We start from the raw sequence: 138,340 nt of genomic DNA on the forward strand, positions 1-138,340 counted from the left end.
TGAGGTAGCTTTTGGGGGGCTGCCAGGGCACCCCATGGTCACCCTGCCACAGCTCACTCCAGGAAAAAAGGGCAGGAGGATGAAAAGTGCTGCCTTGGTGAAGTGAGCAGGGGAGGGAAGCACAGCCCAACACTTGCAGTAAAACCAGTAAAATAAAACCTTCTGCTGGCTCATTGCTGACTAATAAACAGCAGCACTGTTAGTGCTGTGGCTAACAAAGTTTTCCTGCCCAACCACTTGATTTTAGTGGGAACTTGACCTGATATTGGATCTGTTCGGAAAAGCCTCACAGGGCTGCTGGCAGCATTAATAAGAAATCTCTCCTGGTTATTGCAGAGCAAATAGGCTGAACCTGGCAAGTGCTGGAGTAGTTCCACTGCCACTTCACACACAGACTGTCCCCAGGCAAGTGAGATTAATTACAGCTCCCACCTGCTCGGCTGGAGCAGCAGGAGCAGATTTATCACATATCTGAGGCAATGGGAAGCAGGGACTGGTGTGTCCCACAGAGCTCGCCTGTGTGCTGGGAGCATGGATCTAGACCCTCCTCAGAGCAGGACTGGGGGTGGTCACTCTGCTGCAGGACTGTGAGTGTGACCACCCTACCTTGGCTGGGGCTATCACCGGAAGTGTTTGCAGGGGGTCACTCTTGCAAGAGACTGCCAGAACATGGCTGTGGCCCCCTCAAAGCCAGGGAGAAACCAACTCCCCTTCCCCTCCCTGCCACTGGCTTCCCCCTACACAAAGCTGAGAGGCAGCTCCACAGCATTCCTGAGCCTCCATGGGACTGACCTATGTGGAGGCATTCTTGCTGTTTCTGTTCCCTCCATCCCCTGCGTGTGAAGTCTGGCCAGGCTGAGCATCACCCTGGGCACGCTTCCAACTGTGCCCACCCCAGACCAAGCTTGGCTTGTTGATGGTCAGTGCCCCCAGGTGCTAGAAAGCCAAGAGTTTAGAGCTGGAGCCTTCTTGTTGCGTCTCTACAGCTCTTCGTATCAGCACCAAAGCTGCCTTGGACTTCTTTAAAATAACGAACTCTTAAAGAACTGCACTGCACTCTGGAGGGCTTCCTGACTCCCCACCATGATGGGAAGAGCCTAGTCTTTGTTGGGAACTCCATGGAGAGGTCCCTTCCCTCCTGGACCTGCACAAACGCAGCCAGCCTTGCAAATGGTTGTGCAACTTGTGCTTCCCAGCCAGCTCCAGCCCATGCAATGATTGCTCCCAGGCTCTGGATCTGTGCCACTGCTTGAGAGCAGGGCTCAACTCTCACATCCCAGGGGGTTGTTTCAGCCCTTGCTGTGAAGAAGCTGAATTCAAACTGCTCAGGGAGAGTCTCCATCCCCTCTGCTGAGGCTGCCCCAGCTGCACTCCCTGTCCAGAGCTTCTCGAAGAGGGGATCGCCAGGAAGGCACGAGCAAAGAGCACAACAGACCCCAAAACAGCCTTCCCATTGCTAGAGCTGAAATGACACCTGCTGGTTTCCAACCTGAGGACGCCTCTGCCCTCCCTTGTCAGCCTCATATCCATGTATCTCCTGACGGATTCCAGCCCGCTCCCTGCTTGCTCCAGGACCTGGACTGCAAAAAGCCAGGGCAGGGGGACAGCCAGGCTCCAGCTGAGATTCAGGGGAACCTGCCTCAAGCCATTTCCTGATCAGGAGATAATGAAGGATGCCAAGCCTGGACAACCCACTGCATGGCCAGGAGGAGAGAAGGGGTGGGTGATTGTACATATCTGTATATATTGGACACTCTAGCAAAGGAGTTTATTATACTGATGCTGTGGAGACATTCTGCAGCCCATATTTTTCTGTGGATGCTGGAGCAAATTGGACCCAGCCCCTCAAAGGTCCCTTGGCTCCCCTTTGCCCTCCTTGTGTGCCGTGGGGCTGGTGGCACCATGCATGAGCCAGGAGGGACCGCAGGGGCTGCTCCCACACTGACAAGCAGAAGGCAGGGCAAGCTTTAGCCTCTACATTAAACACAAGAGCCCTTCCCTGCCAAGCCAGGGCTGTAGCAACGTGGGGATTATACCCCACCAGCAGCACTGCACCACGCTCCCCACCTCCTGTACATACACCCTCTGTATCTATAGCTGTGCTCTGTATAGCGTGCGTGGGTCTGGTGTGTGACACATTGTGACTGGAGCACACCAGAGAATGTTTCTCTGCTTTATGTGTTGCTTTCCTCCCCAGCAATTGTATCTCAGTGTCTCAGTGTGAACTAAACCTTCCTGCAGCGAAGCCTCCCAACTGCCACGGTCTGTGCTCCAGGGAGGGAGTCATGGATGGGGTGGGAGGGAAGTAAAAGAGTTTTCCTACAGTTTCTGACTCCATGTGCATTTGTCAGAGCTGGGTGGGAGCAGCAGGGTATAATCAGGACTTGGATTCTTCCCCTGGGAGGAGAGGCACCAACACTGAAGCTCTAGCAAGGGTAATTCACACTGTCACCCTCCCAGAACCAGTTCTTCCCCACATCCACCTCCCTGTTGGTGAGCAACACACCCAGATACTCATCCATGGGGTGGTCTCAGATTCAGAAGGTCCATGCAGGAGGAGAACTGCATTTGCCCCAAACCCTCACTCCCTAGTCAGCACAGACTTGGGGCATTGAGGTAGAGGCATCAGGCCCTGAATTAGATGGGCCACAGATGAAGCACAACCACAAGCAGCTCTTTGAGTACAAAGGGTTGCAGTCACCAAAGTCTGAACAGCTGGACCGAGAGGCTTCTCATCCCAAGACGGTAACACCTCCAGGCTGGTTTTGATAAGATCAGGGAATGCAAAGTGCCATCGGCGGAGATTTAATCTGCTGGAGGGATGAGCACGGGGAGGGGATGTGCAGAGAGGGGTGGGAGTGCTCAGAAAAGAGGTACACTGCTGGGAAACACTGATATGAAGAAACTGGCTCTGCTATAAACACAAAGTTTAGCTCTGACCAGCTCTGCCATCAACAGCTTCCACACAAAGAAATCCCTTCACTCCTGAACACCGGCGATTATTTCTTCCCACTCTCCTTCAATTTGCAACACTAAAGGTATGGAATGCAACCTTCAGAAGCAAAGCCTCTCCCCCAATCCCCCAAGACCACACACTCTGCTCTCCTGCCCGGTGGAGGCTACGCAGACAGCCCTTCCCCTCAAGATCTGCCTCTCAGAGGCAACAGGGGCAGGATTTCCCTCTGGGAACAAGCGTTTGGAAGCCAGCAATTATCAAGCTTGTTGCTACACTGCGTTGCAGCTGGCTGAGTCAGCTTGAGGTGCTGAACAGGTACTCTGGCTCCGGGGAGCTCTGATCTCTGTGTACACAGCAGTAGGTACACAGAGAGCTGGCTCTGGGATTCAGTCAGAAAATATTAAGTCTTCACACCAAGGCTGACACGAAGAAACTGCCCAGGGAAGATCTTGCAATCAAAAAGCAGAGCCTGTTGATTTCGTTCTGCTCTGGAGGGAAGCACCACGCGATCTGATGGGGAGTGTAGGTATTGCAAGTTCAAGCCGCGTAAAAGAGAAATAAAACACAACTCCCAGGGGCTTTTTTTTGTCCCCAGCTGCATCCCTCTTCCCCCCTTCGACACACTTTCATTCAGCGTGATGCTGCCAAAACCATGTGCATTTAATTTGTATTAAAAACACATCAGATGAGGACAGAAAAGTTTTGCTGAAAGCATTTTAGGAGAAAAATCATAGAATTGTTTTGGTTGGAAAAGAACTTTAAAATCATCAAGTCCAACCATTAACCCAGCACTGCCAGGTCACCACTAAACCATGTCCCTCAGCACCACATCTACAGAGCTTTTCAGTCCCTTCAGGGAGGACCCCACCACTGCCCTGGGCAGCCTGTTCCAGGGCTTAAGAACCCTTTCAGGGAAGAAATTGTTCCTCACGTCCTACCTAAAACTCCTGAAACATTTGAAGCTGTTTCCTCTTGCCCTGTTTTTCGATCCCCCAGCTGGCTCCAACCTCCTTTCAGGGAGTTGTAGACAGCCAGGTCTTCCTCGGCATCCTTTTCTCCAGGCTGAACAACCTCAGGTCCTTCAGCTGCTCCTCCCCAGACTTGTGCTCTAGACCTTTCATCAGCTTTGTTGCCTTTCTCTGAGCCCATCCCAGCCCCTCAACGTCCTTCTTGTATTGAGAGCCCCAAAACTGAAACCAGGATTTGAGGTGCAGCCTCACCAGTGCCATGTAGAGGGGGGCAATCCCTGCCCTGGTCCTGCCGGGCTCACACTTACTGCTGATGCAAACCAGGAGGCTGTTGCCCACCTTGGAGACCTGGGCGCACGCAGTTTCTTGGTGCACAGAGCAGCGCTGCTGGAAGAGACATCAGCGCTCCAACAGCAGCATCCTGACCTGCGTTCAAACCCTGTTTGAAGAGAACCCTCCGAAGCCACAAAGGCCACTCAGGAGGAGAGATCGGGGCTCATCCTCGGCTTCTCTGCTCCCTCCACCTCCCGACATGCAGACCCGGCACCGCCACCGTCCCGCTGCCTCCCCCGAGGGCTGCCGGGTCTTGGCGTGCACCGGGAGAGCCCCTCTAGGCCAGACACAGCAGAAGAATCCCACAGCAGCCCCCACGGGACCCACGACCCTGCTGCCCGGAGGCTGAAGCAGGGATGCGGTCCCGCTCCATTAGAAGCAGCGTGGCGCAACCCACCTCCCGGGGCTGCGTGGAGCGAGAGCGGCACCCGCAGGATGCGACAACCGGCCCACTTCCCCGGGAAACGGACAAACAATTAAATAAATAATTGTTAATTCGCGTTTTCTCCACCCCCGCTGCCCCGGGGCGGAGTCGCCATAGCAACGACGCCCAGCCGCGGCTCTGCCCTCAACAAAGATGGCGGCATCCTCCCATTCCCGTCACAAAGATGGCGACGCCCCGCCCCCCTGCTGGCCCGGCAGTGCCCTCCCCTTTCCCGTCGCAAAGATGGCTGCCGCGGCGGCGCACACGTCAGCACCGCCCCGGTTCCGGGCCGAGGTAGCCATGGCGGCGCGGGGCACCGAGGCCGAGGCGCTCTTCGAGGCGCACACAGCGGCCGAGCTGCGGGAGGTGGAGCGGCGGCTGCGGGCCGGCATCGAGCAGAAGCGGGAGGAACTGCGGCAGATGGTGGGCGAGCGGTACCGAGACCTGATCGAAGCGGCCGACACCATCGCCGACATGCGGCTCAGCGCCGAGCGCCTCTTGGGTGCCGTGCGGGGCCTGCAACGGGGCGGAGCGGCCCGGTCTGGCCCCGCAGCGCCGGTGAGAGGGGCGGCGGGCAGCGGTGCAGCTGCGGGTGGCTCCGGAGGCAGCTCTGACCCCCTCCTTCCTCCCCTCCAGGCTCGGCCGCCTGTTCAGGAAACGTTCTACCGGGCGGCGGCGCAGCTGAAGCTGCTGCTGGACGTCCCCGAGAAGGTGTGGGGTGCCGTGGAGGCCGGCCGGTACCTGCCCGCTGCCCGCCTCCACCTGCTCGGTGGCCACCTCCGCCGGCAGCTGCAGCTCGATGTGCCCCGTGCCCGTAGCAGCCCCATCCTCGCCCGCTTCCCCATCCTGCTGCGGCAAGTGGCTGCCGCCAGCCACCTCAGGTGGGGCAGCCTGTGGCCACGGCGGCCCTGGGAAGGCATGTCGGAGGAGGGTGGAGGGACACGTTGCCAGGGAAGTGGTCACGGTCGGGTTGAATGGGGCTTGAGCAAGCTCATTTGGTGGGAGGTGGCCCTGCCTGTAGGAGGGAGGTTGGACTTGGTGATACTTCACTTGGAGCACTGTGTTCAGCTCTCGAGTCCTCAGCACAGGAGATTCGTGGACCTGTTAGAGTGGGTCCAGAGGAGGCCACAAACATGATCCGAGGGCTGGAACCTCTCTGCTGTGAGGATAGCCTGAGAGAGTTTGGAGAAAAGAGGACTCCAGGGAGACCTTATGGTGGCCTTTCAGTATTTAAAGGAGCTGATAAGAAAGATGGGGACAGACTTTGTATCAGGGCCTGTTGTGGCAGGACAAGGAGTGATGGTTAAACTAGAAGAGGGAGATTTAGACCAGATACAAGGAAGAGAGTGAGAGTGGTGAGATACTGGCCCAGGTTGCCCAGAGGGGTGGTAGATGCCATTCTAGATCAGGCTGTTTATGGCTCTGAGCAACCTGCTTTAGCTGACTGCAGTTGGACTAGGTGATCTTTGAAGGTCCCTTCCAACCCAAACCATTCCATGAGCCTATGACGTGAGAATTTGCTCTCACAGACATCTTGCAGCCAGCTACCCTGTGTCTTGTGCCACCTGAGGGGCAAGAAACTTCACCTGGAACCATAACACTCAGATAGTGTCCTTCTGCCTGGGGAAAAGGATATCCTTCCTTGGTGGGTTACCATGTAACCGCACCTGAATACCTTGGACAAGCACTGACTGTCCACCTCATTCCCTTGCCAGATCCACCATCCTGCAGGAGAGCAAATCCCTGCTGAAGAACCAGACTGTGTCAGACCAGGCAGTGGCAGAAGCCCTGTGTGCCATCATGCTCCTGGAGGACAGTTCACCACGCCAGGCCCTGGCTGACTTCCTCTTGGCCAGGAAGTTGGCCATACAGCAGCTTCTCAACCAGCCACACCATGGTCAGTACCACGGGCTACCTCCTTTTGAAAGTCAGGGTAGCCCCCTTGACTTCGGCTCCCTCTTGCCCCACTGAGGAGAGGGTGGAATGATTCCATCGAGTTAATGACAGGGGAGATACAGCCACATCACTTTGCTGCAGTGGCCACAAGCATTAACAGTGCTCAAGATATTAAGCCAAGCCCATCTGTAATGAGGAAGCAACTTGATGTTGAAAAGATGGAATGAAAAACATCTAGGTTGAATAAGCCTGTCATGGACAGGTCTGAAACCAGGGTAACAGGCACAGAAACCCCCTAGGAGCAAAGAATAAAATGACCTCAAAAGTTGAGATAACCAGAAACAAGACATAGGAATTAAGAGCAGTATCTAAAGATGGTAAAATGCTGCTAACCTTTGTAGATGATGCATTGTTCTGGCTTCTGGAGAAAAACCAGAGAGGGATTTGGACACAGATCAAACCATCAAGGTGTTCCCTCCATAATCTGTGTTGATTTCAATACTAGACCCCACATTTCTAGGACAATTTAAATGTAAATGTTTGCACACCAGAGAGAGGACCCTTTTTCTGAACTACAGGTGGTACCTGGGGCTGAGTCCTTTGTCCTTCAGCCCATCCCTGGAGCCTCAGGGCTGCTGGTACCTCTCTGAAGGGGCTGGCTCAGCTGATAGTGGTTTCTCTGCAGGTGCAGGTATAAAAGCTCAGGTATGCTCACTGATAGAGCTGCTGACCACCACCCTGTACCAGGCTCATGCTCTCTTCTACACTATGCCTGAGGGGATGCCACCAGATCCAGCCCTGCCCTGTGGCTTGCTCTTCTCCACTCTGGAGAGCACCACAGGCCAGCACCCAGCAGGTAAGAGCCTGGCAGCCTGGATTTGTTGGCAGGAGGCTCCCCTCATGTTGGCTTCATCCCCTGGCTGTGTGCTTCCAGGCAGAGGTGGGGTTCTGGAGGAAGAGGTGAAGCTGAGCAGCTGGTTCAAATACCTCCCAGAGTCAGTGGTGCAGTTCCAGCCAGCCCTGCGGACCCTGGCCCACCCCATCAACCAGGATTACCTCAGAGACACTCTGCAGAAGTGGATTGCCATGTGAGTGTGACAGCAGCCCCTTTGCAGAGCTCTTCCAGGCTCTCATAGCCACTTTGCAAGGGCAGCAGCACAAAGCAAACCCAAGCTTGCTCACTCTAGCTGGCTTCTTGCCCAGCATCCGTCTACTCAACAGTTCAACAGCCAGAGGCAACACAACATGTCTTAAGAGTCAGGCTGGAGCACACTGAGCTAACCTGGGCTGAATGAAGATATTTGTTAGAGCTGTCTTATGTTGCCATAACCACCAACAAATAAGCACAGAGAGAATTAGAAGAAAATCTCTTACCAGGCTCACATGTCTCTTGATCCAGCACCTCCTTCCTCCTCACCACCCATCCCTGGACTGTGAGAGCAGCCAGAGCTCCGTTTTAGAGTTGCCAGCCCACCACATCCCATCATGCCTTGCCCCGTGGAGGAGTGATGGAGCCACCTGGTCCCTGACATCAGCTGCAGCCCACTGTGGTCTGCTTGCTGGCCATGGGATGTTTCCCCAGCCATGCTTCTAGAGCTCCCACCTGCCCTGCCAGCTTTCCTAGGCCATTCGTGGGACACTGCTTTGGTGGCTTTGGTACCCACCACAGCCCAGGGTTCCTGCCAGTGGGCACGTGGCTTTCCTACCCATGATGGACTCCAGGGTACAGCTGCCTCCCTGACCCTAAGGCCTGCAGGTGATTGTGCAGGCAGAGCCTCTTAGTGTCATGTTAAGAATTCCCTCACCTCAGTGTAGCCAGTGTTCTCTCCTGCCTTGCCTGGGGCTGTCTGAGCAGGTCAGACTGAAGCAAAACCTTGTCTTCAGGTGCAGTGATGACATCAGGGCCGGGGTCAGCAACCTGCTCATCTATGTGAAGAGCATGAAAGGCCTGGCAGGGATTCGTGACGCGGTGTGGGAGCTGCTGTCGAGTGACTCCATGAGCCAGAACTGGGCTGCCGTGTGCCGACGCCTCTTGGAGAAGCCTGCTTCCTTCTGGGAGGACCTGCTGCAGCAGCTCTTCCTGGACAGGCTGGAGGTGGGTGCTCTGCTGCAGCAGTTCATAGGATCATAGGGTGTTAGGAGTTGGAAGGGATGTTTGAAGATGGAGTCCAACCCCCCTGCCAGAGCAGGACCATAGAATCCAGCACAGGTCACACAGGAACACATCCAGATGGGTCTTGGAAGTCTCTAGAAAAGGAGACTCCACAACCCCCCTGGGCAGCTTGTTCCAGTGCTCTGTGACTCTCACAGTGAAGAAGTTCCTCCTCCTGTTGAGGTGGAACCTCCTGTGCGGTAGTTTATATCCATTACCCATGCTCCTGTCACAGGGTGCAACTGAGCAGTCTGTCCCCTCCCTCTTGACACTCAGCCCTCAGATATTTATAAACATTTATTTAATCCCCTCTCAGCCTCACAGGACACATGCTCCCGTCCCTTAATCATCCTGGTAGCTCTCTGTTGGTCTCTCTCTTCTCTTCATGAGCAGCCATGCTCGGTGCCCCCTCTGGTTGTCTCACACAGCCCAGTGGTGCCTGCAGTGTCTGGTGTAAGTGCTTGGTGGCATGTGTGAAAGGTGCTTATTTGGTTGTTTGTTTTCCTCTCCTGCTTCTGTTCCAGACTCTGACCAAAGAAGGCTTTGAATCCATCTCAAGCAGCTCCAAACAGCTTCTCACCTTAGCCTTGCAGGAGCTCGAGGTCAAATCCAACACCTCTGCCCTGAGCAAGCACATCCAGTTTGAGCACAACGTGGCCCTGTTCCTGTGGTCAGAGAGCTCCAGCGACCTCCCTCCCAACGCCGCTTGGGTCAATGTGGCAAACCGCGGGCAGCTGGCCAGGACTGGCCTGGCCATGAAGGCCCAGGCATTCACACCATGTGTGCAGAGCTTCTGCTCAGCTCTGGACTCAAAGCTGAAGGCCAGGCTGGATGATCTCCTGTTCTACCTTCCCACAGACTCCTCTGCCACCAAGGAGACTGCTCCGGTGGCGCAGTCGTGCTCTGCCTTTGACCGCTTCGCCGACGCTGGCACCGTGGAGGGGCTGCTCCGCGACCACTGCGTCGCCTGCATCCACCACCTCCTGGGCTGTGTCCGTGAAGAGCTCCAGAATGCCCAGAGCCTTCTGGGGGGGCAGGGAGATGCTGCCAGCGATGCCAGGCTCAATGCTGTCCTCTTCATGGCGAGACTCTGCCAGTCACTGACCGAGCTGTGCCCTCACCTGAAGCAGTGTATCCTGGGCCAGTCAGGCAGCATGGAGGCGGCACTGAAGGAAGCTCGCTCCACTAAGAAGCTGGGGAAAGGGAAAGCCCAGGAGGTGACCCCTGTGCAGGCCAAGTGGCAGGAGGTGAAGGCAGAGCTGCAGCAGCAGAGCCTCTTTGCTTACCAGATGTGGAGCTCAGCTGTTACCAAAGTAAGGAGCTGTTTTCTTTTGTTGCAGCTGCTTCCTGTGTGGGTTTCACTCACTCAGATGCCTGTGGTCAGGGCTGCTGCGAGCTCACCCTACTGCTGCCACTTGCTCAGTCAGCCTGTAGGGACAGGAGATAGCAGCAGCAGCTCAGAAGTGACATCCAGTGCATTGATCTTCAGGAGATGGGGTTGTTCAGACTGGAAAAGAGAAGACTTTATTGGGGCCCTTTATTACTTAGAGGGGCTGAGAAGAAAGATGGGAACACACTTTTTAGCAGGGTCTGTTGTGACAGGACAAGGGGTGATGGTCTGAAACTAAAGCAGGGGAGATTTTGTCTACAGAGAAGGAAGAATTTTATATTGAGGGTGGTGAGACCTTGGCCCAGGTTGCCCAGAGGGATGGTAGAAGCCACATCTCTGGAACCATTCCAGGTCAAGTTGGACTGGGTTGAGCAACCTGCTTTAGTTGCAGATGTCCCTCCTGGCTGCAGGGGTGTTGGATAAATGACCTTTAAAGGACCCTCCCAACCTAACCCATTCTGTGATTCCATGAAGATTTGCTTTGGGAGGGGCAGGGGCATACAGGAGGTTGGTCTCATTACAGGCAGGAGCAGGCTGCTCACCCTTTATGATTCCCAGTACAGCTGGCTGGCTGTGACTGATGCTTTTGTGTTTTGCATTCTAGGGTCTGGTTCAGTGCTTTGCCCACACTTTGGTGCTCAACACAGCTGGCTCTGTCTTGGCCACAGCCACCAACTGGGATGAAATTGAAATCCAGGAGGAGACAGAATCTGGAAGCAGTGTAACCTCAAAGATCAGGCTGCCTGTGCAGGTATGAGGAATGTCCTCTCAGTAAACACAGAGCAGCAGTCTGCTGGAAGGAGAAGAGCTCTGGTTTCCAAAACCATCTGTTAGATGGTCCTGACCAGCTGGGGAGTTTGCTTGGTGTTACGAGCAGAGGGCAAACACTCTGCAGTGCTCTTTATTTGTTCTTTGAGATGCTTGCCTCTGAAGGACAGAGGTCAGAGGAAGGAAATTAGATAGTTGCTGCAGGATATTCAAATGAGTAAGATTGGCCCAGATCCTGTAAAACTGAGCCAAAGACTGAGTTTATACACAGAGCTCCCCAGGAGAGAGATCTCATGGATGCACTGAAGGACAGGAGGACTTTGCAAAACCTCAGAGTAGCAAGGCTTGCAGCTTTCTGTAGGTATGGGGGTGGTGCAGAAATGACACAGGTGGCAATTGCATGGAAGCACTGGGCAAGAGTGAGTTCTCTGCGCAGTACAGGAGGGGCTGGGCAGGCTAGTAGAACTTTTATAGTGAACCTAATGAGGTGAATTTTGTTGTTGTTGAAGAGAAAAGCAGCTGGATGAGAACTCAGGATAGCTAGAAGGCCCAGAAGAGTGAGGGAGCAAATAAGAAGCCCAGGTAGTGAGTAGTCAGAGCAGGGTCAGTGGTGACAGAAGAGGCATACATAACAAGGAGTTTTGTCCTGCCTACACTCAGGTGAATACCTCCTGTAAAGTTCTCCTGGGACTTTGAGGATTGCTGTTGTATCAGTAAACAAAACCCCTGAGATACTTGAGCCATGTTGTGGGGGCAGGTGGGTTTCAGTAGCAGAGCTTTGTGGTTTCTGAGGAAGTGGGAAGCTTACATCAGGAGAACTGAAGTGATAAAGCTAACAGAGCCTACAGACTGTATGAAGATAACAGAGTCTCCTTAAACAGCCCTCCTGGTACGTCCAGTGCCTCCTCTTCAGCCTGTGCCAAGAGGTGAACAGGGTCGGTGGTCACACTCTTCCCAAGGTCACCTTGCAGGAGTTGCTGAGGGCTTGCATGGCAGAAGTGCTTGCTGCCTATGAAAAGCTTGTGGAAGAGAAGCAGGAGAAGGTAAGTGAGCAGGATCAGTCCTTGCCGCTGCTGCTGTGGGACAGGAGGGTTGCTGGGCAGGCAGTGGTGCATAGGCTCCTGATCCTCAGAAGAGAAGACATCTGCCTGGGGTTGCTGGGGTGGGGGGGTGGTAGGTTCTTCCCCTGCCTCCCCCAAGAGCAAGGCAAAAAAGGGATCAGACACCAGCCTGCACGCTCAGGACAGTTCACTTAGCTTGGTTGTTTCTTGGTGCTGGTGTTTTACACATCTCCCTGAAGCAATCCTCTGACAACCCTCTGCATGAGCAGAGCCATGTCCTGACTGTCCTATTTGCAGAGAGCAGGCACCTTCCCCATGACCCAGAACAGAGCTCTGCAGTTGCTGTATGATCTGCGGTACCTCAGCATCATCCTGACAGCCAAGAGCGAGGACGCCAAGAGCGGCAGGATCAGGCACGATGCCAGGTCTGTGCAGCTCTGGGATTCAGATACCAGCAGGAGTTTGTGGGGCTCTGAAGTGGTTTGAAGCAGGAGCCTTCCTGGCTGGTAGGAACTTAGCTGCAGGAGTGGTGGTGCCTTTGGGGCCTCATGGCAGAAGGGCAATGTAGACTTCAAGCTCTGACATTGTCAACCAAGCTAGGTTCATTCTCAAAATAGCGGAGGGTTGGAATTCTGTGGCTGAGATCTGATCGGGGCAGCAGGCTGGTCCTCCCTGCTTGCATATGCAGCATTGCAGGGATGGCCCTAGAGAGAGCAGTTAAGCCTCCACCCAAGAATTAAAACCTTGTAGATGCTCCAGTCCTGAACTGAGGTATCTCTCTCTGAGGTGTACCATAAGAAGGCGGTTCCTCCACAGCAGCAGATGATGTAGGTTGTTTGGAGCTAGAAATGCTTCAGGCTGCTGCTGTTCTGAGCAATTCCTGTTTTGCTCAGTCACCTCTGGGGCTGTTTCAGAAGGACCTTCAGTGAAACCACCCTGTTGGCACCAACAGCCATCACTAGGATGTAACCCCTGATGGGACTCCTCCACTCTACTTTAGGATTGAGAAGGTGACAGACTTTCTGGAGGGTCACATTGACCCATTTGACTTGGATGTTTTCACTCCACACTTGAACAGCAACCTCAACCGCCTGGTCCAGCGGACCTCTGTAAGTTGCAGAAGGGCTGGAGTGGGAAGCACATTTAGAGGGGCAGCTGGGCTGGGTTTACAGACTGCTTAAAGTCTAAAGATAACTGCTGGCAGCTTCTTGGGAATGGGAAGAGTATTTAATGCCAGCTGAAGATCAGAGGAGCTTGCTGAGCTGGCTGCACAGCACATCATTGTGCATGGGGGTGGCTGAACTTTATCTAACAGGATTCACTGGAGCCTGTGCAATGCTAATTGGGTTAAGTGGTGCTGAAACAGGCCTGTAGCTCAACTGTGGTCATCATGAACAGTGCCAATTAAATAAAGCAAGAGTTGGAGAGGGAAGGGAGATGCTTCATGTTCAGACTTAAAACCAGTCCCAAGAGGTGTGCCAGCAGACTCACCAGCAGTGTGTTGCATGCTCCCAAAACCAAACAGCTCCTTCATGCCTTCCAGGTTCTCTTTGGCTTGCTCACTGGGACGGAGAATCAGTACACGAGCCGGAGTGGTGCTCCGAGCTCCCAGGAGCTCCACAACATCTTGCCATTAGCCTCCAGCCAGATCAGGTGAGGTGCTTGGCTCTTCTGTGTGTCCTGTTGTTTATTTGGGAAGCAGGTCTGGAATTGCTGCTTCCCTGTGACCAGCCTTAAGTCTTTTTTCCATCTCTTTAAGATTTGGACTACTGCCACTGAGCATGTCGAGTTCACGGAAGAGCAAGTCTGCTGCCAGGAGCACAGAAAGAGTTCAGGTTGGTAAAACTGAGCTGTAGTAACTTCTTGCCCATTCTCTCACCAGCCACTAGAGCTTGTAGGGAAAGAAGGAAGTAGCCAAAGAGTGAATATTTAACCTGATTTTTATTGTGTGTAAAATGAGAGAACCATTATGGCAGCGTAGCACAAGATGGTTGGGATATCCCCTTGACCCTCAAAAAAAATCCCCCATTGACAGCCCCTGTATGTTGGGGCCCACTGCTCTGTGGTAAAACAGGGCACAACCACCATGAAAATGCAGAGGAGACTTACACAGGTGAGGTGTTTCTGAGGTCAATGCATAACAGACAGCTCATGTGAAGATGGCTGCAAGAGACATGGAAGGACACCAGCTAACTGTCTGAACTCCTTTGCAGTGCGATGCTGACCCTTAACTCCCGAGGAGGCCTGGCTGGGTATTTAAGCCTGTGTGAGCGAGTGTCTTGCTTCCTTGCAAAGGCTCTGTGTTGTCCTGTTTGAGTTTTAGCAGTAGACAACCACTCTGTTGCTGTTTCCCCCAGTTTAAAACATCTGCTTAGATGGAGTTCTCTCTGTTGAGGACTGGGAGAGCTAAGGAATGCCTCACTGCTACAGGATGTGGCCATTAGTAATCCATTTCCTTTAGCTATTATTAACCCAATAATCCATCTGTGGTGACATCTTTTCAAGTGGGAGAGAAGAATAAAGGTCTTGATTTTATCAGAACAGAGAGGTTTACCTCTGCAGCTTGTTCTATTATTCAGAAGCTTTAAGGACCAGACACAGCATGAGGGTTGTTTAACAGCCCAAAGCTTCCCAGTGAAGGTATTCCTTACCTCATACACCCCAGCTGCACTGGAGTGTGGAAGTGGTGTGGTGGCCCATGTGTGTTCTGTGCTAGCCACACTCCTCAGAATCCCTAACAGATGCTTGCTCCCCCTTTCATGCTGAAGGTTCTGGAGAGGTTCAAGTCCATAATTACTCCAGAACAGCTCTCTGCAGCTGTACTTCTACTGTGCTGTCACCCCTTTGCTGTCTGAGCAGCAGCCCCTCCAAATGCTTTGGGGTTTTTTTGAGCATTGAGTGACATGAGAAAAGCTTCCCCCTTGCTAAGAGCAGCAAGGCACTGTGCTTCTGCCCCTGGGAACTGCCTCTGCCTGTCGCTAACCCTGGAGTGACACCGCTTGGGTGGTGGTTCAGGCTCAAGTTGCCTGGAGGAGCTGTTCTGCTGTAGTCTACACTTCCTTGCAGCTACTCTAGAGGGGGTATGGAGTAAGCTGAAGAGAGGCTGCAAGGTCCTGACGCTTCTGCTTTTAAACACTTAACAGGTTCCACCTCCTGCCCTCACGAGAGCAGAAGAGGAGGCAGCACGCCCTGGCTCTCTGTTCAGGCAGCTTGTCACCGAGGAGGAAGACACAGCCACACCTTCCCTCTTCAAGCTGGGATGGCTTTCGGGCATGACCAAGTGATGCAATAAAAAACAGAGTTTGTCTGCATACTCATCCTCACCGAGATTGCTCTCGCCTCTTAGTGGGGAGTGCTGACACTTCTGCTGGTGCTGTCAGAAGAGGGCTACTTCTCCATTCTTATCCAGGTCATTCCAACAGGCCCAGGTCAGGTCTGTCCTCTCCATCTGGCTGCTGGAGCAGAGGTGGAGCTGCTCTTTCACCTGCTATTCCTTAAGGTGTTAACATTAAAGTCAAGTTAAAGAAAAGCAACCAAGACCACCCTATACGCTAACAGAAAACATTTCACAGCTAGAAGTGGGCACTGAAGCAAGGTAAAGGTTCCTCTCTCCTTCACAAGTCCCTTTCCACTTTTCTCCACTGGCACCACAAGCTTGCTCTTGGTGAGCCCAGCAGGCACCTGACATTTCAGCTACAGCTGCCTGAGCTTTCTTGGTTGTCATTTTGCACTTTCCAGCACTGCAACAGTAAAGATCAAATGAGACCAAGGTCCTGGCACATCAAGCTGGGTAGAAAGATCGCATCGGGGGCAATCCTAAGCAAATCCAGTGACAACATCTAATTCTTGCCTATTAACTCTTAACTGCTCCAAAAAATTATGTTGCCAAATCCATCTTTTACTAGTTTATTGAAATTAAAAAAAGACTTATAAAACTGAAGATGAACATTTAAGAGAACTTTACATAAAGCAACAAACTTGCTAACAGATTAGGCAGTCGATTGGAACTGGACAGTTTGCAATTCTATAAACACAGATGTGGATTCCTCAAGTCTCCTCTTGACAACTTGATTTTATAACCACCCCTTCCTCTCCCCTCCCTCCCTCCCCCCCCCCCCCCAAAAAAAAAAGAATCCTATAAAAATTGCTTCAAAGCCCCTTTTTGCATTGCAATAGTGCAGCAAACCACAAGTAAACAATTTCCTGTTAACCTGTTATTTCAAATATAGACTTAAAAGGCAACAGGCTTTCTGTGCAATTCAATTTAACAAACTTCTTTTAGGTTGAAATATGAAATCTACAGAGCTGTCCCTTCACAGAAGGTGGGGATCTGGTGGTCCATCATGTGGGAAGCCTCCCCCGGCTCTGTAGGCTGTGGAAGTGTGCTTCCTTCAGGATCTGGTTAATGTAGAAGTAAGGCCCCTGGCTCAGCGCTGACTGCTCGTGGAAGGACTGTGAGGAGACGGGACTGGAGCCGGCCGCCATGGGGTTCAGGCTGCTCTCTGCGCTGTACACCCGGTCCGGGCTGTGGACGCTGCTGCTCGTGCTGCCGCTGTCGCTGCTGGAGGACTGAGACAGAGAGAAGGTCACAGCCAAATCACACAGTTTTCTCTGCTGTCCACCACCAAACTCCTCAAGTGAGCAAACCGTCTTTACAGCAAGTCCCTCCCTCCCAGATTTGCAGGCTGCTGGACTAATGTAAATCCACTGAGTGCTTTCTTGGCAGCATTCAGAGCTTCCGCTACTGCCAGCACACAGAGCTGAAGGGATGAGTCAGCCTTCACCCAGAGGGTCACTGACCTCCAGGACACTGGATTTCAATCTTTCAGACCCACCAGATCTGCCCCCATGACCCACATTAGCACTAGTGAAGTTTGCTAAGTTCAGCTGAGAATTGGAAAATAAAGAAGATGGCTGCTGAGCTGCAGGTGTCAGTGAAGGCAAGCAGGGCAGAGGGAAGGTTCATTGCTGCTCCTGTAGCAGATGTTGTAGGTAAGCACCATGCAAAGCATTGTCCTACAAGTCAGACTTTCTAAAATGAGATCTGAAGCATCCAAAGCACCAGGCTGTTAAAAATCAAAGGCAACACCATACCCATTTTAAGTCTTTGGACACCTTGACACACATACAGCTACGTTTCTCCCAGTTCAGTACTGGGATGGCAATGTGAACTGGTTGCTTTCCATCATTTAGTTGACACAACAGTGAAAGAGTGGCAGGCATCCAAGACTTCCACATGCAGAAAAGCAGCCTCCTGGTTTAGCTTGCAGAGAGGACAGGGCTCATTTGCCAGCCTTTAAGATAAACACATTCCATGGTCATGGCTGAAGAGCATTAACCATCATTTTCAGCGTTTCAAAGACATAAAATTTCACCTTACACCATTTTAAGGGCTGCTAATGAAAGGTTCCATTAGTTACAGCTGAAATACTTCATGTGATGCGCTGTTCAGGACAGGGCTGCAAGGATTTAGGTGCTTAAGAATCAGAATGGCCACCTTGCCACCCTGTAAGAAGTAAATTCACAAAAGCAGCCTGTGTAAGTGACAGCAGCTAAAAAAGAAAACCCACATGTTGGATGTATTAAACTAAAACTACAGAAGTCAAAGCTTGGTGGCCACAGCAGGGAAAAAGAAATGTAAAGAAGCCCACAAAAGGTTCACAGCACCACATCTAGAAGGCCTCACTTTAGAGTAAGTCTGAAGGATGGTGCAAACTGCAACAAACATTTCTGTCAGCAAGCAGTGAGACAGGCCTAGAACAGCGCTGTTTGAGGTAGGCCCCTTCTCAGTGCTGACTGGAAACCCCACAGCACTGGCTCCACAACCAATCATGGTAATTCATACCAATGTCCCTGTTTTGCTAAGCACCAAAACATGCTTCAGTTCTGTTGTAGTAGAGCAAGCAAGACACTGGCCCTGAGGCTGCACTGTGCTGGTGTGTTAGGTTCAGCTAAGGAGGAGAAAACAACGGCGTGAAGTGATTCTTCAGGAAGCAGCAGACGAGCTACACAAGCAACCAGCTCCTCTTCCTAAAGCCTCTACCACTAGAGAGGGAGACAACACCAGAAGGACAGAGAAGAACCAGCAATGGTGCTTGCAAGGCCATCTTATTTCACAGAGAAGCACAAATACTGTTAATGCTGAAGGAGTCACAGCAGCCTTGGAGAGAAACCCACCGCACAGGACACTTTGTTTCCTTTTAGTCTGCGTTCCTTACTGTTTTTCGTTACAGCCACCTTCTGAAAATCAAGGTAGAAATCATAATGAGCACCTAGGATTACTCACTGCTGAAGTTTCACAACTTAACAAACATTTTAGAGCAGTTAGTAAAGCTTATTTTCTGCGTGTCTATTTTTGTTTCCAAACCGAGTCAGTGTCCTGGGACGTGCTTCCTACACCTAAGGCTGGTGGCAGAGCTGGTTTCTCAGACCCTCTTTATTTCCATTTCTCTAGTGCAAATATTCACTAGCACGTGAAGCCCATTCATTGCCCAAATCACATCAAAGACCTACCATTTCCCCAGGCTGTGGTGCACATTCTGTTAGGCATTTGGACTACAATTAGACAAAAAAAGAATCCTTAAAGTCATCATGTCAGCATTGGCAGGCATCTACACAATGAAACAGAGCTTCAAGCAAAAGGGAGAAGGAAAGGAGCCCAATGAGTTTCTGAGCACTCTATCAAAAGGGCAGCTTCATGGTTTACCTGACTCATCACCATGAGTAGCTCCAGAAGTTTTAAAGCATTTCCAAACAAGTGTTCACTTAACTGTATTAATCTGCTGATCTCTGACACAGCGTCTAACACTAGGACAGGCTCCCCAGGGTGGTGGCTGAATCACCACCATCCCTGGAGGTGTTTAACAGAGATGTGGAGCTGACAGGCATGGTTTAGCACCAGACTTGGTAGAGTTAGATGATGATTGGACTTGATCTAAAAAGCCTTTTCCAACCAAAATGGTTCTGTGATCAGAGTCATGATGGGAACTTAAACAGCCATCCAGATCCTGCAGCTCGCAAAATCTTTCCAGAGGAGTTTGACAGAGGCATTCTCTGGCTCAGATGGAACTTAAGCCCTTACTCAACAGTGTAACTGTAGAGTGGCAGGGCTGCAATGCTAGACAGGAACTTTGAGAGAAGCTGCTGCTGCCATGCATCAGCAATCTCCAGTGGTCAAACTGTGGTTGTTTCTGAGCTCTGGGGAATCCTCTCATGGGTCAGAACAATAAAGAGGAACCACAAGAAATGAGGTTTTACAGAAGTTATTCAGGAAGGAAGAGAGTTAGCCAGAACACTGCAGACTCTCTTCCTTCCCAGGAAAAAAAATCAGAGCAAAGGGCTTTTTATTGGTGATTCCCCAGATTGCAGAGCACAGCAGTGCATTCTCCTAATTCCTGGCTCCTCAGAAGAGTTAGGAGAACTCTGCCTGACTGGACTCACAGGCCAGCAATGCCAGGAAAGCAGGAAGGGCTTTCACTGAATTTATAACCACGTACCAGGGAAAACACCACAGCAACCTCTGGGCCAGTGGAGGGCAGGCTGAACAGGGAGTGAAATGCAAAAGCAAACACTCTGCTTCACTGGCATTTAACCTTTGCTGTAGTTCCAGTCCAGTGCCTTCACCACAGGCCTGTTCATGGGCTGCACTGCAAAGTGTGGGACCTTTTTGTTCCAAGGACAGCAGGAACTGCACATCCCTACAGCAGTGCTGACCAGGACTGAGGACAATCTCAGTTTCTGTTGGGTCAGACTCAACTGAGACTCCCCTGGATGAAAGGACAATCCAGTGGGAGAAAACTGTGATGTCCTTTTGCATCAAATCCAGCTCAAGTGAACAGTGGGATTCAAAGTGAGGGAACTGAAGGGATAGCATCCCATCCCAGCCCACGTTTGAACTCACAGTAAGAAAAAAAATCTCCATCTTAAGCTATATTGGTGTCTGAAGAGTAAGATTAAAAATGGAAAGAGATTCTGACAAAGGCCAAGCCCAGTTTTAGTAATCTGAGTGCCTGGTTTTTCATACTGAGGCTGTGCTCTCAAGGAAACTACCCTCTGTAAGAGCAATCAGTCAACTTTTCACTGAAGGATGGCAAAAAGAATCAGTACTTCAGCTAAAATGTCACAAAGAGCAGGAGTATGCCCTCAGATGAAAAGGCATTCTCTCCTCACATACTCTCTGAAGTTACAAATGCTCCTACACACTCTTGCTCTCCTAGTTCACTACCCTAAAGCCTGTGAGGATTTCTAATCAGCTGGCTTTGCAAACAGCAAAGCATCAAGAAACTACACAGAAGTATTACAAATGGCCAAGAGTTGCAAAGTGACACCAATCGGAAGCACTTGTGCACTATAAGCACAAGAATTTCTCCACTTGGCACAGGAAGTCCTTAGAGAAGCATTCAAATAACACTGATTTAATCTCATAGCTTGCATTTCTGGGCATGCTCAGTTCAGTGATTACAAGAAAACAACTTGGGAACAATTAAAAAAAAAACAAACAAAAAAAGCTCTATTCATCAGCAGACTTTTTTTTCCCTTCAGAAACAGCGATTTGTGTGTCCAGCAGGCACATTCCTCCACTTCAGCCTCAGCAGCAAGAGATCCTCCTTGCCTGCACATCAGGGTTTAATGTGTTACAAACATACTTTGACACCACGAGTGCATGCATGAAGCAGGAGCCTTGATGTTAGCCTCAGTGGCTGAGCTCTGCAGGCAGTTCAAGCCCGTGCTGTTCACTCACAGGCAGCTCAAACAAAACAGAGGAGAGTTAAGGTCATCAGCCACCTCATGTGGCTGCTACAAGACTATTTGCAGCGCTGCATTTTAGTGGCTTTGCCCAAACGCTAAGTGTTTATACAACAAGCAAAGGTGCTTCTCCCACTCACCGTTAAGGTTTTATCCTGATAGTCTTAAATTTCATTACTCCTACTTCAAGCCCTTGTTCCACACTAAATTCTTCCTCCTGCTGCCACAAAGCTTGTTTAGCCATTAACTACCCTACAGAGGGAGAGGTGTTTAACCTGTTGGACAAGTGATTCAGGGTCAGATGCAAGCAACTATTTATGGTTCTACCCGTTATACCCGAGGAGCAAACACAACTTCAGCCCAGCAAGTCTGACTCCTGGCAAAACAGCACTGCAGGAACCAGGAACATTTCTCATCTCAGCAAATTCTTTTGTGATAAATATCATGGCTGTCAGAAATTTTTCAATGGCACTGACTATCCATCAGCTACTTGTGGAGTATACAGGTTAAAAGTCTGCCTCTCAAAAGGGATGGTGGGACACAGAGTTCTGTAGCTGTCTGAATGTAAATATGCATTTGAGACCATTACCATGTGACAGAAGAGATGTTGCTCACAGATAGAGAGCACAAAATATTTTATGCACTCAAAGTAATAGTTAATAGTTGACTTTAACTCAATAATTTGTAGTTATTCACTGCAGTCAACCTTCCAAGTGAGAGGCTGTACAAAACCCAACAAAGGTTATTTCAAAACCCTTGAAACAAATCCACCTCAGCACCTTGCAAGGACACAAACCTGGAAAGAGCTGCTGCTCTGCAGTCTCTTTTCCATGAGCATTTTGCAGCAGAACCACACTGCTAGTTAGAAAATGCAGAAAGTGACTTTTCAGATGATTCATACAGGCAACAAATCAGGAAATCTGGCAGCAGTTTGGAAATCAGCAGGTTTTAAAAGAAGAAGCTTAACAGCTAACAAACTGCCCCCTCTCAGAACACCTGTCATGTGAGTGAGGAGAGGATGAGAGAGTTTATCCCACCCCCAGCAAAAGATTTTGGTAAACAAGCAGAAACCAAATAGTTGGAGTTCAAGTGTTTCAGCCCTGAATGAGCTTGTTTCAACTGCCAAGCTCCAGCAGAGCATTTTTAAACACCAGATAAGCACCACTGCCTGCAGCAGGCACTCTGTGCATAACATCAGTTGGAGCTGGAATGCTTTTTGACTTTCTACCACAAATAATCATTTTACTAGAAGCAAAGCTGGAAGAGTAGATGGCTGGGCAAGGTGACATATGCACTTTTAATCCACTCCAGTCATCTCTTTGGTCTTGGAGAGGTTAGCCCTCATTTCAGACAGCAATATAAGGAGCAGCAAAGGCTTTTCTTGCGTCCTCACTTGGGTACTATACACCAGTACTTGAAATACATAAACAGAAACATTTAGGCCACAGATAACTGGGTTCAGTGGAAAGAAAACATGCTGATTTCCAAGCCACATGTTCCAGACTTCAATCTGAAGTAGCAAACAGGAGTCGATCCCTATGAGCTTCGACACACAGCAGAAAAAAGTGCTGGCATGAACTACTCTCCAAGAACAACATTTCACAGAATAAATATCCCAACTGCTGTTTAAATTCAGCATGAAAGGAGACCCAGCGTGCCTGAAAAGACTCTCACCTCAGTGTCCCACGAGTCCTGAAGGACAGCATTTCTGGTGCTACGTTTTGTTTGGGGAACGTGACTTTCATCCTCCCCTCCGTTCCGTCTGCGTTTTCTGAGGGAAGTTCGGAGGGGGGAAAGAAGGAAAAAACATGTTATCATCTTCTCTTTTGTTCTACAGAGGCAAAAAAAGCCAAGAAAACTCAATAAATGAATGATGCATCTAAACCCCTGATATGCTGAGGGCTCTCATATTCTCTTTTGAGGTGTTCCCTACAGAATTGCAACAATCAGGTTCCTCACCAAGCAGCCAGGCTGATATTCGTGTACCAGTTTAAGGGACATGAGCTCACACCGGGTGTTAAAACCAGGGCTAAGCATCTTTCTAAATAAACTCATTTGAAAATTCTCAGCCTTGCAACTGCTCTCAGTACTCAGGCACGTCTAAAAATAAGCCTGGAATTTTGAATGACGTCTGACAGGCTGAGAAAAGCACCCAGGAAGAGCAGCAGTGACCACACTTGCAATAAATACCCAATTAGGCTCATCTTGCTTACATGAGTCTGCACTTCGCGCCTACGAGGACTTGCTTTAGTCTCTCTCTGCTCTGACAGCGTTTGAAGTCAAGTCATATTCCCAAGCAACATTATTTTCCATGTGAAAACACCTCATAAAAAAACCCACATCTTTCCCTTTTTCTGATGTATTTGCCACCTTCATTTGATATCAAAGCTCCTTCACAGCAGCTGATCAACAGCAGCAACCTAGAATTCCTGTGAACCAACTTCTCCCAAAGACTGCAGAATCTCATTAGGAATAGACTAAATAACATTAAAAACTAAAATACCGAGTCCACAGGTCACCCAGGCCCTCAGCACGCTGAGTGCTATCCAAAATATCAGCTGGAGCTGGTTTGGTGCCTAAATCTCAAAACATATTTCAATGAGTCAAAACAGAGTCAAGCATGGTATTTATAACTCAGCCTTTTCTCGCAAACAAGCTCCTGCAGCAGACTCAGCTTGGTCCCCGCCTACAGCCCAGGAGCTGCCTCCTCACTCTGCTACCCCTGGGATGTCCACAGCGCTCTCAACGACTGTGCACGTCCCCCACAGTCCATCGGCTCCTTACTCTCCTAGGACCACTCTTTTCAGAAGAGACATTCCCCACGTGCTCCACATTTGCATCACCTTTGGATCCTTCCTTTTCCTAATGCCTGCACTGCACAAGCAAACTCAACACCTCCATCCCCACAGCCTGCCCTGCCGCCTCACAACTCCGGGCACACACAGCCCAGTTCCTACACACTTCACGTTCCCTCCTGTGTCACTCCCAACCCTGGCCTTCCACTTAGGTAGAACCCCTCTCGTCCTCTTCCCCACTAAGCCGAGAAGCACCCCTCCATCACACCGCAACCCTCGCCACAACCTCTTCGTCCTCTAAGGCCGTTTGATCTCGCAAAAGCTCCCCGGCTACACCTTCAGCGTTCACCACCGCCGCACGCCCAGCTCCATTTTGGCCCTCTGCAGAGATAAAAGGAGCGCTCCTCGCTTCTCCCTCACCTCTACACCTCACAGCTCCCGCTTGCTTCTCAAGGTAAACCTTCTGGGGCACTGAAAGCCACCACCCTCACTCCTTCTCCTGCCCGTCAACTCGCCTCCCCCGGTCACCACACACACCTCCAATTCCGAATTCTCCCGTCGAGGCTGGCCCTAGAGGCCGAGCCTTCATCCCTCACCGCAGGTCCCCTCCACAACCACCGCCGCCTCCCCTCAGGCCGCGACCCCTCCCCCACAGCGCCTCGACTCCCACCTCTGTCTCGCGCCCCTCTCGCTCGGCAGCGGCTGCCTGCAGCTCATGGCAAGCTGAGTTTTGGAGGTTGGACAAAGCGAGGCGAGAGACTGCGACGCGGCGCAGTGCGGCCTGGCGCGGCGCGACCCGCCGCCCACCGCTGAGGCGAAGCAGCCCCGCTCGGCTCCCACCGCCGCTTCCGGCGTCCCCGCCCTCTGCGCCGGCGCAACAGCCTCCCCACGCCGGGCACGCCCCCTTGCGTCACACCGTGCGCCGGGGCGGGAAGGGCGCGCATGCGTGCAGGCCAGGACCCCACATACACATACTAGGGGTGCTCACGGCGGTGCCTGACGGAAAAGCGTCCCCAGGAGGGCGGGGCGGTGCTGCCATGGCCGCGGCGCCGCCGGGCCAGGAGCTGTGCCCGCACTGCCACAAGCCCTTCAAGCGGCTCCGCGCCCACCTCCCGCACTGTAAGGCCGCGCCGAGACCAGCTACTGCCAGCGCGCCAGGGCCGAGGTCAAACCCAGGCCTAGCCCAAGGCCCGGCCGCCACCAGCGCCCCGGGGTCAAGTTCAAGCCTAGGCAAAAGCACTGGCTCGGGAGCCGTCGTCGGGCCGGGGGCAGGCAGCAGGCCGCGGACAGGAGCGGCCAGTACGAGCAGCAAGCATCCGCCCAGCCCCATCATAAGGCAGGTGCTGCCCAGGGCGGCCCCTAAGAAGACGGCAGCGGCAGGAGGCGCGGAGCTGCCTGCGGCGGCCCGGGAACGGAACAAAGCTGCCACCGAGCAGGGTGGAGCACCCAGCCCCGGGCTTCCTCGCCAGCCCGACGGACGCCGCGCAGAGCGGAAGGTGGAGCCCGCGGTGCAGGACGTAGCCAAGTCACTTGATTTGCTCCCTGAGGAGGTGAAAGATCTACCCGAAAAGCTGAGTAACGGAGTGAAAATAGTAATAGAGAAGCACCGCGCCAGGGTGATCAGGGAGAAGAGCGGTTCCAGAAGCGGGGGCGCTTCCGCAGGAAGCCACAGCTCGCACGGCTCGCCTGTGGAAAGACTGGATCCAGACGGTGCTGTTAGCCGTCCTGACGCAGCTCAGCCTGGCCCGCAGGAGGGAATAGCTGTTGGAGAAACCCCAAACACAGAGACACGTGGCCTTGGAGCTGCGGAGAGCGCGGATGCGAGCTCAAAGGGAGAACAGGGCAGTAGCTTAAATGCAACAAAAACACCCCTGCTTCAAAATCCCCCTGAAGCTGCCTGGAGAAGTAACCCCGGTGACCTCCTTCAGCAGGAGGCAATAGACAAAACCGTGACAGAAGAGAAGCAGATGTACGTAGAAGTTGGTGTGGAATATAAAGCCCCTCTTTCTGCTTTGCATACCAAGAACCTCCATCTGTCAGTGAGAGAGGGTTTCAGAGGTCACGAGGAAGGGGCATCCAAAAACTACCTAACCAGCATACAAAAGCTTCCAGAGAGCAAGAAGCAGATGGCTGCCGTTTCCCAGCCCCTCCTGAACACAAGGAGGGACCCCGAGCTGGCGCTGCACCAGTCCTTGCTCCACACTTCCGAACGCCAGCCCATCTGTCCCTCCCAGGCCTCTGGCAGGAGCACGCCAGCAGGTGCCATGGGCCTGGAGTGGTTTCCAGACTTACATCCTAATTATCATGGGCTGAGTATTTTTCCAGGGAAGCATTTCCAAGAAGATGTGGGGGTCACAACAAAAACACTGACCGGCGGGTTCGCGGAGAGGCAGCAAGGTAATGTCAGAAACAAAATCTCTGCGGCTGAGCTTTGCTGCTCTGTCAGGCTCAACTGTCCACTGTGAATGGCAGAGGAGGGGTAGGAAATGCTGAGCTTGTTCAGAAAGGGATCAAGGAATGATCCCAGGTGGTTAACTGCTCACCCCTCCAGGCTGCAAAACCAGTGCTTTGTTTTTATTGAGGTTTGAGTCAGGCTGCTGCATGTTTGGGCTGGCGGAGGCAACTCATTCTGTGCTGGAGATGATTCGCTTTTCCTTTCCAAGCAGTTAGTCCCAAGCCCAAGTCACTTGCAGCCATGTCTGATTTCAGGTCTGTGTTCTCGCCCCAGTGCAGGGAGCTCAAGCACCACGCATGTTGTCCTCACTTTCCTACCTTTGGCCACTCTGACTTCTCATCACACAGGTCCCCTCTCAGAACGGCATCTGATGGACGTGAGGCTGGGGGAGCTTCCCATGTGGTTGGCCACCTGTGACTTTTCCCCTCAGGGGCTGCTTGGAGGAGTACAGAAAGGTGAGACTGAATTCCTGGATCTTGGGGCAGTGTTGGCCCACTTACCTGATTTGCTTACTGCAGCCTGGTCCAAGTGACCACTTTGGATCTTTATAAATCGTAGTATCACAATTGTTTCGGTTGGAAGAGATCTTTGAGGTCAAGTCCAACCATTAACAGCACTGCCAGGTCACCATTAAACCATGTCCCCCTGCACCACAATCCCTCCAGAGATGAGGACTCCACCACTGCCCTGGGCAGCCTATGCCAGGGCTTGACAACACTTTGGGGAAAGTTCCTAATTGTTCCTAATGTCCAATCTAAACCTCCCATGGCACAAGCCTCTCTCCTCTTGTCCTGGCACTTATTTCCTGGGAGAAGAACCACCTGGCCCCAACCTCCTTTCAGGGCTGAGAGGTGAGGTTCCCCCTTAGTGTCCTTTTTCTCCAGGCTGAACAACCCCAGTTCCCTCAGCTGCTGCTCCAAGACTTGTGCTCTAGATGCTCCACCAGCTTTTTGCCCTTCTTTGGGCACAAAGACACAGCAGACCCAACCATTTGTGGAAAGTTAGATGGAACTCCTCAAACCTGCACATGATTTGACCCTTGATTTCTGTTCCAACAGCCTGGAGCAGCTATTACAACAAGTACATCAACGTGAAGAGGGGTGGACCAGCAGGGATCTCCATGCTGCTGGCTGGATACTGCCTCCTCAGCTATGGCTGGAACTATCAGCACATCAGTAAGATTTCCTTCTTGGTATCCATCTTATTTCAGGCAATTATCCTTTCTGCAGCAGGGAGAAAGCTTTATTTGCCATTCACATTAATTCCACCTCTGAAATGAGTCAAGTACTTTACAGTTAAGACTAATCTCAGCAGCATTCTGACCTGGCTGAGGCAGGCAGAGGAATTTAGCTAATAAAGGTGGGGATACCAATTGTTGATTCACAGCATCTCCCTGGAGAGCACCAGCAACGGTCATAAGCACTTTTAAACCCTGCCCAAAGCAGAGGGAAGAGCTTCTCCAATGCTCCACACCCATTCCCTGGGTTTATTCCCAGCTGAGAAGGGATTTCACTGGGGGTTGTGTAGTTTCCCCAGCAGGACTTGCTCTGATGCAGCTCCACAGCACAAACAGAGGAAGCTGCAGTCATTCTCCTGCTTCTTACTGCTGGGCAGAGCACACACTCATGAAGTCCCCAAACACAGCACCGTGCTGACACTGCTGGGTTTGCTTTCTCCTGGCTTTTCTAGAGGGCTATCGCTGGCGGAAGTACCACTGAGGAGGCTGGAACAGAAGATTTGCCTGGGAGCCAGCAGAAGTACTCAGAACCAGTGTCCACACAGGGACTCAAACCAGCAGAGGCCTGTTTATCACCAGAGACAGCTTTTTAGTCATTGCAGAGGATGCTTTTCAGTGACCCTGCTGCAGAGAGAGAAGTGACAGTGCCAGCCCGAGATCACTGTGCTGTGGTTCAGGCAGTGTGTAGTTAGAGCTGCCCCTCAGGGGACTGGGTGCAGTAGAGCTCCTGTAGTCCAAATAGCTCACTTAGGTCATCTTGTCCTGTGTCTGGTGGCCCAAAGATGAATGGCCTAAGATGAAATGATGTGTAACTGGAGTGTTTGGCAGCAGGTGTGTTATGACAGGGTGGGCTTCAGCCAGAACCACCCCTTCAAGTTGGCAGAGTTGTGCCCATCTTCTACTTACCACACTCCACAGCAAGATGGATCATGTTTGCAGGCTGGGCCCTGCAGGACCCTTCCACTGACAGCCCCTAGCTCCTGTCAGTACAGCGGTTGTGGAGCTGGCCAGGCTCTGAGGGAGCACCTTGGCGAAGGCACTAAAGCAGCAGCAGCACTCAGACCACAGTGCCCTAGTTCTGGGGAAGGAAAATCCATTGGATTAGCTGCTGTGCCCAAAGGGCAAACCAATGGAACATCAGACAAATGAGGACAGTTAGGAGAGAGCTAGTTGTAGCCTGCCATCAGCAGACATGTCTGGAAAAGGGTTGGTCATGTTACAGGCATGAAGGGTGAAATAACACGCCAAGAAAAAAACCCAACTTGAACCCTTTCATGAAAACAACTCTGTGTCAGAGGTGTTTCACCAAACCTCCTCTCAGCAGCAATAAAGAAAAAAAGAAAAAGCCTTTGTGAATTTTCCTTTCCTCCTTGCTGCTGTCTGCTCTCACATACAGTGCTTCTTCCCCCCTTCACAGGGGATCAGCACACCCTTGTCTGCCCAGGACCCACCACTAAGCTGGTCCCACACCCCTGCAGGGGTTCCTGCTGCCCCAGTCCACCTGTGCAGGAGGGAGCAGAGGTGAAAAGCCCAATTATAGTTGAGTTAGGGAAGCTGTGGCTTCTCTGCTGCTTGTGCAGAGAGCTGTGAGAGCCTGCGCTGAGCAAAGCCAACTGGCTTTTCTGGTCCTACAAGTGCCCTAGTGCCCGCCTCACTGGCTCCATGGTGCTTTTTGGTGTCCTCCTTCCATGGTCCTTGCAGGAGCACTCAAGTCGCTTGCCCAGCAGCATTTCCAGATGAGTCTTCCCACAGTCGCTGGTGCAGTGAGCTTTCTAGCACTGGGGGAACAGGGAGAGGCAGGTACCCATTTTGTGCTGGGTCAGTTCATGTTAGCCATCAACTGTGCCATGTTAGCACACATTCATCTTCACATCATTCCCCAGCAACTGGGCTAAAGCCTTGTTCCAACACAGCTCCCACACACAAGCAGCATCCCAAGGACTCCAGCTGCCACAAACCTCTGGCTCAGAGTGACAAGATATGCTCACTGCTCTCCAGGGCTGTTCCACTGCATTCCAAGTGTCTTTTACCACTGAAGTACCTTTTTCTCACCATGCAGTCAGATTATTTCAGCCCCATACAGCCTCTTTTCCCCAGCTACCAAAGGGGGCAAGCTCCAGCACCCAGAAACAGCCCAGGGGAAAACTATCAGACATCCAGAGTCAAGGAAGCTGTTTTGAGAGTACTGTGGGAGTCCACATACCATGTGTTGCCCCTTGCCATAGCACTTCACCCGCCCTCCAAGGCAAGACCATTGCTCCCAGCCCTCCCATTCTCACCTTGAAGCAGCCCCAGCTCACCCCAGCAGCCCTCCTGGCAGCTCACCATGCCTGCAGAAGCCACAGTCATACCAGGGACAGCCCATGGTGCTGGCCTCAAGGTACAGGAAGGGACAGTCCTTGTTGCTGCACTCGCCTGTTGGAGCAACGGGTGGGACAAGGTTCACTCAAACCACAGTGAAAAATGCTCAAGGATGGGCTGGATGGGGGGAACCAAGGTGCCCAGGAAGCACCCAGGCTTGGCTATGGGTGGGTGCCAGTGACATTTCTTCCCGCAGACAGGAGGTGGCATCAGGCACTTGCTCAAGGCCAGACCCGAGGGACATGGGTACTGGGGTGGGAGAGGCTCCCTGAGGTCCCCAGCCTGGTCCTTCACCCACCAAACTTGGACACCATCATCTTCTACCTGCCAGCATGCAACTGTGCCAGCTGCATCTCTAAATGAGCAATGCCAAGAGGCAGCCACCCAGCTCCCTCAGGCCAGAGCTCAGGGAGGAGGCAGGACCAGAGGCACTCAAGCATCCTGGTGAGTGCAACAAGAGCTAGAAGCACCAGCAAGGAGGAGAACCCCAGAACCTCCTGCACCCCTTTGACCTTCCAAGGATGCCACAGTACTCTGTCCCAAACTTACTGTTCATATCCAGGAAGGGCAGGGACTGAACTCCTCACTGCTCCTCTACATCAGCCTCTGAGTCAAACCTGATCTTCTTCACACCAGTCACCAGCTCCTGCATCACCCCTGCACCTCCAACTCAGCCCAGGCAGAGAGCACAGCTGCAAAGGAACTGGCAGTGGGGCTGTCTGAGGACAGCACATCCCCTAAGGGTGCACCACATTCTGCAGGTCACTGCAGCCAACCTGAGCCCCAGCAGTGCTCAGAAACTCTCAGGGAAACTTCTCAGAGCCAGAGCAAAACCAGTACAAGGCAGCAGCTCAGTGCTGCATTTAAAGAGTGAAGCTGCCCACATCTGATCTCCATTTGCAGCCATGATTGCCTGGTGCTGCAGCCCAGCTGCAGAGAGCCCATCCCTGAGCCCCCATCATGCCCCTCTGCCTCCCCCTCCCCCTGCACTCCCCCTTCCCATTGAATCTCTGCACCAGCATCTGCTTTTCCTCCAGCCCCAGCTCTGGGGCACAGCACTGGTCTGAGCCTCCCTGGAGCATCACAAGGGGCTTTGGGGCTGGCTGTGAGCTGGGTTAGCTCCCTCACACCGGGGCTGGGCTGCTGCTCAGCCTTAAACTGAGTCCAGAGTTTCCTGAGTGCTGTAAGGAAATGCTCAGGTAGCAGGAGATGGATCCTGCATGGGGGTTTTGAGTGCTTGGAGCATTGCTGGGTGCACAGCAGCACCAGCACCACACCACCAGCCCTGCTCTCCACCAGGACATTCCCATGTCCTCAGGGTCCTGGTCAAGTCACACCTCATGTTGTAGAAGCATAAAATTGCCTGGCTGGGAAAGACCTTAAGGTCATCAAGTCCAACCATAACCTAACCTCTCCCTGTGCACAACTGTTAGACCATGTCCCCAGGCACCTCATTCAGAGATCATTTAAACACCTTCAGGGATGGTGACTCCACCACCTCCCAGGGCAGCCTGTTCCAGTGCCCAGTGACCCTCCTGGTAAGGAATTTTTTTCCTAATATCCAATCTAAACTTCCCCTGACACAACTTGAGGCCATTTCCTCTCATCTTATGACTTGTTACCTGGGAGAAGAGGCCAGCCCCCATTTGGATCCAGCTTTCTTTCAGGGAGTTGTAGAGAGCAAGAAGGTCTGCCCTCATCCTCCTTTTCTCCAGGCTGAACAACCCCAGCTTCCTTAGGTGCTCCTTGTAGGAGTTGTGTTCAAGACCCCTCACCATCCTCATTGCCCTTCTCTGGACACACTTCTGCACCTCAGTGTCCTTCTTGTAGTGAGGGCCCCAAAACTGAACCCAGTGCTTGAGGTGCAGCCTCACCAGTGCTGAGTACAGAGGTAAGATCACATCCCTGGTCCTGAAGACCACACTATTTCTGATCCAGGCCGGGATGCTATTGGCCTTCTTGGCCACCTTGGCACCCTGCTGGATCCTGTTCAGTGAGCTGTCAACCAGTAGTCCCAGATGCTTCTCTGCCAAGTAACTTTGCAGCCACTCTGCCTCAAGCCTGGGGTTGTTGTGAGCAAAGTAGAGGACCCAGCACTTCCTGAGTTCCCATCAGAAACCCCTTCAGTCCTTAATGCTGGACTGGGGACTTGCATACATGTCAGCCTGGAGCAGCATGTGCCAGGCATGACCATGGTGCCAGGCTGCTTCCTGGGCCCACCCAGAAAAGACCACAGAGCCCCTGGTTTTAGCCTGATGCTCCATCCCTCCTCCACTACACAGCTCCCGAGGTCAGGCACGTCCCTGGCACATGCCTGGAGCACCATGGTCCTGACACATCAGGGATGGAGACCTGCTCCCATTCTGTCACTAGCTATAAATGCACTGGACCAGTGCTGCCACAGCTCTCCTTATGGGTGCTGTGAACCCATCCAGCACCAAGCAGTCGTGCCAGCTGCATCCCACACACACACCCCATGCCCCACACCGAGGTGCCCACTCTGTGCTGTGCACATGGGTGTTCTGGGTGTAGCCCAGCCAGTCTGCCCTCCCCAGTTACCCCCTGCTAGCCTAGGACCCATTGTGCTAGCCCTGTGCTTGCTTGCTCAGGGTGTGCTGGGGCACCATTCTGTGACACCGAGCGTGGCCATGTCCCATGCCTGCTCAGGGGATGCCTTCTGCTCCGTCGGCTTGCAGCAGCACGGTGCTGCTGAGCAGGGTGCTGGAGCCGACAGGCGTCACAAAGATGGCCATTGCCAAGTGATGCTCGCAAGCAGGCAGGGCTGGCTTGCCCCAGGGCCTCTCCTCTCCCCTCAGCACCAGCAAGGCCTCAGGGAGTGAGGTGTTCCTAGGAGAGGGTACAAAACTCCATGACCTGCCCTGCCCATTGCCTTACCTGAGAGAATCCCTAAGAGACAAGAGGATCCAGGTCCCCCCGAGCAGCCTGGTGACCTCCCAGGAGGCACGGACCTGGCAGAGGGGGACAGCAGCCCTGGGACCCTGTCTTGGGGAGTGGGAGGGCAGTGCTGTGCTGCAGTGACCAGGGCAGAAGCAGCCCAGTGAGCTCAGAGCCACTAGCTGCAGCTGCTGTTGTTCTCCTCATCCCAGACAATAGCTCAATGTCCTGCACCACAGGCTGCTGTGTCGGGCCTGGCATGTGCACAGGACCCCATTGTGTCCCCACTGTGCCACAGCACTTGCTTGCTCCCATTTGTTTCACCAGGGGAGATCCTTCCAGGACAGGGGCACCCAGCACCTTCTACAGCCAAGAGATGCTAGAATGGCCAAATCCTTTCCTCCCCTTCCATCACCAGTGATGAGAGCCTGGACAACACACCCAGTAGTGCTATGCCCTCCATCTGCTTGAGGAATGGCTTCGGGGTTGCTCCCAGAGCTTTGTTCCACCACAGCCCAGCTCCTTCAGTGATGCTGGGGAGCAGAGGCAGTCCCAGTCCTGACAGAGCTCTACCTGCACCAGGGGCTGAGCTGTGGATGGGAAGTGACCTGTCCTGCTTGCTGTGCCAGAGGCCAAAACATCCCCACGGGGCTGGCAGCACCTACAGCAACCCCAGCTCTGGCCCCCAGCCCATGGGAGTGGGGACAGCCAGTCCTGCCCCACCATCACCTTCCCTTCCTCCCTGGCTGGCAGGGAACAGGGCTGCAGGGAGGAGAGCGGCATCTTGGCAGGGCTACCCCTTGGCAGGAACGAGCCTGGCCGGAGGATCCCAGCCCTGAGCCAGATCCGGACAGCAGGAGCTCGCCTTGCTTCCTCCCGCTGCAGGCAGCCCCACGCGATGGATGGGCAGAGAAAGCGTGGCCACTGCAGGCACCCAAATGGCAGCCAGGGCACTGGCCACTAGGCAGGACACCAGCTAGGGCCTGGGGATAGTGGCAGCACAGAGAAAGGCAGTCCCCAGCTGTGCAGCAAACACACAGTCCCATAGGTCTTGTCCCCCAGGAAGCCAGGCCACTGCTGTCACTACCTTTTCCTTTTATTCTTTGCATTTGTACATACATGGTATAAAACCCTCCTCTGCCACTTGCCTGCACCAGGCCAGTGTTGGCACTGCCCAGATAGGCTCCACAATGGTGGCTGCCCAGCACACAGAACATTGGGGTTCACCCTGGCTCACAGGAGGGGGTTCCAGGCATTCCTCCCAGAGGGAGCAGACCCATGCTGCCATCAGCATGTCTGGGAGCAGCCAGTGCCCAGGGGTGCCCCCACGGGTCAGGCATCTGGGATGGATCCACCCACCCATCCATCCATCCATCCATCCATCCAAGGGATGGGGAGCAAGCCCCTACCACAGCACAAGGATGGAGGCTCTTGGTCTGCAAAAAGCCCCTAGGAAACCTGGGAAGCTGGAGCTGCCCACAGTCTAGAGCCCATTCTGAGCTCCAGAGCCAAGTCCTTCCTTATGGGGAATCTCCCCTCCATGATAACCAAAAGCAAGAGTAAAGAAAGTTAAGTACAAATCAAGAGAACAGTAAAAACCATACGTCAGGGGAAAAAAACAAACAACCAACAAATAATATATTACTAATGGGGCTACAAGTTGGAAGCCTCATCTTGTTTGATCCTATATTGCTTTACATGGGCAGGGAGTAGAAAAGAGAAGAGCTAATATCCAAAGTCCAACAGAAAGAACCAAAATCAAGTCTGCTTTCCTCTCCTGGAATGTGCTAGAGGACTCTGGGGGCTGCAACACCTTCAGGACTGCCCCCAGCCCTGGGAGCAGAATGCTGTCCTGCTGCAGCACGTCCTCCATCAGATGGGGAGAGGGAACAAGGGAGGAGTTGAGTCTTCCCCAGTGCCACCCATTGCAGCATCAGGGTGTTTGGCTCTGTGTCCAAGCAACCGCAAACGAGAACCAGACCCCTTGGCTCAGCTGCTTGCCTTTTATACTCTGATCTCATCATCATCTTCATCGGCAAAAGAGAACTCCTTGTCGGGGCGTTTCGTGGGACCTCCTTGCTGGATTGGTGGCCTGCGGATGGGGCTGCGCTCCTCTGGCCCCGAGGTGCAGCTGGACGCCGAAGTGCTGTCCCTGGGGCAGCAGCCGCCGGTGCCACGAGAGGGGCTCTGGCTTGGTACAGCTGCCAGCGCTGGGGAGCCTGGCAAGGTGGCATCCGCCTCCTCATCCTGGCTGTCCTCTCCCTCGGGGTCTTCATCCTGCTCCCACTGCTCCTTATCCATGATGCTCAGGACATCCCCAAGCATGGAAGGCCCCAGGTCGATGTGGAAGGACATGATGGACTCGGCATGCTTCATGCCTGCCCCACTCTTGGCCACCACGACGGGCAGGTCCGTGATGTCCCCAAAATCTCGCTCATCCAAGCTGGGGCTCAGGGGCCCGGCGGCCGCCCCATTCGCACACTGCTGCTCTTCAGGGCTCATCTCCTCGGGGAGCTTCTTGACGGGGCTGGAGGAGAGGCTCTTGGGCAGCTGCCCTGCACTCCTGTCCACCTCCTTCTCATTGAGCTGGGGCAGGGAGACCGCATTCTTCACGAAGAGTGCCGAGTCCCGCAGCGAGCCCAGCATGTCCCGGCGGTCACCCCGGGTCACCGACTGCGAGCGCTTGCTGCTGCGGAAGCGGCGGGACAGCAGGCTGGGCTTGGAGGCACCTGGCTCCTCGCACACCTCCGGCCCTGGCTCCCCGGCCTTGCTGGTGAGGAAAGATGTGTCCCCAAAGGCATCCCCCGCCCGCCCCACGTGCATGGTGTGGCGGAAGTCCCCCAAGGGTGCGCTGATCATCTCAGCCGTCAGGTCGGCCCGGGAGCGCCGCTTGGAGTGGGCAGAGTTGGAGACGAGTTGCTTGAGGATGGGCATCGCTGCACCAGGGAAGGGCTCTGCTGTGCTCGACCAGGGAGTCCAAGGTGGAGCTGCGCGTCCCACGGGCCTGGCTGGTGCTCTGCTTCTGGGCTCCCGCTGGTGTCACAGACAGATCACTGCTAGGGAACAGGAGAGAATGATGTGGTCAGACTTTGAAGACACAAACAGGCATGGCCCTACCGACACCAGCCCTCACCCTGCCAGGCTGCAAAACGTGGCCTGCCAGTCACTCAGCTCTGCCAGGAACAGCCTCCATGATGGTTTTGCAGAGAACAGGTTCCCAGATAACCACAAGCTCCCCATCCTCCCTAAACGAGCAGGATCTAGACCCCCATCCACAGAGCAGGCACACAGAACGGAACACAAGACTTGGGCACAGAGCTGTTGCAGGATGATTCCCAACCCTCTGCCCCACGTGAAGAGGGACAAAGAGGGATGCAGGGCACCGTGGTTACCCGCTGTCCCCTCCCAGCACAGCCCCAGCCCACCAGAGCCGGGTACAGCAACGCTCCAGCCCGGCAGCCGCACGCCGAGAGGATGCCTGGGATTTCTATTTTTTTTCATTGGAAGAAAGCAGGGAGGAGCAGACGCCAGGAGGAATTGGAAACAGACGGCAGGAAGTGTGCGAGGAGGGCGCAGAGCCCCCGGGAGGCACCGTCAGCCCAGCAGCAGGATGGGGGGGGCCAGGATGGGGACAGACGGACACTCCATGGGTACCACTTCATGTTTGGCAGGATGGGGACATGGGAAAGCAGCCTTGTGATGCCCTTGAACTCCACAAAGCCCTCCAAGCTGCTCCTCACTATAACCCCATTCTGAGCCCATACGTGGCTGTGCCTGCCCTCCCTGGCCACCTCACAGTCACCGCTGTAACTCAAGGGTGGTGGCAGAGATAACAAGGGCCCTGGCTGCCTGGGATGTAGAGAGTCATGTTCCTCTTCCCCATGGCCACCATGGTGCAACTGGCTGATCTCTTCAGCCCAGTGCCCACGACCATGCAGGAGGGGAGGACAGTGACCATGTCACTGTATCCTGCACTTTCCCTGGCGCCAGGCAGCCCCAGGTGGTCCTGGGAGAGGCTGCTGGGCAGGAAGGGCTCATGGCCGCCTGCTTCCTCCCTTCAGGCACTGCTGGCGACACTGTGGCCCCATGACACACACAGAGAAGGGACCAACGTCTCTCCTCTGACCAAGTCTCAGGGCAGGGGCCACATCCCTCCCATTTCCCACTCCATCTCAAGGTGTAGCCAAACAGCTTTGCAGGGTCAAGGCCCAGTGCCACAGCCCATGGGCAGCAATGGCAGCACTGTCCTGGCACAACCCTGTCCTGTACCTTCTCAGGCAGACACCACATGAAATCACAGCATCTGCCCACAGGTCCCAGCACAGCTAGGGGAGGGAGTCCTGCCCTTTATCCTTCCCCAGACTTACCCTGTGACAGCCATTTGTCCCCTGCCATAGCAGTGGGGCCTCAGGTAGGCTGCAGCCAGGCCATTCCCATGCAGGCTGGATGGACTCTGACCCCACAGGGGTGTAAAGTCCCAGTGCCCGTCCCACCTACGCACAGCTTCCACGTGGGGCCAGCCAGCATGGGCATGCCCCATGGCACAGAGCTGGCAGCAAGTGGCCATGCTCTCCGTCTGTCCATGCATGATCCCACTGCCCTAGGGGAGGGAGAAACATGAACCTTACTGCTCTCTACAACAACCTGAAAGGAGGTTGGAGCAAGGTGGGCGTTGGTCTCTTCTCCTTAGTAACAAGTGATAGAATGAGAGGAAATGGCATCAGGTTGTGCCAGGGGAGGTTTAAGTTTGATACCAGGAAAATATTTTTTGCTGCAATAGTGGTCAGGCATTGGAACAGGCTGCCTAGGGAGGTGGTGGAGTCACCATCCCTGGAGGTGTTCAAAAAAGCATGTGGACATGGCACTTTAGGACATGGTTTAATGGCCATGGTGGTGTTAGGTCAGGGGTTGGACTCAATGATCTTAAAGGTCTTTTCCATCCAAAACAATTCCATGATTCTATGGCTATATATGAACCCTTCTGAGCACATGGGGGAGGGGACAGAGCAGCCCCACCACCCCCTCTGCACCTCCAAACCAGGAACCGGGTGAACTTCTCCTGCTCACTCCATCTGAACGCAGATGAGGAGCTCAGAGGAGCCCTGCTGCCCTGCCAGGATCTCACACCCATCCAGCAGAGCGTGTGCATGGCACAGACGTGTTCCCCTCACGAGGTCTCCTTCCAGCCCAGCATTCCTCCAGCCTTTGGTTTTACATAAAACAAACACTCCCGGCGAGCTCCCCAGCCGGGCCAGGCAACCGTGCTGCTGATTTAGGCCATCTGGGGACTGTCCCTCCCTTGTATTTAGATTGCGGGGCCAAGTTCAGCATTTGTGAGATACTTTGCAAGGCTCGGCAAAGAGGCCACCAGGAGGTTGGAGTGTTACCAGCGTGCTGCAGCAGCCTCCCTGGCCAGCAGCTCTCCATCACCATCACAGCCTCCAAGGAAGCTGTTGTGTTTCCCCTCGCTGCTCCTGCTCACAAAGCTTTTTCACAGCATCCAAAATCCACTGCCCTCCCGGCCCCAATCCCTCAATGCTTCACTCCTAGGTCACCCTGATAGGTGACAGCAGTGTGGTGGGACGCTGCTGCCTGAGCAGCCTGGCTGATGTCTGTGTCTTGCCTGGGGGAAGCAGGACACAGAGCCCTTTTCTCCTCTTCTCACTTGGGGAAGAGGAAAGCAGATCCTGTGATATTCCCACTGCCGGCACTTTCACAAAAGAAAGCAGGCCAGGGAGGCTTCACTGCTGCCTCTCCAGCTACCTACCAGGGAAATCTAGTCTGTAACCTGAGAGACTTCACAGGCAGGCTGGCAGCGTTGCCTGTCCTGGGGCAGTGAGCCCAGAGCATGGCCAACTCCCAGCAGGGCTTTGGGGAAAGGGGAGGGGATGGGATCAGCAAGTGTGCATCGAGAACAAGAGGGATAAAGTGTCCCAACAGGCCATGCCCTGCTTCCCACCTACCCTCTCAGCCCTTTGGGACCATGAGCTCTGAGGGAGTGAGCACATCAAGCCCCTGGGGACAGGATTTCACCTGGATGGCTGCTTGCAGGACAGTGGGGTGCTGCAGCCAGTATGGTGGTTGGGACAGCCCCAGCCAGGTAGAGAGCAAGCAACAATCCCTAACAGTGCAGCCCTCCCACAAGACATCTCTCATTTTCCTCGTCTCATCCCACTCAACAGTAGTCACCCACAGGCACAGGCTTGAAGAAAGAGGCCAGTGAATGGGTGCACAGAGGGAAAACACCAAGTCCAGCCACATTCCCATACATCCTGCCCCTGGCTCGTCCCACTCAGGAGCTGGAAGAACCAAACCTGCAGAAGGGGAAAGCATCCCAGCTGGCCTGGCTGGCTCCAAACAAGCCTTCCCAGCTTTGCCATGCAGAACACCCCAGGCAGCACCCTCCAGCCCAGAGATCAGAGGATGCTCTCCCCACCCTGGGAGTCGCTGGTGCAGGGGCTGAGCTGGACCAGCCAGACTCCCCCCCCTTCACTGCCAGGGGGCAGGGAGAACCCGCATAGGGGCAGAAAGGACACACCAGGCAGGGAGGGCATGCCGGCTGCTCAGCACCACTTTCTGGTGCGCTGCCCTTCAGGGATCCAGCTCAGGCGTCCCTTTGATGTTGCTGCCTGGCAGACAACTGCTGGAGACAGGGCACAGATCACACCCTGCCACCATCAGCCCCAGGAGGGGACCAGCTTGCTGTCACACCCTCGCGTTGGGCTCCCCATTGAGTCTTCCCAGGGCTTGGGGGTAGATAGTCCTGTTAGTGCGGGCAGCCCAGGCGCCCCGGTGACCGCCTCCTCCCTGGCGCGGGTGACAGGTCTGGTCCTGTCCCTGGCATCGGCATCCCAGTTCAGACGTGGGATGCAGCCTGGAAGCAGAAAGTCAGCCGACAGCCAGCACCGGAGCCATGGCCACCAAGACAGCTCACCGGGAGGCAAAGCTTAACACTTGCCAGGGCTCTCGGCACTCTGATCAGCACCAAACTGAGGAACTCCTCGTCCCCAGAGCCAGCACGCTGGTGCCAAAAGCAAAGCAGTGCCTCCCAAGGGATTGCCGACGACCGGGAGCTAGCCAGAGTTCAGCGAGGAGCTATTGGCAGGACACGCCAGAACAAGCACAGGACCATAAATCCTCCTGCTATGGGGCCACGAACCAGCCTGGGGCTCTGCGCTGCGAGGAGGGGACATTTCCGGGGGGGGAAAGGTTATCTCCTCGCTGGCCCTGGCTCCATCTCTCACAGCGGGGTCTGGCTGGGGTCCGACAGGATACCGGGGCTAAACAGACCTCCCGACCTCTGCCAGGCTCCGAATTCCTGCGGTTTCGCTAGGGTGGACGGGAAGTAAACACCCAGGCTTCCCACGGCTTGGCCACGGCATCATACCTGCCGGCGGGGCCCAGCACCCCGCAGCTGGCCGACTCAGGGGGTCCATGGCTGCTCTTTGCGCTCAGGACAAAACCCCAGGGAACAAAGAGAGAGACTGCCAGAGTCAGCACAACGCTGCCAGCAGCGGGGAGCCTGCGGGCACCGGCGTGGGGCTGCCCAGAGGGGTCACAGTGGGAGCCCCAGCACTGGGTCCAGCCCATGGCACAGCCCATGGGGACTCAGGCCAGCTTTGCTCTCCCTCCCCAGGACCTAAGCCCACTGCAGCTCCTCGGTGCTGGATTCACTCCATGACCTCTGAGGGAGCTGCGTCCAAAACAGAGTTGTTTACTGTGTGCCCAGCCAGGGAGACAGCCCCGTCCCGGGGTGCAGAGACCTGAGCTCCCTTCGCTCCTTCACTCCGTGCCTCAGTTACTCCCCAAAACCCGCTAACGATCCCAGCTGCCTTTAAACCAGCCCTCCTGATCTATAGATTTCGGCACTCGGAAACATCCATACTCAACGCGGCCACCGCCGGGGTCAAACCAGGGCGGCGAGAGCTGAGTCCAGCTCCCCATGAGCGATCTCTGCCCACCAGCCCCTGACTCTCTGGGCACCAGAGTGCATTTGGGAAACAGCCCCATTCTCAGGCTTGACGAGCCAGAAATGTTCCTGTTCTCCGGGGCACCCACGGGACCTGGCGTGTTCTCCCTAGGGTTGGCGAACAGAGCGGGCTGGGAAGCCCTGACCCTGTCCCAGGCTGCAGGGGGAAGGGCTAGAGGGGGAATTTCAGGCGGTTCTGACTCAGCACCCGCCCGAGCCCAGCCCCGGCCAGCCCAGGGGTGCTGCTGGACCCGGTCCAGCACGGGAAGGATCAGCCTTTCCGAGAAGGGCTACAGGCACCCACTGCCCCGGCTGCGGCCATCACCAGCCCCAGGCACCGCGAACCCCCGCGTCGGGGCTCCCCCGGGAGCCGCGGGAAAGCGGCCGCTGGGGCGGGGTGAGCCGCGACCGGTTGCCCCACGCTGGGCAAACACGGCTCCGTATCCCGTTAACCCTTTCGTCGCGGACCAGCCTCACGCTCCAGTGTGTTTGTGGCAGGGTCACCGCCATCCCCAGACCGGTACCGGCGCCGGGCTCGGGGCAGCCCCAGGGACCCCGCCCGGCGCTGGACAATGGCCCCGGCTGAGTCCTCCGGTGCTAAGGCGAACCGAGTCGTGCCGGGCTCAACCGAGCCCCAGCGTGGGCCGGACCCCCCAGTTCCTTACCCTCCGGTACCTGCGCGCCCGAGACCCGCTGCCGGTCCATGGCCGAGCCGAGCCTAGCCGAGCCAGAGCGGAGCTGCACCCCCCACTACCGCCGCCACGGGCATGATGTCATCGCCCCGCCCGGGCCAATGGCGTAGTGCTACGTCACAGGACAGCCCCACACCCTCCATTCAAACCCGAATGGGGCGGGGGGGGGGAGGAAACTCTTGTCCCGGGCGCGGCCCCGCCCGTGGGGGCTCCCGGGTGTGTCCCCCCGGAGTGGGGGGATGGAGATGTGTTCCCCCGAGTAGGGTCACTGGTGGGATTCTCCACTCCCCCTAGGTGAGGTTTGGGGGTCCGCTATAGTGGGGAGTCCCAGATCTCTTTCCTCCGGAGGGGTCCCGAGTGGGGTCCTCGGGAACGGAGCAACGGGCTGGCTGCAGCTCTGGCAGACAAAGGGGGATGCGACCGACTTTAATTAATTAAGGGGAATTAAGAGCCGAACTGCGACGTCAGGACAAGGCAGGTTCAACCCTGGGGCAGCAACTGTGGCCCTGTTCCACTCACGACTGTGACACCCATGAGGCTGCAGCACCCACGCTCACCCACCACTGTTCCCCAGCTCCCTGTCACCAGCCATCCCCACTGCTCCATCCACCTCAAGGGGCTGTGAGGCCCCTCCAGGCCATGGGATGGTTGGATGGTTCTTGGCTAGGACATGAAGGCAGAGCCACCATGGCTGGGACACGATGGCAGGACCACCATGATCACCGTCTCACTGGAGATGGGCTGAAAGGGAGAGTGCAGAGCTGCACAGCCACTCTCAAGGCTTAAGGAGACCTTTGTGGGAGAAAAGGGGCGGGAGAGATGAGATTATCCCCAGTCTGCCTAATGCGGCGTTTCTTGCATATTCCAGAGCGTCTGGTGCCTCCATGGAAGGAGCCAGGCTGGGGAGTATGAGGTGGTGAGTGGGGTCTTGGGACACCTCAGCTGTGAGACTCTAGGGGCTTGAGTGCTGCAACACGCCGCCGCAGGGAGACATAGAGTTCTCATGTCAAGGGTGCAAGAAGCTCTGTTTCTATGTTCCCCCAGTTCTACCAGATTGGTGCCACCAGCCCAGGGTCTGTGGTTGCAGCAGTGGCCAGGGCTGGGCAGCACCGGATGCTTTGATGGCTCATCTGCTGCAGACACTTCCCACCATGAGAAGGGAAGAAGGCTGCTTGTGACACAACCATGGAGGCAGCGGGGGCAAGTGAGACGCTGTGGAGATGCTGGAAGTAATACAGACGAGAGGCTTTGCTGGGCTGAGCATCAGGACCAAATCACCCAGGGCACAGCCTCTGTCCACCAGCCTGGTGTCCAACACCTCCCCCCTCCATGGATGCCTCCAGGCTGCTTCCCAGGCCGGGCTTGCTTGGCTCAGGGCAGCGCCATTTCCAGAGCAGGTCTGGTTAGCAAGTTTTGTTCTCCTTGCTTTCCTCATTGGGAAACTGAGGCAGGAGGCACAGCCCTGTGCCCACACCCAAGCAGGGGTCCCCTGGGAGCCATTGCTGGATGCAGCATCTCATGGGTGAGGAAGAAGAGGAGGTTTTGCCAACTCCCCTACCAGCAGTTCTACCCACTCCTGTGGGGCCAGCAGGCATTGATGCAAGGCTGGTGTGGCACTGGTGCGGTGCTGCTCGCCTCACCTGATGCTGTCACGGAAGCACGGCGCTGGCTGTGACAGCGCAGTCAGGCGGGATTATCATCAGCTGGCTGGTGGGAGCTGGCAGGGAAGGCTCCCATGGGCTGGCCTAACTCTGGCTGGGAAGAGCAGGCACTCACTTGAAAAACTGCCTGGGAGAGACAGGCCCTGTCCTCTGTGGCAGCTTGGGCCACGCTGAGCCTCAGGGCTGGATCTAGCCTTAAGGAGAAGGCAGCGAGTTCAGGGTGCTGGGAGCCTCAGGAGTGCAAGAGCAAGCCCTTGCGTCGCTCCCACCCTTCCTGAACCCATTGCTGATTCCTTTTATTGCTTCTCAGCAGCTTTTGAAAGTGGAGAAGAAAAAAAGAAAAGGCTTGAAAAGCACTTTGAAAAGCAGGGCAGGGAGAAGTGCCCAAGTTTCCCAGCAGCACCGTCCCCTCCTCCTGCTGCCAGTGCCTGCCAGCTTTGTCTGCCAATGCTGCCTTGGGCACGCAGGAGAAGCTGCCAAGCGATGGGTGCTTTCCCCAAGCTCCATCTCCACAGCAGGGTGTGAGGATCACCATTCAAGCATCCCAGGGTGCAGGAATAGGACACTTGCCCCCATAGACTTCCCATTCCCTCCAGCCTCAGGGCTGCTGCCAAAACCCTCCCCAAGAGCCCCTGCCCACCCCACAGACACCAGTTTGCACCCACAGATGCGTGGTTTCACCCCTTCCCTATGCTGTTTGCACAGGGGCAAGCAGTTATCCAGCTAACCAGCACACCTTGGCAGGACTGCACCCCCCATTCACTGCTGCCACCCCCGCACCCATGGGCACACTGCTGAGCACCAGCACAAGCTGTACTCAGATCAGAGCCTGCTGCAGGTAGACTCTCCATGCAGCCAGACTCTCCGTGCAGCCACTCACCTTTCCCACCTGGAATGCTCCCCTGGCCGGCAGTGCCAGGGAACAGGCTCCCACAACCTGGTGCCTGCCCAGGAAACCATCACCTGGCCACAGGCTGGCCACCCCAGCTTCCCCTAGGGATCCCACCTGGAGCACAGCTGCTGCAAGGATCCACTGCGGCTGGCAGCACCCATGGAAAACCCCTTCCCTGGCAGAGCTTCAGCACAGGGACACTTTGGGCCAGGGCACTGGGCACCCACGCCTGTGGGACAGGGTGCACAGACCTGGGTCCTCTCTCTTCGCTGCTCTCTTCTCCCTGCCATCCCAGGAGGACTCTGCTGCCATCCTTGCCAGCAGCAGCCCTGCCTCTGCAGTGATCTTCACAAGCTGGCACAGCAAAGGAGGTAACAGGGCCTGGGGCATATGGGGCTCTGAGGATGCGCCGAGTCCCATCTAGCCCCTGGCATGGAAGGACAGGCTGTCCCTGTCCCCGTTGCCCGAGGCAAGGGAAAGGTGGGGACAGCCTTGTGAGCTGGCAGGGAACTGGAGAAATTTGGTGGAAAGGAAGAGCCCAGGCTGCAGGGTTGGTCTCCTCCACCACACACCCAGCATTTATCTTTGCTCTGATTCCTCCTTGCCCGAGCTAATCTCAACCTGGAAAATAAACCCGACTCCTCCAAAATAAAGACATAAAAAAGAAATGACAGAATTCAGCCCAGCTTTCCAGGCCACCACCTCTGCTTCTGGCACATGAGCATCTCCCAGTCACATCTGGGGTGGCAAGTAGGTACCATTCCTGCTTGCCCCATCCACTGAGCGAGGTCTGGGGGTGCAGCTCTCCCCTCTGCCCTGCTTTAGCTTATCACCTGATAAGAAAGCAGAGCTTTACCCTTAGGAGGACTGCAGGCCACCAACAAGCAGCAGTCAGGAGAGATGTCAAGGACAGTTTGGTCCCCAGGGACTGATTGCTGCCGACAGCTCACCCTGCCTGGCTGCTGCACAGAGCAGCCAGGAGAGCTGGCAGTGCAGGCAGCAGTGGAGTTGGGCACAGGCAGCTCAGACCTGCCTGGAGGGACTGGGGTGGCAGGAGGATTCCTTTGCAAGAGCCAGTTGTGGCAGCAACATGGTGAAATCTGAGGTGGGAAAGAGGTGACAGGAAGCATGTCAGTTTCCCTCATGAGCCCAGCCAGACCAGTGCCATGGGGAAACTGAGGGAGCACAGGGGAGAGAGAGATTCTGCTAATGCCACTGGCACTTGGCCCATCTCTGCTGTGCCCACACTGAGCTTTGTGCCCCATGCAGCTCACTGATTGTCCTGAGGAGGTTCCCTAGGGAGCAGAGAGCGAACCTGCTGCCTCACCAGGATGTGTGATCCTCCACTTCCTCGGGTATTGCATCTTTCAGCTGTGGGAAACCATGAACAGAAAGGACTCACCTTGGCTTGGCCACCACTGCCGCAGGGCCCCAGGCACTCTGGTCACAGCAGCACCAGCAGCTTCATCTCCTAGCATGGCACCAGCTCCAAACCTACCACAGATGTTGCTTCACCCTCTGGCTTCTCCTCCTTACAGCCAGGGGTGAGCTGGATTGTGGTGAATGAGCAGAGCCTGGACACATCTCCATACCAGGGAGCACAAGCAGCTCCCATGCAGGTACATCCCAGGACCTGCATCCCACTGTCCTGCAATGGAGGACATGCCCAGGGGCTGTGATGGTGCTCGCTGGGTCATGGTTGCTCACAGGGGCTGGCACATGCCGTACTTGGAGGGGAGCATCCCTGACACGGGGAGTGTCCCTTGCACAAGGAGCATCCCTCGCATAGGGAGCTCACCTATGCTGCTCGACTCCCCAGACCTGCTCTGCCCGGTGTCTCCAGCAGTTCTGTGTCCCAGCCCCGGTGGGAGGAAGGTCTCTCTTGCACAAGCTGGGATGCCTGGGGCTGGAGCCAGGCGGCAGACAAGGGACAGGATTTGTCTGGCCAAATACAGACCCCATGCAAACATCTCTGCCCAAGCAGGGTGTCTGGGCTCCCTTTGCTGCCCAGGGAGATGATGGACACCCCTGGGTGCTGCATTCCCTTCAGCACCAGCTCCCAAGTAGGTCAGATGAGTCACCTGTCAGAAATGCCCTCTTCTCTGGCTCCAGGGCTGTGGTGATGTGCCAAGGTGGGGACAGAGCTTCTGCCAGTGGCCACAGCTTGGCAGTGATGCCACTGCAGCATCTCCCCAGCCCATGGGTTGGGTGAAGTGGGACCATGGCACTGGGTTACTGGGTTACACATCCCCAGCTCCAACTGGTTCCCAAATGCAGCCCCAGACTCTTGCCCATGCTGGGGTGAGGATCTCGGCCTGTGCCCCTTGCCCTGCCTGCAGTGGGGTCTATGCAGATCCCACAGCCCCAGGTCCTGCTAGCCTCAGGCAAGGAAGCAGATGCCAGTGCTTTGCTGGTGCTGCCAGCATTCTGAGCCTTCCCCAGTCCTTGCCCCAGTCCTACACTGCTCATGGGGAGGTGATGAATTCCAGGTGCATCATCTGGATTTTCCTGCCAGGCTTGAAGGGCAGAGCAGGCAGTGAGGGCAGCTGGAAACTGCCCCAGGTGTCGGTGATGTGGAGCTGGTGATGCTGAAAGCACCTGGTGAACTGAGATCATCTCCCTCCTCCCTTGTCCCACCACCAAGTCCCATTTTTGTCCAGCTAAAGACCCCCAAGGGGATGGAAACACAAAGGGATATGGACACCACAGTTCCCCAGGCTGTTCTGGGTCCTATCTTGGGCCTATCCTGGCACCAGAGCCCCTAGAACCCTTTGCCCTGCTCTATTCCTGGCACCACAGGGCCAACACAAGCCCAGCCAGGGCAGCAGGACAGACAGACACATCCCTGCCAGCCCCTTCTCCACTGCTGCAGGGTGACACAGAAGCAAGACAAGCTGATCCTCAGGCTGTTTATTGGCATCTCCCTTAGCTCAGCCTGGGCACCATAGCCCTGCCAGGCTGGTGCCTGACTCAGCAGTAGGCACTGCGGGGTTTTGCTATGCAGAGACCACCAAAACGGCTCCAGACCCACCTGGGCACTGCCACCCCTGTATGCACCTTATGTTCCCTGGCCTCTGCACAAAACCCCATTAAAAAACTTCAAATCACCAGAAGTGAGAGGAGTGGCTGTGGTCACCACATTGTCCTGTCAGAGCCCTCACCAGAGCCTCTGCATGACCCTGGGGTGCAAAATCAGGGCGGGGGGGGGGGGAGGGGAAACGACACATCAGCACCATGTGCACCCTGGCAGGGCTCTCCTGGAGTTCAGGTCCTGGGGAGGCTGTGCTGGGCCAGACACAAATGAGGGGGGGCAAACGAATTGTCCCACAGCTCCCTGGCATGGTGGCTGCCCCATTCTCCCAGAGGCTGGGAGGTCGTGGGTGGGGGGTTTATGTTCAGAGGTTCTAAGATCAGCAGAGCTTCTCTTCCCCTCTGCAGCTGAGAGTCTCTGTGTCACCGTTTGTCCCCATGCCCTGGGGGAGCCACAAATGGAGGCTGGCAGAGGGGCTGGGGTTTGGCACAGTGAGAGCCTCTGCACCCAGCCCAGCAGCACCCATGGGACCTCAACGAGGCTGGCAGCAGCTCAGGGGCAGCCACAGCAGATGCCAAGGGCAAAGTTCGGTGCAATCGTGTGGCAGCCCAAACCCTCCTGCACCACCTCAGCTGAGGAGTCTGGAACACAGAAAGCTTTGGCCAAGGAGAGGAGCTGGGATTTCCTCCCCAGCCCCAGGGAAGGTGCTGGGCATTTGGCTCTGGCACTGCCAAGAGAGCCAAACACCCACCATGGCACAGAGCCTGGCACTGCTGCCATCCCTGGGGCCGCTTCCTCCTCCTCCTCCTCTCCCCCTCGCTGCTTATCTTCATTTCCTTAATTTCTTGGGGCTTTTCTTTCTTTTTCTTTTCTTTTTTTTTTTTTCCTTATTTTCTACTTTTTCTTTCTTTTTATTTTTTCCCCTCCTGGTTGTTTTTGCCTCTGTTTAAATATCAAACAAAAGAAGAAAATCCAGCGATGGGAGCTCTGGAGCCGGGAGCCAGGCTGCTGGGTGGGCGATAGAGGGTACCAGGCTGGCTGGGGGGGTTAGCAGGGGTCTGGGGGGTGGGAGTCCTGCTGGCTTTGGGGCGGAAGAGGCTGCCTTGCTGCGTGGAGGTGCTGTTGGAGAGGGGGGTGTGGTCAGGCTCCCCCGAATCGCTCTCAGTGTAGCTGTAGGCCTGTGCCCGCGAGATGCCCTTCTGCTGCCGCCGCCAGGAGTTGTAGTAGGTGGGGTCACTGATGTAGTGGTTGACAAAGGAGTGGGCTTTCTGGTGGCCTGGGTCCACCTCGTACTCGCTGTCACTGCCCTAAGAAAACAGGATGGGGAAGGTCAGCATGGGAGAGGGGGCATCACTCTCAAGCCCCAAAAGCAGAGTAAGCTACCCCTGTGCTCTTTTGGGGAATGCCCAAAAGATTTTAGGAGCTGGAACATCTGCAGCACCACTGGGGTGGTTTCTGTCTCTTGCTAAAGCAAAACAAAACCTCAAACAAAAGGGTTGCAGGATCCTGGGGCCCCACAAGGGGGTCTTCGAGGCTGTGATGCCCCCCTTCCAGGCTGGCAGGGAGAGTGTTTTTGGGCGGCCCAGCCTCCCCGCTGTTGGTAATTGGATTCAGCTTCCCCTGGCCCTGCACAAAGGGCCCATTGAGGGCAGTGAGGAAGCTGCTCCGCGCCAGCACCAGCTCCCGCCGCTCTTCACAGCTCCTCAAAAGCCACTCGAGTCCTGCTCGGGCAAGAGGGAGCGGAGCCGGCATCTGCTGTGCAAAGGCAAAGGAACAGCCGAGGCAGGCAGCAATGGGGCACCCCCCAGGGCTGGTCCCCCTCCTGCTTGGGGACAGCCATGGGGACCCCCAGAACCTTCTCCTGGGATTCATCCTCCTCTTTTCAGATGCCACCCAGCATCATCCTGGGAGTGAGGCTCCTGTGGCCTCCCCAGAGCTGCCTGCCCTGGGAGCTGCCCACAGCCATGCTCCTGCCCGGCCACAGCTGCCCATTTCTCCCGGAGGAGACAAAGATGCCATTTTGTGTGGTTGGCAGAGACATGGCCGTTGCCACCAGCTACTGGGCAACAGCACAGTCCCCATCCCCTCTGCCCTCTTGTCCCCTGTTCTCAGCAGCCCTGGGGGTCCCCTGTGGTGCCCACATCCCAGCACACAGGCTGGGAGCTGTGCCAGCTTTGCTCTGGCTCTGCACCACAAAGTCACAGGGGATGCTGCTGCCTAAAAAGCACAAGGAGTCAGGAGAGCAGGACTAGCATTGCTTTTCCCAAATGTGCATCACGTGGTGGTCAGAGTGGGGCTGATGCTCAGGTAGGGCTCTCAGCACCATCTATCCTGCCCTCATGTCCCTTTGTCCCATGTCCCCATCCCCATAGGCAGTCCTAGGTGGTCACCTGGGAGTCAGAGACTTCAGAAGGCTTTTCTGTCAGGCTGCTGCTCTCGGCAGGGATCAGGTCATTGTACTTGGTCACATCTTCATCTGAGTAGTGGAGGCTACCAGGGCTGGGCCGTGGTGGGGACCTTGGAGATAGGTGGGTGCTCAGTACAGGTTTCCCCTTTGGGGCTGTGCCACATAGAAATGAGCCCAGCCAAGACCTGAGCCATGCCAAGCCTCTTCCAAGGACCCTGCCCATGGTCCATGAGCATTCAGGGATTCCCTTTTCAGGCTGTTCAGCTCTCACCACGTCCAAGCTGCAGCTCACAGCAGGGGGCACAACAGGCAGAACATCATAATCTCCCTGGGGTGCCAGCCCTGTGCCCATCTCACAGCAAGTGCACAATAGAGGGATGGGCACAATGATTTGGAAAAAGCCTCCCCCCTGCCCGGGGAGGGGGCTGCAGAGAGGGGTCCCTACCGGGTGTAGATGCCATTCTTCCTGCAGAAGGAGTTCTTGACTGAGAGGCGCCGGTTGTTGAGCTCCAGGGCTGGGAAGCTGCCCTCGTCCAGGCTCACCATCTCACCGTGGCTGAGGGCTGTCGCCTTGGAGCCGTTCCCTGCAGGGTGGGATGCTCAGCCTCCTCCCAGGCCCTCCCCTGGCAGCACAGCATGGAGGGGCTCGGACCCAGTGCAGTGGGGGCTAGGGAATGGCCGGGGGACGGTTGTGCCAGCTCCCACACTAGAGAGATCACAGCCTGGGGACGCCTGTGAGGTGCCAGTCCCAGGTACGCAGTCCCATGCCCAGTGCCACCAGCTGCGCCGAGCCTGCCCGCCTCAGCTCACACCCTGCTCTGCCCCATCGCCTCTGGCTCCCGGCTCAGCAGCTCTGTTTGCTTAACGAGGAGGTCTGGATTTTCCCCACAATTTGAGCCCTTGATACAGCTAAGAAAACAGAGCTGTGTTTGACTAATCCCAGTGACCTCTGCCGAGCCCCCGTGCTGCCCTGCCTCCACAGCTGACAGCAGGACAAGTCAGTTATTTAATCTTGAGCTCCCAGCACTCTCCAGGAAGCCCACAGCATCTTTATCAAATGTCCCCAGGTCTCTGGAAGAGCTGTGCCCCGAGGCAGGCTCCCATCACTCTGGTCAGACCCTAACAGCAGGCAGGGAGGCTTCTATGGGGTCAAGGATCTACTCCCCACAGCTGGCACCCCAGAGGGTCCCATCACCACCCACCACACCCCTGGTGCTCACCTGAGTCAGACTTCTTGGCATACTTCTTGCTCTGCCCACGGATGATAAGCACAAAGACGAGAAGCAGGATGAAGATGAGCCCTACCAGGGCGATGACCACCAGGAACCACCACTCCTCATAGAACGGATTGGCTTTCTGGGCTGGGGCACAGCAGGAAGGATAAGAGGGGCGTGGGGGGCAAACCAGTACAGATGGGGAGGTTCTGCTGCAGGGCGTGGGGCCACATTGGGAAGATTTGTGAGACCTGGACTGACATCAGGGAGCTGGTTAAAGGGGGATAGCAGGAGGCATTGCAAGGGGAACACTGCTGGCAGAAGGATTTGGGGCTCTGTAGGAGCTAGGCAGGGTCAAGTAGGTGGGTTTCAGCATGGGCCATGAGAACAGAGCAGTGCTAGGACTATTCCTCCAGCACAGGGGTGAGAGCATCCCCACGAGGACACCCACATGTTGTCCCTGCTGGCTACCTGACACAGAGGGGGAAGGCGTGCTGGGGGTCCCGTAGCCATAGTCGTTCACGGCGATGACACGGAAGTCATAGCTGACCCCCTGCTTGAGGATGTCCATGCTGAAGGTGTAGGAGGTCACCTCCTTGGGGATGTCTTTGATGAGGATGTCCCAGAGCCCCTCATCTGGAAGAGAGAAGTGGCCTAGGAGATGGCAACTATTTCTGCAGAACACCCCATGAGGAGAGGCTGATCTCCCTGCCCCCGGGAGCATGTGCCCTCACCATCTGCCAGGCCCTCCTAGCCACAGCAGGCACTGAGGTCACCCATGGCAGCATCATTAACAAGTAGTGACATACAGAGCCAATCGATCAGCTGCCCCACTCACAGAGCAGGCCAAAGCAGCTCCCTGGGGACCTGCTCCCACCACAGCCCTGGAGCACCCCCGGCAGCCCCACATGCCCATGGGAGCAAGGGGTTTCCCTGCCAGGTGCTGACCTCCACAGCGGGAGTAGCACCAACCCCCATTAGTGATTGATTTGGTCATCAGAGCTGTGGTCTCTGTGGCAGGCTGAAATCATTACCTGGGGCTGCAGGACACAGTGTGGCTGGGGCTGCTGGCTCCTTTCCATGAGGATGGGGAGCCCTGGCTACCAGCCCTGCCTGACCTTGCCTGCACAGGAGCAGGGCCCTCTCATTTTGGAATAGCCCTGGCACCTCTTGAACCCCTTTGCTTCGCTGGGGTAATATCAGGATCTCCACGCCCATGAAAACAGCAGATCTCAATGGTGCTGCTCCATGCCTCACCAGCCCCTTTCCATCAGCCCAGTCGGTGTCCACTCGGTCCTTGTGAACCAGCATATGGCTGCCACACCAGATACCTGGATCCTAACCCCTAACCCAACCTGTCAGGTGGCCTGGGAGAGGTCAGCAACCCCTGCCTCAGTTTCTCCTGAACTCAAGGCAGCACTGGTATCAAGATGGGGACAGAAAGTAGAGAGGAGCTGCAGTACCTGAAGGACGAGCTTCAATGACATATCTGGTGATGGGCCCTTGGCCAGGGTCCCCACTTGACCAGTGGATGGTGATAGCTGAGCCGTAGCGGGAGATGAAGGGCTCGCCAGGGGGGCCAGGGGCACCTGCAGACCCAGAGCAGAGCTGGAGGCATGTTGGTACAAAGTGGCATGCAGCTTCAGTGGCACTGGGGGAACTGACCCCACCACATCTCCTCCCTCAGCCTGGCATGGCATCCTGCACATCCCTCCCTACCTTCCCCAGGCCCCGTGGTGATGTTTGCCTCAACGTCCGGCCCATAGGCGAAGGTTTTGGCCCGAATTCGGAAGCGGTAGGTCACACCCTCAGCCAGGTCCTTCACCTTCATCCACAGTGGGCTGTTCCCCTTCACGTCCACCGTCACGATTTTACTGACACCTGCGGGGATGGAGGCTGAGCCGGGACTTCCACGGAGCCCTCCCAGCTTCTCCAGCCTCCCTGTGGTGCCCCCACCATGGCCTCACCGTCCACAGGCATACAGGGTTCGTAGACCAGCCTGTAGCCCTCGAGGATGCCGTTGGGCAGTGGTGGTGGCTCCCAGGACACATTCACTGATGTGGTGGTCAGCTCGCTGAACCGGATGGATCCAGGGGCACTGGGGGCTGTGGGGAGTAGGATGGCCAGGGCCAGCTCAGTGCTCCTAGGGGGCACTCCAGGCATCAAGCCAGCCCCAATCCCTGCCTCTACCCTAATGGGGATGGAGCACTCACTCTCACCATCTGACACCATGCTGATGCCACCTCTTAGTGTCCCTATCCCCACTGGATCACTGCATACAGCCAGGAGTATGAGTCTCCTCCTTGTCTCTCCTCCTGAGACCTTCATCCTCCCCAAGTCTCAGGCAAGACCTTCACCTTCATGTCCCCCCACAACTCACACACGCTCTGCACGAGCCTAGGGAGTGTCTCTGCTCAAAACTGCAGCCAGTTGGACCCAGGAGTGGGAGCTGGAGCCAGGGTGGGATGAAGGAATATCACCCAGGGATGTCATCAGAGCTAGACCAACAGAGATATCTCCCCACAGAGCCCAGGGGCCTGTGTTGAGTGAAGGGCTACCACGGGCCCCACCTGCCTGCTGCGTCCGCCCCGTGACGGGGGTGCTGCGGGGGCCATCTCCCGCGGCATTGAAGGCAGCAACGCTGACCCAGTAGGAGGTGTAGCCTGTCAGGTTCTTCAGCTTCACCCCCTTCTCGGGCAGGAAAAGGGTCTTCACCCGCGCGCTCTCGTTCTGCTGCTGGGCTTCCCAGAAGTGGATCTGCAGGAGCAGGGGGCATGGGGATGCATGGGTTCAGCCCATCTCACCTTCTCCAAGCCCTCTGCTGTGCCTGAACACTCCACAAAGCCCTGCCCAGGCTGCCAAGCCCCGGTGCCAGAGTGCCAGCCCGGTGTTGAACCAGAGGGGAAGGCATGACCTCTCCTCCAGGGTGATTCCAGGCTGTGCTGCGAATCACACATGACACCCACATGCGGTTGGCTCGGGGTCCAGCACCACTTTTCAGCAGGCCAAGTGCCCTGAGATCACCTTTGCGTTGTGCTTACATCTCAAAGGATAAGGCTGAGAAGGAGGAACCATCACGGATGTGGCTGAAGAGGTGCCCAGAGCATACGACTGGGCATCCCGGCAGCATCCTGGCTGCATCCCGGCTGCATTCGAGAACCAACTGCGCCACCTGCCGCCCTTTGACCGCTTGACAGCGGGATGGGTCATGCAGCACCTCCCCTGGCTTCCCTTTCCCACCGGCATGCACAGCACCTCCCAGGAGCCCAGCACCTTCCCAGGCACCCAGCATCCCTGTCACTCACTCAGGTGTTAGCGTGCCATACCTTATAGCCCTGGATGTCCCCGTTCTGGCTTTCGACAGGTGGTGGTTCCCAGGTGACATCTAACTGGGTGGCTGTGGCTGCCTGCACAACCACGTTTTGTGGTGCAGCAGTAGGCACTGTGCCAAAGGAAAGGGACAGTGTCACAGCCCTGCTGGGATCGGGACAAAGCAAAGCCCCTCTCGACATGGGGCACCACTGCCTTCTCTTGGCACAAGCATGGGGTACCAGGGCAGCTCCCAGCTGTGGGCAGCCCCTGACAAGGCAGGGCCAGCCCAGACTCACCAGCTTCACCCACAAAGACCTCCTGGGGGGCGCTGGGGGGACCCTCACCCACTGCGTTGTACACACTCATGCGGATCTCATAGCGCCGGTGCTTGTTCAGATCTGGTGGAAAAGGGAGAAGGGGTGAGCAGAGCCCTCCCTGTGGCAACTGGTGTGGGGGTCCCAGGGGACCCAGCAGAGCCCACCTCACTAAGGAGCTTCCCCAAGAGCAACAGGAGTGGACAAGCAGAGATGCCCCTGGGGACAGGGCATTCACATCACCCCAGATCATCTCAGAGACAGAGGAGAGGAACACAGAAGGGTGGCAGTGGGGAGGATGCACACAGGAAGGGCATGGGGAGCAGTCACTTACTGTGCAGTTCGTACTGGGTGAGGGAGACCTCGCTGAGGTTGTGCACAGCATAGACAGCTGGGTGGCAGAGGGCAGGGAGAGCAGGCAACTGGTTAGTTCCACACACAGCATGGGGGGATTCCCACCTCAGAGCACCCACTCCAGCATGACCCCCCAACCTGGGGTGTGCCAGGGGTCCCCTGCAAGGGTTCTGTCACCCCCAGACACCAATGGGGCTGTCACAGCACCAAGGAGCCTTTCCATACTCAGACCCATCCCCTGAGTGGCATGAGCCAGGTCTGAGCATTAGGGTCTCCATGAGGGTCTGACCATGGCTGAGTCATTCTTGCCCCTGTTACTCCCAGAGACCCTGGGACCCCACACCCTTCAGGTTCTGAGGATGGCAGCACACTCAGACACACAGCAGGATGTCACAGACACCCACATTAGGTGCAAACACCCACATTAGATGCAGACACATGGACACCTGTGCTACAGGGACATGAAGGCTGAGGACAGCAGGACGGACTCAGTAACAATGCAGACAAGTGTGTCACGGACCTGGTGGCATGAAGGGGCTGGTGGCAGCTCCATGGTGCACAGTCTGACTCTTACTGCTCCGGGCTGATACCCAGGAGAGGCCATGGACCAGTGCCTTGTCCTCCACCCACCTTGGCTGGGTCACCCCCCAAGCTACATGTCCCCAGGCTCAGTGGCACTACCAGCACTCACGGGTGAGCTCGGCCCAGGAGGTGCCAGGGATGCCAATGCCATGCAGGTTGAAGCCACGCAGGCTGTCGTGTACCAGCTCACGGTAGTGGAGGCGGAAGCCCAGCAGGATGCCATTGATCTTGTCCTCAGCTGGGGGCTGCGTGAGGAGGAGAGTGAGGGGCTGCTCTGACCTGGGGTTGCCTGGCACCCCAACATGGCTGTCACCAGGACACCTTGGCGCCACCACCCAAGGGGGTGGGTGCCTGGTCTTGTGAAGAGCTGCAAGGCGGCAAGGATGGTACCTGCCAGCGGATGAGCACCGATGTGGTGGTGTGGGGGGTGACGGAGAGGATGGTGGGAGCTTCCTCAGGGGCTGTTGGGGAGAAGAAGGTTGTGAGGCTTCAGAGATGCCCCGGCCACAGGGAGATGCCCAAACATGGCAGGGAGATGCCCTGGGCATGAGGGGTGCCCCAGCCTGTGCTGACCTGCCTGCAAGGTGGTGAGCGACTCAGACTCCTCGCTGTACTCGCTGTCCCCAATGTCATTTGTTGCCTTCACACGGAACTTGTAGGAGGTGAAGGGCTTCAGCCTGGATGGAAGCAAAGTGGGGCAGTGATAGTGAGGCTGGTGGATGAATCTCTGTGCCATCCTCCCTCCTGCAGGGCCCATTGGCTGGTGATTCCCAACCCCGCTGCAAGTGTTTGCATTGTCCAGTAGAGCGTTGCAAAGATGATGAGGGGACCGCAGCATATCTCTGACAAGGCAAGGCTGAGAGACCTGAAGACTGAGAGGGGATCATCTCAATGCTTATCAATATCTAAAGAGGGGGGGTCATGAGGATGGGGCCAGACTCTCTTCAGTGGTGCCCAACAACAGGACAAGGGGCAATGGACACAGATTCTATCTGAATGCAAGGAAAAATTTCTTTCCTGTGAGGGTGTTGGAGCACTGGAACAGGCTGCCCAGAGAGGTTGTGGAGTCTCCCTCTCTGGAGAGATTCCAAACCTGCCTGCACACAATCCTGGGCAACCTGTTTTGGGTGACCCTGCTTTAGCAGGGGGTTTGGATTGGACGATCTCTAGAGGTCCCTTCTAACCCCTGCCAGTCGAGGACTCTGGGATACTGTGTAACTGATCCCAAAACAGAGTCCAAAGCAGAACCCTTCATTTCCCTGGTACCACTTGAGAACCAACCCACAGCTCACCTGTCCACCACAAAGGCAGTGGCATTGTGGCTGATGGAGGCAGAGTGCAGTGCCCACTGGCCATCGGGCAGCTGGCGGCTCTGCACAGTGTAGTAGCGGACTGGGGAGAGCCCATCGCTGCCAGGCTCCCAGGAGAGCAGCACGCTGCGGGCTCGCACCTCCTCCTGCTGCACCAGCGGCTTCCCGGGGGGCTGCGGCCGGTCTGGGAGAAGCAAGGGGCTGGGAGCACCGCAGCCACACCACGGGCACGCACAGCCCCCCACCCCACCTTGGGCTTGACCCCACCCCATTACCTCTCTTCTCCGTGGTCACCACGAGGGCTTCGGCCGCCTCGCCCCAGCCCTTGCGGGTCTGTGCCGTGATGCGGAACAGGTAAGTGGCCTCAGGCTGGAGGCCGGTGGCTGTGTACTGCCGGGCGCTGGGCTCCAGCACCTCCACGCTGGCTGCATTGGCTGCACTGGTGTTGAGGCAGTGGCTGACCTGGTATGCTGCAAGGAAGGGAGTATGCAGTGGGGCTAGCAGAGGGGACACCACAGAACCATAGAATGGTAGGGGTTCATAAGGGACCTGTGAAGATCATCGAGTCAAACCCCCCTGGCAAAGCAGGATTACCCAGGGCAGGCCACACAGAAAAGCATCCAGATGGGTTGTGTCTGGATGTCCACCCTGTATTCCATCCTGTGCTCCCCCCACGCATGCCTCCCTCCCTTCTCCATCCCTGCCCACACATACTGCTAGCAATGTGAGGTTCTTAGCTACCTGCACAGGAAAATTCACACCCAGCTAGGGACCCAGCACAGCCTGCTGTGAGGGAACCCCAGGCCTGGGGGCAACTGGTTCCAAGATGCTTGAAGGATCTCAGGAGATGGTCTCTGCCCCCAATATTGATTCCTGCTCCCATAGGAGCTCTGCATCCATCTGCAAAGCATCCCAGCATGGCACAACTGGGACAGCTCCCCACCTACCCAGGATGATGCCATTGGGTGCTGCAGGTGGCTGCCAGATGAGTCGCACCAAGGTGGTCCTCACTTCAGGGAAAAGGATCCCCACAGGGGGTCCAGGCACTGGAGAGGGGAGACATGGGTTTCAATGAGGAGGGCAACAAGTGCATGTGAAGTGCCAGTTCCTGTCCTGTAAGGAAGGCAGCTCTGGGCGGCCCAGTCAGAGGGGAAATGGATCACCCCACAGAACTAGGATGGGGTGGGGTGGGATGGGGTGACGTTAAGCACCCAGGGGACTCCTCAACCTGTTTGGGTCTCTCTGCCCATCCAGGTGCTGTTACCCACCGTCATCCAGTGTCCGCTCAAACACAGGGGGCCGGCTGGGCACTCCATCACCGATCCTGGTGAAGGCCAGCACACGGATCTCGTACAGGGTGTATTTGCCCAGCCCAGTCAGCTGGGCACTGTGGGAGGCATTGCCCTCTGCCAGCCAGAACTGGGCACGTGCATCCGAGTCCTTCACCTTGTACATCACCTGCAACAGACCTTGTGTGACATGGCTGGGCAGCACCACAGCTCCAGGGACCTCCCTGGACTCCCCAGGGCTGGCGTGGTTAGGCACCATCTCTTGAAGGTGGCACAAGCAGGGACCTGACAGTCTGCAGGGCGATTCCTCCCAGGGAAAGCCACAGGACACTGGCAGGCCATAGGGCTGGCGTAGGAGCTCACCTTGTAGCCCAGGATGAGACCATTGCAGTCTGCTTCAGGGATGTCACTCCATCGGACCAGCATGCTGCTGGAGGTGGTGGCCACTGCTGATACGTTTCTGGGGCCAGAGGATGGCACTGGAGCAGGAGATGACAGTCTGGGGTCAGCAGCTGAATCCAGCTGGGATGGGTATGCAGCGCTATGGGATGGGCAGCAGTACCTGACTCCCGGGTGCGTCCCACCACCAACTGGCTCCAGGGCCCCGAGCCGATGGCATTGAAGGCTTGGACCTGCACGCGGTACTCAGTCCACTCCTCCAGGTCCTCGATTGTGTACTCCCGCTCCACGCGGTCGTGGACAATGTGCACCACTGGCTGCCCTCGCCCGTCTGAGCGTGTGTACCGGATCCTGTAGCCCACCGAGTCGGGGTTCCCATTGTACTCCTGCTCCAGGAGGGGCTGGCCCCAGACACAGGCACCATCACTCCTCAGCTCCCACAGCCAGCCCAGCTCTACTCCCTCCTATGCTTCCCACCTGCCCCTGTGAGCCCTGTGCCCATGGGCACAGATCCCACTGAGCTGCATCCCCTCCCTCACCATCCAGCGCAGCCACAGGCTGGTCTCACTGGCTGTCCTCAGGGTGACATTGGCAGGTGCTAGGTCTGGGGGAGCTTGCAGGGTCTGTATTCTCCGGGAGGGCAGGCTGGGGGGGCTGGTACCCACTATGTTCACCTGCCGCATGCGGAAACTGAGAGAGGAGAGGGAGGGTCACAGTGGGGTCGAGAGGGCTCTGGTCCCCACAGGGAGGATGTTGTGGCACTATCCTGGACACTCACCTGTAGTAGGTGTAGGGCTTCAGGTTGGGTACCTCCATGGAGCGGGCGTCAGGCTCGTTAGCCAACTGGTGGATGAGTCCCCATTCTTCAGCCTCACCATTCTGGCCCATCTGTTGGATGGGAGTGGGGTGAGCTGCACCCCAGTACCCCTCTCCCCCCCCACCCCAAGTCACTCCATACCTGCGCCTCCACCTGCCAGCGGGAGATGGATGTTTTGCCATCATAGCCTGGGCGAAACTGGAGTGTGACGGAGTGGGGTCCGATGTTGGAGATGCCCAGGTTGGTGGGGGCACCAGGCAGCTCTGTGGGGAGATGGCAGGGTGGGTGACACTGGCTGCTCACCCCCAGCACTGCCCGCAGCCTACCAACCATCTTTGCATTGCTGTGCTTACCTGGTGGCACCCCTGAGGAAATGGTGGAGGAGGAGACCTGGCCCTGGCCCTTGGAGGTCATGGCAGCCACTTCAATGGTGTAGGTGGTGAGGGCGGTGAGGCCAGTGACTCGGTACTCCAGGGTGACGTTGGGCAGGTAGTGAGTCACCCGCGTGTTGGTGCGGTTGTACTCCTCCCACGAGATCCGGTAGCCTGAAACATGCCCCGGGCCGTCAGCCCGCACCAGTGCCCACACCAAGGAGCTGAGTGGGGCTAGGAAGAGATGCTGTGGGGTGGGAAGGGGACTGGGAGGAGATGCTGTGGGGTGGGAAGGGGACTGGGAGGAGATGCTGTGGGGTGGGAAGAGGTCTGATTTGGAACCTTGGTACTTGCTGTTTCTCCCTTACCTGTCAGGATGCCATTCTTTTCCAGTGGCTCTTGCCAGCTCACCTTCAGGGATGTATCCAGGATGTCACTGAAGCTGAGATGTCCCACGGGGCCAGGCACTGCCCAAAGACACCCAGGCTCAGCAGACAGCCATGCACCCAAGGGCCAGGAGCCCTCAGCACCCACAGCACCCCTGCAAGGACTGAGGCAGGGAGAGGACTCTCCTTGGATGGGGCTTCCCACCGCTCAGCTTCACCCTCATTCCACATCCCCACCAGCAGCACTGGTGGGACCAATTTCCCACCTCGGGACTGCTCCCACCCTCCCCAGGAGCAGGCAGGCAGGGTGCACCGCGGGGAACGCAGAGCCCCCCATACCGTCCTCGTGGGTGCGCACCAGCTGGGGGGGGCTGCGTGGGCCGTCCCCCGGCGTGGTGAAGCACAGCACCGAGGTGAGGTACTCGGCGAACTTCCGCAGCCCTGTCACATAGCCCACATGGATGTTGTCCTGGAAGTTGGGGCGCACTGTCACCACCGTCGCTTCCTCCTCGTGCTCCGGCTCCCAGGCGATGAGCTGCAGGAAAATAGAGCTGAGCCCACAATGTGTCCCCATCGGCACCACAAGCACCACTCTCCGCAGAATGGTAGGGTTGGAAGAGACCCCCAGAGATCATCGAGCCCAACCCCCACTGCCAAGGCAGGTTCACCCAGAGAAGGTCATGAGGAACAATGACAGCCTAGGGTGCATCACAAGAAGCATGGCCAGCAGAGCAAGAGAGGTGATTCTGCCACACTGCTCTGCTCTAGTGAGACCTCTCTTGGAGTACTGTGTCCAGCCATTGGACCCCCAACACAAGAGAGATGCGGACCTGATGGAATGGGTCCAGAGGAGGGCCACGAAGATGATCAGAGGGCTGGAGCACCTTTGCTATGAAGACAGGGGAGACCTTAGAGATGAATTTCCATATCTGAAAGGGACCTACAGGAAGGCTGGGCTGAAGCTGTTTAGAAGGGCATGTGATGATAGGATGAGGGAATGAATGAGGGATGAAACTGAGGCAGGGTAGACTCAGGTTGGACATTAGGAAGAAATTCTTTACAGTGAGAGTGGTAAAATACTGCAACAGATTGCCCAGAGATATGGTTGAGGCCCCATCCACCCCTGGAGACATTCAAGATCACACTTGATACATCCCTGGGAAGTTTGATCCAGTTGGAGGCAGGGTGGTTGGACAAGATGCCCTTTGAAGGTCCCTTCCAACCTGATGCCATCAGTAAACATATCCAAGCAGGTTTTGAACGTCTCCAGAGACACTTTGAATGCCTCCAGGCACCTCTGGCCTCCCATTATTTACTCAGAGTTGATTAAATATCAATTAGGGGAGCCAGGAAGGCCAGATGCCTCCCCCAGCCAGCGCTTCCCCGCACCAGCCAGTACAGAGCCTGCGCGCTGCGATTGACTCCCATTGATAACGAGGCACAACCAGCCGCTCGCCTGCCTTTAGGAGGGATGTTTGGGCCTTTTAATTGGTTATTGTGCAAGATAGCCTATAGCAAACTTAATTAAACGCTAATTAGGCCCTAAAAATACTAATCAAAAATACTAAGTGGCGTTTAATAAGAACGTTAAACATCCTCCTTGCTCCGGTTATCGCGTTCAGCAGCAATTAAATTCCTGAACTTCTCTTCTTTTTTTTTTCCTTCTTCTTTCTTTTTCCCTTTGCAGTGGATTAAGAAACAAGTTTAATGTTTTCATCCAATTTAATTAATGTAAATGTGAATTGATTGCAACTTGGAATTAATTACAGAACATGGGAGACTCCAAGCCCATGCAAGTGTTAAACCGCAGTAAATAAAAGTCAGGCCAGAACCAATTCAAATCTGGGGTTGTGGCGAGGAGGAGTCGAGGCACTTTGTGAAGATCAGCAAAGAGTTTCCCCACCAGCTGCCCTGGTTCTGGGGAGACCTGTGGGAATCGTCCCTTACCTTGTACCCCTGGTTGATGCCATTGATGAACTGGGGGCTGGGAGGGTTCCAGGTGAAGCGGATGGTGGTGGAGTTGGTGGCCTCAGCCTGCACATTCCCCGGGGGCACCGTGGGGACTGTTGGGACAAAAGGATAACTTGCAGCAGCTCCAGCTCCGTGAGATCTCCTCCAGTGGCTGAGCACTAGCCCCTCAGGACCTTTGGCACCCACTGTGGTGCATTAAGATGCCCCATGGCTGGGTCTGCTCTGTCCTGGCTTGAAGCCCCTGCTCATCCCTCCACAGCACATCCCAGTTCTCTCAGGACTCTCAAACCCATCGTCCTGCCACCCACAGCCTGTTGCCATTGGGGTGAATCCCAAGGCACTGCCCACCCCTGCCTACCTCCCTGCAGTGTCCACTCGGTCACCTTCATGCTGTAGACACCTAGGCCAGCACTGTTGTATGCTGCCACCTCGATCTCATAGTTGGTCCAGATGATGAGGTCCTCCAGAAGCAGGTTGTTGACATCAGCATTGGTGATGTTCTTGAACTGGTAGCCCACGGGCAGCCCAGCCAGGCAGTACCTGGGAACAAGAGGCTGTCAAAGCTGCCAGTGACCCCACCAACACCCTGGGATGCTGGGGATGGGACCCCCACACTCCTTTGCTGGTGCCTACCGGATGATGTAGCCCTTGAGGACACCATTTTGGTGGCTCTCAGGAGGAGGCTGCCACTGGATCATGATGGACTGGTTGGTGCGGCCACTGGCAATGACATTCTGCGGGGGCGCAGAGGGAGGCTCCTCAGGCAGGGACACTCTGCAAGGGAAGAGGTGGAAGTGAGCACCCAGGGCCACAAGCCTGCCCAGGACCCCCTGGCTGTGGCTCACCTCTCTGTGTCCTTGCTGAACTGTCCTCTGCCCACATCATTCACAGCACAGAGGCGGAACTGGTAGGAGCGCGCTGGCACCAAGCCCCTCACCATCACTGACGTCAGCTCGGGGTCCACGCTGGCCAGTAGCACAGTCCAGGGAGCATCTGTGGGGGAGACCGAGCCAGCAGGGTGGACAACCTGGGCTGTGGGACACTTGAGCCCCCTGCCCAGCTATTGAGCCCTGTGGTTCTCAAGGTCCCTGCAGCAACCCTTGCCCACAAGCTCCCAGGTGATGCCAGACACCAAGTGCCAGTGCACCTGGGGCCAGTGGTGCTAGGGAGGGGGGAGGAGTCCCTTACTGTTCTCAGAGACCTCCAGGATGTAGCGGAGCAGGGGGCTGTTGCCGTCAAAGGGCTTGGCCCAGGTCAGGTTGATGGCACGTCTCTCCAGGGGGCTGAGGGTGGCCACGGGGCTCTCGGGGGCATGAGGGAGCTGCCTGGACACGGGGGGTATGGAGTGGGTGGTTAGTGATGGGGAGCAGCCCAGACTGTGGCATGCCAGTAGGGATGAATGGGGGTCTCACCGGACACGCAGGTGGGCACTGCGTGAGTCATTGCCCCCTGCCGAGACCACCTTGCAGGTGTAGGTGCCAATGTCACCGGACCAGGTCTGGGAGATGTGGAGGGTGCCCATCTCATCCAAGCGCACTCTTGGTCCGTTTTCTGGGCTCAGCGGTGCCCCATCCTTCTCCCAGACATACCTGTACCAGGGTAGAGTACATCCAGGAGTACTGCCACCCCGCAGCCCCCCAGTAAGGAGAGGGAAGCAGGGGTCCCACCGGTGTGCCGAGCTCCCTGTGCACAGGGCACCAGGTGGCACTACAGGATCACCAGCTACTGGGAATGGCAGCACCTTTCATCTCCCTGCTCCCTACCCAGGCATGCAGGCAGACAGCCTGGGGATGCCCAGAAACCCCAGCCCTCCCAACCCCACCACACATACCTGACATCCACACTGGGGTCGTGGGTGACACCACAGCTCATGGCAGCTTTGGTGCCCTTGATGACGCTCTGGTCCTGCGGCGGGTCAGTGATACGAGTCCTTGCTGCAGGGGAAAAGATGAGTCACTGGCACTGTCCAGAGCACTGCAGGGGTAACACCACCAGGGACAGCCCAAGCTGGCATCCATCCAAACCCACGGCCCACATGCTAGTGCCCACCCCTTGGCACCCCCAGAGAGCTCCATCCAGCATCATCCACAGTGGGAGGCAGCACCCAGCCACCCATGGAGGTGTGCAGAGTCCATCCTGCACTGTTTGTGCAGGCAGGGTGGCAGGCAGAGCCAGGTGACATGGGCACATTGGCAGGTGCCTTACCCCAGACAACCAGGTCTGCAGATGCCTCATCCACACCACGGGAGTTGGTGGCCAGGCAGGTGTAGGTGCCAGCGTCAGCGAGGTGCGCAGGGCTGACCAGGAGGCTGCCCGACTCCAGGAGGGTGAAACGTGGGAGCTGCACTGAGCCACTGGCTAGGATCCGCTCCCCTGGGTGACACAGAGGAGCCTCATTAGCTCCTAGTGCCCCAGGCCCAGTGGCCATGAAGATTGAAGAGGATTCCCTGCAGCCATGCAGGCAGGCAAGGGTGGGCAGGGAAGCCACAGGACAGGGAGGGCAGCCTTGCCCACATCCCAGTGCCCCCAGCCCCTTTACCTTTCTGCCAGGTGATGGCCGGGCGTGGGGCCCCTGAGGTCTCACAGTTGAGGATTACAGACATGCCATCAATCACCGTGCTGTCCTGGGGCCCCCTGGTGATGTTGGGAGCAATGCCTGTGGGGCAGACAGACATACAGCCCCCCAATGAAGCCCTTCCCAGTGCTCAGCCTGGAGCTGACCAGTTCCCAGGGCACGGAGGGTCTCGTCCCCACAGCAGGGTTTCCTGGGGTCCCTGAGCAGCCTGTGGAGCCCAGCTGAAGGGTCCCAGGCTCATCCCACTGTGACATCCAGGGGAGGGGGTGCTGGCACCTACTGGTCACGGCCAGGTACGTGGTGGTCTGCACCTCGCCGGCCGCGTTGCGGGCGAAGCACTGGAACATGCCGGTGTCGTCAGGGACCAGGCCACTGATCTGCAGGCTGCCATCTGCCAGCAGCTGGAAGCGGGACAGCTTCTCCAGCTGGATAAGGGCAGCATCCTTGTACCACGCCATCTCAGGTGGGGGCACGCCTGCAAGGGATGGGGCCATGCTAGGCATGGGATCGCAGTAGTAGCATGGGGAGGGCAGCTGGGGAGTGGCTCACCTTTGGCTTGGCAGGGGATGGCCACCACCTTATCCATCTCAGCTGTGATGTGCCTCTCTGGCTCCTTGATGAACTGTGGTGGCTCTGCAAAGAGAAGCCCAGTGATGGGCAGGGGGTTGACTTACACCTCAGCCCTCCAAACCCACCATCAAACCATCCTCAGTAACCTTATTGCTTCCTGTCTCAGCCCTGGGGCTGAGACCGCCCCAACTCATTGCACACATGGTTTGGGTTGCCCACTGCCAGCTCCTCACCCATGACAGAGAGGTAGGCACCCTCAGCCACGGCGGGCACGCTGCTGCTGCGGAGCACCGCCTCACACTCGTAGTAGCCACTGTCGCTCAGCACGGGGTTGAGGATGGTGAGCCGGCGGCTGTAGTCACTGATGCCACTGGAGAGGGGCACCCCATCCTTCTTCCAGATGATGTGCAGCTTGATCAGTGGCCTGAAGGAACCAGAAGCATGTTGAGAGTCAGCCTCCACTGGACACCCCCAAATCTCTCCATCCCACAGGACTCAAGTTCTGTGGTAGAAAAGGACCTGGGGGGAGCTGGGAGCACCCAGCCCTGGGGAGATACCCCATCCTCATCTCGCTACACACCTGGCATTGGCCACACACTCCATGGTCACCTCTGAGGTCCCAGCCACCACACTGGTGTTCCTGGGTGGGATGATGATGGTTGGTGCAATAGGATCTGCTGGGCCACCCACATCTGGTGAGAAGAACACCAAAGAGACAGCCATCAGCAACCCCCTGCTCACTCCCAAGGCACCTCAGCAAGGCTGATGTGGCACCCAAAGCCCTGTGCTTGCACTGCCTGGCATGGAGGAGGCAGAGGTAGCAGGGACCAAAGGCTCTGCTCTTCCACAGGAAGGACAAGCAGGTCCAACCCATCACCTTGGCATGATAGAATCATAGAATTGTTAGGGTTGGAAGGGACCTCAAGATCAGGGTGCCTTCACTCAGCTCTCCCTAAGCTCTCTCTTCTCACGGGAGCCTGTGGCACCCCACGGCACCAGCCTGGTCCCCAGGTTGTGCAGCAGCTCTGGCTGGCAGGGAGGAGGGAGAGGGGAAGTATATAAAGCAAAATGATTGCAACAATAAAAAACCCTCGTGTAGGCGCTGTAAAAATGCGATCGGTTTGAAAGCTGCTGATAGAGCTGAATCCATAAACATGGGCTCCAGGTTGTTTATTGCACAGCAGGAGGCCGAGGTAGAGGAGGGGAAAAAAAAAAGAAGAAAAAACAGATTAATGGGGCAGGAGGACACACAGAGCCTTCACCAAAAGGGATAAACCCCCCACGGAGCTGTGGGAGGGAAGATGCAGGGAGAATACCAGGAGGAAACTGATGCCCCTGGGAGGGGCTGTTCCTGCCTCAACAAGGACCAGGGGACCCTCAGCCAGGTTCTGCAGAGTCCAAGGGGACTGAAAGGATGGGGCCACAGGGTTGTCTGTCTAATGTGAGGGTTTCCCTGCCCATGGCAGCGGGGGTTGGAACTGGATGATCTTTGCAGTCCCTTCCAACCCTGACAATTCTGTGATTCTGTGTCTCCCAGGCAGGGAGTCACCCAGAGCAGTGTGGGTTGAGAGGGGAACGGGGCAGCATGTCCTGCAGCAAGGCTGCTTCTGTTGGGGCTACACTGTCCCATCCCAGCTTGTCCCATCCCACAGCTCAGTCCTGGGGCATGGCCAGATCCAGCCCTGGTGACACTGGAGTGGGAGGCTCTGCCCACGACACGATTAAGAGTTTGCAGCACAGCCCCAAGCACCTAAATAAATTTTGAGGTGGCTGAAGTGTGAAGTCAGCAGAAGCTGGAGCCTCTGAAGAGATTTACTGCAAATTGAACTTGGGGGAGAGCCAGGCAGTGCAGGGGGAGTGGGGCTGGGGAGGGGGCAGCGTCCCCCGCACTCACTGGCCACAGTCAGCGTGATGGGCTGGCTCGTCTTGTTGTCACCGTTCTTGTCGTTCACCGCCTGCACGTAGTAACGTCCTGCATCCGGGGCCACCGTGGAGAGGATGACGAGGGTGTTCTCCAGCGTGATGGCTCTGCAGGGATGGGAGGGTTGGCACGAGACAGGGATGTGAGCCTAGGGGGCACAATGCTGAACCCAATGGGGACGACGATGCAGCAAACTGTGACCCTTGCACCCATCCCCCAGCAGCCTCAGGGCACCCACGTGGGACAGACAGGACCCCGAGCCCTGACACAGGCCTGATCACGGAGAGGGTGATTGGCACTGGGATGGGCTGCCCAGGGAGGTGGTGGAGTCACCACCACTAAAGGTATTTAAGGAAAGCTTGGATGTGGCACTTGGTGGCATGGTTTATCTGATTTGGTGGTGTTAGGTCAGAGGCTGGATTTTATGATCTCAGAGGTCTTTTCCAGCCTCAATAATTCTGTGATCCTGTGACCCTCAGCTTTCCTCCCACCTGCCCCTGGCATTGGCTTGGCTTGGCTCAACCACAGGCCCCAGACAAAAGCTGGGACCCTCCAAGACTGAGCCCCAGACAAGAGCTGGGACCCTCCAAGACTGAGCCCCCCACGCCTGCCAGCAAGCAGAGCACATGGGACAGCACAGATTAATAGGACGTTTTTTTTTCTCCTTATGGAACGATCTAATCTGCTGGAACCATAAAACGGTTTGAGGAATATAGTTTTTTACCATTAAATACGAGATAAAGGAGTTTTATCTCCTCCATCCTGCTTTGCAAATCGAAAAGGAGACCAGTTCAATCCCTGCATAATGTGGGTTACAAATTCAATTCCCTCACGCTGCATCTGTCAGCACCCAGCTCGCCGCTCCGGCAGCGCTCGGGGCCTGCCGCAGTCCCGTGGGACCCCTCTGGGCATGTGGTGTGCCCAGCTCTGTCACGGCTGTGCCCGTTGTCCCTGCCTTCCTCACTCTTTGTTTTCATTTCTTTTTACAAAAAAAATAAAGTAAAATAAATCATTTCCCCAGTGCCAAATGGAGCCAGCAGTCCCCCAGCCTGTCTCTGGGTTTTAGCACCAGGCGCTCCAGACGCTCATTAAACATCCTAAATGCAAGGACAGCGGCAGCCGAGGGAAACGCAGCCTCCCCCCCACCCCGCCAGGATGCCAGGGGAATGCCAGGGGGATGCCAAGGGAATACTGGGGGGATGCCAGGCATATGCCAGAGAGATGCTAGGGGGAGTGCCAGGGGGATGCTGTGGGAGTTGCTGGGGGTTATGCCAGTGGCATGCTGGGGGGGATGCCAGAGCTACATCAGCAGGATCCTGGGGGCATGCCAGGGGGATGCTGGAGGAGTACTCACATGCGGCTGCTGGGGGAGATCTTCCGCCCGTCACGGAACCAGGTGACCTGGGGCTGGGGGAAGCTGGCGATGCGGGGGGCCCGGATGACAGCTGCCTCCCCATGGGACACGCTCTGCTGCGTCTCGCTGTCCTCAAAGCTCCCCATGTCTGCAAAACGTGTGACAGGACCATGTCAGGGGCTAGGGAGAGGGTCTGCAAAGCACCCAGGGACCCATTGGGATCCAGTCCTGTGTCTGGCTGGAGGCAGGGGCTGCCCTGGGGTCTGCTCTGTTTCTCAGCTTGGCTGGGGGGTGGGGGTGGTGGGTAGCTCAGACCCCACAGACTGTGCTCACACCAGGATCCATCCCTGTGGTACCCAGAGCTGCCCAGCTCCATCACCAGCACACCAGCCCAGGTGTGCCCCACCAAGGATAGGGTGCAGCTGCAGTGAGGAGGGTCCAGTCTTGGGGCTTCCCAGTGTCTCTCCCTGCCTGGAGCATCCCTGCATGACCTTGGCTCCATGGGCAAGATTGAGGCACCCACTGCCTGCATCCTGCCCAACCATTGGCAGGCTGGCAGCAGACAACAGCTGAGGAAAGCAGAGTGAAGCAGGGGGCATGAAGAAAGGGGGGCAGAGGATTGTTATTGACTTCCCTTAATTGCTGTAATTAAAAACATGTAAAGAATCTTTTTTTAACGACTTTGCCATTATCATTAGTTGTTAGCACAGCTGCCTTATTAATTTCTCATTAGCTTCCTAATTTGTCATTGCTTCTCAGGAAGGTGTTTAAGGGGACAGGACTGGAGACATCCCAGAGGGAAGGTGTGACAGAGAGGGGCAGGTCCCCTAGGGGCACAGAGATAGTGTCCTGAGTCCCAGAAGCCTCCTATCCTACTCCTATCCTATCCCCCATAGTGCCTCTGCATTACCCCCCAGCAGAGACAGACCCCTGTGCAGCGTCTGTGCCAAGCCACCCGACCTTGTGTACCCCATTCACTTCCAGTAATGATGACAGAGTTTGCTCCCAGAGCTCTCCACAGCCAGGTTGCTTTCACACAGCAAAGAGTTTTGCTCCTCCAGGGAGTCTCTGGTGCTGTGGGTTCCCCAGCTCCAGCACACCCTGTCAGCACCCCATACTCTGCCCTCCCCATGGTGTGGCCCCCTGAATCCCCAAGCACCACGGCCTGACTGGGGAGTGGGAGCAGCAGCAATAGCTCCATCCCCAGCAGCATCACCCTAGGAATGCTCCAGACTTGCATGTGCCTTGGGCTGCACCAAGACTGGAGCCATTCTGTAGTGCTGGAGAGTTGGGTGTCCCTGGCAGGTCCCCTGCCAAGCTGAGTGTTTCCAGCTGCTCCCCTAGAGCAGTGGGTGTCCCTGCTCTAGGGAGCAGTGGACAGTGCCCTGCCAAACAGGGATGGCACTTACAGGCCACCTGCACTTCAGTCTGGCGCTGCAGTAGGGCTCCCATACGATTGCGGACGATGCAGCGGTAGAAGCCGGCATGTGTTCGGTCCAGCGATGTGATCATGTACCTGTGAGAGAGAGAAGCCACCTCAGCAGCGGTGGAGGACAGCACAGCCCCTGGGAGAGGCTGCAAGTCCTCCACAAGCCTGCCATTTACTACTAGGCAGCAACCCCTGCTCCAAGTGCCAGCTCTTTCCCTGAGAAGCAGCTGCTGGAGGTATGTGTTGGTCCATATGTATTTGTGTCCATGCAGGCATGTATGGACAGCACAGTGTCCTCACTGCCATAGAGGGACTCATGACCATACACCAGGAGCTGCTTTTTCTGTGCCTTGCATGCAGCACAAGCTGGTGTCCAGCCCCTGACCAGCACAGTGATGAATGGAGACTCACAGAGGCACTGGGCAGGTGGTTTTGAGATGTTGAAAGCAAAGGTGGCTGCCAGCAACCTGGCACCCACTGTCCTGACCCCTACACTGAACCACAGACCCTGGGGTCTGCCAGGACCTGCTGGGGTTTCTCCACCTTAGCCCCACAAGCAGCTGAGGCCAGCACTGCTCCAATCAGCTGGCACTGAGCTGTCTTATCAGCCCCAGCCACTGCTCTTATCAGCCACCAGCAACTGATAAGCAGATAAAGGAAATAACCACATCTCGATTCACCCACTGCCCCTGAGCATTGCCCCAGGCCCTAAGCTGGACCTTGCTGCCACCAGACCTCCCCCAGGCACTCCTCCATGCTCCCAAGAGGGATGCAGGTGCTCCAGCTCCATCACCCCCCAAAACAGGCTGGATGCCCTTGCAGATGGGTGACCCCAGGGGGTACAGGGAGGGGCTGCTGCATCACCTTCCCCAGCAGGGCATGCTCCACGATGAAGCAGAAAGGAAATAAAAAACCAAGCTCAGCCCTTCCTGCCCAAAATCTAATCTTGCATTAAACGTGCCGCAGGCTCCTTCAGCAGAGCTTTGTTTGTTCTTTTAATAACTGAGAGTAAATTAAACTTTCATAAGACACGAGGAGCACATCCCCTCTGCCAGGAACAGCCACAGGCCCCTGTGCCCACCTCCCCAGTGTGGAAAATAGCATTAGGGACACAGAACTCCTACATCGCCCACAGACACTGCCAAGCCATGGTGGGCAGAGCAGGGCTGGCATCAAACCCTCTACCAGCACCACCACCCCTCCCCCCATGTGGTGTGTCAGGGGTCACCCATCCTCTCAGGAGAAGGGAGGGTGCCCTTTGGGAATGAGTCCTTGAGTGTCACAGCTGATATTTAAAAATGATCCCCAGAGGCTTTAAATAAGATATTTCAATTCCAGGGAGCTGTCAGGAGCTGTGGCGGACACCAGGAATAACGGCCCTGCTCTCCTTGGTGTGTCCTCCTTCATAAATCACACACATGCACTGTGGCTCCTAAACACACACACGCACGTGGGTGGACAGACAGACACTAACTGATGCTCAGACTCCCACACAGACCTCCTGTGCATCCCCCTACCACAGCTTTGCTGCCACATCCCCTCCAAACCCTCACTGGGACCAGTGCAAAGCTCCAGGCACAACCCGTGGGGCTGCTCTGTGGGTCCCAAACCACCCCAGCCTTGAGGCTCACACACACCTACAAGGGCTACCCTGTGGGTCCCAAACCACCTGAGTCACACAAACCCATATGTGCTCGTGGGTCCCAAACCACCCCGCCCTTGGGGCTCACATGCACCCACATGGGCTACCCTATGGGTGCCAAACCACCCCACCCTTGGGCTTCACATCACCCACAAAGCACCCACTCACGCAGAGGTCACTGCAGTGCCTTTTCCCCACACAGCAGGAGCCAGGACACCCCTGTGGGCACAGGGAGTCTCAACCCACTCCCCCAGTGCCCGCGCAACGGGGACACCTTGCAGCCCCAATTAACAGGTCCTGCTGCCCATGCCTCTAGAGCCGCAGGAATCACTAGGGAACGGAGCTTTGCACACACCTGAGAGGCTGAAAATAGCCCGGAGAAAGGAAATCAATTACCGGGCAGCCTCGCCCGCAGTCATTAACCAAAGACAGCAGAGACTTTGTTCTCTGCCGCTCGGCTTCCACCCAGGCTTTTATCCACCACCACTCCGATTTGATTTCCTTCCCCCATCAGGGCATGGTAACTGATTCCAAACACACACACACCCCCGCAGAGGGAAGCGCTGCGGGCAGGAGGGGGTGAAGGAGGCAGCCCTAGCACCCCACACAGCCACCCCCGGGTCGAGCAAGCAGGAGCAGCCACAACCACGGCTGCTCCTCCATGGCCAGGAGCTCCCTGCTTTTCCATGCCAAGGAAGCAGCTCTTCCACTTGGGGCTGATCCTGGTGGCCAGTGCCCATGGGCACTGCCTCAACCGGGTCACTTTGCCCATGCCCTGACCTGGAGGCACATTTTGCACTGTTTTAGCTAGGACTGAGGTCTGGCAGTGCTCCCAGCACAGCCCTTGCTGCTGACTCCACTGTTCCAGAGGCTTGTTTGGTTAGCTTGCAGAGACGAAGGCTGACAGGGGATTGTCTGTGGGGAAAAGCACTTCCGAAGTGAGGAGTGATGCAGGCCTCAAGAAAACACACTGATGGAAACCAGTGGCAGTCTCCAAGGCTCAGGCAGGAAGCAATTGTGCCGCTCACAGTGCTGGGGTCAGGACGGGGCTCAGGAGCCAGAAGCCCTGTGCCAGGGTTTGCAGTGGGTTTGCAGAAACAGCTGGTCAGCAGAAGGCTTTGGCACTGGGTCGAGCTAACAGATAGATGGGCTGAATGACAACCTCTCCATCCATCCATCAGCTCACAGAATCACAGATTCTGCCAAGCCAGGTTCACTGCAAGAAGGTCACATAGGAACATGTCCAGGCGAGCTCTGAGTGTCTCCAGAGATGAAGACTCCACCACCCCTCTGGGCAGCCTGTTCCACTGCGCTGTCAGCCTTAAAGCAGTTCCTCCTCACATTTAGATGGAACTTATGTTCAACTTTGTGCCTGCCACTGGCACCACTGAAAAAAGAGCAGTCCCATCCTCCTGGCACCCACCCTTTGAACATTTATATTTAGGAGACACATCCCCCCACCTCCCTCAGTGTTCACTTTTCCAGACTAAAAAAAACCCCAAAGCTCCACCGCAGTGAGGCAGGGCAGGTCACAGCACCATGACCAGCCACAAACACCCCTCGCTGTGCTACCCTAGCGAGGTGCTGGCAGCATGGGCACTCTTGTAGGCACGCCGGCAGCATGCACCATGCGACGCGTCACGGCAGGGTGGCTCCCGGCGCCGCTCCGGCAGAGCCGTGCCCCGGCCCCGGCTGATGCTCTGTTATTGTGGGGTTGCTGCGAAGCGCGGGGCTGACGCTGGCGAATAATTATTAGATTGAGAGGGAGGAAAGGGGCCGGGAAAAGCAGCAGCCAAAGGATTCGATCCATCAAATTGAAAACCAGAAGGGTGCAGAAATCTGTGTGCTCCTTCCAATGTCGCCCAGTAACAGCAACAGCTGGATCGGGTTTTGGCACGGTCCCCTTTGATTAATATCCTGTATAACGACTAATTAATTCTGGAGGGGACATGTATTTGAATAGTTACTGTGCGATAATGAAATGTCAAGTGAGCATTAAAACACACTTAGCAAAGGTTTAACGGCTCCAGCATCTGAGCCGCACGTCCCGGAGCCTCCGCCCGCACCCGGCCCTGCGCTGGGCTCCCCTTCGGCGACTTTTTAAACAACCCCCCTGGTAATTCATCAGCCCCCTCTCAACTGGATTATTGGATCTCAATTAGCTCCTGATTGGAAAGGGCTCTGTTTTGACACAAGTGGCTGGAACTGTTGCCTCTCTCTGCCTGCCAGAAATGTTTTCCCGCGGTTAGGGGAATTCGGCGGGTGCCGACAGCCCTGTAAATTGCCGCCTCAATTGGCCCTGCCAGAACAATGAGCCATTTAATAATTAATGCTCTCGTATTAATCTGCCACCTTCGTGCAGAGCAGGGAGAGGAGCGAGCACACAAACCTCCATCCCCTCTCGTGGCACCTAGAGGGCTCCAGTGCATCCCTCACCGGGAGCTCGGCCACCAGCACAGCACAGCTCAGGTGGCATCTTCAGGTCCAAGACCTCTCCTCAGTCTCTTTCCTGCGGCTGCATGAGTCCACTTAAGATCTTGGCAAAAAGATCTCAATTATCATCTTCCTCCTGCACACCTCTTGCATGCCCCCTGTGCCTGGCAATTGCTGCCAGTCCTCCCATGTTCCCCTCAAAGCCAAACAAGGCACAGAGAAAGGCAGGAACAAGAACTTTCACAACACAAGGACCCCCAGAGAAGCCCATTCTATGCTGCCAATTACCAGTTTGGTGCTGCCTCACTGGCACTGCTGGAGGCTTTGCCACAAGCAGCAATGCTGAACAGGAAGCTGGTAAGGCTGGAGCCACAGGCACCAGAAACTCACTGCTGGGCTCCCACTGAGCCTGGCTGCAACTCCTCTGATGTTCATCAGCTCTAATTAATTAGATTATCAAATGGCAATTAGCTCCCCAGGGCAGAGGACTGGGCTTCAGCCTCAGTCTGGCAAAGAGCTGGTCCAGCCAAAGCAGAGATATGCTCCTGGTGGGCAGCAGCACAAGTTGGGGTCCCAGCAGGGAGCTGGGGGACAATCACCCTGTTTCCCCCCTGGTTTGTGTTTCTGAGAGGATATTGGCCCATACTATAGATCGTTTGGGTACAAAGTATTGGAATCAAACCCCTGGGATCCTCAAAAGGCCTTAAAAGCTCAGTGGGGTCCTGTGTGCGCTGCCTGCCATGTTCTATCCATCATTGGGGAACATCCCAACCCAGGAGGATGGGGAATCAAAAGAGCCCTAGATCTGCCTCTCCTCTGAAAGCCAACACAGAGCAGCTCCTGGCAACCCACCCCCTGCACAGAAGCAGATGGGGATGGGTAGAAAGCACCATGTGCTGAAATACCAACCCCTGGGCTCAGGGGGTCTTGGTGAGGGGCCATGGGGCTGTGGTGAGCTGCAGGAGCTCCAGGAGGCTCAGTCAGGCAGACCCTGTTTAGCTGGAGGCAGGTGCAGTGAGCAACACAGCAGCAAAGCCAGGCAGTACCAGAGATGTAATTATACTTTCCCAGGATCTGAGCTCCTGGCAAAGGGGATCTGGGCTCTTGGGAAGCAGTGGAGGATCCTTCAGTAGCTGCTGGGCTCCCACACCAGCTGTGGAGGGACATGGGGAGAGGCAAGAGGGCTGATTTTGTGGGTAGAAGATTCATCTCCATGGATGGGAGTCTGTCCAGAGGTAATCTATGCATAAGGTAATTTCTGAAGGCAGCAGGACTTGGTGGAACCCTTAATAGGACAATCTCATGTGATAAATTACCAGACCCAACTAATCTGCATGTTAAATTTCTTGTATGAGAAATAAATATCCTCAATTCACCAGAGAAGCTCTTTCCTTCCGAGGATTTCATTAAAGACATCAAGCTGCCTGATTTGCATATTATGATTCCTGGTAGGAGAAGTAGTCAGGCTCTGGAGAGCTCGCAGGAGAGCCCAGCACCAGCGAGATTATGCATGGAAAAACAGAGCTGGCCCTGGAGAGAACAGTGCCAGCGTGCCAGGGCAGGGGAGTGGAGCACCCAGGCAAGCCTCCACCTGCCCTGCCAGCACCTTAAGAAAGGTCACAGCAGGCACTGGAGGGGATGGAGCTCCACTGTGGGGTACCCAGGAGCAGGAGGCAGTGGGAGTCCCATGGGAGAGCTGTCTCCACATGCCCCAGAGCGGCAGCAGACAATGGAGGCAGCATGTGGGTGAAGGCAGGCTGGTCCCCAATCCTCTGTGGTCCTCAGAGATGCTCCCAAGAGGTTGGCTCCATGAGCAGAGCCAAGGTGGTCCTAAATCCCTTTCTCTCATCCCTGATCATACTTGATCCCCAGGGATGCTGCTGAGGGAGGATGGCTCTGCATGCACATGGTCCCCAGTCCCACTGCAGTCCCCAGGGATGCTCCTGGAGCAGACAGCTCCACACTCACACAGAACCAAGGTGGTCCCAAATCCCTCTGTGATCCCTGATCACACTTGATCCCCAGGGATGCTCCTGAGGGAGGATGGTTCTGCATGCATGTGAAGCCATGCTGGTGCCCAATCCTGATGAGGTCACCAGGGATGCTCCTGAGCTGTCAGCTCTGCCTGCACACAGAGACACTGTCCTGGTTATCACTGGCTGGGGGCAAGGGACCTGCTGGGCCCATTCCCCACCTGCCCTTTGCTGCACACCAACAGGTCTCTCCAGCAGGCTGGTGGCTGAATCGCTGCGGGAAGAAAAGGGCGGTTGCCATGGAAACACGCTGCCAAACGGGGAGAGAGGCTCCCTCCCTTAAAATGTGGCGTGAGCTTGTCTGACCAGCAGATGAGAATGGACCAGGGTGGTTCACAGGGAGGACAGGACCAAGATGCAAGCCCAGACCACAGCCTCCTCCCCAAAAGGGTTCAAATGCACAAGGGCGATAGAAGCAGTGGTGTGAGTGGAGAGGGTGGTGAAGATGATGAGGATGAAATGCTCAGTGACACATAGTCCTGGCTGGGAATAATAAGGTGATGCCACCAAGCCCAGACAGCACCCTAAGCACACCCCCTCCACAGCATCCGGCCCTGCTGCAAAGCACAAAGCATCCCATCACAGGCACAGCCAGGCCCTGGGGACAGTCCCTCCTGCCCCCAGAGTAGGGACACACCATGGGGCACACACCAGCCCTGAGCTGGAGGGAGCTGGCTGCACCCCACATCCCTCATCCACGCTGCCAATGCACCCACAGGCATTGCTGGCCCCAGCACAGACAGGAGCATCCCTGAGCCTCCTCGGCCATCAGCACCAGCCCTGCCCTCTCCAAGGATTACTCCGTTTCTAAACTCGTTAACTTTTAATTACTACCTTCCCACTGCCTGAGCAGGCTGGCTCCACGCCACCGACATCTCTATTAAAATTCAATTTCTGCCCATCATAACTAATTTTGGTACTTCACACTCCTCACCAGCAGCCTTCAGTTCCAGGCAAAGATGTCCAGGCTGTCATCTCCACACAGGAAATCCCTGTGGAGAGCCGGGGACGTGCAGAGGGAAGCCGATGGCAGCAGGTTGTGTCCTAGCCGCGGCGCAGAGGGGTTAAAGGCAGGCAGCGATCTGCAGATTTGCATAGAGGCTGCTTGCTTCATTAGCTGCCGCTCGGCTTGTTTGGGTTTTCCCTGCCTGTTTGTTTATTTTCTTGCTTCCTCCCTTAATCCTTTCTGGCTGGATGCTGGAGCTGGAGGCGGAGGCTGGGGGGCTCCGGGGAAAGGGAGTCACCTTGGTGCAGGGACGCAGGGATGCAGAGCTGCTGGGAATCCCACAGCAGACACAAGCACTGGCCCCTTCCCTACAGAAGGGTAAACCAGAGGAAACCCAGAAGCAGAACCAGCAAAGGAAGGCAGAAGGCCCCATTCTGGGTTTAGAGGTGCCCCCCCCCCCAGATGCCCCCAACCTACTCTGAGGACAAAACAGAAGTCTGTGTTCTGATATCTTTCTCCTGTCTGGGATGGGTGGCTCTGCCCCAGTGCTGTGGGGCTGCCCTTAAGGAGCCCCTGCATGGATTCTGCATCCCCCCACCCTACTGACACCACCATCCCCACAGTTAAGGGCTGATATTTTGCATCATTCCCAATGCAGCTATAATGACAATGAGCTACAGGAACTGTGGGGTTCAACAGGTCTCTGAGCTTTGACAGTGGGACAAGGGACCCACCCCACAGGGCACCCAGCACTGCTGCAAACACCCAGCGCCAAGCCTGAGGTACTGGGGACACTGCAGAGCTGCAGCCACCGTAGCTTGGTGAGGGACAGGCCCCAGGGTCCTCAAGGATGGCCACTGCTTCAGCACCTGGCACAGCACATGGTGCCAGGGTGGGGACCCAGCACAGCACACAGTGCCAGGGAGGAGATCCAGAATGGCATATGGTGTCATGGAGAGAACTGAAGACCCAGCATGGCACAGAGTGCTAGGGAAAGGACCCAGCACTCAGCATAGCACACGGCATTGGGACTCAACACATGACACAGCACACGGCGCTGGGGAGGGGACACAGCACCCAGCAGGACGCCAGGGAGGGGACATCACCCAGGCACATTGTCTGCGTTCCTGGCATCCCAGAGCAGTGCCGCGTTGCTACAGCAACAGGAAGCCTTTGGATTCGGTGCCTTTAGACGGGGAAGGGCTCATCTCAGGCTGAATTATTGATTAAAACCCAGAGGATGACACACGCAGACAGAGGAGACGCGAGAGGTGCCCAGCTTCATTTAGAGGAGAGCTCCAAGCAGGCTGTGACACGAGCCCGGCTGCTCTGTGGCAGGCTTAGTTGGCACATGGAGCTGAATGCCCGTACCCAGGGTGATCTCTCGTGCTACCCTTTCCTGCTCCTTCCCCTGGTCAGGCCATTCTCAGTGAGCCACGAGCCAGCCTTGATCTGCAGCCCGGTGTTAATCCTTCCTGTGCCAATGCCTCCTCCCCGTGGTGCCCTGCTTACATCCACTGTTTGCTCTCCAAACACAGGCAGCAGCTCCTGGCATGCTAACAGCTACCTCCTCCCCACCGTGGCACCGCCTCACAGGGGTGCCAGCAATACCCAACTGTGCCACGGTGGCTGGCAGAAGAGACCGGTGTGCCAGGCAGGACTCACCCCAGATGCTGGGCAGTGGGGACTCACCGGTATTCCAAGGAGAACTTGGTGAGCTCCCGGCTGTTGTGCAACCACTTGAACTCCAGGGGCCAGCTGCCCTCTGCCATGCACGTCAGGACCAGGCGGTTCCCCTCCAGATGGACCTGGCTCCGCACTGGCTCCGTCTTAAAGTATGGAGAGACATCATCTGTGGAGAGAGACGAGAGAGACGGCATGAGAGATGTGCCAGCCCCATTGCCTGCCAGCTCCTCAGCAGCACGGCCACTTCCTCGTGGGCACAACCACAACCCAGCAGCATGTGGGCAGGGGGACGCTAGGGGCCATCTCGCTGTCTCCCTGTCCCAACCAGCCCCCTTCCAACCCACCACACCCCTCCACTGACCATTCTCCCCGCCTTGAGCCATCTCCCAAGCCTCTCGACAAGAGCTTAGCCCATCTAGGGTTTATCTAAGCTGCTTGCTTTGCTTTATTCCTGGCTGCCTTTGTAGCATTTCAGAAGCACTGAGCTTTTAACTCGGGGGGTGAAGGGGGCGGAGGGGCTGGGAGCAGAGTGAGACATAAACACTTACTCCTCTCCTGTTTTATTTGCTAAGTAAAACTATAAATCGAAACACACAGCTCCATTTTCTGCTTAACAAATGGAAGCCCTTTTACTTCAAAGACACATTCATATTCCCCAGCAGCTTTCAAGTGCGCTTTCAATCACGGCTTTAGGTTTTTACTTTGGGGTAGGGCTTTGCTTTCTTGTGTCTGCAAGCTGAATTCCTGCCAGGGCTCTCCGCACCGTGAGCTGACACCAAAGCGGCTCCAGTGCCTCTGGGCTCAACCTGCTTCAATGCCCTCAGTGCCTCTGAGCTCCTGAGCACCACTCTGGGCACCGTGTCAGAAGTTTGCAGGAGCTCAGAGGCACTCAGACACCTCCAGACATATGCTGAGGAGGTCTCTCTCCTCTCCTTCCTGGCAGGGCCCAGATCCTGGGGTGCTGCACCCATGTGGAAATAACCATCTGGTTTACACCCGGCTGCCCTGTCCCCAGGGTAGGTATAGCAGTGCTGATTGCCAGGCAAGTCACTAGGCAGGGAAGGAGCAGCTCATGTCTCCTTAATTTAATCCTCCTCTCTGACCTTCAGCAGCACTGGCCGGCATGGGCAGACCTTCTCCCAGTGTCTTTGCCCCAAGTCCAGGCTGGAACTCAACATCAGGGCACCCCACAAAGCAGACACGGGACACTGGGGACAAATGCTGCAGCAGCCCAGCACCACAGCTGCAGGGGCAGAGGGGTGCCCACAGGCACTATGGCAGCTCAGTGCCTCAGCACTGAGGTTTGGGAGTGGCATGGGTTGCACTCTGCATACATATCCCCACCGTGGTCTGGCATGACCTTGACCTGAAACAGCAGGGCTTTGCCCATCCTGGGCTAGAGACCTGTGGGATTACCACAGTGCCCAGATGGGGCCATGGCACAGCCAGAGGCTAGCTGCAGGGCCAAATGCCTCATGCACAAAACCAGTAAATGAGCCACGGACCAGCCTGGGGGTTCAGCTGGGCAAGATGCAGCAAATGCATTGCTGCAAAACAGGCTGGTGCCCAGGCAACAGACATCAGCCACACATGCAGGGGCTGGAGCAGAAAGCTGGACCACAGGGTTGTGCTGCCAGGGCCTGGCTGAGCTTACCAGTGGCAGAGTGGGACTGAGACATGGTGAGTTCAGCACACACTCCCCACCAAGTCCAGCAGCAGCCTTCAGGAGGCATTTGGGAAGCAGGGTGCTCCTGGCACACCTTCCCCTGGGCCTGCACGCCGTTTGCATACAACCTAATTTGATTTTAAGCAGCTAAGGCTCATCTCGCTTTGAAGCACCCAAGCCATCTGTTCTGCATTAAGGGGTGAAAAACGGTGCAGAGGGGGAGAGGCAGCTCCTGACTCCGCTATTGATCCTGCGATCATTATCTGCCTGCCAAGGTCACGGCAGCCACCTTGCACCCAGAGGCTCCTGGTCCCTCCATCACAACCAGCTCCTGCTCTGCTCCCCTGGGAAAGCCAAAACCACCATGGCAAGAGGCAGCAGGGCTAGGGGGCCCAGGTGCGCTGTGCATCCTTGTGAGGATGAAGGTGGCACCGAGTTCTGGCCGTGCTCCCCTGGGGTGTCTGTGCCAGAGCAGCTCTGGCTGCATGTGTGGGCAGCTGTGTGTGAAATCCTCATCACCCTCCCAGCTGGCAAGGCCACCCAGGAGCTCAGCACCCACCCAGGGATCTCAGTCCAGCACCAGGGCAGCAGAAGGAACCCAGGAAGGGGAACACAGCTGGTTTGGTGCTCCAGAGAGAGCTCCAGAAACAAGGAAGCTGCTCCCAGTGTTCACTGGCCCACCAGCCCCACAGCTCTCACCATCAGTACACAGTGCCACAGCTTGGAGAGAAAAAGGATGTGGAGGGAGCTGATGTCAGCATCATCCAGCTCCTCCAGCAGCTCTCCCTGCCTCAGTTTCCCAGCAGCACACAGCATCACAGCTCTGCTCCTGGCAGTCTGGTGGCAGCTCCTCTCTCCCACCATCCTGGCAGCATAACAAGCCATGGCACCACCAAATCTGGAGGGCACAGGGATGCCCACTACTTCCCCACAGAGCTGGCACAGACAGGGGCTGCAAATTCCCCAGCCCTGGATGCCGTGGGAGGATTCCCAGTGTGACAGCCATGTCCCCCCAAAAGGAAGGGTCATTACTGCTAATTCCGCCTCTCCCCCATCTGTTGTGACTGTTTACACTTCACTTACTAATTAGAGACTAATTAGTTGGTGCAGAAATTCATCACTTTCCAAACATAAACGGCAGCGAGAGGCATCCCCAGGAACATCTGCACATCTGCCAGGTTCTGTGCCATGCCATGCCAGCCCAGCACAGTCCTCTCCACTCAGAAAGGTGCCATCAAACTATGCCATCCCCACCCTGCACACAGCAGTGACCCTGGGGCTGAGCCACCGCATCCAAGCTGCCAGCAGTGATGGATAGGACAAATGGAATGCCAAGAGCTAGCAAGAGGGAAGGGGAACAGGAACAGGGATGGTCCCAGCTCTCTTCCTCCACTGCCCACAATATTTTAATGCCAATGCCTCACAAGGCACTAATCCTGCCTAATGGGATCACAATCTTTGCCCCTGCACTTTATTTACAGAAGGGCTGCCAGGAGTTGGGTCTGAGCCTGGTGCATTAGAGCCCAGGAGGGGGTGTGGATATAGGGCGGGGGGGGGCAGCCTTGCTGAAAGACCTGTAATGGATCCTAATTCCTGGGTGTAATGGGTGAGCTGGGAACTAAGCCTCCTCTCCCCAGCTTCAAATCCCTCTTGATGGGAAGGGACAGGGATTTTTAAGCCCAGAGGAATCCTGAAATGCCTGCCAAGGGCAGGGCTCTGCCAGGCAGCTGCTGGTGGGGGTGGGAAGGAGGGTATGACCAACCCACGCTTGGTGAACTCCAGAAAGCTGAGAAGAGGCAGGCGTGCCAAGCCTGACTCCACAGATCCCCTCAGCAACCCAAGAAAGATCAGCAGCTTGTGGGTCACCCAGGTCCTTCTCCCATCTTTGCTGTGGATGCTTCACTGGCTGGCACAGGTGCCCCTCCCTGCTGGGGTTCAACCCTCGTTCAGCACAGGGTCACCACCCTGCTGGCCCCCAGGGACAGAAGGTGACACCCAGCTGCTCCCATCCACAGTCTGCTAATTGGAAGTTGATCACCTTAGCACTCATTCCTGCTAATTCCATGAATCAGAATGAGAAACAGCAGAATGCACTGGACAACCCCAACCAAGCCAGTGCCTACCAGTGCTGGTGGGATGCCCTGAATCCAGTCCAACTGCTCCAGTTGAAGCCCAACCAATCCTAGGTACCAGCACCCAGCACTAACACTCAACTTGGAATAAATGTGGGCTCCAAGCACCCAGGTGAAGCCAAATCAACCCTTGGATACCAGCACCCAGCACCAACACTCAATTTGGAAGAAGCCACACAATCATCTTCCTCCTTTCCCACCTCCTCAGTCTCGCCAAGATGCAGCCAGCACACAGCGTCAGCCCAGGGAAGAGTCTGCTCCACTGTCTGCACCTCAAACACAGTATAGGGGCAGAGAGAGGTGGACAAAGAGCAGTGTCCCTGGTCTCCCAAGCTTTGCCGTGCTCCTCCTGAGGGCAGCATCACCATGCAGACAGCAGGATGGCATCCCCTGGGGAGTGCTAGCACAGCTCCCGCTCCGGCCGCCCTGTATCCCCCCCCACAGCATGGGGAGATGAAGCTAAATCTCTTCTGCATCAGGCTATTGCTGGCTCTCCACAGCACGAAGAGATTAAAAAACAATAAAGAGAAAGCGAAACCCTCTGCTATAATTACCAGCCTTTAGCCGCCAGCGGAGACAGGGAAGGAAAAAGGGGGGGGGGGAGGAAAAAAAAAGGAAGGAGAGAAGCAGCAATCCACTAAAATTTTAATAGGAACCACTGCATTTAATTTAACGACACATTTTTTCAATTACCAGAATAATTGTTTTATTCATAAAACCAGTTTCAATAAGAGGGTAATTTTCCTTTGTTTTTATTATTCATTTGGGTAACATATTCACGGCACAGCTCCCTCCCCCCCCCCCCGCCCCCGGCAGCGCGGCAGCCGCTCCACAGCACAGCTCGGGGGGGAGTTTGGAGGGAGGGAGGAAGCGGGAAGACCTGCAGCCAGTGTGGCAGGGAAGGGGTTAAAAGCACCAAGACACCTCTTGGTACCCATGGGGAACCACAGCATTCCTGAGCAGTCACAGCGCTGGGTGGGTGTAGCAAGTGCGGCGACCTCAGCTAGGTGGGCCCAGCTCCAGGGAGGCACCTGGCTAGGGACAGGTGAAGCTCCGTGACAATGCCAGTACCCAGGGAGCCAGCCCTTGGCTAAGTTACATTTTCTGCTTGTCAGATGCCAGCCTGTGGTTGAGAGGCATCAATTTTTCAGTGGCTGTTGGTAAAGCCATAGGGCTGATTGAATGGCACATGTCCATGTGGGCACCGAGGGCATGGCCCTGCTGTGGTGATAAGAGCTACCACAAAACCCCAATGTCCCCACCAGTGTCCCCACACGGGGTGGTGGCAGGGGCCATGCAGGGTGGGTGGCCAGCAGGTGCTGGGGGATTAGTAGAGCTCTCCACCACTGCTGGAGCTATTAGTATTCCTGAGAAGAGGCTTCATCCTCTTAATAAAAAGCAAACAGAATTGAAATGCTGAATGCTCCCAGCACCTGGAGAGCAGTGGAGCACAACAGGCTGCTGAGCAGGAACCCAGGGGACCCAGGCAGCCAGGGGGTGCCAAAGATGAAGCTGAAGCCAAGCCCAAGGTCGAGATGGCATGAACATCCTCTCTGAGCCCCACTTGTCCTCTTGCCAACACCTGAGCTGAGCACAGACACACACACCCCAAATTCACACCTCTGGCCTCTGCTTACCAGCACCCATCTGTCCCTGCTGGCAGCCCCCAGCCATACCAGCGATGTGCCTTGATCCCCACAGCACGCTTCAGCAACCCATGTCCCCTCCAACTCATTGTCTCTTCCACAGCAACTCAATGCTGGCTTCAAATTAAGGAAGGGGTGAGAGGAAAAGTACCAAACCCAGATGCATGGTGATGGAAAAACACCAGCAGTGCTTGCCCACAGGGGCACCAGGCCCCTATGTGGGGCAATGCCAAGATACCCACCAGCATGGGGCTCCTGGCAGAGCCCAGCTTTCACCTCACCACCCTGCAACTGCAGGTTTGTCGGCAAAATCCAGCACCAAAGGGCTTTGTTGCCCGAGGACAGTGTGAGCAGCACCGTGCCAAAGCAGCCTTGTTCCTTTCTAATCTGCTCACACAACCAGCCCCAGTGAAGCGTGGCAATGGTGTGGCCCCATGGGACAAGCCATGTGCGACACAGCACGGTGTAGGCTAAGGTCACTCAGACCAGGCAAGACAGCTCCATCCTCCTCAGCACATCACCCACTAGAGCCAATATCCATCCCAGCATCAGTCCTTAGTCCTGACGGCAGCAAAAATGGCTGGTCCAGAAGCACAGGGGCAGCCATGGGGAAACTTCAGTCATCTTTTTCTCCTCTCAGGCCAGGGGGTGACATGCAATGATCTCTGTCCCCACTGGCACATGGAGCAGTGCCAAAGGAACCCAGCACAATCCTCCCCATGTCCACCCTACTGAGACCAGGAGCTTGAAAACTCTCCTTCTGGCTATTAATCACCAGCCAGCTCTCTGCTATCATCAGTGTACCTGCCATAAATTAATAGAGGCCTTCTTAATCAAATCTTATCTCCTCTCCAAGCACCCAGCAAGCAGTGCTGGGGTTGCTGTCCCAGTCCGCCCAGCCATGAAATGCAATTTCCAATGCTCCAGTGGACTCAGCAGCTCTGCTCCATCTCCTCCTCACCCATACCTGTACCTGTGCCAGCCCAGTATCACTGCCTTGGCTGAGGGACCCAGCCTGCTAACCAGGGAGGTAGCTCCCAAAAGACAAAGCTCCATTTCTTACCCACTTACTGCCTTTACCTGTGGCCCCCACAGATGGCACTCACCTGCCTCACTATTTAGAGGGCACAGACTGAGTCTGGGGGCTCAGTACTTGCTGGCAGCGTGAGGCTGCAAGAGCAAGTGTGGGAAATCCTTCTGCTGGGGGCATGAGAAGGCAGCAGGGCAACAGCACAGCTGCTTATGGGGTCAGCTAAGAGGGACACCCTTGAGCTGCTGTGGCACTCTGGAGAACATCTGGTACCCCATGTCTGTCCCACCAGATTTCCTCTCTCCTCATCCACAAGGTACTTTCCCACTGCACACAGCTTCCCAAGGGCACAGGCAGCTCCAGGATGCCAATGAGGACCCACACACCTGCCCCAGGTGATGCCACCACAGGGTGGCCCCTGCCCCTCGCACATCGCCATCCATCCCGGCAGCAGCCCCGTGCCAACCTCCAACCCCAGACCTCCTCTGAGTCCTATCCTAGCTGCAGCAGTTCCCCCAGTCCCATGGGGGGTTCCCAGACAGCAAATGTGAGCTGGGATGAAGGAAAACCTGAAAATGTTGCCCTACAGCTTCTGCTTCTCTGTGCCGGGGCTGTGAATCACAGCCCTCTGCCACTCAAAACAACCCCACACTGGCTGTGATTTTCTGGCTTGGCAGAGCTGCTTCTACCCTCCCAGTGATCTGAGACTGACATGAGACTGCAGTTCAGTCCCTCCTGCAGCACCCCTGCCCAAGCCAAGCCCTAAGCAGTGGGGAAATGGTGGGCACTGGCAGCCATGCCAAAAAGGAGCTGCTTCTCCTAAAGCGATTGCAGAGCAGAGCTCAGAGGGTTTTTAAAAGAGACAGAACAGCCTGGAGAGCCTCCCTCACTCAGCCCCAATCACGCTGAGATCACAGGAACAAAACATCTTTGTTGCACATAAGAGGTCCCTCAGGCCCCAGCCCCCAGCAGGTCGGTGCAGGGCTGCACCACCTGTGACCAGAGGATACAGGAGCATCTCCAGCAGCAAACCCTGGCCCTGTGCCAGGCATCATGCCTATCCAGCCCACGACTGGGCACCCTGGGAGAAGGGCTGGGGCAGGATTGTGTGGAGATGGCTATAGGGTACTGGGTGCCCATGCAGCCCCTCAGCTATCAGCACACACCCTGCAACGACCTTGCTGCTGAAGCACATCCATCTCTGCTCTGCTGCCTCATGCTGAGCCCATCAGTCTGCTCCCAGCATGGGCATCTGCTGCTCTGCCATGGCAAAGGGGCACAGGCAGAGGCGGGGGTGTCAGCCAAGGGCACACAGCCCCCCTGGGCTCAGGCAATGATTCTTGCCCACCCAGAGAGGTGCGACTGGGGCTGGGCACCTTCTCATCCCCATCCAACCCACTGCACATTTGTGCAATTGCTTTAGCAATTTCCTCACAGAGAAGGAAGAGCTCTTGGGGCGTGGAGTCACCTCCCAGCAAGGCTGCAAGCATGACACCAATGCAGCAAGAGGGGTCCAGCAGAAGAGGGGAGCCAGAGGCACCATTGCCATCCAAGCCAAGAGCCAGACTGGACCCAGCAGAGCCCATAGCTCTGGTGCTGCTGCCCCATTCCTCTGCACCTCCCTCAGAGGAGATTTGTGGTTTCTTACACGCCGTAAGCCGATTGCAGAGGTGTGTTAACTGGATTAGGTGGGAGGCTGAGTGAGATGCAGACCTGGAGGAGCTGCTCAGCAGAGCACAGCTCCTGCCCGTGTGACGCTGGCAGAATTTGCAGAGCCGGCTTTCAAACTGATTTTCTTCCCTTAAGCCTTGGGAAAGGTGAAGCTGCAGGAGGGATGTGAGCTCTGCCACCTCCTCACCCCTTGCAAAAACCCTGCCGGCCTCCAGCACAGGCTAGCAGCAGAGTCACATCCCCACATTGGTCTCTGCAACTATTCCTGTCCTTGGCACTGGCAGTGACACAGGCAGGGTGACACCACTTCGGGCAGCACCAGCCAGGCACCCACAGTGCCTCAGGGAGCAGCAAGATGACCCTGAGCCCCATACAGCTCCATCAGCATCCATATAGCTCCATCAGCACCCACCACCTGCGGTGATAATCCCCAACGGCAGCAGGCACCGGCTCGGTGACAGCCCTGTGGTTAATTCAAACTGACCACTGCAGGGCACAGCCCAGGGAGCATGGCCTCAGAAGCCCCTCCCTGGCTGCACCCAGCCCAAGGGAGCTGCACAAATGCCCCTACCCAGACCCAGCTCAGCACAAAGGGGACACTGATGGGGACTGCAGCAATGACAGAATTCAGGAGTGGCCCAAGGAGTGATGCTCCTCACCTCCTCCCACAGTCCTCAGCGCCACACCAGTGTCACCTGCAAACTGCACAGCAGTTTTGCAAGTGTCACAACACATCCATCTCCACCAGAGCTCTGCCACCACACTTCCCAGCCTCAGGGTGGAGGAAGAGGCTGCAGGTCTGATTTCCAGGGCCAGGAGCACTCAGCAAAGCCCAGGCAGACACCCAAAGTCCCAAACTCAGTCAAGGTGGCCCAGGCATGACACAGCCAGGTCTGCTGTGGCACAGCCAGCACAAACCAGGATCTAGCCTCTTACACCCAGTGATTCCAAGCAAGGCTGGTGCTGCTCACCAGGGCCATGACATCCCCCAGGACAGACAGATGGATGGATGGATGCCCTCATCCTGCACTGCCTCCTGCCAGGCCAGCGGGACACCCTGACCCTGCTGCCATCTCCCCTTCCTCCTCCCACATCTGTCTCCAGGCCCCTACTTATTTATTTATTTGTTAATTAACTGCTGTTTCCATAACAAATGCTCCAGCTTCTCCCAGCCTCCAACAGCCCTGGGGCTGGATTGTTAACTAGGATTTTAATTTGTTAATTAAAAGCAGGATGGCTCCATAACAAGCTCCTCTTCCGCAGCCAGGCTCTTGGAATGCTCAGTGAGCCATTGGCTGAGCCGGGGGCCTCACCATGCCTGGCCAACCCCCCTGGGATGGGGCACATGGGGAAGGGTGAGCACAGCTGCCCCAAGCCAAGGGGGGTTTGTAAACAGGACATTGAGCTCAGCAGCACCATGGTGCCTCCTCAGGATCTCTATTCTGCCCCCAGCAGTGCTGGAGATGATGCCACCACCTCTCTCTGCAGTCTCATCCTAGTAATCCCTTCCCTAAACACCATGCACATCCCCTCAGTCATTAGAGGGTCTCAAAAGTGGTGACTGACCCCTCTCTGCCCACTGTGGCAAAGCTGGGGTTGTGCCAGCATCATTCCCGCTTGGTTCCTGTGCTTTTGCCCAAGGCAGGCAATGCAGGGCAGCCCTCAGCACCCAGCCCAGTGCTGATATTGGCCAGGTAGAGGCTTGGGATACTCCTGGAGCCAAGGAAAAGACGTCAGCCCTGGCTGAGGAACAGCATCACATTGAGCCCCACGGCAAGGCCGTGGCTGGGAACAGAGCAGGGCTGTGTGCCTGCCCGTCCCTGCCTGCCCTCACACACCCAGCCCCTCTGCCTGCCCAGCCCGGCTGGAAAAAACAACATTTCCCCTCACAGGGAACCCCAAACGGTGTGCTCCCAGCCCAGAGGGGCAAACAAGCAGAGCTTTGTGCTCTGAAGCACCGTGCAGCCCCACCACACCCCAATGCCTGGCATCAAACCTGGCCCCAAAAGCAGAGCCCCCAGCATGGAGCTCCAAATCCAAACGCAAGCACAGGAATCTGCAAGAGACCCCTAGCAAAGGGGCCATGTACAGAAGCTCCTGGGGGAACAGGAGAACCCCTCAGCCTGGGGGCACATCCCAGGTCACCATGGGCTGCAGTGAGCCTGTCCCTCCACCAAGCACGTCACAGCTTTGTCCCCAGCCAGGGATCCAGGCTCCGGCTGTCTCCTGCCGATGCTCCAGATCCTCCCGATCCCGCAGCTCCTTCGTATCTGGGTCACTGCTGTGAGTCACGGGCACCCGGAGAGTGACTCAACGCTATTAGAGGGGCCAGATCCTGCAGCTGATTTCCCCAGGAGAGACTCCAAAACGATGAGGAGAACCTCCACCGCCAAACGCCCCCTGCTGCCACCAGCCAGACACTGCCCGGCCAGGAGGTGAACACTCATCCTCCCCCCAGCCTTTGTGGAGCGAAGGGGCCCTTCCTTCCCCAAACACTTCACAGCCAGGATCAGAGCTTCCCCATGCGAGTTTGGGAGAGACAAGCTCCACACCCAGCTGTCAAGTCCCAACAGCCCCAGACCCCAACCCCAGGGTGCTCCCTGCACCGGGTGGAATGAATGGCATACAAACCCAGTGCAGCCCAGCACAGCTTCAGGCTGGATTTGACCCCAAGGATCATGTCAAGCACATCTTGCAGGTATTCCTGGAAGGCAACCACAGCCCTAAGCTGCAATGACTCCCAGGGCCACCACAGCCAAGGTGAGACGGGAAAGCAATGCCACGACCAGACTTATCTCATGAGAGCTCTGACAGCACCTAGGACATCTCTTCTGCGAGGGGCACCCATCCCTGTCCCCCTGCTGTCCCCCAAGCTCCTTCCACCCCCTATACCTCCTAGCCATGCAGGACACTCAGCGCAGCCCTTGCAGACAGGCAGACAACCGCTTTCCAGGCTCGCCCTGAGAATCTCAACAAGGCAGCATTTCCCAACCGACAAAAATATGGCGGGGAAAGAAAAACAGAAGGCAGAAACCACAAGAAAAACCCCACTCAGCCTTTCCCAGGGCGCTGACGTAATTAAGTCCCCAGCCCTGCGGGATGGAAAACACTTTGCCAGCTTCTCCCCCCGTGCCAAACAGGATGAAGGTGCTGGTGGCTGTGGTCCCCCCTCCCTGTGGCACAACCCCAAGCCAGCGGGCACCGGGCGCTCGCCAATGTGCTGGGGAGTTGTCCAGACATCCTTTTTTCCAAAGTATTAATTAGTCACTGCACTGCTTACTTGAGACATGAATAGCTACAGCATGACAGCAAGCACAAAGTTTCCTCTGGAAAAAGCCTTTTCCAAAGCTTTTCCCTTCCCAGACACCTCGGTTAGCAGATGGGGGACAGGAATAACTCACAGCCCGGCAATCCCCCACCCAGCCATCCGCCACAGCCCTGAATTTCTAGAGCAGAGAAGCAGCAAACCCTGGTCACTGCACTTATTTACACACTTGTGGCTCTCCCTGCCAGAGGGCCTTTTACAGCCAAGGCAGCGAGGCCAGGCCAGCAATTCCAGCGGTGAAGCCAGCGCTGCTGCCCAGCCTGACTTGAAGCTTATGGGGAGAAGCCAAGCGAGCAAGGCTCCACCACCGCCCCAGGTGAAGTGCTCCAGCAGCTCATCACCCCTGCTTGCTGCTCCTGCTTTGCTTCCACCCTCCACTGCACAGCTCAGCTCCCCATTGCTGCCCCCCTCCCCTCCACCCAATCCCTTCTTTCCACCCTGCAAGCAAAGAAAACTGAGAAAACAGGGAGAGGAAGGCATCCATCACCTTCCCCCCCTTGCACCCAAGGTGTGCAAGCGGAGGCTGGGTGCTCAGTGCTTCCCGGTGCTCAGCCAGCAGGGAGGGGTTCTCCCAGCGGCAGAGCTCTGAATTAAACATCCCACCCTAATGAGTTGATTTTATTAGTTTGCGAATGCATTGAGAACTCATTATCAAAATAAACATCAATTCACTCCACCGAGCGCGGTGCCACGCACACACACAGCCCCGGCAGCGCTGCAGCTGGGGCCAGCCACAGCTCCCGCCCCACAACGTGCTGCTGCTCCCCTCTGCACCCCAGCCCCAGCACCCACTGCACACTGCCTTCAGAGAGGGCTGCAGGGGCAGCAGGCACCCATCCTGCAAAGCCCCTGGCACCACCAGGTTTGCTTCTCCATGTCAGGCTGGGCGCTCAGCAGCACTGCTGGCTGGGGTGGGACAGCCCCAAGCTAACAGTAAAGACTGCGAGAGGTACCCCAGGACCTGCTTGGTGTCGGTAAGGCAGAGTGAGAACCCAGGTCATGAGCCCTCAGTGCTGCTATGGGACAGGCAGAAATGGAGAGCGCTGGAGGCTGGGCAAACCCTAAGGACGCCCAGTGACAGCCAAGGCAGAAAGGAGCAGCCCAGCCCCAGGGAGCCAGGGCTGGCACACCGAAGCATGAAGCAGGGGCACAGCGGGAGCATTGTCAGGCTCGGCAGGACGCGCTCCCTTTGGAAACAGCAGCTAATCCCATTTCATCCCCCTTCACGGCCATCAGCTGTTTTTCAGGCATTCAGGAGGCGGGTTGCTGAAACCAGAGCTATTGTGTCCACTGCATCCCAGCCTCCTCCAGTCATCCACCCATTCCAGCCCCATGCTGGGCCAGGATCGGCAGCATGTCCACACTAGCTCCTGTCCCAGCACTGTCCCCTGACAGACCTCCATGCACTGCTGGGAGATGGGCATGCAGGACCCACTCCCTTCACCTTCCCCAAGCTCTCAGCATAACTCCATCGTCCAAGCACAAGCAAGAAAGAGAAGGAAGGGAAGCACTGTTCGTCCCACCGTGCGCTGAGATCTGCAGGTACAGGCGGAGCCCTGAGGACCTACACAACCCAGCGCTCGATTGATCCCCGCAGGGGGCATACAGGCGACACGCAGGCTCCCGGAAAGGATGAGTAAGGGACATAAATGACCCCACAAAAACCCAGTTAATGCCCAGTCCGTGCCCCAGATTCAGCCCAGTTTCCTCACCCAGGACGAACTGGGATGGGCTGAGGGCGATGGCACAGCAGGATGGGGACTGACAGTAACAAGCTCCTCCAGCCACCCCAAACACGGGACAAGAGGAGCACGTGGATCTCCAGCCCCATGCTCACCCCAGGGAACTGCCCTCTGGCTCAGGCAATTCAGACCCTCAGATGTAGGCACAGTGCCCTGACCAGTGAAAGGGCTCTAAACCCAGCATTTCCCTTCAGCAGCTTGAGCTATGAACATTAACCACGCTGCAGAGTGCTGGGGGGGGCTTCATCCCTTAGCCAAGGTCTCTTTCCATGCCACATGTCCCCACTCCCTGAGAGGCACAAGCAACACCCACCCTTGCAACCAGGGGTAGCAAGACCCTGCCAGGCAGCCCAGCGTTAGTGAGTATCAAGCATGGACCTGAGTGTCCTAGAGAACCCCCTCCAGGGACCAGCACTCCCGTGACCAAACCCAGATCTCATTCTTGCCCTGGCAGGACCCAGGCATGGCTGCTGCACGGAGCCAGGAGGGCTCAAGGTTACAGACGGGGACTCGCAGGTTGTCATCTCACCCAGCAGTGCGAGAAAGCAATTAGCCATCCCAGCTAAAATTAGCTCAGCCGTTTCTCTCTGCTAATGGTCAAACTCATCAAGGTTTCCCTACACTGGGGGCCTCAGCCCCTCCGCGTGGGCAGGCAGTGATGGATGAGAGCTGATAGAGCTGCTCACGTGTGCCTGCATATGCAGGGCAGCAGGACACCAGCCAGCACCACATCCCTGTCCTCTGCCCACCGTGCCCACAGCCACCTCTGCCCAGCGCCTCAGGTTTCACCCCAGCTGCCATGGGGCAGTGGGAGAGCTGTCAGCATGCTCAAGACAGTTGCCACGCATTGAGGTGGACGATAGGGACAATGACTGCTGGTGAGAAGCAGGGAGGGTGGCTTTGGCATGGAAGACCCCCAGCATTCCTGGAATTGCCACCATGCCATCCCCGTTGCTGGCAGGGATGCCCAGCTGCTGGCATTCACCAGCAGCTGGTCCCAGTGCCCACAGCCTTCCCCAGCCCACGGCGGCTGCTGACCAGAAGGTGACACTGATCCGTGCAAGGCGGTGACAACCCGAAGCAGCTGGCAGCTGTCAGTCACAGCATCCCCATGGATGTCCCCGCATGAGGCCCAAGAGCCCCCCACACCCCAAGTGTCCATTCCTGGGGGGCCTGAGGGCAGGGGTGTAGCCACCCCATCAGAGATGGGAGACAAAGGGGGCCAGGGGACCAGCTGCAGCCCAGGAATGTCCCCTGCCCTCGGCCCCGTTCCCAGGGATCAGGTTTCCCAGTTCCCAGGCAACCCGAGCCAGGCATGGCTTTCCAGGCGCAGGCATTCCTGCACCCCGCGGGGCTCGGGGCAAGGGGAGGGGGCCACCGAGGGGGACTCTGCCTGCCCTGGGTGTGGACAGGTGGTCAGCAGCAGACAGAGGAGAAGGGTGAAGCACCACTGGAAGTGAGGTGCAAGGTATACCTGCCTCAGAACATCGCTGGGAACAAGGTGCAGAGTGCACCCTGACAACTGGTACCACAGCCCCATGTAGGGGTGCCCAGGGCTGTGTCCACACAGGTATCATTGCCAGCATGCCCAGAATGTGAGGGATGCCAAGCAGAGCCAGCAAGGCAGGGAGCTGCTGCCAGCACATTCCTGTCTGCTGGCAAGGAGTAGAGTGGCAAAAACACACCCCAAGTCTGGATCCACCTCCATGTATGGCTTTAGGGATGCAAAGGGTGGAAACCCCAAAACAGAGCAGCAGCTGCAGGAATAGGGAAGGTCCCTGGCATTACCACCACATCTCTAACGACTCTGGGTGACCCTGGCCTGGTGTCCTCTCCAGCAGCTCCACTCAGTGCACCTACACAGTAGAAGCAGCTTCCAGGTCATCACTTTGCTCCCCACACCCACCATCCTGGATCATTCCAGCTCCACTGGGGTGCTGGATGCCCATAGAGTCTTTAGAAGACCAAAACCTGGTGCCATGAGTAGGAACCACAGAGAACTGTGGCTTCCAGCCCCTCTGCACCACCCTGTGCCCACACACCAGCCCCAGCACCACCACAGGAGTTCAGATTGCCCTTTGTTAGCATGATCACATCACCACTGACAGCAGCAGATTTATTACTGGCCTGGCACTGACCATTTTTCACCCAGTGACATACTGAGTCCTCATTACCTCCTCAAGCTTGTTAGAGGCAAGGGGACCTGCTGCTCACCCACCCCAGATGGGACCAAACATGCAAAGGGTTGTTTTTTTTCCCACACAGCTCTGCACCCCAGTCTGTGCAGGGCCTTATTCACCCCAGGCAATATCCTGTGCTGCTACTGCAAGATACCAGAGCACCCCAAAATAGTTTGTGTAGAGCCTACAGTAAAGTGTGTTGGGTCTGGAACTCATCCCAAGGCAGGAACCAGGCACAGCAGGGATCAGTTCCAGGTACAGGCTGGGGACAAGGAAATAGTTCTGTAAAATGCAGGGTCACTCCTCATCACACCACCCCATGAGGCAGCCTCCCTCCTCCCCAGTTCAATTATCAGCATTTTCCCAGGCTCACAAGCAACCTGCAACCACCTCCCTCTCTCCTTCTCTCCTCCAGCTCCTTCATTTGCTCCTGCTGAGCAGAAAAGCCACCACAGCCTAATTCCCATCACCAAGGGACCTGCATCACTCAACACTGCCACCCTGGCTGGCACTGGGGCAGGAGCCACTGGGCTGCACCCAGCTTGTTCAGCTCACTGGCATGTGCCAGCAGCACTGGCTCCTTATGGGCACAAGCCCACAGCCATCCTCCTCCCCCCTGGCAGCCCTTGTCCTGCCTGGTCTCCCCCCAGTGAACTTGGCTCCCAATCCACAGGCACAGTGGCAGTTCCCAGTGCTGCCATGGCTCAGATCACTAGCACCCCAAACCTCTGGGGACCAGCCAGGGCAGCAAGCAGAGCGATGGGACACAGTGACACAGGCTGCCTGGGATGTGATCATGTCCCCTCCTCTTACAGTTATCAGATCATCAAAATTTCATTGCTGTGCCTGGTCACTAATGGCTTCCAAAAACGCATCAAAATTTAATCTTCTCTTCCTCTCCCCTAAAAGCCACTTTCCTTCCTGAGCTGGAGCTTTGCATGAGGCCACCAGCAGACGTGCCAACCGCACTCATGGGCAAGGGTGAGCCAGGGCAGAAGCGTCCACAATCAGCCATCCCTTCCTCAGCAGCACCTTACACAGAAGTATTGGTGTGAGCCCATCACCAGTATCACATCCCCAGGAAGGAGCAGGGGCTGAACCCCCTTCCTGCTCTGCCCTGTGGGACTCCACACATGTGGACATGCCCAGGCACCACACATGGGTGACAGAAGGTGCCAACACCCCACCCCCCCACTCCAGCCTCTAATAAGCCTCTTTGGTGGAAGCTACCCATCTCAGGCCCCTGCCCCAAATCCCGTCTGGAACCTTAAGCCTCCCAAATCCCTCTTGGGACTGGCCACCGCCTCCTCAATCCCATTAGAGATGCTGTGCCAGTGTAGTGGGCCCCAGGCTGTGTCCCTCCAACCACAGGTGAGGAGAAGCTGCATCTTTGGAGGTCACTCAACACACAAAAAAGTGGGAAGCAGGGGGCTGGCACCCCTCAGGCACAGCAGCCGCCTCCCCTCCCCCAAAGCACTTGACAGACCCTTTACTGTCTTGCTTAATCAGCTGAAGGCACCTTTGCTGCAGGTGGGCTGGCAGAAGTGGGCTGCCCATGCCCCATCCAACCATGACAGAGCCCCCCAGCCATGGCACCAGCCCCAGCACAGGTCGCACTGCGACACAGATCCTGCCCGGGCAGCTCTGACTGATTAGCCTTCTACCCGGCACCGCATTCGGCGCCGGGTAATTAGCGTGAGGCCCCTAATCAATAAGTTATTTTTTGCCGTGGCTAATTAATAATTACACAGCACAGACGGGCTGTAATTAAACTTCCATCCCCTCTCTCCTCAGCAGTGCAGGGCCTTTGTTTTACCAACTGCAGGTATTAAAGTGTTTCAACTCGCACCCGGGGAGCCCTGGCCAGAGAGGTCTCACACCATCTCGGGCTCTTCCCTTCTCCATTGATCCCATTTTCTTTGGCTGACTGAATCAATAGCTCTGGCACAAAGCACTGCCAGCCCTGCAGGGATGCCCACACCGGGCTGCCCTGTCTGCCCCACTGCAGTCAGGTTAGGCTGGAGGCCAAAGCTGGGCATCCTACCAGCTCCCTTGCCCCAGCACCCAGCCCACCCCAATGGGCCGCGGTGGCATTAGCAGCCCACGTTTGCTGGGTACCACAGACAGAGAGGTGACCCTGCTGGTATGTCACCGGTGCCATCTGCAGCAGGGGAGATGGGCACATGCCAGGCTTTGGCAACATTCCCCTCGCCACGGGCATCCACTGCTCACCCGTGGCTGCCACCTGCCATGCGGCACCGGGGCCGGGCACGGAGCAATGTCACACCACCCACGGGGACGTGACACATGCTGCAGGGAGCCAAAGCTACAAAGCTGAGCTCCGGCACAAGGAAAGGGGAAGCAAAGCCCCTTCCCCACCCCTCGAGAGGGCTGAAGCACGTAGAGCCCCACTTCTCCCACCCCATGGCGAGACCCCACAGCTCCCACGGATACATGGAAGGAGATTGGGTCACGCCGGGAACACGTCCCGCAGGCGGGGAACACACAGAGCACGGGGGACCCGCCAGCCGGAGACGCCAGCCAGGAGAAGAGAAACTCGGCAAGGGAGTGAATCAATCAAAGAGACCTTCACAGCTCCCCACACAGGGCCTGCCCGGATAATATACTGCCGCTTTAGATGTTATGTTCTGAACTTAATTACTGAGAAATTATAGCAGTGCTGGGGGAGGCTCAGGGGGAGCGGGAGGACGGCAGCACACAGGGACTTCTGGCTCCACTTGCTGCCGCAAACAAGGGCAAGAAGTGTCGCGGGCAAGGACCCCTGGCACTATGCCCCACTGTGCCCCCCTCCCGTTTCACTGCCTGGATCTGCTGGGTCCGAGTGGTGGGGATGGAGGCGACCGTGCTCTTGACAGGAGCCTCTTCTGCAGCTCCCCGTGGAGAGGGCACGGGACCCCTACCATTTCTGAACCCCACCTGCACTCTTAAGGGCCACAAACTATTTCTACATCCCCATCGGGTAGTGGAGCAGCTGAAAAAACAGACCATGCCATGCCAGAGCCCCAGAGGCGAGGTGTGGAGAGGAACTTGCCCCGCACAGCATTTCTGCCTCACCCCAAGGACTGGCTGGGTGCACAGGGAGCCCCGGGCACCCATGGGGGCTCAGGGCTGCAGATCCCCTGCAGCCCCAGCCCCCTGCCTGCTCCCACCGGCTGTTTGGAGGTCGATAGGACCAACCCCAGGGCAAAGTCTGTTCCCTGGGAGCTGCCCAGATTTGTGCCCCAGGTCTTGGGGTGCAGTGGGGACGCCCCGGGAGGGGATTAAATGGTTGCCTTCACCATCCGCGGGGGATGCTCAGCCGTCCGAAAGTGGCCCAGGGCAGTTTTCTACCCCATGCTCAGCACAACGTCTCTCCCCGATCTCCAGCCTGGGGGGCCAGTTATGGGGCAGGATGAAGGAGGCGACAGAACACAGCCCTGCTGCTCACCTCTACCGAGCCTTCCCGGACACTGCGCTGTGTTCGGAACCGAGGGGCTCCGGAGTCCAGCTCCTGGGGTGGGGGGGCGTCTTCTTGAACACCAACAATGCTAAGACCCCTTTTCCCACGGCAGAAGCTCCGAGATCACCTCAGCCCCCACCCTCCCGCCTGGCACAAAGCTTCCCCAACGTGAGAGGGTGAGCTGCTCGGCTGAGGGAAGCAGCACTTGGACCGTCTCCGACTCCATCCCTCCGTGGTCAAACCCCAGTATACAAATCGGCACTGGAGGGTATCACCCCCTTACCTTGGGCGCCAGCTCCCGGGAGGCCGGGCAGAGTGAGCAAAGCAAAGCAGAACAACCCCCAGCTCCCGAGCCGGGCCATGGCTCCGCCGAGACGTGGCTGCGGGGATGGGGGGAGCACAACTTCCCCGACTTTATAATCCGGGTGGCTGCGGCACCGCTCCCTGCTGCTCCAGGCACCCGGGAGTCCTCGGGGCTTCGGTACAGGGACACCCGCAGCAGCGCTGCTCGGGAAGGGGGCGGTGAAGACGAAGGGGTGAAAGGCTCCTCGTGGGGCGGGGGCGGTCCGCAGGCAGCTCCCCACCATGTGCAACTTCTCCGGCGACGTGCAGAGCCGAGACCCCCAAATCCGGAGCGGGGCCGGCAGCCGAGCCCCTCCCCAAGCGTTGCGCCCCGCGTCAGGGAAGGGGACAGGAAGCGCAGGGCTGCGAGCCCCCGGCCCCTCCTGCCCGCTCGGGCATCACGGGGGGACTGGATCCACGCCGCTCCCGTAGCCGAGCGCACTGCAGCCGCTGAAAAGTTTGGGGTCTAGGGGTAGGGGGCGGCAGGCGGCCCCTCCCCAGCGCTCAGCTCCTGCCTGGGGACATCTCCACCTCGGCGGCTCCGGGCGACGGGGGTTGATTCTCCCCTCGTTGCTCCCCGGCAGCCTCACGGAACCGGGGAAAGTGCGGTGGCGGCTCTGGGTGGCACAGGGACCGGCTCGGAGCCGCCGGCAGTGCGCGGCAGGAGGGCTGGCGGCGCCACGCCGACCCTACTCGGCGCTCCGGCCGGCTGCCTGCTCCTCCTTGCGCGGCTCGGCGGCGGAGTGAGCCGCGGCGGCGGAGCTCGGCGGAGCCGGGGGCAGCCCGAGCCGGGGAGGCGGGGAGACGACACGGCTCCGAGCGCTACCCAGCGGCCGCGGACGGGTGCGCACAGAGCCGCGGGGGGAGCGGGAGCGGCGGGCGCGTCCCCCCACGTCCGCCCCCGGTTCGTGCGGGTCCCCGTCGTCCGTCCCCCCCCGCCCCGGCTGTGGAAGAAGCAGCTTCTCTCTGCAGCTTTGGTCCCTCCAAGAGCCTGGAGCTGCCCCCTGCTCCCCGCGGCCCCTCGCGGGGAGCAGAGCATCAGCGCATGCAGAGCATCAGAGGCCGGTCCTTTGGAAGGGAATACAACATGTCCCCGATGTAGCTCACAAACAACACTCACTGCCACAGGATTATCAAAGTGAGCAATTTAAGGATCTCAAAACGTAAAAGCTCTAACCCCCGAGATGAGCAAATAGCACCTCCCAGGTAACACATCACCTCTTCAGGCCTGATCTTGCAATTCCTCAAGCCCAGACCGTCTAACAGGATCAGGCCTTGGATGCACATCTCAAACATAACTGTTCCTTATACCAGTACAGTACCCTGCATTAGGTGTGGGAGAGCAGCTCAGTGTTAACACCCAAGGACCTACACCATCCACACAGAAGGAAATATTTACCCTGACTGCTGGATCAGCCTCCTGAGCACATACAGTATCTCTGAGCCAAGGGACCTACAAGGATCAGGGTGAAACGAAAGCATGAGCAGATTAGCCTAAAGCCAGGCCCAGCAACACTGGGTCACATCAGGGCAGGGACAGATGGAGCACTCCCAAGCATTGGTACAGTGTGCATTAGTGCCCAGGCACCGGTGTGCCTTTCCACTACCTCATACCCACTCACGTGTAAATCACGCAGAGTCCTCGGGGGGCGGGGGGACAATGCTTGTGTGCACATTGCAGATCCGGAGAGCTCCTGCCAAATTTCCCATCGACCTCATGAAGAGAGACTGAACAATAACCCAGCACTTGCCCACCCCGGCATTAATCAGCTCCGTGGCTGGCATTCTCTGCCGAGCTGACGGGGATCGATGTGCTGTGGGAGGCTGCAATCCTGGCTCACCCCTCGAGGAGGTGTTTATCAGTACAGGCTGAAACAAGTGCAGGGAGAGAAGCTGCCCTGCCAGGGGCAAGCTCAGCCCCCTTCATACCCCCCATGCTTCACTTGGACCCTCCTCCCCAGGTCCCAGTGCACATGCTGCAGCAGGGAGTAAGCCACGATAATGCTCAGCATGCTCCCAAGCCCCGTGGGATCAGGGCTTTGTTCCATAAAGAACAGGAATTCCTGTCTCCAGGGCCATAAATTCAGCACCTGCCCCTGGTGCCTGCACTGATTTATGGTTATTACAATTAATCTTGCTGAGGTGTGAGCCGTTTATTACCCACTTGTGCAGGTACCCGATTCCCCACAGTCACCCAGGCAGACTGCTTGAGTTTTGATCTCACAGCAACAATCCCACCAGAACACGTTCTCCCTCCCAGCCCTGGCAGCACAGGTCTACCCACTCCATACCAGCTCCTCTCTACCCAACTCCATCCAGGCAGGAACACGCTCCAGCATGCAACACTGTGGCTTTTCTACTTGTCCTTGGAGACAGCTTTGAGCTGCCTCATACAATACCCTGATAACATCCCAGGGAAAACATCCCAGGGACAACAGCAGTCTCTGGTGGCACCTACATTGCCACCTGAGAACATGCCAGGAAATGCCTGGATAGGAGGCTGTTACCTGCTCCAACCCCACGCCCCTGGGTCATCCCTACTCCACGCAGGTCATCTCTTCATGTCCCATGAATTTGGACCCCATCCTCCAGCAGCATCACATGCTTCTCAAGAATCCCAACCCTGAGCTACTATTTGGGGCAATGTCACTTGTAATTACTCCAGGAACCACACTGCCACACACTGACCAGCCTCAAGTCATGTTGCATGATTCCTGCCTCTCCAAGACTCCCCTGGAAGAGGGGAGGCTGCAGGGGTCTAAGTGCACATCAAGGTTAGGGCTTTTGGGGCTCCTCTCTAGAAATCTGACCCTCAGCAGCAGCACATCAACTGGCAGCTGCTGCTGTTGGAGACCTCAGCTAATGAGGGGTTCGCCTTGCACAGCCTCTGTGCCAGCCCCACTGGCAGCAGCAAAGCCACCTCAGGCCTATTTGTAGATTTGAAAGCTGTTATTTTGCCTCCTGCTCGAAGAGGGCGCATCAAAGTCAAACCCAAAATACGTTGCTGGGCTTGAATTAAAAACTCTTGTCTGAAACCAAGGCAAGCTCCAAAAAAAGATCAAGGCTTTGTTTGAAATGTAAAAAGTCTTTGCTGGGATGTCAGGCGCTTCAGGGACCGTCAGCATTATCTAAAGGCTGCAGGACAACAGCCAAGAGCTTCCTTCAGCCATCCTCAGCATCTCTTGTCTTTCTTGGACAAGGCACCAGCTCTCTCAGCAGCATCTCTGTTCTCAGAGTACAGAAGCAGCATCCCGTGGTGAGCACCATGCCCCCTCACAAGCTCTGGGAAGGGGCTGGGAACTGTAAGGAGAGGTGAGGTTGGAAGTGCTGCCTCTGAACAAGACACTCCAGGAGCTCAGTCCTTCTCTTCTGTCAAAGGAGAGAGAAGGAAGATGTAAGCACAGGCTGTCAGCAGTGACATCCGGAAGAGAAATTGGATAATGGAGGCTCTGCAGCCTTACAGACAGAGGTATAACAAGTTCCCATGGGCAGAAGCTGAAGCCAGACCCATCCAGCCTAGCAATAAGGTGTGTGTTTCTAATCTGGAGGATAATTGACTGGCTGCAGCAAGGCTCCCCAGTCCTTTCTTTCAGAATTAAGATTGGAAGTGGCTTTTTAATTTCTCCAGAAGCACCTGCTTTCCTAGGAGGAGTTAATGCAGGGCAGTGCTGCAGGCCACAAAATCTCTGAGATCTGTCAACTCCTCTCTTTAAACCTGGGCTTAGATCAGGTCCTTTATCCCCAGGAGTACTATGGCACAGGGTGAGCTGCAGCTATTGCATACCCCTGAGCCATGGGGACACTTTCCAGCTCCAGGCAGGGCCACACAGAGGCAGATGCCATGTTCTTAGCAAGACAAAAACTGCCTCCCCTTGAAGGGCAAACAGGGTTCCATCACTGCTCTCAGATGCTGTGTAAGAAGCCTCCAAGCCAGCTCAGAACAGAAACATCTTGAATAATTGATGTCTTAAAAAAAAAATAATGCCAAGAGAAGGTATAGCAACAGGAGCAAGTCCTCTCCTTCCTGCCAGCACTGCTCCTCTTCCTGGCCTGGAGCTCTCTCCCAGCTTCAGCTGCTTGGAGCATCTCAGCCCAATTAAGATCTTCCTTCAAGCCCAGAGTGATAGTGAGAGGCCTGCCGCCCTGGGAGAGCTCTGGAGCTAGCAGAGAGCAAAGCAACAGCACCTCCCCATCCATGGTCACAGGAGTCCCATTTCTGAGTAGGATCTGTCTCTCTCCTTGGAGAGCAGCCATCTGGGAACAAACCAAGGGGGACAAGAACCTTCCCAGTGAGACTTGCCCACAACTCTCTCCTCTTCCACATCCATTAGTCCCCAATGCAAGATGAGTCTGAGTAGTCAATGAGCTGCTGAGGCAGAGGAGGGTCTCAGGCAGCCCTGACCCTCCCCAGATCCTCTCACTGGGTCCCAGAAGCAGCATCGTGAGCATCTGCAAAGGATCACCACTGACTAACAGTGCAGGAACAGCCCTTCTTACTGGTCCTGCCTCCCTAGGGTGGGATATAGGGGGGGACTTAGCCCCATCCCCACTGAATCAAACCACTCCTCATTCCCCTCTAAACATGAGGGTTTGGCCCACACAGCACCATCAGGCTGGGGACTCCCAAACCCACCTCTGTGCAGAAACTGCTGGTATTAAAACTCTTTCTTCTGCTCCAAACCACCTCTAATTGAGCACACCGGGACAGGCTGCACACCATCCCTTCACCAGCAAGCAGGAGATGCTGATGGAGAAGCAGCATTCATCCCAGCAGCCCTCCTCCACCAGGGAAGCCTGCAGGAACAGGAGACTTTGCTCCAGCACAAAGCTTTTATCAGCCTTCCTGCAGTGCAGCCAGCTCTGTCAGGAGCTCAGGACAGCATAGCAAGAGCTGCTTGTGCCTCCCCACTCCATGCAAAAAAAAAGGAGGAGCTTGGGGATCCTGGCTGGATCTTCACAGGCTGATCCAGGCAAGAGGGTCTATGACCCTCACACTGGGAGGAAAACTCCATTCCTGCTGCTCCAGACCCATGGCCCTTCCCCAGCTGGAACTCACACCAGCAAACCTCCTCCAAAGCATTTTCTCAAGGTCACTGGTACTAGGCAGCAGAAACACTTTAAACATTAAACATCCCAAAGAAGCAGCCATGGCACCAAGAGTCCCCCCAGGTCTCAGACACACCACCCTACAAAGCTGAGATTTGCTTTTTCTGTTGAGAGAAGGCACCAGGATGGGCCACAGGGAAGGGTGGATCTGCTCAGTACCAGCAGGGTAAAGGTGTAAGCATCATCTTCTTCATAGGGGTGAGCTTGATGCTGGCACCACACTCTTAAGACCACCAGCACAGAAACACCAGCTCAGCAGCAACAGCCTCCTGCCAACAGACCAGACCTCAAGGCTGATTTTTAAACCAGGAGATTAAAAATTTAAACTAAGGCTCTGGCTCATTTCAACACGATTTCTTAACATTTAAAGGCCACCTTCCTGAGCATGTCTCAGGAAGAGCAGCTGGGGACCAGCCGGGTTTGCTAGGGGCTGGATCCAAGACTCTCACTTAATCACATACTTCTAAGAGTTGAGGTTTCAAAGGCACTGACTGCTGAGCCCCACATGCTGGCCAAGGGAAGGCTGGGGGTGCTGGAACCGCAGCACCACACACCCCCCTCCCCAACTCTGTTCCCCTTGGCCAGAGCATTTGCAATAAACACACTGCTGATCCCCAGTATGTGATGCTCAGAGAAGAGGCTCCAGACCCAAAAGCAAAAGACTGGAGCAGACACCAGCTCAGTTTTCAGGAGCATAACTCGCATCTGCTTATGCTCCCCTCAGCACTTCTTCCCTTGTAGATGCCACACTGAAGCACACACAGATACACACACACAGCCTCTGCACCCCCGGCACTGCTCACAGCCCATAACCCAGGGTCCCTGCAAGCAGAAGCTCACAAAAGCAGGAAGACAGCAGAGCCCAAAGCTCACCTTGCCTGTTCACAGCTGGTACCACTTCTGGTTCATCCCTCACAGAAAGGGCCAGCTAAGTCCTACTCCTGGCACAGCTCACTAAGCTCCATCACCTCCTTACCCTGGCACAGGGCTGAGCACCCTCACCAATACAGAGTCCCTAGATACTGTCCTGAGCCCAGCTCTGCCAGCTCAGGCTCTTTTATCTCTTCTGCATGAAGCCAGTGGATTTAATACACCTGCAGGTTAAACCCTTCCAGGTGTGTGCAGGGAGTAGCTGTAGCTCCCACCTTACAGCTTGTCCACTCCTTACACTGTCACCAAGGAAAGGGGGAAGCTCCATCTCCAGCAGTGGGGTAGGATCCTCACCAGGAACTGCCATCCCTGTCTGCAGGCTCAAGACCTCACCTGGAACAAAGGCAGGGGGCTGCTGGCTCCTTCCTCAGGTTACCATGAAGCACCCATTGGTCCTAGATGTGATATAATTAGGAAACCACAGATGCCCCCAAAGTGGCCAACTGCTCCCTGGGGCCACAAGGAGGACAGCAGGAGGCCAAAGCTGGTGGAGGGTTTAGAGCACAAGTCTTGTGAGGAGCAGCTGAGGGAACTGGGGTTGTTCAGCCTGGAGAAAAGGAGGTTGAGGGGAGACCTTCTGGCTCTCTACAGTTCTCTGAAAGGAGGTTCAACCTGAGTAGGGTTTGGTCTCTCCTCCCAAATAGTAAGTGACAGAATGAGAGGTAACAGTCTCAAGTTGTGTTGGGAGGTTTAGGTTGGACATGAGGAACAATTTCTTCCCCAGAAGGGTTGTCAAGCCCTGGAACAGGCTGCCCAGGGCAGCAATGCAGTCCCCGTCCCTGGAGAGATTGAATAGCTCTGTAGATGTGATGCTGAGGGGCATGGTTTAGTGGTGGCCTGGCAGTGCTGGGTTAGTGGTTGGACTTGATGAACAATTCAAATGATTCTATGACCTCTCAAATTCTTGTTCTACACACCAGGGTCACCACAACCACTCAGCTCAGCCTCTTTCCTCCATCACCAGGGCTCTTCATCATCCAGTGGGCAGTTTCCCAGCACAGGGTGCTTCAGGTGCTGCACTGATTTCCAGCCCTACAGAATTAGGTGATAAATAATGGATAATCATAGGGGGAAATGTAAATAATATATTTACAGACTTAGGTAATGAATCACAGTGAGCACAGGCTGCTCCAGCAATCACCAATGCCTGGCAGAGCTGGCTGCCACAGCACTGGCATAGCAGCAAAGGGAAGTGAGCACAAGTGGGGACCTGGGGCTCCTCAGGGCTCCCGGAGCCTGTCCCTTCCAAACATCAGCCATTCACTCCTCATCCTGTGTTCACACAAAGCCCCAGGGCCATTTCAGGAAAATGTAATTAGCAGCTCCTCAATCAATCCATTAGCAGCAGCAAAACCTCAGAGTGAATCACTCCATACTTGAGGGCAAGAAATCGGGTTGGGGTTGGGACTGTGAGGGGATGCAGGCAGGGGTGTCCCTACCCCAGGCCGAGCCCCCCAGATCTGTTTGGCTCACTGCTCCAGCTGCCTTGGCTCTGCGGACTGGGAGGTGTCAGGACGGGGGCAGTGCTGGGGGTCACTGCACCCCGAGCATCGCCCCAGGGAGAGCCGCGGAGCACGCAGACTCTCGGCAAATGGATTCTGGCTGCTTCTTGCCGGGTAATTCCGCTCGATAAGGGGCCGGCGATGGGATTTGCTGCCAATTGTCACCCCGTGCAGGGGGAGAACCGGCTGCGTCAGAGCTGCTGACTCTGTAAGAACGGGCGGAGGAAGCAGAGGCCGCGCAGCAGCGGGCGATGGGGGCAGGTCTGGGCTGCTCCACCAACACGCTTCTTCCTCACACCAAACGGCCTCACGAAGTAGCGCCAGAAACGCACAACTTCATGGCCCGGCTCCCAGCCCAACCTCGCAGGCAAAGGTTGACTTGGGAGAACCTCCACCCCGTGCCTCAGTTTCCCCATGCCCGCGGGGGAATGAGGGCTGGCAGGATGATGCCAGCTGCTGCCATGTGCCGTGGGCGAGATGGGAGCCAGCGCAGGATCACGTGGAGTCCTTCTCAAACGGCTTGTGCCATCATGCCAGCCAGGAGCAAGGCGAGGAGAGATCCATCTTCCTGCCTGCCAGATAAAACAGCTACATTTCAGATAATTCCAGATAGTAAATTTTTTTGAGTCCCTATAAGCTAAAATCAATATTGGCACAACTGTGCGTCATTAAAAACTAAATGAACATGACAAAGCCAAACTGCTGCCTATTAAACAAATGAGTTTTCTATCCACACAGGCACAGCAGGTTATTAAATCCTTTATTATGGGAGCCTTGCTTTTTATAAAAGGGGGTGGGAACACGTCACCCTGCAAGGTGTGCTGCTGTGATGGAGCTGCTGCGTGCCTGCCCTTCCCCTGACACTGGGGACATGCTGTACTCAGAGCAGAGAACTAATTTTGGCAGCCCTTGGCCTGAAGAGCTCAGTGCATGGATTGACGTGGAGCAGCCCAGCCCCGGCCCCTGAGCTGAGATTCGTGGGCCTCGCTGCACCAAGGGAAAGCCACCAGAATGAGAGAGCTCTGTGGTCTTCAATCCTTGGAGAAAAGCTTCAGGGGAATCACAGAATGTTAGGGGCTGGAAGGGACCTCGAGAGATCATCCAGACTAACCCCCTGCCAGAGCAGGATCACCTGTACCAGGTCACACAGGAACTCATCCAGGCAGGTCTTGAATATCTTCAGAGAGGGAGACTCCACAACCCCCCTGGGCAGCCTGTTCCACTGTTCTGTCACTCTCACAGTAAAATAATTCTTCCTCCTGTTTCCATGGAACTTCCTATGCCTCAACTTCCACCCAGTGCCCTTGGGCATCACCGAGCAGAGCCTGGCTCCATCTTCTTGGCATTCACCCTTTACATATTTATAAACATGAATGAGGTCACCCCTTAGTCTCCTCTTCTCCAAGCTGAAGAGCCCTCCGCTCCCTCAGTCTTTCCTCATAAAGAAGATGTTCCACTCCCTTCATCATTTTCATGGCTCTGTGCAAATCAGGGTGTTCCCAGGGCTGTGCTGGATGCAGGACCGGGCAACCTCATCATGGTGGCAGTAACAGGGCAATGCCATGAAGATGCTCCAGCAATGTCACAGCAAGGCAAGGGTAACACAGCAGCAGTGCAATGGCAACACAAAGTCATTTCAGCAGCAACACAATGGCAATGAAATGGCAGCACAGTGACAGAACAGCAGCTGTGCTCCCATTCAGGGCTCAGTAACCTCCCTCTCCTGCTCTAGGAAGCCACAAGTGTGGTAGCAAGGCTGCACCTCACCTTTTTATCCCAAATCTTGGAAGTCCTGGAAGTGCCCTTCCTCCTCTCCAGTGATCTGGAGGTCCAGACACTGCCTGTCACCTTCATCTGCCACCATCACTCCCCAGTATCACAGGGGCTGCCATGCTGGACACGCTGCCAGCAACCTGCTGCCTGTCCCTGTGTCACAATTTCAGTGTCCTGATTGTGTCCAAGCTCTCACCACACACCCAGAGGTATAAATATTAATAGGTGCTGGATGAGTGCTGGGGAGAGGAAAGCTGGAAAGGGGACAGAGTGGGGGGGAAGGGGTTGAGGATGCTCATCTACACTCACTCCCCCCTGATCTCCCACCCATGCCAAAGCCAGAAGGAGCAGTGGCTGGGGGCTGAGCTGGGAAGCACTGGGAAAGGTCATTGTGCTCAGCTATGGAAAGGAGAGAGCTGGCAGGCAGCTGCTGGCTGAGTTGCTCCGACAAGTGCCAGCAGCTCCAGGGATGATGAGGAAGGTCCTCCCATCACCTTCCTCCAGGATAGGCTCTCCCCAACACACACATGGGACTAGTGCAGTGCAAAGGATGCTGGGCCATTACCACTGAGTCCCATGGACTTGCTGATCTCTGTACCCATCTGCACATGATTTGCCTTAGCATGGTACGACAGGATGAGAGGAAACAGCATCAAATTGTGCCAGGGGAGGCTTAGATTGGATGTGCAGGAAAATATCTCCCCCATAAAGGTTCTCCAGCCCTGGAACAGGCTGCCCAGGGCAGTGGTGGAGTCCCCATCCCTGGAGGAGTTTCAAAGCCACATAGAGGTGCTGCTGAGGGACATGGTTTAGTGGTGACCTGCCAGTGCTGGATTAATGGCTGGGCTTGATGATCTTAAAGGTCTTTTCCAAGCAAAACTATGCTATGATTCTGATTCCTGGTGACACATGGTGACCCACACCTGCCCCTCTGCCATGCCCTCCCTGGGGACAAACACCGATCCTGCCTGCTCCATGTTGATGCTGTCTAGTACAGGGGGCTGGCTCACCCTGGCTGCTAGTGGGCATGGCTGTGTGCCTTGGCTGTTGCTCATATCCTGCCCTTGACAGCGTCCACAGCCCCCAGGGCTTTCTAAAAACAGGACCAGGCATGCTACACTCACTGTGGAAGCAGAGACTCACATCCCTGTCCCGTTCCCAGTTGCTAAGGCTGGAGACAGCCTGCAGCAGTCTGGCTCCTGCTCTGAATGGACCCATAGCATGGAGGGCTCCTACTTGAAGCCTGTCAATGGGGTCTGGAGTTCACCTCTGCAAAGGAGATGACTTGCAGAGGTGATAGGAAAAGGGCAATGGTTTTAAACTGGAGCAGGGTAGATTTAGGTTGGATGTTAGAAGAAAGTTCTTTATAATGAGAGAGGTGAAATACTGGAACAGGTTGCCCAGGGTTGAAGCCCCATCCCTGGAGACATTCAAGATCAGACTCAATGTGGCCCTGAACAACCTGTGGTCTAGTTGGAGGTGTCCCTGCTCACTGCAGGGGTGTTGGACAAGATGACCTTTGAGTGTCCCTTCCAGTTTGATGCAATCTGTGAATCTGTGACTTGGGAGGGGAAGGGTGAGTGCAAGATCCATCTGTGGCCCCTGGCCCGGCTGATGCTCTGCCACGTGACAGATGGCACAGTGGCACATGCTCTGCATCCCTTATCTGGAGCAGCTCCAGCAGGGAGCTGGGAAGAAGCTGCACATCCAGGGATGCTGGATATGATCCTGCTGTAAGCAGAGGAGTCAATCACATCCCTGTTGAGCAGAGCTGTCTGGGAGGGGTGGGAGCCGCTGAGAGAAGTTTTATGGGGCCTGAATCAATCAGTGGGAATCCCATAAAAGCCAGTGGGTATAAATGGTCTCCTCAGATAGGTTTTGACATCCAATTGTCTTTCCCATTTTGGTTGTCATAAAGCTCTGAACACCCATACATACAGCAGGAGCCAGTGTGCACACTCTGAGAGGCTGATGTGCAGCCAGCCACGTGTACAGCAGAGCTCGACACACGTGCACGGCGTGACTCCAGACACACACGTGTTGCACGTGGGGGAGCCAAGGGTCCAGGGATCTGTTTACCTGCCATTACCCACACCAGGGGAAGGGTGATGATTCACAGATTCACAGATTGCATCAAGTTAGAAGGGACCCTCAAAGGTCATCTTGTCTGACACCCCTGCAGTGAGCAGGGACACCTCCAACTAGATCAGGCTGCCCAGGGACAGAACAAGTCTGATCTTGGATGTCTGCAGGGATAGAGCCTCAATCACAGAATCACAGAATGCCAGGTTGGAAGGGATCCCAAGGATCATCTGGTCCAACCTTTCTAGGTGATAGTCTGTGGGGACTGGAGAAGAAAAAGCTGATACTGCCCTTTCTCTGAGCTATTCATGGTGTCCAGCCTCCCCTTCTGTAGTCTACTTGAAATAAGCTGGCCCAGCACCCTGTCAAGCTGAGCCTTAAAGCTGCCCAGTGTAGGGGAATCCACTACTTCTTTTGGGAGATGATTCCAATGTTTGCCTCTTCTCATGGTGAAAAATTTTCTTCTGGATTCCAATGGGAATCTCTCCAGCAGAAACTTGTCCCCACCACCTCTTGTCTTTTCCATGTGACTCATTGTAAAAAGGGAGTCTACATCCTCCTGATAGCTACCCTCTGGTGCATAGTAATAAGGTCTCCCCCATGCCTTCTCTTCTCAAGGTTGAACAAACCATATCTCTGGGCAACCTGTTCCAGTATTTTACCACTCTCACTGTAAAAACTTCTTCCTTTTGTTGAACCTGAATCTACCCTGCTCCAGTTTCAAACCACTGATCCTCAACCTATCACTGTATGCCTTTCTGATGGGGCATTGATTTGTGAGGCTGGTTAAAAAAAGTCTCATCTAAAGAAAAAACAAAAAGAAAAGACCCCTCCAGCACAAAGCATTGCTGCTGTATCCTGAGAATCATAGAATCATAGAATTGTTTCGGTTGAAAATGACCTTGATCATCAAGTCCAACCATCAACCTAAGATGACCATGGCTGTTAAACCACGTCCTGAAGTGTCATGTCCACACAGGAATACCCCGCAAGGAACCCCCCTCCTCCCAGCCAGCACTGCTTTCTGTGGAGATATCTCAGCCACAAACTTAGATGAGCAAGCAGGTTGTACATCATCTCTGTGTAAAGTGTTTGCTGGGCTTGGTACATGAGCATCAGCACCCAGGGCCAGCTCCAGGGTGGGGGAATGGTGTGAGGAGGGCCAGGAGCAGGGTAGGCTGGCTCCTGCCCCCCCCCCCCCCCCCCATCCCCATCCTCCCCACTCTGGAGCTGGGACCACCAGGAAAAAGTGACTCTGCTGCATCACATCACAGAATTGCTTCTGGGTAAACAGTTACAGATGATTTCCCTCTGCCCATCTGGCATGCAGGAAGAGGTGTGCAGGAATGAAACGCCCAGCTCTGGTGTCTCCTCATCCTCCTTCCTTGTCTTCAGCTGCAGCCTGTTTATAAATGAGAGCTAAAGAAGATGGAAGAGCTGGGGTGGGGAAGAGGAGGGACTGCATGGTGCAGTGTGATGCACCCACAAGATGTTACAGCATTGCCCTGGCATGGGACTGGAGGGAACTGGCAACCACAGGATCCTCTGCACATCTTGATTGCATCCATCCTCCCCATTGTAGTCTGTGCTGGAGACTTAGTATCCCTGAGGTTCCACACTGGACATCTGGCATCCCTGTAATCCCATACTGGATATCTAGCAACCTTAGAATCCCATGCTGGAGATCTGGCATCCTTGGGGTCTCACATTAGAGACCTGGCATCCCTAGCATCCTGTGATGAAAATGTGTCATCCCTAGGGCCCCACATCAGAGTTCTGGGATCCTGTGCTAAAGACCTGGCATCCCTGGGATCCATACTGGACACCTGACATCCCTTGGAGTCCCACACCCAATGGCATGGGTGCTCCTCAGACAGTAACTCATGGCTGAGCTGCTGCCTGCCTTCAACAGCCATCCCATCCGAGCGTGTGGCCGTGGCAGAGAGGGCGATTTATCGCTTTCCTGGGTGCCAGATCCCCTGTGTGGATAAAGTCATTTGTGCAAACAGATGCCAGCAGCCTCTGTCACTGCCTTATTTCACTATCCTTGACTCGCAGCTCCTCACCAGTTACAGTGGTGACCAGTCACCTAAATCACCCAGCCTGGCTCTCCCTCCCTGCTCTGATTGATGCTGCAATTTTTCTCCTCTGCTAATAGCCACACAATGCCTGCAGCTCTGCATGGACCCCAGGGAGGGGGGAGATGGGACCCCTGCTCCAAGGTAGCATCTAATCCAGAGGGCACTTGGGGTTGCCCAGAATCCCACACCTTGGGCCTAATCCTGCTTGTTCAGAGTGGGCACCAGAAAGCTCCATGTTCATGCTCAGCAAATGTTGGCATCTGCAAGCCCTGTGGAGAATGGCCCAGAAGATTAGCCAGGGCTTGTTCACCACCGCAGACTCTCAGCTTGGCACAGGCTGTGGCACCACTGCCCACTGCCAGGCCCTGCCTCCCTGGCAAGCAGCTGCTTCCTTCTGGCTGCCGTCCGTGCCGAGGGCTTGGAATCACTGAGAGCAACTGGCAGGGCTGGGGCAGTGGCTCTGGGAGCTCTGTGGCCATGACAGCTAAGAGCTGCTCTGGCATGAGGCTGTAATTAAACTCTCATCAGAGTCTTCTGATGGGCTGGGACGGGCAGTGGCTCTCACAGCAGAGCCAGACAGGGAGGGATGTTCTGCCCTACCAGACTTCCATGGTGGATGCTGTTCAGCATGTTCACATCACTCTCATGTTTGCCTTCTTAAAATCATAGACTCACAGAACTGTTTTGTCTGGAAAAGCCTTTAAGACCATCAAGTCCAACAGTTAACCCAGCACTGCCAAGTCACCACTGAACCATGTCCCTCAGCACCACATCCACAAAGCTTTTCAGCCCCTCCAGGGATTTGGACTCCGCCACTGCCCCAGGCAGCCTGTTACAGGGCTCGACAGCCCTTTTTTCAAAGACATGTTCAAGCAAAGGATGCCAGCATCCCACCGGGACTCAGGGGAGGGCTTCTCCTGCATCACAGAGAGGGATGGAAGGACTGTGGGCTGTGCCAGACCTGAACATCCCAAGCGGAGCCTCTGCCCAAGCCTGGGCGCTCGCGGGCTGGCAGCCAAAGGAGGCTGGAGGGACAGCAGCTCATCGCCTCGCAGCATATTGCAAGCTGCGAGCGAGCGGTCCCCAGGCAGCGCTGCGAGCAGCCGGGCGTGCGCCGAGAGCTGGCTGCCGGAGCCCTCATCCCTTGCCAGCGCCTGCCCGCACTCGCATGCTCCCGTCCCCTGCCAGCGTTTGTCACCGCCGGCTGCGTGCTGGTGTGCACTGATCCACGGTGCTGGGCTTGGCCCCTGGCATCCGCTGCCAAGGTCGTGGCATGATCATAGGTGTGGGGATGTAATGCTGGCTACAGTACTGGATGAAGCTGGAGGTCCCCACAGCTACCATGCCCCCTGTAAGGAGGAACGGATCTGTCTGGGCCCCCAGATTGCTGCTTCCTATGGAGGGGAACCTAGCAGAGACAACAAGGACAGGCAGCCAGTGTCCCTTGTCCTCTGTGCCACAGAGATGGGTCCATTGGCAGGCTACAAGGGCACACATCTCTGGGTGCTGGGTACAGTGGAACTGGCTTAAATCAATTTTAGATGCACGTTTTCTTTTGTGGTGGCTGGTCCTGACTCCTGTGACATTAAACTCCAGCATCACCCGGGGCAGTTCCGCTGTCCTGCACCACGGCTCCCAGCCAAGCAGGATGAGGCCCCGCACCACATTCAGCCATGAGCAATTCATCCGAGCACATGGGGCTTTGGCAGGCCCACAAGCTCCTGCTGAGTCCATTTGCACCTCCCTAGGAGGGTGCTGCCAGCCTAGGCGAGGTGTGAATGAATCCCTTCGGCTCCCTGACACACTCCCTAGCCATGTGCCCTCACTGCCCACGCTGCCCACCTTTGCCCAGCTGCTACAGACCCCCATCCTGCTTGTCCCTGTACCCGTTGGTGGAGGTCTCAGCCCCATTCAGCTGCAGTCCCCAACATCCCCTGGGGCATCCCGGGACGGCCCTACACTTCCCCGCACCAGCGCCAGGGGCTGCGCTGCACAGGCTCCCCAGTGCCTCCCAGTAACAAGCTTCTGTTAAATAATTGAATTCCTCAAATCGTTGCCTTTTCCCTCCGGTTTGGGGACACATTTGTCACTGTGCCATTATGCAGACGCTTTGCTCACACTTCATTTATTCATGAGCGTGGCTGTGGCTCAGACAGCGGCGATGACAACAGGGCTGGGCACCACCACTGGTACGGGGCACAGCTGTCCCCAACGCTTCCTGCTCTCATGGTGGCACCCGGACGATGCTGACACCAGGGTGATGGTGGAGGATGGAACCTGTGTGCATCCCCCTAACGCCCCACACTCTGGGGGACAGATGGGGACATGCCGACTTTGAGCCTGCTGCACCCCATCTCCCCACAGCAGCTTCAGGTGGTGGCAGGGAGGGGTGGCACACAGCCCACAGCCGGTGTCACTGTAAATGATTCCTGTACTGAGCAGCCCATGACAGAGCAGAGCAAATAAGCCCATTATGGGACAGCACTCTGCCAGCACCCTGCCAGCACCCTGCCAGCACCCCTGCCAGCACGGCACACACCAGCTGAGCAGAGCCAAAGGGATGCAAGCTGCTTCATCACATCCCAGTTACATGCTCCATCATGGCAGTGCATCAGCAGATGCAAGGGCTCAAGGGCAGCCACTCCACAGTGTGTCCCCTGCCACCAACACCCCACCTTGCAGGGTCCCATGTGCTGCCCAGCCCTGCAGGATGCATCCTGTCTCTGCCCAAACTGGGTTCTCCCATCCCTCTGAGCAGCTTTGTGGAACCAGCCCAAAGGTAAGGGGTGAATGCACCCATGGAATGATGGACTCATAGAAATGTCTGGGTTATAAGGGACCTTAAATATCATCTAGTTCCCAACCCCCTCACCATGGGCAGGGACACCTTCTGCTGGAAAAGGTTGCTCAGGGCCTTGTCCAACTTGGTTTTGAACACCTCCATCACCAAGGTCTCTGATCTGTGAGGTCCCACGTGCAAGTCCTGGCGGTATTGGGTGCCAGAGAGGAGCTACCCAAGACCTCTGGAGTCCCTGGGGCTGGAGCTGTTTCTGTCTCTTGTGCCATGTATTGGAAAAGTCCCAGGTAAGGAATTAAAGACAAACCATGGGTGAGTGGTGGGAGCCACTGGCACCTTCCCAGTGACGGCTGAGGCAGCTCTGAAGGGCCAGCAATCCCACACACCCCACCCAGGGTCTCGAGGTGACTGAGTGCCCTTCAAGATGTTGAGCCCAAGCACCCCAAGATCCATGGGCAGCTTCAGCTCCACCTGGGCTGGGTGCCACGACCATGGGCTGTGTGGCTGGAGGGGGCATGGTTCACCATGCACAGGCCAGCAGGCACTTGTGGGAGCACTGCTCAGTTAATTACGGTAATTAGCCTGTAATTAAGCAATTATTTAAGGACCTGGTGCCACGTGTTCCTGCAGGGGATGAGGATGGGGGGAGACAACCTGAATGTCTTGGAGTGAGGCAGTGGGCACAGGCGATGTGTGGAGCTGGGGCGATGGAGGGGACAAGGACCTGGCCCCAGCCCATGCATCCCCTGAGGTGGCCAAGGGGACAGAGGAATCTCCTGTGCTACTGCAAGGCAGAGAAACAGAAATGGGGGAGAGCAGAGGCAGGTAGGGCTGGTGCTCCCACAGTTCTTCCCTGGCTATGCAAGGAGTTCTCCCACTCCACCCCTCTTGCCATGAGACAGCAACAAATCTCTGAGCAAAGCCCTGGTACTGAGCAGGAGTGCCTGTGGCTGGCAGATGCCAGCATGGCACACAGGCTCTGCCCAGCAGAGATCACTCTTCCTGCAAACCTCTCAGCAAACCCAGCTGCTTGCACTATGCTGCCCTGGTGGCACCAGGGTCATATATGCAGTGACAAAGGGAAGTCCAGCTCCACCAGAGGTTTACAACACTGGAAAAACTGCTGAGAAGGGATGGATGCAACACTGGGCACCGTGCCACCCTTCCTTTGTGATGGACTCCAGCTGGGTGGTGTCCTCAGGCACAGAGAAGGGGCAGGAAGTAAGTTCTCCAGGAGTTATTGCTCCAGGATGCTGGCACGTCAGTGGCCCCCAGCCCAAGACAGTCGCTGGACCCCCATGGTGGGATCCCATGGCAGGATCCTGGGGTGCTGGCAGGGTGGTAGTGGGAGGGATGGAGCCAAAGCCCAAGCGGGCGGCTGTGCCGGCGGATGCTGAGCCGACACATTGCTCCAGAGGCATGTGTGGTGCTGGAGCCAGAAGAGGGGCTGCAGCCAGCTGGCCAGCTCCTGCCTGAGTGGGCTGGCCCAGCGCCGGGGCCTGGCTCTGCTTCCACAGCGGTGGCCAAGTTAACCCCTTGTGCATGGAGAGAAGCTGTGGCTGCCCACAGCCCACACTACAAAGATATTGGCAGCCCCGGGGAGCTGCTCAGGGACATGGGTACATGCCCCGGTAATACCCTGCCAGCAAGCCCTGCAGTGCCTGAGGGGCACAGTCAGGACATCCTCTGTCCTTAGGGCTCGCAGAGCAGCAGAGGCACAGTCAGAGATATGGGACTCCCAGGATCCCCCCCACGGGGGTTATCACCCCCAACCCCTCCCCACTTACACCAGCCCCACTGGAGCAACCAGCAGCCAACAGCCTGGATTTCCCCAATTTCCCCTCAGTGCCCAGGCTGATGGGGAAATAAAAGCTTGTCCTGGCTCCATCGAGGGACGTGAGGCGATACCAATGGCATTGCAGCTGCCCACCAGACCCGCCCAGCCCTGCTGTACCATCACTCAGCAGTGCCCCGGCTGTGCCAGCACAGGCCGGGCTTGTGGCAGCAAAGCCCTGGGCATGGAGTGCGGCTGACAAGTGAATCGTGGCTCCAGCGGGGAAGGAGCAGACGGGAGGGAAATAAAAGCAAATGACATCAGTGCTGGCATGGGAGCCCACCCCAGCGAGCTATTTCGGGAAGGGCCGGGCGGGCTGCGTGGTTAAGCGCTTGCAGATGTTGCTTTGTGCATCTCGCAGGGCTCCTTCCGCCGGCGCTGCAGGGCAGGGATGCTGCCAGCACCAGGGATGTGTCAGCAGGGCGCCGCGGGGCTCCTTCCTCCACCCCACGGTGTTGGCTCCCCTGCGAGGGGAGCTCCGGGAGCCCTGGGCGGATGTTGGATGACTGGATCCGGCCCTTGTGCTGGGGTGGGGAAGGGGATCCCCAGCACAGCCCTGCTGCCACTGCATCCTTCTGTCGCATGTGCCCGAGGAGCTCAGGGACCGGCGGTAGGATGCAGAGTGTCCGTCTGGTGACCAGGACTTGGTGGCATCTCAAGGTGACTGACAAGGGCAAGGAAACAGAAACCTGGCAGTTGCCATGGTTACTGCCTAGCATCCACCAGCGCTGGCTCCAAGCACATGTAAAGCCGGTGGTTTATCACCTGATGAGCTGTAGGAGAAAAGGAGGGGCTGGATGGCTCCCAGCTGCCCCAACAGCAGCATCAGTTGATGCTGGGGAGTCGGAGGCACGGCCGTGCCCTGCTGGCTCCACAGTCAGCGCTGATGGGAGTTAAGATACCCTTTGCTGAACGTTTGGGCACTAATCCAACCCTCCTTCCTTCAAGAACAATTAGGATGCCCCAGATCTGCATGGTGAACTCATCCCAAACTGGGAGACAGGCAGCCTAGTGAGAGCTCAACCTGGGCCACTCTGGAAGGGGTGCTTTGATACACATCACCCCCAAACGCCACTGCTGCTCAGCTGTCTCAGGAGGATCTGAGACCCTGGCAGAGATCTGGACTCAGGTCTGGCTGCCAAAGGCTGGAGCATGGCTCAGAGCTGGGATCTGATCCCAGGTCTCCGTCAGCCCCAGCGTTACCCTTAAACCAAAAGTAAAAGCAGCTCAGAGTGGAACAAAGTCAAATGAAAGACGTGGCAGATGTTTCCTCGCTTCCAGCTCCCAGTTTGCTACGTGGGGCATGATGCTGGCGAGTCCCCATCCTCAATGCAGCCCATGTCACCCAGTGGCACAGGATGACAGGCACCGCGGATGCAGGTGGCATTTGCCAGCTGCCCCTGGCCGCTGCGGGGAAATCAGCATCTCCGCAGAGGCAGGCAGGAATAGCCCCTTCCTTAGCTGCTGCCAGATGTTCCTCTGCAAAATAATTTGATGGAAAAACAGGGAAGGGAGTGTGAGTTTTGCCAGCAACATCTTGCTTTAATAAAACACCAGGAAATCATGCTGGAGGAAGGGAAGACGTGCCCAGTTTATCCCTGTCCTGTGTAGAAATGTTCTCCGTTCAGGGACAGTCTGCAACGCCGAGCTGCACCACTCACCCCGTGGGATGGCTGTAAGAAACCTCATTTCCAGGCTTCACAGCCCATCCTATCCCCAAAGACTGTCCCAGCACCATGAGGAACCCAAGGGTGTTTGGGCAGGCACTGAATGAGCTGGGAATGCTTCATGGTCCCCGGCCACACAGGGGTTTCAGACTGACCTGCGCCACATCTGACATCCAAAATTTATAGCCCAGCTGTGCAGCCAAGTCCCTTTGCAGCCTCCAAGAAGGAGCCAAAGACAACGCAGTCCTTGTCTGACCCACCACAGCTTCTCAGGGCCCTGGCTTCTGGCCCCACCAGCTCAGGAGTGGCCCCATGTCAGTGTGGGTAGTACTGGTGCCCCTGACTTGGCCAGCGCCCAGGAGTGACAGCCATGCCCACGGGAACCCAGACCTCCAGCCTCCACCAGCCACAAAACACCTTGAGGTACTCCAGGGAAGGCAGAAAGCCCTAAAATCAGGCCAAGACGAGGAGGTCACCCACAAGGCCTGGCGTTCACAGCAGCCTTCCTGATCTGCAGAGCTGGCTGCCAGTGGGCTGCAGGGACAGGATGGGGAAAGGGGGAATGCTTAATGTAGGCCACTGGCTGCAGCCATAGGACCATGAGCATGCTCTGCATCCTCATTCCCTTCCACTTTCCATTCCCCATCTGCTTCTGCATCCCTATCCCCTTCCCTATCAGCATCCTCTCACCTATCACCATCCCATCCCCATCTTTTCTCCATCCCCATGTCCTCCCCATCCCCTTCCCTATCTCCATCCCATGCCTATCAGTCATCCCCACCATGGTCCAGGCTCACTCCCATGTCATTCCCACCATCAAGCAGCTGCGAACAGTGCCTGAGATGTCCCTCTGCAACAAGAGCAGGGCCAAGACACAAACACCAAAAGGCATTGTGATCCCCAAGGAGAAAAAAAAAAAAATCCCCAGAGAGATGAGGGAGAAGGAGAAGAAAAGGAAAGTAGCAGGGGGGGGGAAAAAAAGTTCAATCAGCTTTGTAAAGGGCACAATTTACAAAATCCATCACATATTTTACTAGGCTGGGATTTACGGATTAGCCTGTAATACTTAGGTGGCTTTTTGTAATAAAACCCTGAGCTGCAGCAGCCTTGGGAAAGCAAGAAGGTGGAAGAAGTCTCCTCTCCATCCCATGTTCATTTTCCCAGCATTTCCTCCTTCTTTTTTCCCTTTATTTTTTTTTCCTGCTCTGGGCAGCTCCGTTAATCTGGGCTTTATCTGCCTACGGAGAAGGACTGAGCTCTTTATTGGATTTTTGTCAGGAATAAATCATTTAGTTTGGGATATTGTGGGAGCAGTTTCTGTGGTGTTACAGCGAAGCAGCAGGGAGCGGGTCCTGCCTTGCAACGTGCTCAACAGGCTGCAGGAAATGAACCCTGCGGGCACAGCAGGTATGGCACAGGGACAGAGGGCACAGTGAAGGTATGGTGAGTATGGCACAGGGACAGTGGGCATGGCGTGGGTATGGTGCAGATATGATGAGTGTGGCACAGGGACAGGAGGTACAGTGCAGGTATCACAGGTGTGGCACAGGGATGGTGTAGATATAGAGGCTACAGAGCAAGCACTGCAGGTGTGGTGGGTACAGCAAAGGAACAGCGGGTATAGTGCAACTATGGTAAGTATGGTGCAGATACAGTGGGTATGGCACAAGGACAGTGTAGACAGAGCAGGTACAGAGCAAACACAGCAGGTGTGGTGTAGGTATGATGGGTACGGCTCAGGGACTGTGTATATGGCACAGGTTCAGTGGGTACAGCACAGGACAGTGCAGATATAGCAGGTAGAGTGCAGGTATGGCACAGATACAGCAGGTATGGCATGGGTATGGTGGGTACAGTGTGCAATGGGCCTGGTGTAGGTATGGCTCAGGCACAGCAGGTACTCACAATGGTCATTCAGTGCCATCAGGCACCTTCACTGACCTTCCCCATGTCACACCCACCATGCTGCAGCCAGCTCCCAGTGCCCTGATTTGAAGCCACCCCAAAGGAGGATGCATGTGGGCAGGCTGCTACACCAAGGCACCAGCTGAGCTAATCTGCCTCCAGACCCTGCCAGTATCAGCCTTGCTCACCCATGGCCATCCCACCCTGGCCCCACGGCCATCATTGAGACAAACCCAACTGATGAATGGGCAAAACCCACAAAGAGGTGCCAGAGGGGAGGACATTGGCACAAGGTGACAGGGTGGGAATGTCCCTGTTGGGACAAGGCAGGGGGCAGGCGAGTGGAGGCACGTTTCCCTTTCAGGCAGGATTATAAAACCCAACACTCAATTTCTTCATAATCGTCTTAGCCCAGACCTCATTAGGGCAGCGAACTTCAGGGGACGAGAACGTGCCCTCTGCTTTCTTCCTTTGGTTTAGCTTTGTGGGGATCAGGGTCCCTGTACCTCCTCCTCACCACAATGCCACCACGGTGCCCCTGCACCAGTCTGGCCCTGGCACCCGCCCGCGGCACTGCGGCTGGGTGGGTGGGCAGAGCCTTTGAAGAGCTGGAGATGAGTGGGTGTGCGAGAGCGAGTTATGAAGTCTCCTAATTAGCAAAATCCTTTGGGGAATGAAAATCCCTCGGCTGTCAGGTCTGTGTGGGAGCATAAACAGGCTGAGGCAAGGACCTTGGGGACAGGGTGAGACTAGCTGCCAATGCTCCCAATCCCCTTCCTTATTTCCATTCCCATCCCCGATCCTATCCCATCCAAACCCATCCTCATCCCCAACCCTTTCCCATCCCATTCTAGCCCATCTCCATCTTCATACCCATTCCTATCCCAAATCCCATTCCATTCCATCCTCTCCCCATCCCCTCCCCATCCCTTCCCCACTTCTACCTTCATCTCCATCTCCATCATCTCCACCCCTGTACACCCTAGCAGTGTGGACTCTACTGCCAGCACCAGCAGAGCCACTACTGTCCCTGTCCCATGAGTGGTGTAGGCAGGGGTCCACAGCCTGATCCCTGCCTGCAGGCAGGACTCCAGGCAGCTCACTGGCATAACATCAGGGAAAAGAGAACATTGCAGGACAGGATCCCAGAGGCACGTCTGCCTGTGGGCACTTTGGCATGGGGGTGAGGATGTGCCCCATCCTTTCCAGGGTGCCAAAAGCCTGCTTGAGGGTATGGAGGAGCCCCACCACTTGCCCTGAGAAGCATGGTGAGTTATTGCTGTAGGAAATCAAACAGCTAATAAACTGCCAGGCAGAAGCCAGGAAGGTTAAAACTCCATCTATAAAGGCAGACGATGATTTATAAAGTGCCATCCAAGTCCTCTTGCCTGCCATGGGGCTCTCAGGATATCAGCTGCCCAGGGAGGGAGACTCAGGGATGGTGCCTGCCTGTGACAGAGCTTGCCAGGGAATAGGGTTGTATACTTGCCCTGGGCTGGTGGTCCTGGGGGATAGAGGAGACTAAAGGTCCCAGGCTGGAGCCACCATTCCAGCCTATCTCCTTCCATCCTTAACCATCCCATCCACCATCCCACACCATCCTGTCCTATCTCTTCCCATCCCATCCCTTCCTATCCTATTCTATTCTTCTCCATCCTACCCTATCCCCATCCTTCCCCATCCCTTCTTATCCCATCCCATCCCATCCCATCCTATCCTATCCTATCCTATCCTATCCTATCCTATCCTATCCTATCCTATCCTATCCTATCCTATCCCTTATGCCACCCCACCCTATCTCATCCCATGCCATCATCAATCCTGTGTCTCCTAGGGATGAAGAAGCTCCTCGGGCAGCCCTGGCTGTCAAATGGGACCTGCAGCAGTCCAGAGTGGGGCCACTGTGGCCGGTTGTGCTCACTCCTGCCAAGGAGGAACAGGTAGCATTGGAGTTGGCAGCTTCACCTGCTTCGCCACCACCATTTCTCCTCCCGCCATGCCAAGGCCAGCAGTGGGTCCCCACCTGGCTTGCACCAACGTACGGCAACTGGGGGGAGAAATCCAAGGGAGATGCAAGGCAGCAAGTGGAGCAGGAGAGCCTGTAAGTCACCAGCACCCCGAGACAGCCATAAACAATGCAGCCAGCGTGGCTGGGGAGCTCTCTCCCCAGTTAATTAATATGTAGGGGGAGCACAGGCACGCTCGACACGGCGGCAGTACGCCCCCCCCCTTTACCCCCCCGCTCCCAGGAACAATCCTTCTGGCAGGACTGACACGTTTATTATTTCTCCCATAATTACCTTATTGTGAGAGTTTGTTAGGAAGCACCCTGGGAACCCCGGCCCCGCACAGGGCTCCCAGGCGGGAGCCGCCTTTGAAAGGCTGCCGGAGAGATTTCTGCTCTGGAAAGTGGGTCAGGATCCGACCCCAGGCCTCTGTGCTGCGGTGCTGAGCATGGCCTGGTGACGGTCTCAGCTCAAAAGAGTGCTGCACATCCCAGGTGAAGCAACAGGGGTGGGCAGGGGCTGGAGATGCTGCTCCTACCCTCAGGCACTGGTTCAGGCAGCTGCCTGCAATGGGCAGCAGAGGGCATGGGTGGGGGTGTCCTGCCATGCCGGTACATGCCATGCTGTGCAGGGAGGATGGGATGGGATGGAGGTGGAAACAGGATAGCATGGGGATGGGAATGGAAATAGGTATGGAATGGGATGGGATAGAATGGGCTGAGGGTGAGGATGGGGAAGGGAATGAGGATGATATGGAGATAGGATGGGGATGAGATGGAATGGGATGGAAGGTGAGGTTTGGAAAGGGAGAGGGAATAAGATAGAGATAGATGGGGGATGGGATGGAGATAGGGATAGGTGTGTGATGGGCAGGGGGTGGGATGGGGCTGGGGAGAGGCTAGGATGGAGATGGAGATAGAATGAGGATGGATACGTGTGGAATGAAGATAGGCTGAGGATGTGGATAGAGAATGGAATGGCAATGAGGATGGTGATGGGGAAGGGAATGTGGACAAAGATGGGATGGGGATGGCAACAGTATGGAATAGGATAGGGATGAAAATAGATGTGGGATGGGGATAGAAGGGGATGGGATGAGAATGGGGAGGGGAATGGGGCTGAGGATAGGATGGGATGGGACTGGGGCTCAGCGACTGCAGTGCGAGCTGTGAAAGCGGATATTAAAGGCTTTATTACAGGGTGACGCTTGCTAATTACAGAGCTCCTTTCAGGGAGCCGGCAGTGGATGAGCTCGGGCGACAGCACCCAATTATTGCAGCTCAGCGGGGGGAAAAGGGAAAGAAAGGAAGAATAGAAAGCATAATTATCGGGCCCTCGTCTGTGGCACGGCACACGGCTGCAATTTGCAGGCAGGCTGCCTTCGCCCAGCCCCGCTCTCCCTCCTCAGCATGTGACAGATCACATTTATTTTTAAATGGGCAGTTGCCCATCTCTGCCTCCTGTCCTTCATCCCTGACCTGCTGGGAGAGGCTCCCACTGATGCCAGGACAGATCCTGCATCCCACAGATGCTCAGCTGCCAGCTCAGCCCCAGCCCTCGGTGGGTACTGAAATGCCACCCGGCTGACCCCGCTTGCAGACTGCGATGTTTTTTCTTCCCCCCCATCTCACTCGCTCCCACCTTTTCCTCCCAGAGCTGCTCCCGGCTCCAAAATCGCAGGCTTGTATATTAAAAAAGGTCAGATTTCAGCTCTCGTGAAGTAGCAGAAAGCAGAGCAGCGTGAACGGACCCAGCCGCTCGTTTCTTGGGGGATTGGGAAGCTGAGGCATGGGGGGAGGGCGGAAGGGAGAAGTCTTGGTGCTGGGACCTGCTTCCCCCTGCTGCAGCGGGCTGGGGGCGGATGCCGTCGCTCGTGCCTATTCCACATCCCCACTTAGTAATTGACAATTAAGTTTAATTACACCTTTGAGCAATAATAGCGTGCGTTGGTTTAATGGGCCTGTCTGCTCGGGGCGGGCTTTCTCCTGCGCCTTCTACTCGCTAAAGTGGATGGCGAGGTGACATTGATGGCACGGTGACACCGCTTGCTAGGCTGAGGCGCCAGGCAGTGCCAGCATCATCTCTCCCCAGTGCCCCGCTGGCTGCCATCTCTGCCGGCGCGGTGGGGCAGAGCAGTTTTCCCTGGGACCTTAGGATCGCCAGAGCCAGCCTCGGCGCGGGCACGTCCCCTGCCTGCAGCAGTGAGCCAACCTGAGGCACGTTCCAAGCACTGCACCCAGGGGATCCGGCAGCCTCCGAAGGAAGCGATGCCACCGGCTTCGTTCGAGTCTCGTGCTGGGGGATGCTTTCAGAAAGCTGAAGATCCCCCAGAATGGCTTTAATTATTTATCTCTGCAGAAAAGACAGGCCATGAAGCCCCCCCGCTGGCTTCTGCTGTTTCCAGCTCTGCTCTTTTTGCCTTTTTTCTTTCTCCTTTTTTTTTTTCCCTTTTTTTTTCTTCTTTTTAATTTTCTTTGAAACAATATCGCAGAGATCTGCCATTCGCTGCTGCCTGATTTATGAATCCTTCAGAGGCAATCACCAGCAGCTCTCAAGGTTCTCTCTGCAATTAGGGAGGTTTTTGAGAGCGAGAGAGCTGGCAGGTGCTCAGTGGGAGCCAAAGCAGCCGCGGGCTCAGAGATCCCAACGCTGCCTAGCTGAGGCTAACCAGGAGCTCAACATCTCCCTCAACCTGGCAGCCTCCACCTTTCGAGTCCCCCTGTTTCACATCCCTCTCTTTCTTTAATTAAAGATAATCACCTGCAATTACCTAATTAGTTATCTGATTTTTGCCCTCTGATCCCACATGCTTTGGTCTCTCTTGCGATGCTGCTTGGTGCCATCAGCACACGTGAGCTCCTGCATCCACTCCAGGGCATGGAAAGGGGTGACAAGCTGAGGGTCACCCAGCACCCAGGTGTCCCCAGGCAGGGGAGAGGGTGGGTGACCAACCATCCCAAGACCTCTTTGCACCCAGCAAGCACCCAATATTAGTGACAGTCCAGGGCAGATGTGCCAGTGTAGGGCAGCAGCCAGGACCCCACACAGCTGCCCAGTCCCAGACACCCTATGTCACCCTCCAATGGGACACAGGAACATGTGCCAGGGCTGAGCTGGGGCTGTGGGTGCACCAAGGATCAGCAGAAAGGAAGGACAATCTGCTGTGGCCCAGAGTGATGCCCAAAGGATGCAGGGAGAGTCTGGACACAGGCAGGTGGGATGGACAGAAGGAGCCCAGGAAGGCAGTACAAGGGTGCAGTGCAGGGGCTCATCCTTGGGGTCCCCAGAGCCAGTGTGCAAGTGTGCTGGCAAGAGGTGACATTGTAGAGATGTCCTCAGCATGCAAGTATTCCTGATGGTGAAAGCTGGTACCTGGGCAGGGACCATGGCACTTGGCAAGGCATCATGGCCATGCTCTAAGGGATGGGCACAGAGCTGGCAGGGCCACTGCCACCAACTGGGAACTGGGACAACCCAGGCTGTTGGACGCATCATGCAACCACAGAAGAAAAATTAGGCCAAAGAGGGACCCAGCTCTCTCTCTCCCTCCGAGTGATCATCACCCTCATTAAAAAACAACTAATTATTATTCTGGCTCATTAGCAATTATAAATCTCCAGCTCCGGTACTTCATTAAAAAAAATGACAAGTTAGCACTTAATTATGTTCCCCAGCAGCCCAGGGTTAACCCTCCCCACCCTGCCACCCACTAGTGCCCACCAGCACCTATACCGGCACCCATACCAGTGCCACAGCCCTCACCAGCACCTGTGCTAGTACCAGTTCCCTGGGGCAAGAAGGGACTTCAGGCTTCCCCCATGTCACTCAGCAGAGGGATACTGAGCCTGGGCACCTCCCCAGATGTTCACCCTGTGGGTTGCCCTGGAATTTCTGGGGCTTCTCCTCCCACAGCACAGGGCTGTGCTCAGCCTGGGCAGAGGGAAGCTGGGATCGTGAAAGAAACCAGCCCCATGCACCGAGCACCCAGCAGTGAAAACAACCCTGCACAGAGGGTAAAGCTGGCCTTGGATATGTGTCCCTGAGGAATGCCAGCTCTGTGTCACCCCTGCACAGCCAACAGCGTCACAGGTCCCAGGGCAGAGGTTTTGTAGCATCATAGAATTGGCTGGAAAAGACCTCGAAGTTCATCCAGTCTAACCATCAACCCCAATACCACCATGGGCACTAAACCACGTCCTGAAGTGTCATGCCCACAGGTTTCTTGATCCCCTCCAGGGACAGTGACTCCACCACCTCCCTGGGCAACCTATTCCAATTCCTAGTAGCCAAACTAATTTTTGTTTTCCTCATATCCAACATTTTGTGGGCAGCAAAGCTGAGGTTTGGTGCAAAGGCAGAAAAGCAGGGCAGCTTCGGGGTGGGCAGCTGCTGACATCCCTGGCACACGGAGCCCACAGCAAGCACCTTCCTGCTCCCCAACGGATAATTGGGCACTAAATCCCTCTGGAGGAGAAACGGTGGGGGGGAAAAAAAATTACAGCTGTGGAACTAGCTCTCCAAAATTATATCACCTGCTCTGACAGGATAATTGCTCCTTTTCCCTGAGATTTAATACGGATCTCACATCCTTAAACACTTGTGTGTTATTTTAAGGGTTCCCAGTGTTTTTCCCTCCTCTCCCAGGTAGCTCAGGATCTGGTGGCAGAGGCAGTGGCACGTTTGAGGCTGGAAGATGGTGACACTGGCACCACACGTTGGTGCTGGAGAGGGTGATAAAGGGAAGCTCCTGCCTGCAGTACCCGAAGGGCAGCAGGGAGGTGGGGGAATGACCCTGGTCTGCGTGTCAACGATGTCTGCAAGGCTCCCGGCGCAGCGGCACCGGCGCCGTGCCGTGTTCTCCGTGCACTCTAATGGCTACATCAATATTATCTCGCCTGCGGGTTGCCCTCTGACAGTTATATTAATGACACAGAGCGGAGCCCATGCAGCGCCAGGGAACGACGTGCACAGAGCCCAGGGGCTGGCGTGGGCTGGGGACTCACTTGGAGCAGGCAGAGCCCATCCTAGCAGGGACCAGAGGGTCAAAGCCCTCTGGTGACTCGAGGATTTTCAGCCCCACTGCCACTGCAAGCCAGAAATGTCTGTCTGAGATGGATCCCAATATTTTGTGATGCCTAGTGCAGAGTTCTCTAGGGTCTGTGCCAGAGCCGGGTACCCACTCCGAAATGTTTGCTCCCAGGAAGGTTTCCCTCAAAATGGCTTTCATGCAGGATTTGATCCTACAGACCCATCACAGTGAGTGATAAATCAACCTGCAGACAGCAGAGCCCAGCAGAGGCTCCCTCATGCACTGCCACCGGCCAAGCCCCATCCATCACCACCTGACCCCACTGTCCCCACTGCCGCCTGCCACCTGCGTGCCCTGCTTGGGGATGGTGGCCCATGCACCTTACCAGGGATGTTCTGCCATGGGGATGGAGGGGACCCCCAGCATGCCCAGTTCATTAGCTTTCCCATGCCTGAGCCCACAGCAGTGAGAGCCCTAAGTCACAAAACTAACACGGCTGCCCCAGCATCGATTTGGCAGCAGCTGGCAGCCAGCACACAGGAGCAGCTGGGGAGCGTGTTGGTGAGGGGGTCCCGGCAATCACCACCATCCTGCTGCCCCACACCTGCCTTGTGATGCTAGCAGCCCACTACCAGGCTTTGGATGGTCGATGGGACCCCCCCCTTGTCATGCCCCCTGAAGCCTCCTCTCCCTCACTCCCCCCACACACTGAGCCCACGCCAGCTCTCCAGGGCAAGGAAAAGTGGTCCTTGCTAGTGCATGTGTTGCTTTGAAAATAAACCACCATTAAAGCATTTTGGGATTGCAGTCAAGTGAGATCGAGTTGTTTAGGAGCCAGGCAGCATGAAAAGAGGGCTCAGCACGAGGTTTTCTGTCATGCAAGCCCCATTCAGCATCATTAATCCACTGTGTTTGGGAGCTGCTGCCCGATGACGCCCCCGTGCCATTCACCAGTGTCCCTCCGCCTGTGGGCCTGGCACCCTCTGGCAAAGGTTAGCTTTGCCAGGCTGCACCGAGTCACTGACTGTGCCTATGGCTGTGGGGACTTGCCAGCCCTGTCCTTGGGAGCAGGCTGGGGCAGAGCTGCAAGTCTGTAAATATATTATTTATTATTTCTATTACCCTTCTCCATTATTCATTGTTTAATTCGCTGCTATTCTATTATTAACTCTCCCAAGTGCCTTGGCGATGCTCTGACATGAAAGAGGCACCGCGAAGCTGAGCTCCTGTGCTCCTCATGCTGAGGAGGAGGCAAATGGAGGACCAGTGGCCCCTGTCACAACTCCATCCATGCCCCATTGATGGCTGTGGAGCTGGCTAGGGTCTGATCACTGAGCCCACAGCCAGAGCCCTCTCCCTGTGTGGCACAATGAAAACTGGGGCAACCCGTTTCCTACAGCCTTTGTGGGCAGGATTTGGTCCTGCAGATGTTTTGGGGCTGAATTAAAGCACAGGCTGATGTGTAACACTGCTGCTGCTGCCTTTGTTCCACAGGGACTTGTTCCTGGCCCCTTCCTCTGGGGGCTTTTTGAGGTTTTGCTCCCATTGAGGTCAGTGGAGCTGGTCCTGGTTGAGCCCCTTCCCCTCCTCTCCCCTCTGAGAGCTGAAAAGCAAAGGCACAGCCATAAATCCATGGAGGAATCTGTAAAAAGAGCCTTCTTCTGATTTAAAGTCAGGATCTGGCAGTAAAATGGACCAAGTCCAGCTATGTGGGCTTCTACTGGCTCCTGAGATGCCAGCCTCAGGCAGCACTGTGGAGCAAGGGCGTCTGTCACCAGTGGTCTCCTCACTGTCCCAGCAAGCTTGGCAGTGCTGGGCTAACAGCTGACCTTGATGATCTTAGTGGTCTCTTCCAACCAAAGCAGTTACACATGGGCAGTGCCAGGGCAGCCAGAGGGATCTGTGGCCTGTACATTCTTGGTCCTCTAAATTCCTGCTCAGACCATAGAAGTATAGAATTTTTTCAGCTGGAAATTACCTTTGAGATCAAGTTCAACCATCAACCTAAGACCACCATGGCCACTAAACCATGTCCCAAAGCACCATGTCCTCACACTTTTTGAACACCTCCAGGGATGGTGACTCCACAACCTCCCTGGGCAACCTATTCCAATACCTGACCACTCTTTCAGTAAAGATTTCTCTCCTGCATCAGAGCCTTCACCGAAGAGTCTGAGCCACCATGGGAACTCCAAACCACACCATCCCCTCTCATTCTTTGCTGGAGGTCACTTTTGCTGATGATTTTTTGCACAGCCAGACACTCCCAGTGTGCTCTGCCGCTGCTAAGGAGCTTATCTGGGAGCTGATGGAGCAGGCTGGGTTGTTCAGCAAAGAGCTGTGGCGTAATAGATGGGGCACCCCCGGAAACAAACACTTACAAATGGCTCTGGCATTTACCTAAATGTCATGCTGGCTGCTCAGCAAGCAGACAGGTCGCTGGTTCTGCTGGACTGGCAGGAAGATAAGCAGAGTTTTGGGGTGGTGAGAGGTGCTGCTCAGACCCCCTGAGGCTGCAAGGACCCCTCTCCTGCTCCAGAGACCTCCATTGAAGCAGCTTCTTCACATCTTATTGGTTCCCTTGTGCCAGTGCTACTCTCTTGACAGCATGTGTCCTTTTGGCAGTGCACCATGAGAGCTGGGGAAGGGAAATTGCATGGATCCATCCCAAATCTTGTCCATCATGTTCATTCCTCTTCCCTATTCCACCTGGTGAAGGGGCTGCCAATTAGCTGGCCTGGATTAAGAGTCCTCATTTATTCTGATTTTTACAAGTGTGACACATTCAGTCATTTAGGGGACAGATGATGGCTATGTTTCTCTGGGCAGGGTCCAGGTGTCACCCCAAGCAGCAACCTCCTCCTGTCCAGGCACAATGGGGGAGGAGGGGAAGAGCTGTGTGACAATGAGAGGTTCTCAGCCAGTAGAGCTTCTCCCAAACCAGCTCCATTCAGGGCTGCATCCTGCCAAGTGCCACTGCAGAAGTAAGCTCCTGGGGCAGTGGACTGGGGACCACATCAGCTGCAGCATCACAGCACAGGACAGACCACCGCTCTCTGTGCTCCCACGGACAGGAGCCTCTGGATCCCACCTCCCTTCCCTTCCAGTCAGCCAGAGACCTTTGCAAAGCCTCAGCTCCCGACCCTGTCTGCACCAGACGCTCCTGACAGCTCGCTTCAGATTGACACCCGGGGCAGCTGCTCGCACGCAGCTCCGGCCGCCGCAGCAGGTTCCCGCACGGCCGCTGACAGCCGCATCAATCTTCCCACGTCGCAATTCGGCGTTGGCTTTACCTTGGGTGCAGAGCATGGTCCTGCCAATAAATCTCACCTCCCGCTGCCGTTAGGGATGTGCTCGAGCAACAGTCAGGTCCCCGCTCCGGGCTGGGCTGTGGTTGCCCTCCAAAGGGAGATATAGGATGCTGGGGGAGCAGCGAGCATCCCCCCTCAGCCATGGGGATGAGTGTGTCCCCCGGGAGGATGTCTGCTTCAAATTGCTGTGGTTAAATTATGCATTAGCTTTTTAAAGAGCCGTTTAAGCTTGGAGAAAGATGGTGAGGGTTTTTTAACAGTGGCTGATGTCCACCTCAGGCTGTTAAATTTCATCTCAGGCCGATCAGATGGGTCATCATTTCTCCCATTGTAGAGATGAAAGAAGCAGCTCCTGTCCTGGCACATGGGCACTGCAGTGCCCATGGACACAGGCTCCCCATCTCTGGTGCCTTCACCTCACTTCAGCTTGCTCCAGGATCAGCTTTTTGGGGTGATTTTCCACAAGGGTGTGTGGTACTTTCAATGAAGGTGTGAGATATCATGGAGACGATGAGACCCCAACCCCTGCCAGCCCCTGCACACTGCCTGTGTTTACACCAGTGGGCAGGGGAAAGGGATGCTCATTACATTGCTGCCAATCATGGGCCTCTGCAGCTAGAAGTGTCAGAATCTGGCACCAAAAACCTCTGCAGGCCTCCATGAAGGTAATGGGGAAAGGGAAACAGCATCCCCCAACCCACCCTGGAGCCCAGAACTTGGTGCAGCAGGGATGCTCACTGGCACCACAGCAGGGACTCTTCTACTCTGCTCCTCCTGGTGTCACATGCTACCACCAAAACTCTCCCCAGCCCTGTGCCCTCCTCCAGCACCGAGGAGTCAGGATGGTGAGAGGAGACATTTTAATCTCAGTCAATTAGAAATAAAGCAGTTCTAACGGTGGGGCAATAAAAGAACAGTTTAATTTCAGAGCTAATTAAATATCAACAATTGGAATCCAGCAACAGCCAGTTAACCTGGAGTAACCCATTATTTATAAGGAATAGAATGCATTGACTGGGGGATGAAGTGAGTTGTAGTCATTTTAATATCAGCTGTCACAGTCTAACTGTTCTCTTTTGTCTCACTCCAGCACAATCATCTTGCCAGCTTCCTCCGGGACCATTACCACTTCTCTGCTCGACAGAAGATTAATTAAGCCCAGGTCCCAGCAGAGGATGGGCACGCGTGCTCCCGGCCCTGCTCCGTGAGCTGGGCTGACACCGGGACGCAGCCTAGGCTTCAGGGCTCCTCTGGCCCAGCTGAGCAAGGCAATGCTCCAGCCCGAGGGTTCGACAGTAATTGTAACCCACCGACTGCCTGACAACACCAAAGAAGCTGGAAATTATTAATGAGGAGAGCCTGAGGCTCGAGTGGGTACCCCATGGGCTGTGGTGGCTCTGGGGCTGGCCAGAGCCATGGTTCCCATTGGACCCAGATGGGAACAACAGACACCCTCAGCAATCAAAAATCCACAGCAAAGCCCTCTGCTCCCTGTGCTGCTACCGGCACCCAAACCCTTGCACTAGGGAGCAGTGAAAGCTGGGGGGGACGTCAAACCTGCCAGCCCCAACATGGGCTTTGGGGGCTATTTTATGACTCCCTGTGCGCTGATCCAGGGCTCTGCACCCCTCACCAAGGCAGGAGGTGGGCAGGAGGGTCTGCTCATCCCCAAAGTAGCTGCTCAGAGGGGATGAACCTCCTCCCTGCAGCCCCAAAAGCCTCCTCTGCTGCAGCCCAGGCACATCCATCACAGGGCTCTGGCAACCTCCCGGCCTGCTGCGAGGAGGTTCATTTAATATGTGCAAGAGCACTATTTAATTTAGAGCATTTGTTAGATTTTTAATAGCTTCAGTGGCAGGGATGAGCAGCAGGGACCAAAGAGCGAGTCCAGCCGTCACTGGCAGCAGCTGCTGGTGCCTGGGCTGCTGGAGGTCCCCAGCCAGCCCTAAGGGGACACAGAGCCAATGTGACACCATAAACACTCTGCAGTTTCAGCCCCTGAAGACCTTCTTCTAGCCAAATAATTTGTGGTGCAATAAGCCCCTCTCAGCAGAGGCTGTACCTCCACTGCTGCAGGCCAGTGGGCACCATGAGGGTGTCACTCCCACAGCAGTACCCATGGGATGAAAGGAAATCTCCTGTGTTCCTCAAGTTTTCATTTTCCACTGAAAAAGTTCCCTGAAACTGATTTCAGCCTCACCAGGGCACAGTTCCACAGCTCACACTCAGACAGTGACACTGTGTCACTCCTGTGTTACTGCACTACCCCTGTGCCACTCGTCCCCCTGTCCACATCCCAGCCCCTCCAGACTGTCCCTGCACTGGACTGAGATGTCTCCTGTGCCGGGGGCTGCTTCCCTGGCTTATGCCCACGTCCTTCCACCCACTTACCCTGTGAAGCATTGTCATGGTCCAGGCAGAGCCGACCCAGCACATCAGGGATGCCCCAGACCAGGAAATCCTGTCACTCCCACGTTTAATAAGAGCTGCTGCCAGTCAGAGTCACACTAACAGAATTATTCCTATATTAAAGAAATAGGTTGACTTTCCCCCTTAGTTATTGACACTAGCAGACTGGCTGCAGCCTCACTGCAACCCTGACTGTGCCATGAGGCTGCAAACAGGACCACAGAACATCTTGATTCAGAAGGAATCTATAAGGACCATCAAGTCCAACTGATGAGGATCTGCCCAGTGCGGTCAACTTCACCCTGGGAACACAAGCCATGCATGAGGAGAGGAAGGACCATAAAGTCCAAGTAAAGCTATCAAGGATCTGCCCAGGATGGTCACCATGACCCTGGGAACATGAGCCATGGGGAGAGGGAAGGGGAAGAGGAACTGGGGGGGACACAGCAGCAGCAGGACAAGGGACATCTTGGCACAAAGCCAGGATGCTTCGCTCAGCTCAGAGAAAAATGTTTTGACTGCCAGTCACTGGGCTTTTGTTGGAGGCTTGATATATTGACTTGAAAAGAGAAATGCCATTGTGTGATAAAAAGTCAGGAAATGTCAAAATTAAACACTTCCAGAGAGAAGAGGCTCACCAGCAAAAGGCTGGTGGCAAACCTCCCCTTCCCAAGGCTGACAGTGTCACCACAGCCCTGAGCAGTGTCTCTGCTGGCAGTGATTTGGCAGCCAGGGATTTGGGTGATTTGGCAGCCAGTGATTTGGGGGATTCAGTACTCAGTGATTTGGGGTCCCCAGGAAGAACAGCCATGGGCAGGGGGAGGGCGGGGGGGGGGGGGGGGGGGGAAGACAACCACTCCCTGACCACCCCTTCATCCGCGGCGTTTCCATGGGAGCTCGGCACAACCCTAATTACCAGGGAAAATCACAGCCCTTTCCCACCTGCCAAAGCAGGAGAGGGGAGTGGGGAGTTAGGTAGGATTTCATTTGTATTATTATTGTTATTATTTAATTCTCAAGGTCGTGGGATTTACAGCCTGAACTTACTTATTATCAGAGCCAGCCAAATAAAAATGATAGATTCCCATGCCTGCTCCACAGCAGCTCTGGGTGGCTATTACAGTTGCTAAAAACGTTTTCTGTTCAAAAAAAAAAAAAGAAAAAAGAAAAAGGAAAAGGAAAAAAAAAAAAAAAAGGAGAGGAAAGAAAGAAAAAGAAAAGGGGGAAAAAAAATAGAAAGAGCAAAAGGAAAAATGCAATAGGAGCCAGGGAAATGATGGATTGCAGGAGATAATCCATCTTGTCAGCCCAGGACTACATAACCTTGATGTCAGTGAGTATTTCTCTCTGCCTGAGCTCTCCAGCTCGCCAGGACGGAGCTGTGATGTGCCAGAGACTGTGAGTACGGCCGAGGGGGAGCTCCCACCACACCTCTGGCGGAACGCTGATGGGATGTAAGGGTTGTCCCCACTCCATCCCCATGTCCCAGGTGGGGAAGGGGATGCTAATGCCCAGCCCAGGTTTCCCAGTGGGATGTGGAGGCCTGGGGCTGCAGGCAAGATGTGGCAGGGCAGTGGGGGACGACAGGGCACCATCCCCAGGCATGTCCCAGCACATCACTGCCTCTGCTTTTTCCTCCTCTCCATCTCTTGTTGTCATCTGCCGGCTTCCCCCCCCACTCCCCCACCGCCGCCACGCTCCCTTCCCGGCGTCTCTGCCATTTTTATCGAAGGCTGGCCGTGAAAATTGGTGTGAAATAAAAAAAGGCAGCTCTGCCCACAGATTGAATCAATTGATTTGGCAGGTCGCCCGTGGACACCTCCAAGCAGCACTTCCAATTTGCAGGATGGACGCTGGCTCGGCACAGCTCCTTCCCTTTCTTCTCCCCCGTCTCTCCCAACCCTGCTTCTCCAGCCCCCAGTTTTCTTTCTGTCTTTTTTTTTTTTCCCCTGTCTTTCCAATTTCCCTTTGATGTTTCCTTTATTTCTGCTTTCCACTTAATGGAAATGGTGTGCAGGGTTTGTTTAGGGAGTCTCTGCACACACCTTCGTGTCTCCTTTCATCAGAGCTGGTACAGGGACGTGTTCAGTCACAGTGTGCCAGGGGACAGGGAAGATGTTTGGGATCCCAAGGGGATTGGGTGAGAGCTGTAGCACCCTGGTGCTGTGAGTCTCATCTCTCACCTCCCATTGCGTTTCTGCCTGGTCTGGCTCCATAGGTGGTCTCAGGCTGAGGATGGTCCCTTGGGCTTGGAGCAGACCCACACATGACAGGGCACAGAGAGGACAGGGAAAGGCTGCATGTGCTGCCAGCCCTGCCCCAGGCTGTGCTATATCCCTCCTCTGTCTCTTTCCTTCACTCATCCTATCTAGCTCCATCCTTCCTCCATCTCCATCCCTCCTTTATCTCCATCCCTCCTTTATCACCATCCCTCCTTTATCACCCTTCCAACCTCCCCAGAGATGTGCTGGAGGACTGCAAAAATGGAGTCAAATGAGTGTGAAATCAGCTCTCCAAAGGCTACGAGCAGCCGCAAAAGGCTTTCCAGCCACAGACCAAAACCTATTGGCACACATCAGAGGGTGACTAGGATGCAGCAAGTCACCTCTCTGACCGTGAGGAATCCTGGCAAAAACCTGGAACAGAACGGAGAGATCTGGGAGTGCAGCAGCTCCTGTGCAGTGCTGTCAGAGGCGCATCTGGACAGCTCCAAGCAAGGGCTCATCACATTGCAGCCAGGAGGGAAATGCTTCGCTGACGTCTGACTGGGAAAAATGGGAGCCTGGCTGCCAGGCTGTTCCTGCAAAGGAGCTCCCCAGAAGGGAGGGAGTGACCAACCATGTCCTAGGCTGCATCTGCAGCAGCATGGGCAGAAGGTCAAGGAAGGGATTCTGTCCCTCTGTTCCACTCTGCTGAATCCCTACCTGCAGTGCTGGGTCCAGATCTGGGGTCCTCAGCACAAGAAGGTCATAGACCTATTAGAATGGGTCCAGAGGAGGCCACAAACATGATTTGAGGGCTGGAACCCCTCTGCTGTGAGGTCAGGCTGAGAAATTTGGGGGTGTTTAGCCTGGAGAAGAGGAGACTCCAGAGAGACCTTCTGGTGGCCTTTCAGTACTTAAAAGGGCCAATAAGAAAGATGGGGACAGACTTTTTAGCAGGATCTATTGTGACACAACAAGGGGTCATGGTTCAAACCAAAAGAGGAAGATTTGGACTAGAGAGGAGGAAGAAATTCTTTACACTGATTGTGGAGAAACACCTGGCCCAGGTTGCTCAGAGAGGTGGGAGCTGCCCCATCCCTGGAATCATCGCAGGCCAGGTTGTCTGGGGCTTGGAGCAACCTGCTTTAGTTGCAGATGTCTCTGCTAACTCCAAGTGGGGTTGAACTAAATGACCTTGAAAGGTGCCTTCCAACCCAAACCCATCTGTACTTCCATTCTTTGACTGTATCAAGTCCAGGTCTCCCTGGCTACAGACACCTCTGCGACTAAGGTGCCAGTGGCCGGCATGCCTGGTAGCGTCGCTTCCCATTCTCCTGCCCACACAGGCAGGAGCTGGGCAGAGGATCACACACGGACAGGCACTGCCTCTGTCCCAGCTACCAGCAGCTCAGTTATTCCCCTGAAGATCAATATTACACAACTCGACTTCATTAAAGCTTCAAGGCAAATGTGACGTTAATCACAAAAACCTTGATAGTCTGCAGGAGGCTTCAGCGCTGGAAGGGACAGGGCGGGCGGGGGGGGGGGAACACCACACTCCCTCCCCAACGCTTTCATTTTGCTTTGAGGTTAATAGAAGGCTAATTTGAAAGCACTCAGTTAATGAGAAAGCTAAAAATATTTCTTCTGTGCAGACCCTTCCTCTGTAGTGCCCGGCTTGGTGGCATCGGCTGCAGATTGTGCAATCAGAAAATCACAGAATTGTTTCTGTTGGGAAGAGAACTTTAAGGTCATCAAGTTCAACAGTTAACCCAGCACTGCCAGGTCAGCACTAAACCACATCCTCAGCACCACAGCTACTCAGCTCTTCAATCCCTCCAGGGATGGGGACCACCACCACTGTCCTGGGCAGCCTGTGCCAGGGCTTGCAACCCTTTATGGGAAGAAATCATCCCTAATGTCCAACCTAAATCTCTCCTGACACAACTTGAGGTCATGTCCTCTTGTCCCACTTGGGAGAAGAGACCACCCTCCATATGGCTCCAAAATCCTTTCAGGTAGTTTTAGAGAATAAGAAGGTCAAGGAGATGATGCTCCTTACAGCCTGGGGACACGATGCCACCAACTTTCCTCCTGTCTCTACCTCCTCTGAGGGACAAGCATCTTTCATGATGAAGAGATTTGGTGGCTTGGTGGCCTCCCCAGCAGAGGCATATCCCAGCCACAGATGGAGTCATACCATGGCCCCTGGGCTAGCTTGGGCAGGAACAAGGCAGGAGAGTGAAACCTGTGCGGAGGGGGCCCATGGAGTTGTGCTTGGGCCGGCCACACATGGAGCAGGGGATAAGGACACCTGGGGCTTGCAGCCACACCATCACCTCCCGAAAAGAAGCAGGGCTGGGGGGACCAGGATGTCCAGAAAATGTGCTCCTGCATCCTGCTAGTCCCTCACCACCTCCCCCATCATCTGCAACACACCACTGCCAGGGAAATTTGCTGTTTTCTGGTACATCACTCTGTGATAGGAAGCTAATGTTGTGTGGCCACTTCCAGCATGGCCCTGGCGCCTCAGGGGGGACAAAACACAATGATGCCTGAAAATGCCTCAGGGAGCCCACAGCCAACATGGGGACTTCCCCCTGGCACCTCCTGATCCCCATCCACCATGAGCAGCCTACTTCCCTTTCAATCCACTGCAGCTCCCAAGGGACACCTCAGGCATGAAGCCCCTGACACAGGGATCTATCCAAACTCCCAGCATGTCCAGGCCTGGGAGACACCAGCTCACACGTGGAACATGGTTAATAAGGCTCCTGCACCTCCCTGGTATTTGCGTGGGCTCAGCCATCTTCCCTGGTTTCATTTCCATGCTGGATCCATGTTGCTCTCCAGGAGCAGCTGATGATGCTACCAGAGGAACTGACCAGCAATAAAGGTTGAGCCAAAGGGATTCCCCATCTGTGAGAGGGCTTGGGAATGGCTCTGCTTCATCTCACCTGCTCCTAGCATGGGCACAGCTGCTGGATCCTGGTTTTCCTTCACAGAGCCTGGATGGGCTGCAGGCTTGGTGGGGGACAGTAGAAGGCTGGTGGGGGACCACCCATAAGTGCCACTCACCACCAGCCTGTGCCAGTTTGCACCCCTGGGAGCTGATGCCGTCGCCAGCACTCCCAGCTGGGGTGCAGTCACTTGGGATGTGGTTTAATTAGGAAATGATCTGCATGAAAAATTGTGCATTCGAGTGCCTCAGATCTCAGGCTTGTGGCTCAGCTCCAAACTGGCAGAAAAATCACCCAGGTTTGAGGACAGTGCTCTGGAGACTTTCCGGAGCTGCTGGTTGGAATCAGCTGCGGGTGGCTGTGTGGTGCTGCACACACGTAGCACAAGGCTGGCACAGGGCTGAGGGTGGTGCTGCCAGTGCTCAAGAGGTTGAAAAGAAGCCCCCTCCCCTGCACCCAGTATCTAAACTTCTAACCTGAGGTCTGGAGGAGCCCTGGGACCCTACTCAGCATAGTTGGGCTGCAACAAAATCACCCTGGTACTCCTGGCTGATGTTGGGAGATGCCAGGAGATGCTGAAAGCTTCTGAGAGCTGCTGGGAGCACCTGGGAGGTGCCAGAAGATGCTGAGGTTCCGAGAGATGCTGGGACATACCAGGAGAAGCTGAGACATGCCGAGAGATGCTGGGAGAAGCTAGGACGCTGCAGGAGGTGCTGAAACAAGGTGGAACGTGTCAGGAGAAGCAGCAGCAGGCAGCAGGCTGGCTGTGCCCCCCCTCCGCTTGCCTCTCCAAAGGTGCCCCAGTGGTGCCAAAGCGTTTACAGCAGAATGGAGTTCAGAAGGGCAGGGCTAAGCTGTCTCCCTGGAATAAAGGAGGAGACTTTCATCCTCTCTCTCCCGAGCCACATGAAAGGTTTGCTTGTTCTCCTCGCTGGAGATCAGCCGTCCCTTCCCCATCTCTCTTCTCTGCGCCTTCTGAGATAGACTCACCCCTGCCTTTCCTTTGAGGAGGGCTGGGTATGTTTAACCTCTGCATCCCTGGGCGATTAAGAAGCTTTATCAGGAGGACAGGGTGAGATGTGAGGGAGGCAGACACTGAGGACACTGGCACCAGCACACCGTGGCTCTGCATCTGCCACCACCGCTCCCTCCGGCTCCCTGCATCCCATTGATGGTTTAATTTTCCTTGAGGTTGTGGGGGGAGAAGAAAAGAGCTCGATAATTGTGGTGGAATGGGCTGATAAGTAATGTTTGGTATCCTTTTTACAACCATTCCCCAGAGGCCCATTATGGTAATTTTTCTTCTATAACTGGCAAATTGTATAACAAGTCAGATGATAAACTAGCAAAGCCAGGCAGAAATTTGCATTTTAATACAAGTGTCTAAATCATTTCCCCACGTAGGGCCGGACAGGGCTCTCCAGCTGCCTCAGCTGCAAGGGGGAGTTTCAGGGAGGTGAGGGTCAGGACACTCCTTGCTGGCCCTGGCAGGGGGTTGTGGCCTCACAGCGGGCACAGAGGAGGGTCATGCCAAGGGACCACAGCTGTCAGAGC

At 55.9% G+C, this 138,340-nt stretch overlaps 5 protein-coding genes and 1 long non-coding RNA gene across 20 annotated transcripts; 2 read left to right on the plus strand and 4 right to left on the minus strand.

The window, feature by feature from the left end:
- The first annotated feature begins 4,924 nt into the window (after positions 1-4,924).
- Positions 4,925-16,064, plus strand: COG1 (component of oligomeric golgi complex 1). 6 transcript variants are annotated; one of them, XM_068151180.1, is made up of 15 exons: positions 4,927-5,239; positions 5,318-5,562; positions 6,397-6,578; positions 7,263-7,433; positions 7,512-7,665; positions 8,462-8,672; positions 9,254-10,042; positions 10,724-10,870; positions 11,769-11,930; positions 12,246-12,373; positions 12,949-13,057; positions 13,492-13,601; positions 13,708-13,783; positions 14,162-14,214; positions 15,092-15,181. In XM_068151180.1, exons 1-14 carry the CDS (start codon positions 4,982-4,984, stop codon positions 14,177-14,179), a joined length of 2,760 nt encoding a protein of 919 aa, XP_068007281.1. In that variant the 5' UTR covers positions 4,927-4,981; the 3' UTR covers positions 14,180-14,214; positions 15,092-15,181. The 6 variants fall into 6 exon arrangements, with proteins under 6 accessions (XP_068007278.1, XP_068007281.1, XP_068007282.1 ...); XM_068151181.1 differs by having other exon boundaries at positions 14,162-14,200; positions 15,092-15,180; XM_068151177.1 differs by lacking the exon at positions 14,162-14,214 and having other exon boundaries at positions 4,925-5,239; positions 15,092-16,064.
- LOC137447565 (uncharacterized) lies at positions 9,841-13,528 on the minus strand. Of its 2 annotated transcripts, none has more exons than XR_010988888.1 (3): positions 13,440-13,528; positions 10,016-10,157; positions 9,841-9,922 (listed from the first exon to the last, which is right to left on the minus strand). It is a non-coding gene; the product is annotated as an uncharacterized lncRNA (long non-coding RNA). The 2 variants fall into 2 exon arrangements; XR_010988887.1 differs by having other exon boundaries at positions 10,016-10,236.
- A 147-nt stretch (positions 16,065-16,211) lies between the features above and the next one.
- VCF1 (VCP nuclear cofactor family member 1) lies at positions 16,212-24,368 on the minus strand. Of its 3 annotated transcripts, none has more exons than XM_068151189.1 (4): positions 24,159-24,368; positions 22,368-22,464; positions 18,462-18,503; positions 16,212-16,517 (listed from the first exon to the last, which is right to left on the minus strand). In XM_068151189.1, the coding sequence occupies exons 1-4, from the start codon at positions 24,203-24,205 to the stop codon at positions 16,290-16,292; spliced, it is 414 nt and encodes a 137-aa protein (XP_068007290.1). In that variant the 5' UTR covers positions 24,206-24,368; the 3' UTR covers positions 16,212-16,289. The 3 variants fall into 3 exon arrangements, with proteins under 3 accessions (XP_068007290.1, XP_068007288.1, XP_068007291.1); XM_068151187.1 differs by lacking the exon at positions 18,462-18,503 and adding an exon at positions 18,126-18,188 and having other exon boundaries at positions 24,159-24,365; XM_068151190.1 differs by lacking the exons at positions 18,462-18,503; positions 22,368-22,464; positions 24,159-24,368 and adding an exon at positions 17,043-17,228.
- Positions 24,369-24,445: 77 nt separating this feature from the next.
- MTNAP1 (mitochondrial nucleoid associated protein 1) lies at positions 24,446-28,688 on the plus strand. Its single transcript, XM_068151184.1, has 4 exons — positions 24,446-25,885; positions 26,291-26,398; positions 27,002-27,118; positions 27,633-28,688. The coding sequence occupies exons 1-4, from the start codon at positions 24,526-24,528 to the stop codon at positions 27,659-27,661; spliced, it is 1,614 nt and encodes a 537-aa protein (XP_068007285.1). The 5' UTR covers positions 24,446-24,525; the 3' UTR covers positions 27,662-28,688.
- A 4,792-nt stretch (positions 28,689-33,480) lies between these two features.
- Positions 33,481-41,164, minus strand: CDC42EP4 (CDC42 effector protein 4). 6 transcript variants are annotated; one of them, XM_068151194.1, is made up of 2 exons: positions 41,081-41,164; positions 33,481-35,489 (listed from the first exon to the last, which is right to left on the minus strand). In XM_068151194.1, the coding sequence occupies exon 2, from the start codon at positions 35,368-35,370 to the stop codon at positions 34,441-34,443; it is 930 nt and encodes a 309-aa protein (XP_068007295.1). In that variant the 5' UTR covers positions 35,371-35,489; positions 41,081-41,164; the 3' UTR covers positions 33,481-34,440. The 6 variants fall into 6 exon arrangements, with proteins under 6 accessions (XP_068007295.1, XP_068007292.1, XP_068007293.1 ...); XM_068151191.1 differs by having other exon boundaries at positions 33,481-35,492; XM_068151192.1 differs by having other exon boundaries at positions 41,071-41,158.
- A 5,363-nt stretch (positions 41,165-46,527) lies between these two features.
- Positions 46,528-97,911, minus strand: SDK2 (sidekick cell adhesion molecule 2). Of its 2 annotated transcripts, none has more exons than XM_068151199.1 (45): positions 97,132-97,911; positions 78,003-78,162; positions 69,237-69,343; positions 67,828-67,975; positions 66,447-66,580; positions 65,133-65,244; positions 64,786-64,976; positions 64,532-64,615; positions 64,263-64,457; positions 63,947-64,063; positions 63,613-63,780; positions 63,239-63,341; positions 62,820-62,996; positions 62,596-62,732; positions 62,253-62,400; positions 62,041-62,181; positions 61,766-61,947; positions 61,384-61,499; positions 59,776-59,971; positions 59,419-59,517; positions 59,033-59,224; positions 58,821-58,942; positions 58,641-58,750; positions 58,402-58,552; positions 58,026-58,263; positions 57,827-57,942; positions 57,443-57,632; positions 57,122-57,220; positions 56,450-56,644; positions 56,157-56,358; positions 55,438-55,541; positions 55,255-55,325; positions 54,974-55,109; positions 54,263-54,319; positions 53,911-54,012; positions 53,629-53,744; positions 52,873-53,059; positions 52,270-52,407; positions 52,022-52,183; positions 51,766-51,891; positions 50,774-50,938; positions 50,309-50,449; positions 49,534-49,672; positions 49,072-49,198; positions 46,528-47,988 (listed from the first exon to the last, which is right to left on the minus strand). In XM_068151199.1, exons 1-45 carry the CDS (start codon positions 97,433-97,435, stop codon positions 47,635-47,637), a joined length of 6,759 nt encoding a protein of 2,252 aa, XP_068007300.1. In that variant the 5' UTR covers positions 97,436-97,911; the 3' UTR covers positions 46,528-47,634. The 2 variants fall into 2 exon arrangements, with proteins under 2 accessions (XP_068007300.1, XP_068007299.1); XM_068151198.1 differs by having other exon boundaries at positions 52,022-52,198.
- Positions 97,912-138,340: the final 40,429 nt, after the last annotated feature.

Source organism: Melanerpes formicivorus, unplaced genomic scaffold (assembly GCF_026170545.1).
Source record: "Melanerpes formicivorus ecotype bairdi unplaced genomic scaffold, bMelFor1.0.p_v2 SCAF_21, whole genome shotgun sequence".
Classification (NCBI taxonomy): domain Eukaryota; kingdom Metazoa; phylum Chordata; class Aves; order Piciformes; family Picidae; genus Melanerpes; species Melanerpes formicivorus.

Bases quoted from the DNA above. Each gene is read 5' to 3' on its own strand.
- VCF1 (XM_068151187.1), bottom strand. From the start codon at position 24,205: ATGAGCTGCAGGCAGCCGCTGCCGAGCGAGAGGGGCGCGAGACAGAG. The intron at 22,465-24,158 runs GTGGGAGTCGAG...AACTTCCCTCAG, and splicing joins GAGAGGGGCGCGAGACAGAG to AAAACGCAGACGGAACGGAG. The intron at 18,189-22,367 runs GTGAGAGTCTTT...CTTGATTTTCAG, and splicing joins AGGACTCGTGGGACACTGAG to AAGGTGGCTGTAACGAAAAA.
- CDC42EP4 (XM_068151194.1), bottom strand. From the start codon at position 35,370: ATGCCCATCCTCAAGCAACTCGTCTCCAACTCTGCCCACTCCAAGCGG.
- MTNAP1 (XM_068151184.1), top strand. From the start codon at position 24,526: ATGGCCGCGGCGCCGCCGGGCCAGGAGCTGTGCCCGCACTGCCACAAG. The intron at 26,399-27,001 runs GTGAGACTGAAT...CTGTTCCAACAG, and splicing joins GCTTGGAGGAGTACAGAAAG to CCTGGAGCAGCTATTACAAC. The intron at 27,119-27,632 runs GTAAGATTTCCT...TGGCTTTTCTAG, and splicing joins CTGGAACTATCAGCACATCA to AGGGCTATCGCTGGCGGAAG.
- COG1 (XM_068151177.1), top strand. From the start codon at position 4,925: ATGGCTGCCGCGGCGGCGCACACGTCAGCACCGCCCCGGTTCCGGGCC. The intron at 6,579-7,262 runs GTCAGTACCACG...GTTTCTCTGCAG, and splicing joins TCTCAACCAGCCACACCATG to GTGCAGGTATAAAAGCTCAG. The intron at 8,673-9,253 runs GTGGGTGCTCTG...CTTCTGTTCCAG, and splicing joins TCTTCCTGGACAGGCTGGAG to ACTCTGACCAAAGAAGGCTT.
- SDK2 (XM_068151198.1), bottom strand. From the start codon at position 97,435: ATGGTGGGGAGCTGCCTGCGGACCGCCCCCGCCCCACGAGGAGCCTTT. The intron at 67,976-69,236 runs GTAAGTGCCATC...CACGTTTTGCAG, and splicing joins GACTGAAGTGCAGGTGGCCT to ACATGGGGAGCTTTGAGGAC. The intron at 52,199-52,269 runs GTGAGGCCATGG...GTCCCGGCTCAG, and splicing joins ACCCTGTATGCCTGTGGACG to CCTCCATCCCCGCAGGTGTC.